Genomic DNA, 108,508 nt, shown 5'->3' on the forward strand with positions numbered 1-108,508 from the left:
TCTTAGTTTTTTTTTGCAAAGCATATGAATCGTCAGTATTTTATCTCTCCCAAAGCTGGGACGGAAATTCTAATCAAATCCACTCAATATTTGGTTAGAATTAGGCTGCAAAAAAAAAAAAGGGGAAACCGACCAACCGAAACCACATAACCGAAACCGTCTAAAAACCGTTTAACCGTTTCGGTTTCAAAAAATTGCTAAACAGTTTTCCGGTTCGGTTTCCGTTTATATTTCTATAACCGGCTAACCAAAACCGTTTAATAAACCGGTTTTCCTATAATCCTAATATAATTATTATTTTAATTTTTAAAAATCTTTTATTATTTTTATCTTTATCGTTTGAAACTTTGAATCCCTTACTTCACAGTTTACACATTACACTCATACTCATCTTCTTCTTCATTAGCCGCCGCTGCCCTCTCATCATCTCAAAGACTCAAACTCATCCCACGAGGGAAGGTACAATAATGAACACCTAAAACTGTAGAGCAAAAAATCTACCGTCATGAAAATAGGGTGTGATCCGTGAGTGTTAGTCACTGACATCCGTTAGACCTGCACACATGAAAGGCAAGCGTGAAGCTTCCAGAAAACACCAAGGTGGTGTTTGCCGTAGCACTTCGACGCTCAAGTCAACAAGGCTGAAAGAGATTTAATAAGAATTAAGGAAAGAAGAATTACCAGATTCTTGTCGGGAGGCTAGGACTACGGCGGAGGCGTCGGTTCTTGGGAGCAAGAACTTAGGACAATAGATGGTTTTGAGTGGTGTAGATTGACTGTGAGAGATTGCATCCATAATGAGAGGGCAAGCCTCTATTTTTATATGACCTAGAGGTTGGAATCCTGTAGGACATTGAGTCCTCTTTTGGGAGATATCCCTATCATAAAGAGATATGATTCTTAACCTTATCAATTAAGTTTAATAGTTTAAAATAAGAGTTGGAATCTTAGTAGGCACTAAGCCCTATTTTGGGAGATAATCCCTATCATGAAGAGATATGATTTCTTGACCTTATCAGATCAATTTAAATGTTTAAATAGATGTGAATCTAGTAGATACTAAGTCCATTTTGGGAGATAATCCCTATCATGAAGAGATATGATTTCTTGACCTTATCAGATCAAGTTTAATAGTTTGAGTAATTTGAAATCTTAGTAAGAAAAGGAATAGAATGACATCTGATTTCCTATTTTATACTCTGTTGCAGCTAATGGGCTGAACCCAGTTTAGCTTAACTTATAGGATAGCCCAACTCATAGTAGGTAGGTCGCAAGGTGATTTTAAGCGTGGGCCCAATCGGGATTGGGTTAAGGCCTTTGGGCCGTGACATGTTTATTTCGTTTGGGCCCCGTCAACCCAAGACGATTTTTGGCCCTAACAGTGCCCCCCACTCTCTAAGTTAAAGAGTATTTAGCTTAGAGAGTAGATTAAATCGAATAGTGCAGACTGAGCGTATTATGATCGTTGTGTGGATTGGGTCGATGACTTGTCGATTTGAGGTGCCAGAACCCTTCAACCAGTTCTGCTGACTGAATATGTAGCTTTATGGAACGGCAGGGCCAATCGAAGGTGCAATCCGTGGATCGAGCAGTCGATCCGAAGGTGTATCTGTGGATCGAGCAGGCTCAATCCGAAGGTGTAATCTATAAGGTGTAATCCTGGATCGAGCAGGTCGATCCGAAGGTGTAAATCCGTGGATTGAGCAGGGTCATCCGAAGTGTAATCTGTGGATTGGCAAGGCCGATCCGAAGGTGTACGTACGTTTATCAGCAGGCTGATTTGAAGGTGTCCATACCGTTTAATCGGCAGTGGCTGATTTGAAGGTGTCCGTCATTTATCGACAAGCCGTTAAGGTGTCCGTACGTTTATCGGGCAGGCGATTTGAAGGTGTCCGTCACGTTTATCGGGTCGACATATTTAGGTGTCCGTACGTTTATCGGGCCAACCGATTTGAAGGTGTCCCGTACGTTTATCGGCAGGCCGATTTGAAGGTGTCCGTACGTTTATCGGGTAGGCCCGTTTGAAGGGTATATACGTTTATCAGGCAGGGCCATTTGAAGGTGAATTCCCCCACACTTAGCTTTTGGACGTCCTCGGCAAACTATTCAACACTAAAAAAACTACACTCAAGTTCATAGCCGAACACCACATGATGCATCGCAACACTATTTATCCTCATATTCATACCTAACTTATGGAACACAAAGATAAAAGTAATAGTTAATGACATTCGATCTCTCTTCATCAGTTTCCCACAATTATTCTCAATCAGTTATGCAAAGAAAAGACTATCACAACCCAATTCTTACACTAACTCACCCCCTCACTTTTCCTCAATTGTTTCTCTTTACACTACAAACTGGTAGCAACTAGAATTTTTTCTTTTTTTTTTTTTTTTTTTTTTTTTTGATTTGACAATTGAGTCATTTTATGCTCCATCTCATTCATGGTTGTTTATGACGTGAGTGCGTTTTACGCTCCATCTCGACTCACCCACATACCTTTCTTTCTTTTTCCTATTTTGCTTAAACCCAAATTAGTACTAGCTAAGAGAAACATTTTTTTTTTCTTTTAAGGGTTGTTATACCACTCCTCTCATGCTTCGTCACAAGCAATTCCCCAACTATCTCAAATATTGTTTCAAAACTACATAAGATCAAATATGATATAACTCTATTTATGAAACTGCTAACATCCTAACGTCAAGGAATATTCTCAACAAAGTCAAGTTATTATTTCATGCACCTAGAGACATTCAAAGACATGACTTAAAGCATAAACCTTCGAAAAAACAAAAATTCTTTTTTTTTTTTTCTGACATAAACAAACACCTAAAGCCTAACGTCTCCCCCATACTTAAAACGTACATTGTCCCCAATGTAAACCAAATGTGAGACAGCAAATAAAACAATAAACAAAAAGAAAAAAATATGGGAAACTAAAAAAAACAAATAAAGTCAAGGGAAAAGAAAATCAAATCTGATTTCTTGGGTTTGCCTCCAAGCAGCGCCTTTGGTTTAAAGTCGTATAGCCCGACTCCATGGCATCATAAATATTAAACAATTACTTCACCATCAAATTCCATTGGAGGGTACCATCATGAACATCTATTTTGTCCGAGTTGTATTAGAATGTTCTTCCCAGTAAGATAGGTGCAGGTCAGGAGACGAGAATCATCCATATCTAGAATGAAAAATCCGCTGGAAACACTAACTCATTGACTGCACAAGACTCTCTTCAACTACCCCTCAGGGTATGCATTAGTGCGTCAGCCAATTGGATAATACACCAGTATCTTTCACAGGACCTAGATTAATGAACATAAATAATTCTTGGCATAACATTAATCGAAGCTCCTAAATCTACCATACTCTCTCAATTCTGGTGTTACCTATCTTACAAGGAAATTGTAAACATTACCTGGATCCTTGCACTTGGGAGGAAGCTTCTTTGGAACACTGCTGACCCATTTTCTCCCATTATTATCTTTCTCATCACCGTTTAACTTCCGCTTATTGGGTGCATAGCTCCTTAAGAAATTTCGCATTGTTTGGCACTTGCTTAATTGCATCCAACAGAAGGTATATCACTTCCACCCTGCGAAACACTCCAAATTTTCTTTATCCTTCCTTCTTTCTTTGACTTCGCAAATCTGCTAGGAAAAGGTAAGTATTAGACTGAAGTTGAATTGAAGGGTTATTACCTTTGATTGTTTTGAGCCTTTCTTTCTCAATTTCATCTTCATCTCTGCTTCCTTTGCTACACTTTGAATGTTCAGCTTTGTTCTCCCCTTTCTTGCCACTTCTCAGCGTCACTGCATTCACATTCTCCTTTGGTTCACCACTGTTTAGAAGGACAACTTCCCTCCAACTGAGCCTCAAACGCTTAGAGCAGTTGCCATTTGACCCATTTGATTCTCCCAGACTTGACTACTAGATCTGTATCTTGTTGAAACTATTTGGTATTCAAAGCAAGGGACTTAACTATATCTCCAGGACGATTTTGAATCTGTGAGGCAGGTTCTTCGGCTGAAAACCTTGTTGTTGTCTATTCTGGAGAAACTTTGTCCCACCTCTCATTTGTTATTTCCTCCATAACTGAATTCGGATGATCCCTCCATCCTGGATTGTAGTGTTAGAGTAAGGGTCATACTGCCTCGGTGGTCCAGGAAATTCCTACTTGCATATACCTGCTCAGCCCCCTCGTCTTGAAGTGTTGGGCACATGTCCGTTTGGTGTCCACATTGTCGACACATCCCAACGCTTTACCTGTTGTGCTTCCTACCAGCCAATGTGCTACCAAGAGAGGTAAGATCCGATAATTGTTGTTCAATGGGAAGATGTATATACCTCATTCCCCTTTGGTTGGCGCATCATGTCTTGTACCAAACTGTTGTGAATTGGCAGCCATGTTTGAGATTAATTGGTTGCAGCTCAGGAGTCTTATCCACTAACGCACCTCCACTTGCTGCATCTATCATGTTCCTTTCCATAGGCAGCAATCCTTCATAGAGTACTGAATTAACAGCTGATCACTTATTTGGTGTGAGGACACTTGCACATAGTTTCTTGAATCGCTCCCATATTCATACAATGTCTCTCCATTATATGCCTTTACACCACATATCTCTTCCTGATGGTGGCACTCTGGATGCTGGGAAATATCTTTCTAAAAACATCCTTTTCATCCGTTCCATGTTGTGACTGTCCTCGATGGTAATAATAGAGCCAATCCTTTGCATCATCCCCCAGCGAAAAAGGGAAGGCTCTCAACTTATTTGCTCCTCTGTCACCCCTGTTTGTCCTCATGCTTTACATGATTACATGGAACTCTTTAGATGTTATTTTGGATCTTCACCTGCACGACCACGGAATGTAGGCAACAAGTGATTAGACCGACTTAGTGTCAAAAGCAACATCTAAAGTAGGGTACTGAATACACAAAGGCTGCTGATTAAAATCGGGGCAGCCAACTCCTTCAATGTTCTGCCAGCACGGCCATCTCTTCTCTATTTCGATACGTCCTGGATGAACTGTGGACTGTGGAAATTGTTTGCTGTGCCCTTTTCGCAACTTTTGTACTGCGTTCAATTTTCTTTGGATCAATTCCAACTTTCCTGTAGATTGGATCGAGTCATAAACCAATAAAATCACCAAATTAAGCCTAATAATAAAAACTAAAAAAATAAAAAAATTAAACTTTTTTTTTTTTTTTTTTTCACAGAAAACACAATTGCCCCAAAACCCACTATTAATGATCGATTTGACTTCAAGAGGGTGGGGCTAAAAATTTTCTAGTCTTGCTCAATTTCGTTTTCTCTCGAAACAGTACTCGCAGCACCCTAGTTCCAACCAAAATCTCTCTTAGGAACAGTACTGTTTTAGCTACTGTTCTGTTGAATATTGTCTACTGTGTCAAAAAAAAAACTTTGTTTTTTTTTTTTTTTTTTTTTTTTTTTCAAACAATGCAGATTTCGTTTAAGGTGTACGTGGGCGTTGTTATATCTGAGGTTGCCAGTACGCTAGTCAGGTTTTTAGGCGGTTTCTGGTTTCCAGCCGGTATACCCTTAACTAGGCAGATTTGTTTTTTTTTTTTTTTCAAAACCAAAAAACAAACAAATTATTTAATCGAGCAGAATGAAAAACACCAACTAAACACTGATAAATAAAATAACTAAACATAGAACAAAAAAAATCAACAAAGAACATTCCCCCCGGCAACGGCGCCAAAATTGTAGGCTGCCGAATGCACCAAATTAATTAACCTTACTGACCGAACTAATGAATTGTATAAAGGGCAAGCAAGGTCGACCCCGCAGGGAATGCCTCATGTTCATATTCTAAAACACTAAGAACACAGAAACGCAAATTAAACCTAAACATTAAACTTGACAACAGTAATAGGGGGATTTGTAATCAAAGCAAACTAAGTATACAGAAAATAAAATATCAGGTTAACAAATCAGCTCTCGGTTCCAAATCCACCTACCATGCGATTGGACATAAATAACCGTAACACTGTTCTATCTCATCATTATGAACTACTGACCTAGGAAACAACAAGCTCTGTTCCCGAATTCTCCCTTAGTTTGTCACTACCGAAACAAGCATCTTCGAGTAGATACTAACCCTTGAACAACCTAGAACAAGCTCTCTAATTTAAATTCTGGCAGCATTAAAATTAGGAAATAGATCAATCTAAGCAACATCACGCAAGCGTCGTATTATTTAACTTAGGTTATGTTAGTCAAGACACTAGACCAAACTTGTCCCATACTCAGCTATCCTCATGTGTCACTCGTTGAAGAGAAAAGGGACAATTACGGATCACAATTCCTAATTCTAACAGTAAATTCTATTAAACAATTTAGCAGGCCAAACTAAATCACTCAACGAGACACAAAACATTAAATAGAAAACATAAACAATTCCAAAAAAATGAATAGAACAAGTTACTAGATTCAGGTTACACCAAGACATGAAATTAGGCTTCAAAACCCCTTGACTGACGAAGGATTTAGCCGCACATCTTGATCTAGAACGCAAAAACTCTCAAAATTAATCTACGTCCTCCCCCCGTTTAACCTAAAAACTCTATTAAATAACATGTGTTTTCCTATTCTTCTCGCAAAGAATCACGAATTTCTTTCCTGGACGTTCCTAGAATTAGCTTCCAGATTTGATAAAATCTGTATCAGATATGGATTCCAGAATTCGCCTCCAACTTGCACCAGGATTCTCGCCATGTAAAGATCTTTTCTGGCTCCATCACCTCTATAAAATTGTAGTTAGGATGTGTAGATGAATCTGGGCTTTTGAACACCCGTTTTCGATATCTGACGCTCCAGTTAGGGCCGTTCGAAGATTCACTGCTCAGCTAAGGAATCCTTCTGCGACTAATTCCGGTCCGGTTTGGCAACAACTACTGGAACCCACAACGAACTCGGATTCTTTCCCATAATCCCTTCCTGAAGCTTGATTCGTCTACTTAATTTCTCTGAAATACCACTTTTGCATTGAGGATCTAGCTCCCTGAAAAACCTAAAAACCTAGCACTGTCAGAACGAAAATTCGAAAATCTGGAATTTCCTAGTCTTTTCTCAATTATTTCTAAAGTCTATCCAATTGCCAAACTTACAAAATAAACTCTAATCACTCACTTAGGCATAAAACATAACAAAAACATATATGATAGGAATAAAAAATGTAAATTACACTCTTATCAAGGTGTCCGTAGCGTTCGTCGGCAAGGCCGATTTGAAGGTGTCCGTACGTTTTACGGCACAAGGCCGATTGAAGGTGTCCTACGTTCATCGGGCGGGCCCGATTAAGGTGTCCGTACTTCTGCGGCAAGGCCGTTTGAAGGTGTCTACGTTCAGCGGCAGGCCGATTTGAGGTGTCCGTACGTTAATCGGGCAGGGCCGATTTGAAGGTGTCCGTACGTTTATCGGCGCCTCGCTTTGAAGGTGTATGCCAAGTAGAGCTTGTATGAGAGCTTGCGGTCAATTTCGCGTACCGACTTGTAGTTGAAACCTTTTGATTGAAGCTTTCCCCTTCAAGTGCTGCACTCAAGCTTCTGATCGAGTAGGGTAGAGTAAACTGATGTTGAGATTTGTTGCTTTTAATGCTTATGCGTGTGCCTCGCGCTACTATACTTTGCTTGTTGGTCCGACCGTTCTGTGGTTGTTTTATTAGCTGTTGCTTCTATACCTCGGGCGTTGCGTGTTGTTTAAGCTGTTCGAGCTATAGCATTGTTGTTGCTCCTGTTTTGTATGCTGGTGTTGGTAGCATATCCAACAATCGCATAACATATGGTGATGATCTTGTACCGATTGCTGAGGAGACGTGCAACTACTTAAGTTGTAGCGTGTTTGTTCCCCACTATCCTTTTGAAAATGAGGCTGATTAGAGATGAGGCTTGCTGACACTTGGCTTAAATGATTCTACATTCTTCCCACTGCAGCTTGACTGCATGTCCCTAGTGGACATCTTGACTAATGCTCGAAGTATGCCTTTGTGACTCCGTGACGTCTGCACTTGGGTTGTGTGAAAGTTTGAAAAACTTTGGGTGCTCAATAGTGATCAGATTTTGAGAACATTGAGTGGGAAAACATAAGGCCATGTTTTCCATGTCCCTTGAATGCTGCCACTTGTTCATTTTTGAAAAAAAGTTTGCATTATTATGGTGGTTGCCTTTTGGGAGACTTTTCAAATCTTTTTTTCTTGCCTCCTTCGTTTTTCCTCATTTTCGTTTTCCTGCACCTTTCCTTTACTACGCTAGTTGATAAACTTTGGAAGGTTCTTGTGTTAGGAAAAGTTCTCCAGTTTTTCATTGGTTTCTTCTCAGGCTTCCACAATAAAGTCTTCTTTCCTTTTGATTTCTTGTTTGCCTCCTCCTTCTCTTCTTTTCTGCTCTAGTTTGTAGAGAAATTTATGCTATTTGAGTAGGTTTCATGGGGCTTTTGGTAAGAAGAATTGTTTTTGGTTTTTTTTTTTTTTCCAAGTTTTCGGATTTACTGAGCTCTGGAGAGGTCGATGAGGTTGGTTTTAAAGTGTGGCAAATCTCTGTGAAGTTGAATTGGGATCGGTGATTAAGACTGGTTGATTTAGTTACCTCCCAAAAAGAAATTAAACATATACAAAAGGAAGCAGTATTCCAACTAATGCATAACAACATTATGAACACAGGAGATGTGTTTGTGCTTCAAGTTATCAATTTATGCTTAATAGACTAATATGATATTGAATGATTCATTAAGATACTTCAATGGATTTAAAATGAAGAAAAGTAACGAAAAATTGTCTTATCGTGATGAGATTTTCGAGTTAACATGTCCATCAGGGGGAGTTTTGTGTCTCCTCTCATGTTGCAAGTCTCGTTGGCAGATGATTTGTCAGGGCCCCCGGTGGAACGCCAAACTGTAGATGCAAAAATCTACCGTTATGAAAATAGGTGTGATCCTGAGGTTGAGTCACTGACAATCGTTAGACCTGTCACACATGAAAGGGCAGCATGAAGCTCCGGAAACACCGATGTGTGTTTGCTGTAGGCACTCGACGCTCAGTCAGCAAGGGTACCACTCATACTCACTTCTTCTTCATTAGCCGCCGCTGCCCCTCTCATCTCAAAGACTCAACCCATCCAACGAGGAAAGGTACAAATGAACACCTAACCCACACAGTACTTTGCATTTAATGAAAATTAACTCACACGCTATTTAAAAACGTCGTTCTTATTACGGAGGCGAAACTTGCCTGATGCAAACGATTGTTTTCCTCAGCTTGAATTCTACTTCTTTTTGGAAGAATTTACAGGAGTTGCAATAGAGGAAGGAGGATGCCTAAGCTTGAAGTTTCCTCAGCTCTTTCAAGCAAGGAATTCAGAATTCCGAAAGACTAAGAACCTCCCTCGCCTGTAAACTGGGAATACGAAAGTTATTCGTCGACGAGTACTAGTGTGTATATTGGGCTTGTGTTGAATTTTCTTGGATTCGGTTTGTTTTCTAGCCGACACTTCAGTTTGATATATCACCATGTAATTTGCATCCTAATTTTATACTATTTAATTTACTGTTTCATTTTAATTTCAACTTCTTTACTCATTAAAATTTCTACTATATTTCTTGGTTGTGATTCAACTTACAAAGAAGGCAGCATTAAATTTTCATATATCTCCTGAAAAATCTGACTTTTTAAGAAATACAATTCAAGTTTTTTTGGTGTCAGAAAATAGGAGTAAGAAATATCTCGAAATTTTAGTGAACTTACAATGTAGAAGCAGCAAAAAAATTTATTAATAAAACCGGTTAACCGGATTGCAAACCGAAAATTCGGTTCGGTTTGCAAACGGTTAATGCAAAAAACTGGACCGGTTTCGGTTGCCATATGGCTTGAACCGAAAACCGGTTCGGTTACCAAATGCATTATCCGGTTCGGTTAACCGGATTTTTCAGCCCTAGTTGAATCAGTCTCAAAAAAAAAAAAAAAAAAAAAATCTGTGCTAGAATTTAAACCATATCTCTCGATCAATTATATAGGAATTTATTGAAAAGTGTGAGAAAACACAATTAAAAAAAGGTGCCCCGACTCTCATTTTCTAAGTCAAAGCGCAATGGGTCAAGAAACAAATGCATGAAGTTTAAACTTTATATGTTATTAAAACTTATGCAGAATTAAGATTACTTGTTCACGTTGTGCTTAATGAGTTCTAACTAATGATTAAATATAACTGTCCACGACATAAAATAAAGCATACAACTCAATTTTATAGGTTCGACAATCATGCTACATCCATGGGACCAAGTCAGACGAAGCAATCCATTATGAAATTATTTGTTCAATTACAAAGACAAGAAAGTATCAGTTGTAAAAACTCCTGTTTGGACACACATTCACTTTGCTCTTTGGTTGAACTCAACCTTCATATCTAGCTTCTCTCTCATGGACACCAGGTCGCACTTAGCTCCTCTCAAGTTTCACATATGATGAATTACTTCGGTAGCAACGCTCGACCATGTAGATCTCACACGGAACCGTTCCAAATCAACTCATGCAAGCAAGAGAAAAAAACACGGTAATTCAAAGCCTACCAAGCATATTGGAAACCTACAAAAACAAACAACCTCAAAGAAAATATTCAGAGAATAATGAGGTAAATAATATGCTTCTTAAAAAAAGTCACAATAATAAAAGGATAATAATATACTTCTGACAAGGATTGGGAAAACAAGAAAAATCCTTTTAGATTTGCCTTCTTAGAAAAGGAATCATAATCATAATCTCCTTTTAACAAAATGATTCTTGAACTTATTCTGATCTTTTTTAAGAATAATTTTTGAAAAAGTAAATTGGTTATGTTACAGAAATGTAATTATTAATGTTTTGTGAAATGATAAAGTAAAACATGATTTTTAAAAATATTGAAAAATGTATTTTTGGGTTTTAACTTTATTAGGAAAACCAAGTAAAAATTTGAAGAGTTTACCAAATGAAGCCATATCTCCTTTTAAAAAAGATTTTTTGAAATCATGATCTTCTTTAGGAAAAGGATTTTTGAAATGATCTTCTTTGCAAAAGGATTCTGAATCATAATTAAATAAAATCTTTTCCAACTCACATATTTAATGTCCACAAAAATCTTTCCACACTGGAAATATAATCACATTTATTAAGGCAAATGCAATGCTAATATTAAATAAACTTAGATGTTTGATCACTGTGATTCTGTTTGTGACCACCTTTATGAAACTAAATAGATTGTGACTAATTTAAAGAAATAGTTACAAAACCAAAATACTTACATGCAAGACAAAGAAATTACACCCTGTAGCTCATGAGTTCCATAGGAAATTTACATGATTGTTTCCTGTAAATGTAGGTATAAAGGGGAGCAGCACATTGATTTGGTTAAGTCAGCTGGCTTGCTTTTTCCAGAATCGTGCTTGGAATTTATTATCTTTCCTGAACATTCATACTGGATTAAACGCTTATCCTTTCATCTTACTTCTATATTAAACCCGCACATGTACATTTTTCCATTGCCTTCGTTAAGCCAGTAACTAATTTTGTCCAAATTTAATTAATGCTAATAACAAATCTTAAAGTTTGGATTGTCGACAAAAAACCAAATCTTTTGTTATACAATAGAACTTTTATAGTGATATCTATCCATAATAACTTCATGTAATCATAAAAATTCTGGTCTAATCTGGGTCAATTGTAAATAAAAATAAACTTCATTATGTAATAAATTTAATTATTCTAGGTCCGTTTTAAGAATTTACCTTCACTAGTAAAATTATCATATATACAAAATATATGTTATATTTCATTTAAAGGTTTAAGATGAATATATATTTATCTAAATTTGTTTGAAACAATGATTTATGCTTTAGTTATTACCACATTTTAAACTTGCAGATAGTAATAACTCACAATATGAAACATTCTTGTTGAACCAAATTTCCTAGGTTCTCAAACATGTTTAGAGCTTTGGACATGCACTTTTTATTCCGTACTATCATCCTCAGAATTATCTCTTCTCTCTTTTGTCTAATTGCATGTTGGTTTTTTAGTTAAATATAAATGACTTGTTTCATTTGATGTTGAGGAACATTAATATCCATTCGTTAGTGCATATTTTCCCTCTACACCACTTGTACTAAGGATAACTAAGTCAAACAATAATTTTGTAACTATGATCTCTATTAAGTTATAACGTCCTTATAATATAAATGGTTTGATCTCACTATTATGACTATAAAAAGTTCTATTGTATTTTCAAATGATATATGCTTGATGGGTATTTTCTAGAGATAATTTTAATCAATTAATTATTTCATTGTCGAGAAAAATCTTCTCTATTAAAACTAGATATTGACTATCTAACAATCAATAATACTATACTTAAAAATTTCTATACAAAGTGATGTGACAAAAAAAAAATGAAAGAGGACAACAAAATCAAACTCACTATATTCATTCATTCATTTTTTAGCACATCACTTTATAAGATCTTAATAGATTTCTTATAGAGTATTAGAGCATCTTCAATGGTACTCTTTATTTTAAAGAGCATTTTTCATATAAAATGAGCATCTTTATTGATTTTTAATATAAAACAATTTTTATCAAATCCAATAACTTTAAATTTTAAGGAGAGTAATATGTTTTTTTCAAAAAGAAACTTAATAGGAGAGATAATATAATAAAATCATAGAAACTTGTAATTTATTATTTAAATTGATAGTAGATAAAATTTGACTTCTAAATGGAGAGTTAAACTCCTCTTAATTTATATTTAAAGAATAAAAGTCTTTTAGACTTTTTTCTATAGATACTTAATAATAAGAGTTAGTCATATAAATAATCCTTGAAGATGCTCTTATCACTAACAATCTAACATGATGTTTCCTTTCCTATTCAATTTTGAGAGTATTAATCTTGACCCGATCTATAGTCAACTCCGTTATTCTATACGATCTAGAATGCACAATCCACGCTTGTAATTTTCAAAATTAATACACAAAACAAATATAAATTTTTAATACGTAATAATACAGCAACAAAGCTAAATTTCAGGTAATTGATTACCAATAATGTACGGACATCAGACTTGCCATCGAATTTTTACAACTCGAATTACGTTCCATCAACTCAGACCAGCCACATATCACTTTACAAATATTTTGCAAGTGACAGCCGTCACTCAACTATGGATGACTGTCACTGTTATTGGACAGACGTCTATCAAAGGCCCCGCCCGTCCATGCAAAATGACGATGGACTCCTGTCCATTATATGGACGAGAGTCCATTTACTACTGTCCATATTCAATGGACGGGGGCTATACAAGGACGGGCAACCACCTTAATGGACGCCAGTATTTCCCCGTCCAAACTTAATTAAAAACAAAATTAATGAATGCATGTTAAATGAAGGATGCTCGTGTTAAATGTATGGCACGGCATCCCTTAATAATGGATGAGAGTCCACCGTTATTAGACAACCCGTCCAAACTTTTAATTTAAAAAAAAATTATGCTCAACTTAATGGATGGAATCCTCTTGAGTGGATGCCTGTCCACTCAAGGTGCAGAAATTTGTATTCCAAACCTGGAAGTATTCCTAAACCTGTAAAGAGTCATTCTTGCAGGCTCCATATGCCTTCACGAACAAGGCTTTTCTCTATTCATCTAACACCTCTTCCTCATGCATGAATACATAAATGTTCGAAAGCCAACTTGAAATCGGAGGTAATGACTTAATCTTCATTTTAAAAGTTTTTCAACGACTAAAGTTGCAACGAATAGAAGTGCTATGACATTGGATTTTTGTGAATTAAACAGGCGGAGAGAAATTAACAAGTAGTTTGAAAAGCAGCATATAATTGAAGTATTGAACGAGTTTACATTACAGGTCCTTTTTATGATCTTTTCTGCAACTGAGAAGCCTAACACAAAGAGCCACACTTTCTCAGGAAACCAATCTAATACATAGATTAGCTCACTCATCATCAACTCAACCCAAAAGCCCTTTCAATGCTCCATTTGTACTGCTCTCATACACTACACAGCACAAACTTCAACAACAACATTTCACTTTTCATTGCACTCCCTTCTGTAATTAATTATTTCCGACGACTAGCAGATCTCCATGGGCCCTCTTGTCTTGCTAGCTGAATAACATCAAATTTTACAGTTAAAACACTAATTTACTTTTTCTGGGTAAAAACAACACAAACAGGGTTCAGCTCAGCCCCTGAAAATAAGCTCTAGTTTCTTCTTCAGTGTTGCATTTCCTTCTTCAGTTGTTGGAAGTCCTCCTACTTCTGCAAACCGCAAACACACGGTAAAAAAAACTGTCAATTTCTAGAGTGTCAGGTGATTAATATTAATAATAATAATTAACATTTAAACATCTATCATCTGCACCTCTGTGGTGCGAAGGGTTGAAGTAGTTGATACTTGAAGCGATTGCGATCCGATGATCGGTTGGATAGGAGGATGGAGAACCACCCAGTGAGAAGGATTTAGTCAGTCATGAGCATCTACATGAAAGGAAATGAAACATGAAAACTCTCTTGTTAAGTAGTGTTATAAGATATAGACATCTAACATTGGGAGTCAAGAGATGTTAGAAAGAAGGCACTCAAAAAGAAACTGATTACAAATTTCTGCACCTTGAGTGGACGGATGGACTCGTCCATTCCGCCATTATTAAGGACACCCGTCAAAAATTTGAACGCGTCCATTAGTTGAGCATATTTTTTTTAAATTTAAAGTTGGACGGGATCCAATAACGGTGACGTTTGTCATTATTAAGATGATGTCCGTCATAACATTTAAAGGCGTTTCATTATTTTGTTTTTAATTTACAATTGCAGCATAATGGACTCGATTCCTCTATTCCTTCTCGGAATTCGATTCTTGGCGCCCTTAGTGCTTGTTGCTTGCATATTTACTGCTTCATTTATAGAATCTGTAACCATGCTTATTCTCTGTTTCTTAATTTATTTATTCATTAAATAAGATTCTGTATCAATGATACTTAACAAATACATGCTGTATTCATCTGTATTTAATGTGATTTAGAATTTATAAAGGACTCCGCTCTTTAATTTCTAGTTTTTTTTCAGCTCAACATATGAATCAGTCAGTATTTATCTACCAGGGAAATCTAATCCAATCCATTCAATATGGCTATGAATTCCATAAGGAGTACAGATTGTTTCTGTGAATACATCGCAGAGCATATAATTTATTGAAAATTCGAGAAAACATTAAAATAAACTCTCTTACCTGCGACACCACAAGTTTGTTACAACTTTCCTCCCTTTATCTCCCGCCATTACGTCTTCTTTACTTCGCCGTTTTCCTTCAGTTTCTCAACATGAAGGTCTTACCTGCTTTACTTCGGGTTACCACCAGTTCCACCGTTACTCCTCTCTCTGGTATTTTACCTCCAACTCCTGAATTTTCCTCTCAAATTTATAATCTTTCTGTACTTAACTGATAAACTTCTTTGACTGGTCATCCTGTAATGGTAATTAAGTATTATTAAGGATCATGGATGAGGATTCTGTTAATTTTTCATATTGAGGATTTAATTTACAAGTGCCAGGCTGGTTTCAGGACCTCTGGAAGGCAGAAACGTCCTTATTTGCATTTTATTTCTCACCTTCATGCTTATTAACACGTTTTTATTATTGGATACGTGAATGCTTGTTTCTTATATACATAAATAGATTTACAAACCGACTCCCATCTTGTTTATTTCTGGTTATTTGATGCGCTTGTGTGAGAATCATAAAATGTAATGGTTTTTCTTAGGCCAGATTTTGAAGTGTTGATTGTTATTTTGCATTGATCTGAGTTCCGTGGCTTAGATGGGATCTAGTTGTCATAGGCTTGATCTATTACTTTAGTTCTGATAGTTTGTAATCTTGAATTTCAATTACATTCGAGTGCAGACGATGTGGATCCCGCCACTGGCACGAGTTTGTATCCATCTCACCGATGTAAAACTATTCACCTGGTTCGTGCCAAGATTTAATTTTTTGTTTCTTTAAGTATTGTAGAGATTTTAATTTGAGAAGACTTGTGGTATTGTAAATTTTTGCATGCAGGTGAGGCTGCTCAGGGTACACAATGTAGCCGCGGAAAAGAACCATGATGCTTACAAGTCTTGTGATTATTTTGATGCACAGCTTTCCCAAGACGGCTGGAAGCAGGTAATCACCACTTAAATTTTGTTTCATTATCAATTTAGCTCCTCGATCTTGTCAAATGTTTTTCATCTAATAAAACTAGAAAGTTTTTCAAGATGATGTTCTGTTAGGACCTTGAGAATTTGCGTTTGTTTGTTTCAGCAGAAGATATCATTATCAATTTATTAGTGTTTGTACATTGTACAAGCTTTTAGTGAAAAACATGGTATTTAATATACTTTTCGTCATATGTAAGTTAAATGCAAAATCAAAGGAATAGACTAAATCTAATAGATTACATGCTTCACCCCTTTGTTCAAGATTTAAACCATCTTCTTCAATAACCTCAAGCACATCACCCACAGGGATAACAAAAGGATTAAGTTGATCAATGTATAATAATACGAGCCCCAACGTGTATCACCAGGTAGTTTTAGACTTGTCTCTTGGTTCAAACCGTGCCCTTGCTAACTTCACCAATTTCTAGTGCTTCAAATACTAACTTGGCTCTCCCGAAGCATATCTCGATGCTTATATGAACCTCCAGCAACATTTATCAAATTAGTAACCAAGCTGAAAAACGAAGCAACAGAGATGTGATTTTTTGCAACGACTACTAGTGTCAACTAAAGTTGGTGAGCAAAACAGTGAACATAATAAGCATATTCATTCTCCCTCAAAATCAAACTTTTTAGACCATTAAAATTCTCCTTGCATATTACTTGCCCCGTCATAACCTTGTCCACGTAATCTTGATAAACTCAATCCATGCTTACAAAATAATGACTCAAGAGCCATCTTAAGTGATACTGCAGTTGTGTCACTAATATGTAAAATGCCAAGAAATCGCTTAAGCACATGACCCTTTTTATCTACATAACGTATGGCAATAACCATTTGTTCTTTAATTGACACATCATGAGATTCATCAATCAAAACCGAAAATCTGTCATCTCCAAGATCACTATTGATAGCCTTTATGGTTTCATTTGTTGCAGCATTCACAATATCTTTTTGAATCACTGGTGCTATCAATTTAAGATTCCCAGATGCATTCTTCAAAACAACACTCTTAAAATGTTCATTGTGCTGAGCTAGAAAATGAAGAAGTCCAAGAAAGTTACCTTGGTTCTTCGAGTCGTCAATTTCATCATGCCAACCAAAAGAAATCTAATGCAAACAATGGATGCAGTCAAGTGAGTTTGGTATTAATCCTAACTTGATCTGATTGCTTAGACAAAGCCACTTCAATATGTTGCTTTTGATTCATTAAATTCACACAACTCTGTCGTGCTTGGTTATAAGCACTATTTGGCTGGCCAACATGAATTTGAAAGCATTCTGGTTTTTTTCAATTATAAAATCCCTCACTAACGAAAGCGTCACTACTAGCTTGGCTTATAATGGAAAGTTTAAAAAGATAACAATACAAGTAGAATGCAGCATCTTTGGTCACACTATACTCAAGCCAATTGCCATACACATCAAACCAAGCAGGATTAAATCGAGGATATCCTTTTCCAAATTTTGTCAGTCGAAATGCATGATTTTGAGGCTGGCAACAACTCTTTTGCAAGTAAAATCTTCGAATTGCATTCCTATAATTAGGATGATAATGATTGATTTTAGGACGTAGAGTTGGATCAGATGGAAGATCTTTCAAGATGGCTTTTAGTTCTACATGACTTTCTTTTAATGGATCATTTTCTTTATCATTGGCTGTATTTTCTTGGACTCATGAGGATGATTGGTCTATTGCTGATTTTCTTTTGAGAAATTTATCCATATTGCATACCTAATAAGAAGTTTTAAACAAACAAAACAATAAGAAATTGTATAAGAATAATAACCCATAGTGATTTACATACATAGTAATGGAAAGACAATAAGAATATGATATTTTGTGGGTTTGAATTCCTTTTAGACTCATTTAACATGAATTATAGTGATTTACATACATAGTAATGGAAAGACAATAAGAATATGATATTTTGTGGGTTTGAATTCCTTTTAGACTCATTTAACATGAATCATGCATATTTATTAAAAAAAAAAAAAAAAAGTCAACTCTTTTTAAAATGTCCCAAAAATAAAGATGAATAAATTATAAACGATAAAAATCTAGGTGTAATTACTTACTCAACATAAAAACAAATAATTCTTGATTTACGCATGTCATTTTATAATTCTTAAAGAATAGGAAAAAAAAAAATTCATAGGAAATGTTTATAAAATTTGATTTAGTCAAGTAATTTAATGAGGATGAAAGAAGCAATATATAAACAATGATTGCTCAAGCTAATTTTTTCAAACAATAAATAAATAGTTGTTTATGTTAATAAAGTTTAAAAAGTTTTTGATATTGTCAACAAACTTGTTATCAAAGAACTAATTTTTTTGTTTGACATTTTTTCATTGTGCTTGATTAAAAATCTTAAATATGCATCTTTTAAGTTTCTGTAGTAAGTATGTTTTTATTTTTTTGTTTTATTTTTTATTTTTATGTTGATAATAAGTTTTTGTAACCTAAACCTGTTATCATTGTTGCATCTTTTGGTATAACTTTCAATTGCACATTTGCATTGCGTTCAAGGAGAAAAACAAGGCAAAAGAGAGCATTGAGGTTTTGAAAAATTCTTATGTATTTTATTTAATGCAAGGCAATAGCCTTTTGCCATTTTTGTGCTTTGTTTTGCCATTTTTGTGCTTTGTGGTCCCTAGATCATGTTTGTATTTATTTGTACCAATGTTCTGATATATGTATTAAGTATTCTCACAGCTATCAATTGTTTCAGTGCTCATTTTCTTTTCAAGAATAGACAAGGATCTCCCTGCAACAAGAAGAAAAGATTTGAAACTAGTTTGTACTTTGTTTAACAATAAACATGTGATAGCCTTACACACATGAGAGAAGGAATAAAGAAAACATCAAGGCACCACAAACCATGAACAAACATCAAGGGACCACAAACCACAAACAAACATAAGGGACCACAAACCACATAACTTATAATTTATTTGATACAGCAAAAGGATATGTTTTTTATTTTTTATTTTTTATGTGCAGTATTTTTACTAAACGTAAACAATAATCAACAACAGAAAACCTAATTATAAAATAAACAGTCACATAATTCATTGTCATCTCATCAAGACATCAACATGAAGACATCTTCACTAAATCATTCAATTTGATTTATGGATAACATTATCTCTTAAAATCATTCAATTAAGAATATTTTACTATATGGGAAATTCAAGCTTGGATTCTTTGACACTACTCTTAGTCTCTTACTGGGACATATCGCTTCTTAGGAATATTTTACTATAGGGGAGAAACAACAGGGGAAAGGTACTGCAGTCTATAGAGAGACTTCTAATGGCTGGTGTCAGTTAGTGTGGGTTGCCAACAGGGTTACAGGAACACCCTTGTCTCTCAAAATTCACGAGTAGGCGTGGGGACGTCTGGGCATTGGCTAAATGGTGAGCGGCAATTCAATGACTCTGGTTGGCTATTATAGGAGAAGGTTTCAAGTTTAGTTATACTTCAAATCTCAAATTCTAAATAAATAATACTCAATTTATTGGAAGAATGCAATAACAAAAGTTCTAAAACATCATTGAATAGAGAAAATTAGGGATTTGGGGTTAGGGACATTACCTTTTAATAAATTGATGAAAAACAGTGTTGGTTGAGACTTGGAAGGAGAGTTTAGTGAGAGAAACTTGAGAGTTTAGTCTTTAGAGCACCTGCACCATGAGAGAAAGAGGGAAGATAGGTTCTTGGCGTGCGTTGCAGTTCTGGTAATTAGTAAGAGTCCAAAAATCAAAAATGAAATCTCATTCTTTTCCCAAAATGTTAAAGTTCTATTAGGGGGAAAAATGCAAATAAATATAAATATATATAAAATCTGAATTTTTTTGAAGTTTGAGTAGGGGCCGTGGTCTCCACTCGTCATTAATTAAATCCACCACTGTTTGGGTCTGTAACAGCTATATTCCTTTTGCCTTTGGAGACGTGTCATGTTCTGGATGGTAGAACAGTTTGCTGGATTCTAATTGGTGCTTGACAACGTCAACATATGTCAGCCCTTATTTTAGGCATAATAGTTTTAATCACTTCTTCTTAGTTGTAATTCAATATTTCGCTAGAGTGAAGCTTGGATAGTTGCACAGTTATATATCCTTATATTATTTACATTGCTTAAGACATTTTGTTAAATAATGTATAATATATATACCAGGTGACGCATGGACAAGGGATGCACAATGTAGCAGCAAAGAAGAGTCTTAAGGCATTATTGTCTCCTAAATTATTTGATGCTCCTATCTCTACTCTTGGTTGGCAGCAGGTAATGGAATAATTAATCACCACATTATCTCTTTGATCTTGCTTTAGTTAATTTTAATTACTTGAAAGTGTTTATAACAGGTGGCTGATCTGCGTAAGCATGTCCTTGCAAGTGGGCTGTTAAAGAGGATTGAATTGGTTATCACTTCTCCTAAGTCAAGTTATGATCCCTTCTCTAATTGATGATTATGAATGTTTGCATGGATTAAATTAGCAATTGCATATGTGTTTCAAGGCCATGCAAACAGCAGTTGGAGTTTTTGGTTGCGAAAGCCACATGTATGAATATGGGTTAGATACATGTACACCTCCAGTAATGGTGGCAAATGATCATCGCAATGCAACGCTGGCTCTCAATTGTGTTACAACAAGTGATATCTTGCTGGAAACATGAAGAAACGATCTGAAGGCTTGCCTGATCTGAATCTTGTGATCACATGTGCAAAGCTAAGATGGATGCGACCTGAAGTACATGTGATCGGTAGTGATCTCAAGAGCATGCGATCTAAAGAAGTGACCAGGAGGTAATGCGACCTAGAAGCAATGCAAGAAGGAGTCCATGCGATCAAATGAGCATGCGATTAGAACCATTATGCGACCTGCCTGAAAGAGGTAGTTGATTCAGAGCCGATCTAGAAGGTGTCAAAGTTGGTCAACTACTTGGAGTGGTTCAGCTGACTTGTAGGGCTGTTTAGTTTCACATATTTTGTATTAAGTAAGAATGTATGACTTTCTGAGAATAGCCTGTAAATACCTTTACAATTTAGATTAGCATTTAATGCTTTACAGAGTAATCATGATAGTGATGTATAGGATGATGTCATATGTTTGTATATAAACTTTGTTAAAGTTAATGAAAACAATTGAAAACGAAAAATCTCTTAGAAAACATTCTCTGAAAACTTGTCTCTAAGAATACCCAAACAATTGCATGCATTCTTTTCCTTTGAATTCTCCAACTTGTAAACCCAACAACGCTCACCAATTTTAGCATTTGAGAAGTATCGAGACTGTATGGTGCTTTTGCTAACATTATTTTATAAGAAGAGTTTGTTTATATAATTTCACTTTTCTGATTTGATTTTTTGTTTAGACAGATTCATAATGATTAAGATTTAACGGTTTTTCTACTTCTGATGCATTTCCTAATTTACTTCAGGGAGTTCGTCCATTTGATAAGAGGATAAGTGTCAACAAATATTAGTCTCTTTTACCCACTATCGACTTTTCATTTGTAAGTACGTAATATCTTTTCTTTAAAGGAGACGTAGAAAAGTTTATATTGACCAATAAAATTGTAATTATAGAATTTCTGTCTCAATTTTATATCTCATGTCACAATAGATTTTTCAATATTATATTAATAATAAGTCTGATAAATTACACTGAATATATATTGTTGATACTCGATTTTGACACCAACTATTCGCACGTGTAAAATGCTAAGAAGGCTTAGAAGTCACACGTGATATGAGAGGATTGAATTAAATAAAAGGTGAAGAGCAATATTTAAAGTGGTTTGGATGCCCAAAAGCGAATCTTACGTCCACTGCTATTGTATTAATAAGAGAAAGAGATCGGGTCGCATTCAGCGAGCTGAGTTACAGTAAAGGGTGAGAATACAATAGAGAGAGAGAGAGAGAGAGAGAGAGAGAGAGCTATTTTAATTTAAAGTTAGCTAATCCCCGCAAATGAGAGGGAAGTCCTCTATTTATAGTGGGAAAGTTCAAGGTAATGATTATAAAAGCTGCAAGTGGGTATGTGCCGTACAAATCCTTTCTTTGCGTCCCATTGGCCACTTACCCGAGGGATTTCCTTGATTAAAGCAGGGCTTTGACACGTGGGCGATCTCTAGCCGTTTGCTGGCCTAGCACTCACCTGCCGCACTGATAGGAGCCATGCTACTTGTGCTAGGCGCAACGTGGCTGCACTTGGATGGCACAGAACCCTTCTGAGCTCTGACCATTCTTCACTAACGAGGCTCCACGTCAGCCTTACTTTTTCAGGCATAACAGAAGTCCCCCAGTTTTTTAAGGTTTAAGGATTGAACCTTGAGAACTGCATAATTATGCCATGATTTGACAAACCCCAAAGGACGCCTGGTCGAGCCGACCTGGCTACAAGGAGATCGCAGAATATTTTTTCTATGAGCGACTTGAAATGGTTTTCTTCTGCAAAGTTGATGACTTGGATTAGACCCTACTCAGTGCTATATCGATGCACCTCTTACCTTAACAGAGGTCCGCGACCTGATTACACAACATATTTTTGCTAGAGGTGAGAAATCACATCGCTCTGCAACAAACATGCGACGAAGAGTGTTTTACTCTAACGACCTCTTCAGATGTTATCCGTTGCTCTTGACAGCTAATCCATTAATGAAGTGTCCTTTATTCTGATAAACATGTCATGTGCGCAATAAGTGCCAGCCATGCACATTAAATGCAAGCTATGCTGAAACGACATTCTTTATCAGGGCATTAAATGCGGATGAGAGCACATTTAATGTGGAGGAGGGAATCGAGCTTTTGTTCAATTATTTCAACGGAGAGATGCGACGATTGAATTTCTTGAAGCGTGGCGGTTACTCTTTCTCACTAATTGATGACATGTGATTGCGATCAACGGTGAGAGACGCATTCCGCCCAAACGTTGACTGGCTTCGGAAATATCAATCGCCATCTCATTCACTATAAAACCCCCGGTTCTCCTTAAGCAATGTCACAACATTCACACTTTCAGAAAAAAAGCAAGAAGCTCTTATGAGACCATATTTTCAATCTCTAAGTTGGTGTGCACTTTCCGCTCACAGTAAGAAGTTCGACCCCCACAACCAAAAAGGTAAGGAAGATCCTTCCATTGCTTTCCTTTTTCTGTTTCGAATGTAGTTAACCAGGCTATAATGGTAGGTTTCTATAAGGAATAGGTTTTTAGGGTACGAACCATCGGGGGTGGTCCCCAAGGGTTTTTAGGGTTTTGCTCTTCCTCGTCGTCTTACAAAATTCTGTACGGAGACTAAGTAATCTCTACGTGTCCCCCTTTTTCAGACCGTAGAAGAGATGGACCCTACAACAAGCAGAATGGATGAGGGGACAAGCTCGCAGGCGTAGGACATCCCAGTGGGTCTTGTGCAAGAGATCCTGTCGGTAGCTAGCCGAGACGAAATACAGGAGGCAACAGACCAATACACGCTTAGCGTATACGTCTATCGATACAGGAGGCATACATCTCAGAATTCGCCAGAGGGAATGGCTGCGATCTCTGAAGCTATATTCAAATGTGGAGCGTTGATTCCCTTCCATCCCTTTGTTAGGTTGATCCTCGATCAGTTCGGGGTCGAACCTTTACAATTGACGCCTAACGCGTATATGATAGCCATGGCTATGTATATCACGTGCGCCGAGTACAGCCTCGGCCAACTGACTACGCTGGAGCTCGCTTGCTCATACTATTTAAAAAAGAGTGAGGACAAAGATTCTTACTACCTCTCGAAACGACCCACGATCGAGGGAGACATTTACAATTACCCCAGCAATGTCGGGGCATACGAGACCAAGTTTTTTCTTTTTTCATTATGATGGCATCTGCCAATTTGGGAGCCGAATAGGTCTTCCCTAAATACTTGGTGAATTTTTTCTTTTCCTTTTGGCTTTGCTTTCTAACTACCTCTCTTATCTCTTCGCAGGAAACAAGTTGACCAGGTTGACAGATCTTTCCTACCTTAATCGAATAGTTTCATTTGGTAACCTGCCAGATCATTATCGCAATGTGAAGCGGCTTGTGACAATCGTGAACTTGAGGAAGTACATCTTCTTTAACTCTGAAGCGTCCTTGGAACCCTTACCTCGTAAGTGTCCATAGTCTTTTCAGATTTTTGCTTTTGCATGCAGCGAACTTTTTACTAATAGTACCTGCACGTAGCAAACATGCCACCTAGAGTGCCGAAGTCGTTGAGAGAGAAGGGGTTCGTTTTTCCCTGGGTTGGCTCCAAGAGACCAGCCGAGGTGGGCCCTAGCGACACCCTTGTCGAAGGAGCATAGGTGGGGGCGCAGCCTCCCACCAAAAAACCAGTAGAACCTTTTCAGCCTGCGGTCACACGCCCAAAGCAGAAGACCATAGGCCAAAAGTCCAAGAAAAGAAGGGTGCTGTAGCCTGAGGAGTCGGAGTCGGAGTCGGAGTTGGAGGGCTTGGGGGTGCAGCCTGAGAGGTCGCAACCTTATTAGGCTCTTTTCTTAGAAGGGAGCTCGAGGCCCGCGACCGAGGTTACAGTGGTCCGTCTGCACAGGGTACAAAGGGGGACCGTAGCTTCCAGGTGGAGAGAAGGCAAAAGGCCGGCTAGCGATGTGCCCTCTGATTCAAGAGCTGGCACACCAGTGTTGGACTCTATGGGTCAACTTCCGGAGCACCTGCAGCCGGTAATGTTCACCCTTTTGGAATGTCAACTTGCCAAAGTCTTTTTAGAGCTCGTGACCTCCAACCCTGTGGATCTAATGATCGGGGCGGTTCAAATGCAAAGTCAGGTAAGACGGTTTGTCCTCGTCGAGGACTTTCCAATACTTTACTCTTTTTAAGGAGACTAAGTCTAACGCTTGCTTATTTTACTATGCAGTCTTTGCTCGCCTTGCACCTGGCCCAACAAAAAACCCAACTGGAAGTTATTGGGGGACTCTTCGAGCTGAAGGAAAAGAACGAGCAGCTGAAGCACGACTTAGCAACTACAAAAGAAGAACTGGGCTTGAACATCGTTCAGACGAACCAGTACATGTCGGAGAGGAACTCTGCTCTTCACAAGGTAGACTTCTAGAAGGCCGAGCTGGAGAAGAGGGGAGAAGAGCTTAAACAACTTCAAACGACAGTGGCCAGGCTCACCAAAGAGGCTAACGAGAAAGAGCTGGAGTTGTGGGCAAACTCCGAACGGTCCTTGTGGGCGGAGGGAATGAGAGCTCAGTTGTGGGAAACTTCCGAGAAGTAGAGGAAAGCTCTTGAAGCGGATCTAAAAATGTCCCAGGGGCGAGTCGCTTCTTTAACTGAAGAGATGAAGCAACAAAAACATGAGATTGAGAGAAAGGCCGCTGATTGGTCGATTCAGTCTATCTATGCCCTTAGGCCAAAGAACCTAACCATAGACCTTACCGACCTCTCGGATGATTACCAGAGGATCCTTGCCTTTATGGCGTAAGCCGATAATGAGGAAGATCAAGTACTTTATCCGAAAGATGATCATCTGGAGGAATATGTTCCAGAGGACCCAATAACTGACCAGGAGGTCGGCGACCAGCCTGGAGAAACCGAGGTTGCATTGGAAGGGCTTAAGGACAAAGACCAGTGATCACTTCTACCCCTACTTTTTCCACAACTCTGCTTAACTGTCTTTGTACATTCCCTTGCACTCAACGATTTATGAATGAAATGATCATTTTTTAAATTATTTGTGAGCACTCGTAATTTTTCGTACTTTACAAACATTACATATGCGAACAGGAGAACACTCTCTAGCTATTTGCGATATTAAATTATTTGTGAGCACTTATAAATTTTTGTACTTCACAAATATTACATATGCGAATAAAAAGATAAAAATAATGCAAGTAATAGAATCATACATTTATACAAGATGAATTTGGCTTAACAGCGATCTTAATTACAAAAGCTTAAAAGGGAATCTTTACAAGGAAAATAAAAGAGAGAGTTCAGAATTACTGATAATAGGGGCGAAGATGTTCAGCATTCCAAGCTCGCGATACTTCAGAACCATTGAGCCTTTTGAGATGATAAGTCCCCAGGCGTATCACTTTAGCAATGCGGTAGGGGCCTTCCCAGTTTGGTCCCAATACTCTCGTGCTTGGTTCCCTTGTACTGAGAATGACTTCTTTCAGAACTAGGTCACTGACCTGAAAGTCTTTTCACCTAACTTTAGAGTCGAATAATCTTTTTGCACGCTGCTGGTAGGTTACTACCCTTAATTGAGCTTTGTCGTGGTGTTCTTCAACTAAGTCTAGACTTACACGCAAAAGTGTTTCATTGTCTGTTTCATTGAAGAGGTCTCTCTGAAGTGAACCAGTCCCTACTTTCACTAGGACCATTGCCTCGCAGCCATATGCTAACGAGAAGGGTGTTTTTGAAGTGGAGGTTCTCGTAGTCGTCCCGTATGCCCATAGGACTTCCGAGAGGTGGTCGACCCAATTTTCCTTAGCAGCGCCAAGCTTAGCTTTCAAAGTATGCTTGATGGTCTTGTTGACAGCTTTAACCTGGCCATTGGCTTGCGGTCTTGCGACTGAGACGAACTTTTTATGGATCCCCAACTCATCACAAAACTGCTTGAATTCCTCGTTGTCGAAATGCTTCCCATTATCAGAGATGAGTGTATGAGGAATTCTGTAGCGACACACTATATTTCTGAAGACGAAGTCCTTGAGCTTCTTGGTAGTGATCGCGGCCAATGGTTCAACTTTGGCCTACTTGGTGAAATAATCCACCGCGACCACAACATACTTGACCCCTCCCCTTCCAACTGGCATAGGTCTAATAAGATCAATTCCCCACATGGAGAATGGCCAGGGGCTGATCATAGTTATCAGCTGGTGGGAAGGAGCTCGTGGTATGTTCGCAAACCCGCTGGCACTTGTCACACTTTTTTACAAAGTTGAAGGTATCCTCTTGAAGTAGGGGCTAATAATACCTTTGACGAACAACTTTGTTGGCGAGGGATCCCGTGGCAGTGTGATTACCAGAGATCCCTTCATGTATCTCCCTCATGATATAGTCTGCTTCTTCATCGGTTACACATCGGAGGAAATGGGTGCTAAACCCTCACTTGTATAACTGATCTCCTATAAGTGTGTAACAAGCATCTCTTGTTTGCAGGGTTCTTGCCTCAATTTTATCATTGTGCAAGGTCCTGTCTCGGAGATACTGAATAACTAAGGTCATCCAAGAAACTGATTTTGTCGTAACCAAGGCCTGTTCAGGCAAGCTGATATTAGGGTTTTCTATGTGCCGAACAAGAATACTTTCTGGGGCATCTAAGTCCAGCGACGAGGCTATTCTTGCCAAGGCATCTACGACAGAATTAATGTCTCTAGGAATCTGCGTGATCGCGAAGTGCTTGAAAGACTCGAGTGCGACCTTAGCTTTCTTCAGATAACTGATCATGTTTTCTTCCTTGGCTTGATACTCTCCCAAAACCTGATTAACAACCAGCATGGAGTTGCTATGAATACTGATCGCGGTTGACCCCATTTCTTTTGCCAATTACAGACCAGCGAGCAGTGCTTCATACTTGGCCTCGTTGTTGGTAACTTTGAACTTAAACGGAAGAATACCGTGGATGCGAGTCCCTTCGGGACTAAGGAGGAGAAGGCCTGCCTTGGCCCTTTTCCTGTTCGAGGATCCATTGACATAGAGGCTCTAGGTCTCTAGATTCTGAATAGTTTCTTGGGTGACTTCGCTGGACTGTTGCTCGGATTTCTGAATCGGTTGGTGTGAAAACTCCGAAATGAAATCGGCAACAACCTGCCCTTTAATGGTTATTTTCGGTCTGTACTGCAGATCGAACTGGCTTAGTTCCATCGCCTATTTGAGCAACTTACCTAAAGCCTCTGGCTTCTGAAGGACTTGCCTGAGTGGGTAGTTGGTCAATGCATGGATAGTGTGGGCATGGAAATAAGGTCGCAACTTCCTGGAGACAATCAGCAGGGCATAAGCTAATCGTAATATACCAGCCATTGGACTCTATTTTCTTCCTGACTCAGAGCTGTACTGACCGTATGCTGAGAGACGGATAGATACAGGAGAAGAATTTCTTGAGAGAGCAGCTTGGATAGAAAGGGTGGTTGTGCTCTTTAATGCTCTAGAAAGCATGTTCGCAGTCCGAAGTCCACTCGAACTTCTTATTGACCCTGAGTATATTGAAAAATGATAAGCAGCGATCTGTTGCTCTTGATGTGAAGCGACTAAGAGCAGCTATTCACCCATTAAGACTCTGAACCTGTTTTCGATTGGTCGGGCTGCTCATATCAAGGAGAGCTTGGATGTTTTTGGGGTTGATTTCCACTCCCTTCTAGTTAACCATATACCCCAGGAATTTTCCCGAGGATACCCCGAACGAACACTTGAGAGGATTGAGCTTCATTCTGTACCTTCAGAGTATACCAAACATCTTACCGAGATGTGCTATGTGATCTGAAGCGACATGTGACTTGACCAGCATATCACCAACATAGACTTCCATTGATTTTCTGATCTGCTTGGAAAACATTCGGTTAACCAGCCGCTGGTAAGTTGCCCCAGCGTTTTTCAAGCTGAAGGGCATAACCTTATAGCAATACAACCCCCGATCTGTAACAAAAAAGGTATGCTCTTCGTCCGTCGTGTACATTAGAATCTGATTGTATCCCGAGTAGGCGTCCATAAAACTCAATAACTTGTGGCCGGAGGTAGCATTGATGAGCTGGTCGATTCTCGACAACGGAAAGTTGTCATTCGAACAGGCTTTGTTGAGGTCGGTGAAGTCAACGTAGGTCCACCATTTACCATTGGGCTTCTTTACCAAGACCGGGTTGGCAACCCAGCTCGGGTAAAGTGCCTCTCGGATGGACCCGTTCAAGAGGAGATTATCTACCTCATCTTTTAAGGAGACATACAGCTCGGGGTCTATTGCTCTTCTCTTTTGGCGAACCGGCCTGACCGCACTATCAATATTCAAGGCATGACATGCATCATTCGGGTTAATCCTGACCATTTCAGCATGAGTCCATGCGAATACGTCGACATTTGTCCTGAGGAAGTTTGTCAGGTCATTGGCAAGCTGAGGGTTGAGATTACTCCCAATTCTCAACACTCGGGTCGACTCGCTTTGATCGACCGATATCTCGGATAGATCCTCGACTGGCCCATTATGAGGGCATTCCTGGATGCGAGGATCCATGTCATCCTCAACCGGGCTAGGTTGTGGCTCAATCCTGCTGATCGCCATTGCCTCTTCGGGGATACCGACCGACACTCTTTTTCCTTTGCACACCATTTGCACTGCCCTTACATAGCAGTCGCGAGATACACGTTGATAACCACTTTCTTCCCTTATCGCCGTCGGGGTGGGAATCTTCATCTTCATATGGTATATTGAGGTGATTGCCTTGAAGTTTCGTAGTAGAGGTCGCCCCAATATGCCATTAAAAGCGGACGGACAGTCTACCACTAAAAACTCTGTCATCTTGGTCATCTCGTTGGTTTCTCCCAATGTGACCAGAAGCGAGATCGTCCCCTTGGGGATCAAATGTTCTCCGATGAAACCGTACAGAGGGATAAAGGCAGGCTTCAAATCTGCCTCGTCTAGTTTCATCTTCTCGATGGCTTGCTGAAATAAGATATTCACGGCGCTTCCATTGTCCACCAGCTTCCAGTGGACTTCGCACCGACCTATTTCAAGCGTGATGACGAGAGCATCATCATGGGGATGACGTAATCGCACAACGTCTTTCTTGGAGAAGGTGATTTCCTCCTCTCTGCGAACCTTGGCGGGTCGCGGCGTTGTGCTCATGACACTTATGGGGTCATGACGGACTACTTGAGCATATCTTTCCTAGGCACCTCTAGAGTTCCCTACGAGGTGTGGTCCTCCAAAGATGATCCCTACACTGTAAAGACATTTACGACCACGACGCTTCTTTCCCGGCTCCTCCTGATTTTTCTCCTGAACGGGAGCTGAGTCACCGACATATTCTTTGAAGTGCCTCTGCTTAATGAGGTCCTCAATTGCCTGCTTGAGGGCCCATCACTCATTGGTGTGGTGCTCATTATCTCGATGATAACGGTAGTACTTTTTATTTTTTCTGGCTGAAGGGGGATTTTTCGTGGGCTCGAGCTCTCTGAGCAAACCAGCCTCCTCCGATTTATCCAGAATAGCCGATACCGAGGCATTTAGGGGGGTGTATTGACTCTTATCGCGATCATGATGAGGAACTGGGGCATAAGATTTCTTGGGCTCGTACCACTGCTTCTTTTCTTTTCACTGATCATCATTAACCCGTCTACGATTAGCCCTCCTATTCTCCCCCTGCTTGGGAGCACTGCTCGAAGGACTGGGGTCGTGGCAATTGAGAGCGGCCACAAAATTTTCAATGCAGAGGTACTTTTCAGTAAGGTTGTAGAAGTGAGTGAGGGAAACATCATCCCCAGATTGCAGTTCCTTCCATAAGTCTGTATGCGGGCGAACTCCCATAATGATGAGAGTTCGAACAAACTCTTCAAGAGTATGAGCCACTTTGTGGAGCTCCATATGGAACCTGTCTATATAAGATTGGAGGGGTTCACCCCTCTCTTTTCGTATATTGCTCAGGTAGCATAGCGGCATTGAGAACTTCTTGTTCGCTTGGAAGTGCCTCAGAAACTTTGAGCTCATTTAAGGCCATGAGCCAACCGATCCTGTTAGAAACGACTTGAACCAGTGCTTGGCATGGGCGGTGAGGGTTACTGCCAAGCAACAACATTTTGCCAAGTCAGAGACTTGGTGGAGTTCCATGAGGTTGTTGAACTCGTATAAATGATCATGAGGATTGGAATTCCCATCGAATGCTCGCATGTCGGGCATTCTAAATCTCGATGGGAGAGGGGCAGCTAACACTGCTAGAGAAAAGGGAGACACCTTTGCGACCTGCCCTTGCTCATTCTATTGAGCCTTAAGCTGATCCAGAACTCACTGTAGTTCCTTAATCTGAGGCAGCGGAGCTACCTGGGGATCACTTTCAGCAATGTGGGTTCGACCCTCACAGTTGCGGTTGAGGAAAGACCGCAAATCGGCCTCTTCCTTATTAGTGTATATTAGTGTATGCCCTAGAAACCATTCGGGTTGTCGGTTTCAAAGCATTTTGTCTTGTATCTATATATCATAAATAATAGAAGAAAGAGTTCGTCAATTCATATATATAAATTACTTCCTTTATTCAGTCATGCATTTAAAATAAAGTATGTATATGAATTGTCTAGATGATTTATTTAATCGGTAAATGAATTATCGAAAAGGGTTCCCTACAAAAGCAATATAATTTAGGCAACTATATTGCACAGTAGGCATATCGGTTGCTTCTGAAAGATATCATGAGTTGATATAAGTACGGATGATGATGATAGTCATGTCACTGGGGCATTGGTATGGATTAGCGGTTGGTGAACTATTTTTCAAACGTGATCGAATAACGACAAATCACTTGGAAAAGCATGTAGTCAATGATTTATTGTTTGGTTATATCAGTGCACGATGTAGTCCTTTGACCTGAGACATTGTAGTCGGATCCGATACGGATAAGTATGGTCCATACGGTGTATAAGTACGAGACTAATCATGTTTCGAATAATAAAGCCTATTTGGTCATGCGTTGTTCATAGCGGAAACGAACGATAGTCAAGAGGGGATCCATTGACTCAAAAATATAGGATCGGGAGTACCGTTGACTCCATCCGAATTCGAGTTCCTAGACGAACGTCGATAAGTGTCGAAAATCAGAATCTCTGGCCAGAGTCTATTATTAGTCATACAAAAGCAAGTTTGTGTTGACGAGTTCCAGACATATTGATCGACGATTCGGTAGAAGATCTAGTTTAGAATTTTGATGTTCCATGAATCTGTGCTTGATCAGGATATTTCAATGGAGGGAATTTACCTGCATGGTACATTGCTAGATGTATACCATAGTCGTTGGGCCTCCGGACAAGTTTCTGGATTCATCCAGAACCGGCTCACGGCTAATCCATGGTGGACCTACATGGTCACACCAATAGCCTTGAGAAGTTAGAGAAGGATGAGAGAGAGAAATGATTATCCGAGGAGGGTGAAAGACCAGCATGCATGCATGAAGAGTGGTGGAAATGGAGAAGAAAGCATGAAAAGGATGGATTAAAAAAAAACGTTTTTCATGCAAAGCTTGAAAAGAGATTATACCTACTCCTTTGCTTTGGATTGATGAAGATTAGCCTCAAAAGGATGAAACCTCCACACTTTAACACCACCTTGAGAGATTAGAGAGTGGCCGTGGGTTTGAGAGAGAGTTTTAGTTTGTTTTTGAGTGAACAAGTGAAGAATAAACTAAAATGGAACCTTTTGCATTTATATATACTTGGGCAATTTTGTAATTATTTATTTTTCACTTCCAAGCCCAATAAAATCTTATTTTAAAAAGGGACCCCACGAATTTATTATGCTACCCTGTGAATAATCAATATTATTCAAGGGCCCATGTAAACTAAACTAGTTTACATTAACAACCCATAAATTTACCCTTTTTACCCTTTAACTATTAAAAGGTTATTTTTGTTCATCTCATTAATCTTAACACTTTAAGATATAATAATTAAATATAATTAATTATTGCTTGACCATTTTAACCCTTAAAATGTCACAAAATAATTTCTATGTAACTATTACTATAGAAATCCCGTTATTACCTCCGGAAGGTGCTAGCCCTCTTCGGATAATCATTTCTCTCTCTCATCCTTCTCAACTTCTCAAGGCTATTGGTGTGGACCATGTAGGTCCACCATGGATTAGTGTGACCGGTTCTGGATGAATTTGGAAACCTGTCCGGAGGCCCAACGACTATGGTAAACATCTAGCAATGTGCCATAGTCCCTAAACCACAATGAAGAATACTTCATCGAATCATTTCAGATCATACGTACCATGCAGGTAAAGTCCCTCAATTGAGATATCCTGATCGAGTATGGATTCGGAATGTCGAAATCCTAAACTCGATCTTCTACGATCGTCGATCAATTATGTCCGGAACTCATCATCACAAACTGCTTTTGTATGATAATAATAGACTTGGCCAGAGATTCTGATTTCCGACATTTATCGACGTTCGTCTAGGAACTCAAATCCGGATGGAGTCAGCAGTACTCCCGATCCTATATTTTCGAGTCAATGGATCCCCTCTTGACCATCGTTCGTTTCCGCATATGAAAAACGCATGACCAAATAGGTTTATTATACGAAAAATGATTAGTCTCATACTTATAAACCGTATGAACCATACGCATCCATATCGGATCTGACTACAATGTCTCAGGTCAAAGGACTAAATCGTGCACTGATATAACCAAACGATAATCATTGACTACATGCTTTTCCAAGTGATTTGTCGTTATTCGGTCACGTTCGAAAAACAGTTCACCAACCGTTAATCCATACCAATGCCCCAGTGACATGATTATCATCATCATCTGTACTTATCAACTCATGATATCTTCGGAAGCATCCGATATGCCTACTGTGCAATATAGTTGCCCAATTATATTGCTTTCGTAGGGAACCCTTTTCGATGATTCATTTACCGATTAAATGAATCATCTGGACAATTCATATACAACTTTATTTAAATGTATGACTGAATAAAGGAAGCAATTTAATATATGAATTGAAGAACTCTTTCTTCTATTATTATTGATATATATAGATACAAGATAAATGTTCTGAAACCGATAACACGAATGGTTTCTAGGGCATACACTAATATACACTAACAGAGGGTTAGCACCTTCCGAGGGTAATAACGATTTCTATGGTAATAGTTACATAGAAAATTGTTTGTGACATTTTAAGGGTTAAATGGTCAAGCATAATAATTATATTTAATTATTATATCTTAAAGCGTTAAGATTAAGAGAGAACGAAAATTACCTTTTAATAGTTAAAGGGTAAAAGGGTAAATTTATGGGTTGTAATGTAAACTAGTTTAGTTTACATGGACCTTGAATAATATTGATATTCAAAGGGTGACAATAAATACTTGGGCTCCTTTTTAAAATAAGATTTTATTGGGCTTGAAAGTGAAAATCAATAATTACAAATTGCCCAAGTATATAAATGCAAAAGGTTGCATTTTAGTTAATAACACACATTGTTCACTCAAAGCAAACTAAAAACTCTCTCTCAAAGCCACGGCCACTCTCTAAATCTCTCAAGGGTGGTGTTAAGGTGTGGAGGTCTCATTACTTTTGAGTCTAATCTTCATCAATCCAAAGCAAAGGAGTAGGTATAATCCCTTTTTCCAAGCTTTGTTTGAAAACGGATTTTTGAATCCATCCTTTCATGCTTTCATTCTCCATTTCAACCACTCTTCATGCATGTTGTTCTTTCAAATGGTATCAGAGCTACAAGCTCCTTGCATGTCGAATTTATAAGCAAAAATGACATTTTCCATGTGTTCATATGTTCATCAAACTTGGTTGAGTTTGCATGTTAGTGATATGGTTCAAAAATGATTTTTTCATAGTAGATCTCTACATGCATGTCTCGGCTACATAGATCAGAGGTAGATGTTCATTTTCTTCTATTCTCATATGTTTTGAATGATGGTAATGGTTATAATGAGCATGCCTTTGTAATGAATGAGTTGTTTGATGTAATAAGCATGTTGATGCATGTGTGATTCTCGGCCATCTCTTTGTTAAGGAAAACATGTTTTTCTTCTTGCTCTAATATGTTTGGATATGTAGAATGTGATTTAAAGCATGTTTGGATGATGGTTATAGCATGTTGGATGATGGTTATTACATGAGATGTGTTGAGAACTACATGATGCATATAGTCATTCTCGGCCATGACTAGTTTTGCCATAAGGATATGCATTTCATTCATGTATTGATGAATGATGTTTTAGGAAATGTTGCATGATTATTTATTTAGAAAAATGTTCATGCATGTTCATTTCCATGACTTTGATTAAATGATTTATGCTTTAGCATGCTAAAAGTGTTATCCTTTAATTGATTAAAGTATATTTTTGCAGAAGTGTATGAAATGTTGCAAGTGTTTAGTGGTGGAATTTGATGTTAGCATAAAGTTATGGATTATAATTCATATGTGAATTGTGATATTATAATGATGGTGGGAATTTTAATTTAGGATATTTAATTTGATTAAATTATCTTATAATGCATCATTACATGGCATAAAATATTATATTTTTGAAATGTAATAATTTGGTTGTTTGAATGGTTTCAAAAAATGATGATGCAAGATGACATGATTGTCTTTGAGAAGATAAATGTGTCATAAAAAATATACTTTAGTTAAAAATAACTTGTGTCATAGAATGATTACTCTTGGAGTAATAAAACCCATTTATCTATCCAGTATGACTTTTGTGAAAAGTATTGAAATGATGTTAGTAATGAAATAATATATCTTTGAGTGGAATATGACAAAAGTGTTTGTGTAATGATTCCTATAAAATGTGTAATTGTGCATGCCCCAAAGTATGATTTAAATTACCATATGAATATATATAATATCTATTATATTGAGATATATTATATATACTTTAAATAATTGTTTATATTCATGCCTTAATAATAGTTGTTTATTAATTGGTATGAATGTTTAATATTTATATGTGATGAATGTATTAGATTAGAGGGTTGATCATGAGCGCCATTTAGTTTTCAAAAATATTCAAAAGTGTTGTAAATTCTTTTATTAAATGGCATGTAATAATTAAATTTTATTTATTTATTTTAATCGGGCTGTATGCCTAAGATCAAATTTGTAATGGAATCGGCTAGACGGGAACCGAAGAGCATCCGGATGACGATCAAATCGAAGATATAGTATTAGGGTAAATAATTTGCCTTTAGGAGTATTTTCGAAAAGCCCATGGTCAACCCACATGCTTTAATTTATGCATTTATGTGATATGTATGAATGGTTAATTAAACATCTGCGCTAAAAATGAACAACTAAGGTTAAACCTAAATCTCCCCAATTTAAAATTATTAAATCAAGTCTCTCATTGTGGGATAACTAAATTTTGATATAATTTTAATATCCCAAGATTTCTATAGTGAGGGATATAATCTTTATATCATAGAATTAAATTGATCTTGTTCTTGGACGGATATTTTCACCTTGACCAAGAATTCTTATATAAGGACATGATAAAATGCCATCCTAAGAAAGCACAATGGTTGGATTAATAGCCTAGGGTACAAGAATTCTATTATGTGAGGTATCCGAAGCTAGGACAAGGAATATGAATCAAACCTTATATAGTGATATAAAAGAAAAGTAGTTTCCTACTTATTAGACTTAATTAACCAAGAATTCTATTATGTGAGGTTAATTGAATTTGATAAGAAATTGATTCCCCACTAAGAAATTTAATCCAACGAAAATTTTTGGATCTATTTAAGGGAGTGTAGGACTTGAATAAAATAATGGGAGCTAATTTGATTATGCATTAAAAGGTTTAAAAGATTACAAGACACTAATAAAATTACTTTTCTTTGCAGTTTCATCTTTGTGAAAATAATTGAAAAATGGCCAACAATGTTCTCCTAAGGATAATGGAAATAACATGTTAACCAGACCAACCTAAAGATTGGCTAAAAATCTTAGAATTGTTCTAGATTTTGAAAGAATTGCTTATGTCTTGGAAGCACTCTTCCACTTGATTTAGATGGATGCTCCACAAGCTGAGTTTGATGCTCTTGAAAAGTGGAGAGAGGATAGTAAGAGGGCTAAAAATACATGCTAGCCTCCATGAATAGAGAACTTCAAACTAAGCATGCAGAGGTTCAAATGCTTATGATATCCTCACGGCTCTACAAGAGTTGTAAACGAAAATCCAAGAGTGGTCGAGTATGAGTAATGTGCATCCCTCTTTGCATGAAATTGAGGGAAGGGGTACGATCATCTCTTAAGATAATCAATGGATTAGGTCGAGGATGGATATGGGGTGGTCATGCCAGACCACCTCACAGTGAATTTGATTCTACAATCCCTTCCTCCAAGTTATAAAACCGTTTATAACTACTACAATCTAATAGGATCAAGAGAAACATTTTGAATTGCTAAATAAGCTTAAAGAATTTCACAGGCAAAATGTGAAAGGGAAAGGACATGAGGATGTCTTTGCCGCCTCCACGGCAGGGCCATAAAAGGCCCAAAAAGCTCCAAAGAGAAGTCCAAAAGTTGGACCCAAGATAAGAGCTTCAAGAAGCCAGCGGCAAAGGCAAAGAAGGCCAATGCAAGGGAAAATGTTTCCACTGTGGAGAAGATGGACACTGGAAGAGGAACTGTCCTCAATACCTGAACAGTCTGAGAAAGGCAAAGGAAAAAAAAGGTACGAACCAATGTCTTATGATTGAATTGAATTAAGTGTTAATTCAAATAGTCATTCCTGGATATTAGATCAGCAGCAACATCTCATGTTTGTATGTCTTTGCAGGTACTTCAGAATAGTTCTGAGGTGACAAAGGCGAGATCATTTTGAGGATGGCAATGGGGCATGAGTTGCAGCCGAGGCCATGGGGACTTGCCCACTAAGATACCTCAGGACATGTTTGAATTTGTTTAAAGTATTGTACTTTGAAAAGCCACTAGAAACAACATTTCTATTTCTGCTTTGTAAAGCAGGTTTATGTACTGTTTAATGGAAATGAGTTCAATACATTTTGGAAATGTTTTAGTTGGTAAAGCTGTGAATACAATGGTTGTATGTCTTAGAATTGAATAACTATGCTTCGATCAATACCATTTCTAATAAAGAACTCGATCTGAATCAAATCCTAAAATTCTATGGCATCATAGATTAGGTCATATAGGAGAGAGAAGATTAGTGCAGCTTGAGGAAAGTGGGATCCTAAACTCATTGGGTTTTGAACCTTATCCACTGTGAATCAGTCTCCAAGGAAAGATGACCAAGTTCCTTTAAGAGTAAAGGAGAGCAAGCTAAAGAACTATTAGAACTATACATACAGATGTGTGGACAATTTAGTACTTTAGCTAGGGGAGGATTTGAATACTTCATTACCTTTACAGATGATATGTCACGATATGGGTATTTGTATTTAATGAAATACAAATCTGAATCCTTTGAAAAATTCAGAGAATTCAAGAATGAAGTAGAAAATCAAACTGGAAAGAGTATTAAAATACCACGATCAGATCGTGGGGGTGAATCCTTGAGTACAGAGTTTCAAGAGTTCTTAAAAGAAAATGGAATCATCTCACAATTGACTCCTCCTTATACACCCTAGCTTAATGGAGTGTCTGAAAGGAGAAATCGTACCTTATTGGATATGGTACGATCGATGGTGAGTTTTACAGACTTACCAATGTCACTGTAGGGGTACGCTCTCCAGACCGCTGTGCACATCCTTAATAGGGTCCCCTCTAAAACTGCCCAGAAAACACTGTATGAGATATGGTATGGGAAACGTCCAAGTCTGAATTATATGAAGATTTGGGGCTGCCCAGCTTATGTTAAATTGGTTAAATCTAATAAGCTGGATGTTAAATCTGAGAAAGGTCGGTTCATTGGATATCCTAAAGATAGTTTAGGATATTACTTTTACTTCCCAAGTGATCAAAGAGTTTGGATCAGTAGAAATGCGCGCTTCCTCGAGAACGAGTTCTTGGAGGAAGGCGGTGTTGGAAGAAATATTGAACTCAAGGAAGAGTACGAAGAGCCAAGAACCGAGATTGCTGAAGATGGAACGTCCACTCAGCGAACCTCAGTATCAGATATTATGGTTCCAGTACGAAAGTCTTCTAGAATATCAAAACCTCCAGAGAGATATAGGTTCTTACATGAGAAAGATTTTCAATCTTACTTAGTAGGAGTAGATGATCATAGTAATGATCCTAGAAGCTATGAAGAAGCAATACTGGATAGAGATTCTAGAAAATGGTTGGAAGTGATGGATTCTAAGATAGAATCAATGCATGTCAATCAAGTATGGTCACTTGTGGATCCACCAGAGGGAATAGTTCCTATAGGTTGTAAATGGGTCTACAAGAGAAAAGTTGGCCAGGATGGGGAGGTAGAGACCTTCAAAGCTCGACTGGTGGCGAAAGGTTATACTCAGAAACAAGGGTTGGATTATGAGAAAACCTTCTCGCCTGTAGCTATGATTAAATCCATCCGTATAATGCTAGCCATCGCAGCATACCATGATTATGAGATTTGGCAGATGGATGTCAAAACAGCTTTCCTCAATGGGTTTATTGAGGAAAACATCTATATGGAACAACCGATAGGTTTTGCATCTTCTGCTGAAAAACATAAGGTATGCAAATTGCATCGTTCTATTTATGGATTGAAGCAAGCTTCAAAAAGCTGGAACATTCGATTTGATGACATAATCAAATTGTTTGGTTTTGTCAAGAATCTGGATGAGCCCTGTGTATACAAATGGGTTAAAGATCATGCCATCACATTTCTCATATTATATGTAGATGACATACTTTTGATGGGAAATGATATAGGCATGATGACAGAGGTTAAGGTTTGGTTGTCCAAAACCTTCTCGATGAAAGACTTAGGAGAAGCGACATATGTCCTTGGCATTCGTGTCTATAGAGATAGAACGAAAAGGGTAATTGGATTATCCTAGAAATTGTACATAGAGAAAATGCTAAAAAGATTTATCATGGAGAACTCTAAGAGATGTCTCTTGCCCTTCACTCATGGTCTTCATCTTTTTAAGGAGATGGGTCCAAAGATCGATGAAGAGCGACAACGGATGCGTAATGTGCCTTATGCATCTGCCGTAGGCAGCTTAATGTACGTAATGCTATGTACAAGACCTGATATAGCTTATGCTGTAAGTGTTACAAGCAGATATCAGTCAAACCCAGGGGAGAAACATTGGTCGGTTGTAAAATCGATCCTTAAGTACTTGAGAAGAACTAAGGATCTAGTTCTGAGTTATGGATGTTCCGAGTTAAACATTCAAGGATACTCAGATTCTGATTTCCAATCAGATATTGATGATAGAAAGTCTACGTCAGGGTACATTTTTATATGTAATGGAGGTGCTGTTAGTTGGAAAAGTTCCAAACAGACAACCACAGCTGACTCCACTACAGAAGCTGAATACATTGCTGCTTCGGAAGCAGCGAAGGAGGCTGTTTGGATGCGAAAGTTCGTAATTGAACTTGGTGTGGTTCCGAACATGGCTTACCCGATAAGCATGTTCTGTGACAATACTGGAGCTATTGCACAGGCAAAGGAACCAAGGGCACACCAAAAATCCAAACACATTCAGCGTAAGTATCACATTTTGAGAGAATTCGTTGGAGCTGGAGAGATTTTGATTCTGAAGACTCCTTCAGCAGAAAATGTAGCTGATCCACTGACTAAGGCGATGACACTGAAGCAATTGGACCATCATCTTGAGAAGATGGGTATGAGATACAACATCGAATGGCTTTAGTGCAAGTGGGAGTTTGTTAGTGTATATTAGTGTATGCCCTAGAAACCATTCGTGTTGTCGGTTTCAGAGCATTTTGTCTTGTATCTATATATATCATAAATAATAGAAGAAAGAGTTCTTCAATTCATATATGTAAATTGCTTCCTTTATTCAGTCATGCATTTAAAATAAAGTATGTATATGAATTGTCCAGATGATTCATTTAATCGGTAAATGAATTATCGAAAAGGGTTCCCTACGAAGTAATATAATTTGGCCAACTATATTGCACAGTAGGCATATCAGATGCTTCCGAAAGATATCATGAGTTGATATAAGTACGGATGACGATGATACTTATGTCACTGGGGCATTGGTATGGATTAACGGTTGGTGAACTGTTTTTCGAACGTAACCAAATAACGACAAATCACTTAGAAAACCATGTAGTCAATGATTTATCGTTTGGTTATATCAGTGCACGATGTAGTCCTTTGACCTGAGACATTGTAGTTGGATCTGATACGGATGCGTATGGTCCATACGGTGTATAAGTACAAGACTAATCATGTTTCGTATAAGAAAGCCTATTTGGTCATGCGTTGTTCATATGCGAAAATAAACGATGGTCAAGAGGGGATCCATTGACTCAGAAATATAGGATCGGGAGTACCGTTGACTTCATCCGGATTCTAGTTCCTAGAAGAACGTCGATAAATGTCAGAAATCAGTATCTCTGGCCAGAGTCTATTATTAGTCATACAAAAGCAAGTTTGTGATGACGAGTTCCGGACATATTGATCGACGATTCGGTAGAAGATCGAGTTTAGGATTTTGACGTTCCATGAATCCGTGCTTGATCAGGATATTTCAATGGAGGGACTTTACCTGTATGGTACGTATGATTTGAAATGGGTTCGATGAAGTATTTATTCATCGTGGTTTAGGGACTATGACACATTGCTAGATGTTTACCATAGTCGTTGGGCCCCCGGACAAGTTTTTGGATTCATCCAGAACCGGCTCACGGCTAATCCACGATAGACCTATATGGTCACACCAATAGCCTTGAGAAGTTAGAGAAGGATGAGAGAGAGAAATGATTATCCGAAGAGGGCTAGCACCTTCCGAGGGTAATAACGGGATTTCTATGGTAATAGTTACATAGAAAATTGTTTGTGACATTTTAAGGGTTAAAATGGTCAAGCAATAATTAATTATATTTAATTATTATATCTTAAAGCATTAAGATTAATGAGATGAACGAAAATTACCTTCTAATAGTTAAAGGATAAAAGGGTAAATTTATGGGTTGTTAATGTAAACTAGTTTAGTTTACATGGATCCTTGAATAATATTGATTATTCAAAGAGTGACATAATAAATACTAGGGCTCCCTTTTTAAAATAAGATTTTATTGGGCTTGGAAGTGAAAAACAAATAATTGCAAAATTGCCCAAGTATGTATAAATGCAAAAGGTTGCATTTTTGTTAATAACACACATTGTTCACCCAAAGCAAAGTAAAAACTCTCTCTCAAAGCCACAACCACTCTCTAAATCTCTCAAGGTGGTGTTAAAGTGTGGAGGTCTCATTACTTTGAGTCTAATCTTCATCAATCCAAAGCAAAGGAGTAGGTATAATCCCTTTTTCCAAGCTTTGTTTGAAAACGGTTTTCGAATCCATCCTTTCATGCTTTCATTCTCCATTTCCACCACTCTTCATACATGTTGTTCTTTCATTCCTCACCTCGGCCGACAGCTCCGACCAATCTCGGCACATGCTAGCTAGAGCCGTGTGATTACATTGTGTGATTCGGAGAGTCTTCCCGACCTCCGCGGTGGTATGAACTGACCCGTGGAGGATGGGAATCCCCTGCACGACGATGACCAAAGTCATCGTTCTGGCGATATTGAAAATCTCCCTACCTTGCACCTTTGTGGGAGTGCCCGTGCGATATGACGTGGGACAGCTCATGCTGTGACATATCGTCATGGGATGGCTCATGCTGTGACATATCGTCGAGTTGCAATGCCACGGGTAATCTACCCAGAGTGCGATCAGTGTTCGCTAGTCCTTCGAAGCCCTTGGGTCCGCTGCGCGGTACTTGCTTTTCCTTTCTCTAACGTGCTGCAATGCAAGCGGTATGGGCTTTCGCGTGACCTGCAGGCATTTTCGGCGATAGCACCGCCTCATTGGATTCAGGTGGCATGACCTGATCCAATCGATCTAGCCTTCGACTGACCGTTTGAAGAGTATTATTGAACCTCTCCAGGTAACTCATGACAGATGGGTTGAGCTGCGACCTCGAAGGAATATCCCCTGTGATATTCTGCTAGACTGGTGGCATTTCGGGAGAAGTGTCCTCTTGCACCTAGGGGATTTCTTCATTACCATGACTGGTTCACTCAGATTCAAAACTGTGAGCCATTTGCTGTTGTGGGAGCGATTAGTCAGAGATTTCTCTGATGAAAAGTAGGTACTAAATCAATGGCCCTTCTTCTAGTGCCAAACTGTTAATGCTCGATTTTGATACCAACTATTCACACATGTAAAATGCTAAGAAGGTTTAGAAGTCACACGTGATATAAGAGGATTGAATTAAATAAAAGGTGAAGAGCAATATTTAAAGTGGTTCGGATGCCCAAAAGCGAATCCTACGTCCACTGCTATTGTATTAATAAGAGAGAGAGAGAGAGAGAGAGAGAGATCAGATCGTATTCAGCAAGCTGAGTTACAGTGTAGGGTGAGAATACAATAGAGAGAGAGAGCTATTTTAACGTAAAGTTAGCTAATCCTCGTAAATGTGAGGGAAGTCTTCTTATAGTGGGAAAGTTCAAGGTAATGATTATAAAAGCTGTAAGTGGGTAGGTGTCATGCAAAACCTTTCTTTGCGTCCCATTGGCCACCTGCCCAAGGGATTTCCTCGATTAGCAGGGCTTTGACACATGGGCGATCTCCAGCCGTTTGCTGGCTAGCACTCACCTGCCGCACTGACAAGAGCCATGCCACTTGTGCTAGGCACGACGTGGCCACACCTTGACGGCACAGAACCCTTCTAAGCTTTGACCATTCTTTACTGACGAGGCTCCACGTTAGCCCTACTTTTTCGGGCATAACACACACACACACACACACACACACACACACACACACACAACATAATATATATATTATTATATATATATATATATATATATATATATTATGTGTTGTGTGTGTATATATGATTATTTTGCGCAGATGGAAAGTGAAGAATTTGTGGAACCCTGATGTTAGAGAGTCTTTGGAAGAAATTTCAGCTAGGATGGTGGAGTTTATGCAACGGTGAATACTGCATTTTCTTTCAATAATATAAAAAAAATACAGTGTAATTCTAACCACAAACACAGGCCTCTAAATATTCATACCTGTAAAGTAATTTCGAATATTGCCTTTAAATACTTAATGTTGCAATGGAATCAAATAGCTCGCTTTCCTACGATCTGTAGGTTGTGGACACGATCAGAAAAAGAGATCGTGGTTGTGAGCCATGGTGTAGTACTCCTGCAGCTAGCACTTACTTTATATTTTGGAAATTGACACTAATCCATCAGTCAAAAGACAACTAACTGAACGGTGATTATTGTCTATTTGTCGTACTCGTACTTAAGATCCGCAGCTACATAGACTAATTTTTTCTCTTTCGTCCTTTTTGACCATGTTGGTCACCAACTGGCACTTTCTCCCCGCTTGGAGTTGGCTCGGTAAAGACTAGCTAATCAAGATCTGGTTGACTAGCTGCATTTTCTTCAACCCCATCAAGTCTTGCTGCATTGCCTGCACAACATTAGTTAGCGACCTCACCATATCCATCAATTGACTGCCTTCTAGGTTGAAAGTTCCTACCCCCAGTTGATTGGCAACCTGCGACGGTGGCACAGGTGGTAGGCAACTCTAATTGGCAGCCTAGTTCACTTCTTGGTGAATAGTGTCCACGTTATCGTGGCTTCTGGTGACTGCTCCTGATTGTCTTGCATGGGCCATAGTGAATTTTTGGTGATTGAATTTGCTATTGAGATTGCTTTTGTGTTAGAATAGGTGCCTTAAAGCCATCCCAATATCGTAAATTGACTCTTTGTAATCATGTTTTATTATCAATAAAAGGCATTTATCTATATCACGTGATCTGATTATATTCGTATAAGAAAGTGATATATGTCCTTAGGATGGTAGAACCGTGACGAGGGTATCGAGTGTTTGAAATCTTGTTAGTGAGAACCCTAGAAGCACATATAGTGGCCATTCTAGAAATGTCTGTAGCCCTAGTATTATCTTGACCTAGGGCATAGATAATACGGTAAGGCTATAATAGTGTTGAATGATCCTATCAAGAGATAGTGACAGATGTCAAGGTTGTTTATTGGTGATGACCTGGTGCAACACATGGGTGCTTGCTGTAGGCAAGTTCACCGAACCGACCCACTGGAGGATTCCACATAGATGGTAATCCTAGTGTTTGTGGAACAAATCCTCTAACGAATGATGGTGCATGTGATCCTTAGACTTGAGATCACTAGAGCGTCTTGCACACCGATTGATGTAGTTTAACACTAGCTTAATGTAGTCTTATTTAGGACTACTAGAATGGTAGTGGTTGGCTGTATTGAAAAGTGTATCGAGACTATGGTGGATCAATAAAAGGATTCATCACTCCAGAGTACAGGAGAATTTATCTCATTGCACAATTCGGTGAAAGGACAACAACGTTGTTGCTTGATCCAATTTGTTAAGGCTGTTGGTCTGGAGAACCGAATACAAAGATATCAAGGATATCCACTGAGGTTGACACTATTTCTATATCTCAGTCTGGATGAGATAATAGATGATGAATGAATTTGATTGCATGGTAGCCATATCGTTGATAGGTAGTAGTTTTGCTAAATCTAAATCTATCGGGTGACCATGATGCCTAGCTACAGGTCAATCTTGGTTTGTGTCTAGTGGGACGATTGATTGATTGATTGTCAATCGCAAGGATAAGTAAGAGGGACATTTTCGTCATTTATGATGAAAGTTTATTTTGTTCTTTTAAGATGAAATGACATTTTGGTAATCTCATAATGCAATTAAATTTGCTGAGGTTGTTGCCTACATTTAATTTCATATGAAAATTAAATTAGTGAGATTGTATTTAATATTAATATTAATAATATGGAATTCAAATTTGATTTTAAATTTGAATTGAAATGCCTTGTTTGGTAACAACAGGAATCTATTCCAATTATGAATAAGTTGTTAGCTATTCCAAATTGGAATAGATGGCTATTCCAAGTGGGAATAGGGTTTTAATGTGCACTATTTAAGTGCAACTTAAATTAAAACAATTTAAAAAGTTCCAACACTTGAAAACCTAGCCACCCTCTCTCTCCCAAATACCAACTCCATTGTTAGGTTAGCAGAATTTTTACTTCAAAAATTCGGTTGTATTTTGTTCTTAAAGTTGAGGATTTTTTTAGCCAATAAAATATCTCAATGACATTCGTCCTGTCTTTGTGTGGATACTGTTAATGCACTCTTACCTTGGAGTGGTAGCTATTCTAATCTCATCAAAGAAGCCTCCAATTGCAGGTATAAGTTCTGAAACTTTTATGTTTATTGTCAATTTATACTAACGGCATAAATAAAATATAAGGTTTCTTGGGTTCACAGTTGTTGTTGGGGATTTGATTTTGTTTTTTCGCTGCGTAAACCCCACTAGCAACTTTTATTTTGCTGAGAATAGGAGAGCTTGTCAAGGGCCCTCCTTCTAGCGCCAAAATGTTGATACCAAAAAGGGCACCAACCAGAAAGATCCAGTTGACCGTGATGGAAACGGAATGAATGTGTGCTTGATTAATGAAAATCAACAAATGATAATGCAAATGACACAAAATAATTTTAAAGTGGTTCGAACCAAATAGAGGAAATGACACAAAAGAATTTTAAAGTGGTTCAGTGAGTTGATCCTCAAACCTACGTCCATTGTGTTTATTGTTGCTCTTTTACTGAATAAGAATTGTTAACCCATTTTACATCGTTTTTGGGGTATTTATACATTTATTTCAAAATGGTAAGTCAGATAAATCCGGGATACCAATCACATTGTTTATCCCATGATTTCCGCGATTGTGCGTCAAAGTCGGGTTGAAAGGATATTAGCAATATCCTCTTCGAGATATCAGGAGATTTGGACTTATCCTCTAAGCTGTTGGACAACTGTTATGTAAGTGACGACAAACTTTGCTTTGGTCGAGCTTTATCTTGAAGCGACCTTTAGATCGCAGCAAGCTCTATGTGGCAACAAGCTTCATGTTTCACGAGCTATTGACATTTCCGAGCTTACAAAAAAATTCACACACAACAATTCTCATTGTTTCATTAATTTATTTATTCTTTAAAATAAGGATTATGTATCAATGAATACTTGATAAATAACATGCTGTATTCATCATATATATTAATGCAATTCAGAATTTAATAAAGGACTCCGCTCTTTAATTTCTTAGTTTTTTTTTGCAAAGCATATGAATCAGTCAGTATTTTATCTCTACCAAAGCTGGGACGGAAATTCTAATCAAATCCACTCAATATTTGGTTAGAATTAGGGCTGCAAAAAAAAAAAAGGGGAAACCGAACCGAACCGATAAACCAGACCGAAACCGGTCTGAAAAACCGGTTAACCGGTTTCGGTTTCAAAAAATTGCTAAACAGGTTTTCCGGTTCGGTTTCCGGTTTATATTATTTCTATAACCGGCTAACCAAAACCGGTTTAATAAACCGGTTTTCCTATAATCCTAATATAATAATATTATTTTAATTTTTAAAAATCTTTTATTATTTTTATTCTTTATCAGTTTGAAACTTTGAATCCCTAACTTCACAGTTTACACATTACACTCATACTCATCTTCTTCTTCATTAGCCGCCGCTGCCCTCTCATCTCAAAGACTCAAACTCATCCAACGAGGGAAAGGTACAATAATGAACACCTAAAACTGTAGATGCAAAAAATCTACCGTCATGAAAATAGGGTGTGATCCCGTGAGGTTGAGGTCACTGACAATCCGTTAGACCTGCACACATGAAAGGGCAAGCGTGAAGCTTCCAGAAAACACCAAGGTGGTGTTTGCCGTAGGCACTTCGACGCTCAAGTCAACAAGGCTGAAAGAGATTTAATAAGAATTAAGGAAAAGAAGAATTACCAGGAGTCTTGTCGGAGGCTAGGACTACGGCGGAGGCGTCGGGTTCTTGGGAGCAAGAACTTAGGAACAAATAGATGGTTTTGAGTGGTGTAGATTGACTGTGAGAGATTGCATCCATAATGAGAGGGCAAGCCTCTATTTTTATAGTGAACCTAAGAGGTTGGAATCCTAGTAGGACATTGAGTCCTCTTTTGGGAGATAATCCCTATCATAAAAGAGATATGATTTCTTAACCTTATCAGATTAAGTTTAATAGTTTAAATAAGAGTTGGAATCTTAGTAGGACACTAAGCCCTATTTTGGGAGATAATCCCTATCATGAAAGAGATATGATTTCTTGACCTTATCAGATCAAGTTTAATAGTTTGAGTAAGATTTGAAATCTTAGTAGAAGAGGAAATAGAATGAGATTCTGATTTCCTATTTATACTCTGTTGCAGGCTAATGGGCTGAAACCCAGTTTAGCTTAACTTATAGGATAGCCCAACTCATAGAGTGGGTAGGTCGCAAGGTGATTTTAAGCGTGGGCCCAATCGATTGGTTAGGCCTTGGGCCGTGACATGTTTATTTCGTTATTGGGCCCCGTCAGCCCAAACGATTTTTGGCCCTAACAGTTAGCCCCCCACTCTCTAAGTTAAAGAGTATTTAGCTGAGAGTAGATTAAATCGAATGAGTGCAGACTGAGCGTATTAGTGATCGTTGTGTGGATTGGGTCGATGACTTGTCGATTTGAGGTGCAAGAACCCTTCAACCAGTCTGGCTGACTGAATATGTAGCTTATGGAACGGGCAGGCCAATCGAGGTGCAAATCCGTGGATCGAGCAGGGTCGATCCGAAGTGTAAATCTGTGGATCGAGCAGGCTCAATCCGAAGGTGTAAATCCATAGAAGGTGTAAATCCGTGTCGAGCAGGTCGATCCGAGTGTAAATCCGTGGATTGAGCAGGGTCGATCCGAAGGTGTAAATCTGTGGATTGGCAAGGCCGTCCGAAGGTGTACGTACGTTTATCAAGCAGGCTGATTTGAAGGTGTCCATACGTTTATCGGCGTGGCTGATTTGAGGTGTCCGTACGTTTATCGGACAAGCCGATTTGAGGTGTCCGTACGTTTATCGGGCAGGCTGATTTGAAGGTGTCCGTACGTTTATCGGTCGACAGTATTTGAAGGTGTCCGTACTTTTATCGGGCCAACCGATTTGAAGGTGTCCGTACGTTTATCGGGCAGGCCGATTTGAAGTGTCCTACTTTATCGGGTAGGCCGTTTTGAAGGTGTATATCGTTTATCAGGCAGGGCCATTTGAAGTGAATTCCCCCACACTTAGCTTTTGACGTCCTCGGGCAAACTAATTCAAACACTAAAAAAAACTACACTCAAGTCATATCCAACACATCAGATGCATAAGCAACACTATTTAATCCATGCATATTCATACCTACCTTAGGAAGCAGCAAGATAAAATAGTAGAGTTAATGACATTCGTATCCTCATCTATTTCCCCAATTATTCTCAATCAGTTAATGCAACAAGAAGACTAATCACAACCAATTCATTTACAACTCACCCCTCAACTTTTCCTCAATTGTTTCTCTTTACTACTACAAACTGGGTAGCAACTAGAAATTTTTTTCTTTTTTTTTTTTTTTTTTTTTTTGACAATTGAGTGCATTTTATGCTCCATCTCATTTCATGGTTGGTTTAGGAGTGAGTGCGTTTTACGCTCCATCTCGACTCACCACATACCTTTCTTTTCTTTTTCCTATTTGCTTAAACCCAATTTAGGACTACCTTAAGAGAACACATTTTTTTTCTTTTAAGGGTTGTTATCCACTCCTCAGTCATGCTTCGTCACCAAGTTCACCAACTTCTCAAGACATTGTTTCAACAACTCAAGATTCAAATATGATTAACTCTATTTTATGAAATACTGCTCCATCCTAAGTCAAGGAATATGCTCAACACAAGCAAGTTATTATTTCATGCATCACTAGACATTCAAACATGACTTAAAGCATAACCTTCGAAAAAACAAAATCTTTTTTTTTTCTTAACATAACACAACACCTAAAGCCTCTTCTCCCCCATACTAAAAACTTACATTGTCCCCAATGTAAAACCCAAATGTAGAGACAGGCAAATAAAACAAATAAAACAAAAGAAAAAAATATGGGAAAACTAAAAAAAAAACTAAAGTCAAGGGAAAAGAAAATCAAATCTGAATTCTTGGTTTGCCTCCAGCAGCGCCTTTGGTTAAGTCGTTAGCCCACTCCATGGCATCATAATATTAAAACAATTACTTCACCATCAAATTCCATTGTGAGGGTACCATCATGAACATCTATTTTTGTCAGTTGTATTTAGGAATGGTCTTCCCAGTAAGATAGGTGCGGTCAGGAGACGAAGAATCATCCATATCTAGAATGTAAAATCCGCTGGAAACCTAACTCATTGACCTGCACAAGAACACTTCAACTACCCCTTCAGGTATGCATTAGTGCGATCAGCCAATTGGATAATAACACCAGTATCTTTCACGGACCTAGATTTAATGAAGCATAAATAGATCTTGGCATAACATTAATCGAAGCTCCTAAATCTACCATAGCTCTCTCAATTCTGGTGTTACCTATCTTACAAGGAATGTAAACATACCTGATCCTTGCACTTGGAGGAAGCTTTCTTTGGAACACGCTGACACATTTTCTCCCATTATTATCTTCTCATCACCGTTTACCTTCCGCTTATGGTGCATAGCTCCTTAAGAAATTTCGCATATCTTGGCACTTGCAATTCATCCAACAGAGGTATATTCACTTCCACCTTGCGAAACTCATCCCAAATTTCTTTATCCTTCTCTTCTTTCTTGACTTCGCAAATCGGCTAGAAAAGGTAAGTATTAGACTGAGTTGAATTGAAGGGTTAGGAATTACCTTTGTTTAGTTGTAGCCTTTTCTTTCTCAATTTCATCTTCAATCTCTGCTTCCTTTGCTACACTTTGAATGTTCACTTTGGTTCTTCCACTTTCTTGCCACTTCTCAGCGTCACTGCATTCACATTCTCCTTTGGGTTCACCACTGTTTGAGAAGGCACTCCCTCCAACTTGAGCCTCTAAACGCCTTATAGCAGTTGCCATTTGACCCATTTGATTCTCCAGACTTTGAATACTAGATCTTGTATCTTGTTGAAACTATTTGGTATTCAAAGCAGGACTAACTATATCTTCCAGGGACGAGTTTGAACTCTGTGAGGCAGGTTGCTTCGGCTGAAAACCTTGTTGTGTCTATTCTGGAAGAAACTTTGTCCACCTCCTATTGTTTATTCCTCCATAACTGAAATTCGGATGATCCCTCCATCCTGATTGTAAGTTTTAGAGTAAGGGTCATACTGCCTCGGTGGTCCAGGAAAATTTCCTACTGCATTAACCTGCTCAGCCCCTTCGTCTTGAAGTGTTGGGCACATGTCCGTTTGGTGTCCCATGGTCGAACATATCCACGCCTTTACCTGTTGTGCATCCCTACAGCCAATTGTCTAACAAGAGAGGTAAGATCAGATAATTGTTGTTCAATGGAAGATGTATATACCTCATTCACCCTTTTGGTTGGCGCATCATGTCTTGTACCAAACTGTTGGGAATTGGCAGCCATGTTTGAGATTAATTGTTTGGCAGCTTCAGGAGTCTTATCCACTAACGCACCTCCACTTGCTGCATCTATCATGTTCCTTTCCATAGGCAGCAATCCTTCATAGAGATACTGATTACAGCTGATCACTTATTTGGTGGTGAGGCAGCTTGCACATAGTTTCTTGAATCGCTCCCAATATTCATACAATGCTCTCCATTATATTGCCTTATACCACATATCTCTTTCCTGATGGTGGCAGCTCTGGATGCTGGGAAATATCTTTCTAAAAACTCCTTTTCATCTCGTTCCATGTTGTGACTGTCCTCGATGGTAAATAATAGAGCCACCTTTGCATCATCCCCACGAAAAAGGAAAGCTCTCAACTTAATTTGCTCCTCTGTCACCCCTGTTGGTCTCATGCTTGAACAGATTACATGGAACTCTTTAGATGTTTATTTGGATCTTCACCTGCACGCCCACGAATGTAGGCAACAAGTGAATTACCGGACTTAAGTTCAAAAGCAACATCTAAAGTGGTACTGAATACACAAAGGCTGCTGATTAAAATCAGGCAGCCACCTCCTTCAATGTTCTGCCAGCAGCGGCCATCCTCTCTCCTATTTCTGAATACGGGTCACTGGATGAACTGTGGACTGTGGAATTTGTTTGCTGTGCCTCTTTTCGCAACTTTTGTAACTGCGTTCAATTTCTGGATCAAATCAACTTTCCTGTAGAATTGGGAGTCCAACCATAAATCACCAAATTAAGCCTAATAAATAAAAACTAAAAATAAAAAAAATTTAAACTTTTTTTTTTTTTTTTTTTCACAGAAACACAAATTGCCCCAAAACCACTATTAAATATCGAATTTGACTTCAAGAGGTGGGGCTAGAAAATTTTCTAGTCTTGCTCAGAATTTCGTTTTCTTCGAAACAGGTACTCGCAGCACTCCTAGTTCAACCAAAATCTCTCTTAGGAACAGTACTGAATAGTACTACTGTTCATGTTGAATAGTGCTACTGTTCAAAAAAAAAACTTTTTTTTTTTTTTTTTTTTTTTTTTTTTTTTCAAACAAATGCAGATTTCGTTTAAGGTGTACGTGGCGTTGTTATATCTGAGGTTGCCAGTACTGCTAGGCAGTTTTTTAAGGCGGTTCTGGTTTCCAGCCGTATACCCTTAACTAGGCAGAATTGTTTTTTTTTTTTTTTCAAAACCAAACAAAAAAACAAAATTAATTATCGAGCAGAATAAAACACAACTAAACACTGATTAAATAAAATACTAACATAGAACATAAAAAATCAACAAAGAACATTCCCCGCAACGGCGCCAAAATTTGGTAGCGTGCCGAATGCACCAAATTAATTACCTTACTGACCGAACTAATGAATTGTATAAAGGGCAAGCAGGTCAATCCCACAGGAATGACTCGATTAATTTCTATATTCTAAAACACTAACAACAGAAACGCAAATTAAACTCTAAACAGTAAACTTGACAACAGTAATGAAGGGGTTGTAATCAAAGCAAACTAAAGTAATACAGAGAATAAAATTGGTTAAACAATCAGCTCTCGGTTCAAAATCCACCTAACATGCTTGGACATAAAGTAACCGTAACACTGTTCTATCTCATCATTATGAACACTGACCCTAGGAAACAACAAGCTCTGTTACCCGAATTCTCCCTTAGTTTGTCACTACCGAAACAAGCTCTTCGAGTAGATACTAACCCTTGAACAACCTAGACAAGCTCTCTAAATTTATATCAATGGCAGCATTAGAATTAGGAGAATAGATCAATCTGCAACAATCCCGCAAGCTCGGATTATTTAACTTAGGTTATGTTATTCAAGACAATAGACCGAAACTGGTCCATAATCACTATCATCATTGTGTCACTCGTTGAATAGAAAAGGGACAATTACGGATCACAATTCCTATTCTAACAGGTAAATTCTGATTAAACAATTTAGCAGGCCAAAACTAAATCACTCAAACGAGAATCACAACAATTAAATAGAATAACATAAACAATTCCATAAAAAATGAGATTAAGAAATGTTACTAATTCAGGTTAACACCATGACATGAATTAGGCTTCAAAATCCCCTTGAACTGAAGAAGGAATTAGCCGCACATCTTGATCTAGAACGCAAAAACTCTCAAAAATTAAATCTACTGTCCTCCCCCCGTTTAACCTAAAAACTTCTAATTAAATAACATGTTTTTTCCTTAATTCTTCCGCAAGATCACGGAATTTCTTTCCTGGACGTTTCCTAGAAGATAGACTTCCAGATTTGATAAAATCTGATCAGATATGGATTCCAGAATTCGTCTCCAACTTGCACCGAGATTCTCGCCATGTAAAGATCTTTTCTGGGCTCCATCACCTCAAAAATTGTAGTTTAGGATGTGTAGATGAATCTGGGCTTTTGAATCACCCGTTTTCGATATCTGACGCTCCAGTTAGGGCCGTTCGAAGATTCACTGCTCAGCTAAGGAATCCTTCTGCGACAGGATTCCAGGTCCGGTTTTGCAACAACTACCACTGAACCCAAACGAACTCGGTTCTTTCCCATAATACCTTCCTGAAAAGCTTGATTCGTCTACTTTAATTTCTCTGAAGACCACTTTTGCAATGAGGAATCTAGCTCCCTGAAAAACCTGAAAACGTAGCACTGGTCAGAATAACGAAAAATCTGGAAAATCTGGAATTTCCTAGTCTTTTCTCAATTATTTCCTAAAGTCTATCCAAATATGCCAAACTTACAAAAACTCTAATCAACTCAATTAGGCATAAAACATAACAAAAACATAATATGATAGGAATAAAAATATGTAAATTACACTCTTATCAGGTGTCCGTACGTTCATCGGCAAGGCCGATTTGAAGGTGTCCGTACGTTTTATCGGCAAGGCCGATTTGAAGGTGTCCGTACGTTCATCGGGCAGGCCGATTTGAAGGTGTCCGTACGTTCATCGGGCAGGGCCGATTTGAAGGTGTCCGTACGTCGGGCAGGCCGATTTGAGGTGTCCGTACGTTTTATCGGGCAGGGCCGATTGAAGGTGTCCGTACGTTTATCGGGCAGGCCGATTTGAAGGTATGCCAGTAGAGCTTGTATGGAGCTTGCGGTCAAGTTCGCGTGACCGACTTGTAGTTGAAACCTTTTGATTGAAGCTTTCCCCTTCAAGTGCTGCCACTCAGAGCTTGTGATCGAGTAGGTAGGATAAACTGATGTTGGAGCTTTGTTGCTTTTAATGCTTATGCGTGTGCCTCGGCAGCTACTACTTTGCTTGTTGGTCCGACCGTTGCTGTTGTTTATTAGCTGTTGCTCTGCACCTCTGGCGTTGGTGCGTTTGTAAGCTGTTCGGAGCTATAGCATTTGTGTTGCTCCTGTTTGTATGCTGGTGTTGGCTCATATCCAAAAATCGCATAACATTGTATGACTTGTACCGATTGCTGAGGAGACTGCAACTACTTAAGTGTAGCGTGTTTGTTCCCCACTATCCTTGAAATGAGTCGGTTAGAGATGAGGCTTGCTGACACTTGGCGTAAATGATTCTACATTCTTCCCACTCAGCTTGACTGAGCCTGTCTAGTGGGGACATCTATTGACTAATGCTCAGAGAGTATGCCTTTGTGACTCCGTGACGTCTTGCACTTGGGTTGTGTGAAAGTTTGAAAACTTTGCTAGAGATGATCTAGATTTTGAGAACAATTGAGTGGGAAAACAAAGGGTCATGTTTTCCAATGTCCCTTGATGCTGCCACTTGTTCAGTTTTGAAAAAGTTTGCATTTATTATGGTGGTTGCCTTTTTGGGAGACTTTTCAAAGCTTTTTTTTTCTTGCCTCTTCGTTTTTCTCATTTCCTTTTTCCCACCTTTCCCTTATAACTCTAGTTGATAAAACATTTGGAAGGTGTCTTTGTTTAGGAAATTCTTCCTAGTTTTTCATTGGTTTCTTCTCACGGCTTCCACAATAAAGCTCTTCTTTCCTTTGATTTTCTTTTTGCCTCTCCATTCTCTTCTGTTCTGCTCTAGTTTGTAGAGAAATTTAGGCTAGTTTGAGTAAGGTTTCATGGGGCTTTTTGGTAAGAAAGATGGTTTTTGTTTTTTTTTTTTTTTCCAAGTTTTTCGGATTTACTGAGCTCTGGAGAAGGATCGATGAGTTTTGGTTTTAAGTGGTGGCAATCTCTGTGAAGTTGAATTGGGATCGGGATTAAGACTGGTTGAGTTTTAGTTACCTCCCAAAAAGAATTAAACATATACAAAAGTAAGCAGTATTCCAACTAATGCATAAACAAATGAACACAGGAGATGTGTTTTGTGCTTCAAGTTATCACATTTCATGCTTAATAGACAAATATGATATGTGATGTATTCATAGATACTTTCAATGGATTAAAATGAAGAAAGTAGAAAAAAAAAAATTGTCTTATCGTGATGAGATTTTCGAGTTACGTGCCAGTCAGGGGGAGTTTTGTGTCTCCTCTCATGTTGCAAGTCGTCGTTGGCAGATGATTGTCAGGGCCCCACGGTGGACGCCAAACTGTAGATGCAAAAATCTACCGTTATGAAAATAGGGTGTGATCCCGTGAGGTTGAGGTCACTGACAATCCGTTAGACCTGCACACATGAAAGGGCAAGCATGAAGCTCCGGAAAACACCGAGGTGGTGTTTGCTGTAGGCACTCCGACCTCAAGTCAGCAAGGGTACACTCATCCTCATCTCTTCTTCATTAGCCGCCGCTGCCCTCTCTCATCTCAAAGACTCAAACTCATCCAACGAGGAAAGGTACAATAATGAACACCTAAAACCACAGTACTTTGCATTTAATGATAAATTACTTCACACACTATTTTAGAACGTCGTTCTTATTACGGAGCGAAACTTGCCTGATGCAAAGATGTTTTTCCTCAGCTTGAATTCTACTTCTTTTTGGAAGAAGTTTACAGGAGTTGCAAATAGGGAAGGAGGTATGCCTAAGCTTAGAAGTTTCCTCAGCTCATTTCAAGCAGGAATTTCAGAATTCCGGAAAGACTAACCTCCCTCGCCCTGAAAACTGGGAATACGAAGTTTATCGTCGACGAGTACTAGTGGTGTATATTGGGCTTGTGTTGAATTTTCTTTTGATTCGTTTGTTTTCTAGCCGACACTTCAGTTTGATATACACCATGTAATTTGCATCCTAATTTATACATTAATTTACTGTTTCATTTTTAATTTCAACTTCTTTACTCATTAAATTTCTCTATATTTCTTGGTTGTGATTCAACTTACAAAGAAGAGCAGCAAATTAAATTTTCATATTCTCCTGAAAATCCTGACTTTTTAAGAAATACAATTCAAGTTTTTTGGTGTCAGAAAATAGGAGTAAGAAATATCTTCGAAATTTTAGTGAACTTACATGTAGAGAGCAAAAAAATTTATTAATAAAACCGGTTAACCGGATTGCAAACCGAAAATTCGGTTCGGTTTGCAAACCGTTAATGCAAAAAACTGGACCGGTTTCGGTTTGCCATATGGCTTGAACCGAAAAACCGGTTCGGTTACAAAATGCATGTATCCGGTTTCGTTAACCGGATTTTTGCAGCCCTGTTAGAATCAGTCTCAGAAAAAAAAAAAAAAAAAAATCTGTGCTAGATTTAACCATCTTCTCGATCATATTAATTAGAATTTATTGAAAATTGTGAGAAAAAAACAATTAAAAAAAAGGTGCCCCGACTCTCATTTTTCTAAGTCAAAGCGCAATGGGTCAAGAAACAAATGCAATGAAAGTTTTAAACATTTATCATGTTAATTAAAACTTAAGCAGAATTAAGATTACTTGTTCACGTTGTGCTTAATGAGTTCCTAAACTAATGATTAAACATATAAACTGTCCACGACATAAAATAAAGCATACAACTCAATTTTATATGGTTCGACAATCATGCCTACATCCATGGGACCAAGTCCAGACGAAGCAAATCCATTATGAAATAATTATTTGTTCAATTACAAAGACAAGAATAAGTATCAGTTGTAAAAACTCCCTGTTTGGACAACACTTCAATCTTTGCTCTTTGGTTGAACCTCAAACCTTCATAATCTAGCTTCTCCTCCATGGGACCACCAGGTCGCACTTAAGCTCCTCTCAAGTTTCAATAATGATGAATTACTTCGGTAGCAACAGCTCGAACATGTCTAGATCTCAACACGGAACTACGTTCCAAAATCAACTCATGCAAGCAAGAGAAAAAAACACGGTAATTCAAAGCCTACCAAAGCATATTGGAAACCTACAAAAACTAAACAACCTCAAAGAAAATATTCAGAGAATAATGAAGGTAAATAATATGACTTCCTTAAAAAAAGTCACAATAATAAAAGGATAATACATATACTTCTGACAAGGATTGGGAAAACAAGAAAGAATCCTTTTTAGATTTGCCTTCTTAGAAAAGGAATCATGAATTCATAATCTCCTTTTAACAAAATGATTCTTGAACTTATTCTGATACTTTTTAGAATAATATTTTGAAAAAAGTAAAATTGGGTTATGTTTACCAGAAATGTAATTATTAATGTTTTGTGAAATGAATAAAGTAAAACATGATTTTAAAAATATTGAAACAAATGTATTTTTGGGTTTTAACTTTATTAGGAAAACCACAGTAACATTTGAAAGAGTTTACCAAATGAAGCCTATATCTCCTTTTAAGAAAAGAATTTTTTGAAATCATGATCTTCTTTAGGAAAAGGATTTTTGAAATGATCTTCTTTGAGGAAAAGGATTCGTGAAATCATAATTAAATAAAATCTTTTCCAACTCACATAATATATAATGTCCACAAAAATCTTTCCACAACTGAAAATATAATCACATTTAATTAAGGCAAATGCAAGATGCATGAATATTAAAATAAAATCTATCAGACATGTTGTGATCACTGTGATTCTGTTTGTGACCACATTTTCTGAAACTAAATAGATTGTGTACTAATTTAAATGAATAAGTTGACAAAACCAAAATACTTACATGCAAGATCAAAGAAATTACCTACCCTGTTAACTCATGAGTTCCATAGGAAATTTACATGATTGTTTCCTGTAAATGTAGGTATAAAGGGGAGAGACGACCATTGATTTGGTTAAGTCAGCTGGCTTGCTTTTTCCATGATCGTGCTTGGAATTTATTATCTTTCCATGAACATTCATAGCTGGATTGAACGCTTATCCTTTTCATCTTTACTTCTAATATTAAGACCCGCACATGTACATTTTTCCATTGCCTTCGTGTAAGCCAAGTAACTAATTTTGTCCAAAATTTTAATTAATGCTAATAACAAATCTTAAAAGTTTGGATTGTCGACAAAAAACCAAATCATTTTGTTATACAATAGAACTTATTTATAGTGATATTCTATCCATAAATAATCTTCATGTAATCATAAAAAATTCTGGTCTCAATCTGGGTCAGTTGTAAATAAAAATAAACTTCATATTGTAATAAATTTAATTATTCTAGGTCCCGTTTTAAGAAATTTGCCTTCACATAGTAATAATTATCAATATATTACAAAAAATATATGTTATATTTCATTAAAGGTTTAAGATGAAATATAATATTTATCTAAATTTGTTTGAAACAATGATTTATGCTTTAGAGTTATTACCACATCTTTAAACTTGCAGATATGTAATAACTCACCAATATGAAACATTCTTGTTGAAGCCAAAATATTTCCAGGTTCTCAAACATGTTTAGAGCTTCTTGACATGCAACTTTTTGTATTTCCGTACTATCATCCTCAGAATTATATCCTTCATCTTCTTGTCTAATTGCAATGTTGGTTTTTTTAGTTAAAGTATAAATGACTTGTTGTTCATTTGGATGATTGAGGAAGACATTAATATCCATTCGATTAGTGCATATTTTCCCTCTACACCACTTGTACTAAGGATAACTAAGTCAAAACAATAATTTTTGTAACTATGATCTCTATTAAGTTATAACGTCCTTATAATAATAAAATTGTTTGATCTCACTATTATGACTATAGAAAAGTTCTATTGTATTTTCAAATGATTATATGCTTGATGGGTATTTTCTAAGAAATAATTTTAATCAATTAATTATTTCATTGTCGAGAAAAATCTTCTCTAATTAAAACTAGATATTGACTATGTACTAACAATCAATAATACTATACTTACAAATATTTCTATACAAAGTGATGTGACAAAAAAAAAAATGAAAGAGTGAAACAAAAAGTCAAACTCACTATATTCACAATTCCATTCATTTTTTAGCACATCACTTTATACAGAGATCTTTATAGGATTTCTTTATAGAGTAGTATTAGAGCATCTCCAATGGTACTCTTTATTTTAAAGAGCATTTTTCATATAAATAATGAGCATCTTTATTGATTTTTAAATATAAAGAACAAATTTTTTATTCAAATCCAATACACTCTTTAAATTTTAGGAGAGATAATATGTTTTTTCAAGAAAGAAACTTAATAGGAGAGATAAATCATAAATAAAATGCATAGAAACTTGCAATTTATTATTTAAAATTAGGATAGAGAATAAAATTTGACTCTCTAAATGTGGAGAGTTAAACTCACTCTTTAATTTATATTTAAAGAATAAAAGTCTGTTAGACTCTTGTTTCTATAGATAAACTCTTAATAATAAAGAGTTTAGGTCATATAAATAGTCCTTTGAAGATGCTCTTATTCACTAACAATAGCTAACATGATGTTTCCTTTCCTATTCAATTTGAGAGTATTAAATCTTGACCCGATCATACTCTAGTCAACTCACGTTATTCTATTACAGATCTAGAATGCCACAATCCACGCTTGTAATTTTCAAAATTAATACAACAAAACAAATATAAAATTTTTAATACGGTAATAATACAGCAACAAAAGCTAAATTTCAGGTAATTGATTACCAATAATGCTACGGACATCATGACTGTGCATCGAATTTTTACATCGAATTACGTGTCATCACACTCAGACCAGCCACATATCACTTTAACAAATATTTTGCAAGTGAACAGCCGTTCATCAACTATGGATGACTGTTCACTGTTATTGGACAGACGTCTATCAAAGGCCCCGCCCGTCCATGCAAAATGAACGATGGACTCCTGTCCATATTATATGGACGAGAGTCCATTTACTGTCCATATTCAATGGACGGGGGTCTATACTAATGGACGGGCGAACACCTTTAATGGACGCCCGTCCATGTTCGCCCGTCCAAACTATAAATTAAAAACAAAATTAATGAATGCTCATTTAAATGAATGGATGCTCGTTTAAATGTTATGGACGGGCATCCCTTAATAATGGATGGGAGTCCACCGTTATTAGACACCCGTCCAAACTTTTAATTTAAAAAAAAATTATGCTCAACTTAATGGATGGGAATCCATCTTGAGTGGATGCCTGTCCACTCAAGGTGCAGAAATTTGTATTCCCAAACCTGGAAGTATTCCTAAACCTGTAAAGAGTCATTCTTGAAGGCTCCATATGCCATTCACTGAAATCAAGGCTTTTCTCTAATTCATCTAACACTGCTCTTCCTCATGCATGAATACATAAATGTTCGAAAGCCAACTTGAAATCAGGAATGTATGACTTAATCTTCATTTTAAAAAGTTTTTCAACGACTAAAGTTGCAACGAATAGAAGTTGCTATGACATTGGATTTTTTGTGAATTAAACAAGGAGGAGAGAAATTACAAGTAGTTGAAAAGCAGAGCATATAATTGAAGTATTGAACTGAGTTTACATTACAGGGCTTTTTATGATCTTTTTCTGCAACTGAGAAGCCTAACACAAAGAGCAACACTTTCATTCAGGAAACCAAATCTAATACATAGATTAGGCTCACTCATCAACTCAACCCAAAAGCCCTTTCAAGTGCTCCATTTGTACTGCTGCTCATACACTACACAGCACAAACTTCAACAACAACATTTCACTTTTTTCCATTGCACTCCCTTCTGTAATTAATTATTTCCGACGACTAGCAATCTCCATGGGCCCTGCTTGTCTTGCTAGCTGAATAACATCAAATTTTATCAGTTAAAAACACATAATTTACTTTTTCTGGGTAAAAACAACACAAACAGGGTTCAGCTCAGCCACCTGAAAATAAGCTTCTAGTTTCTTCTTCAGTGTTGCATTTTCCTTCTTCAGTTGTTGGAAAGTCCTCCTACTTCTGCAAACCGCAAACACACAGGTAAAAAAACTGTCAATTTCTAGCAGTGTCAGGTGATTAATATTAATAATAATAATTAAACATTTATAACATCTATCATCTGCACCTCTGTGGGTGCGAAGGGTGTGAAGTAGTTGATACTTGAAGCGATTGCGATCCGATGATCGGTTGGATAGGAGGATGGTAGAACCACCCAGTGAGAAGGATTTAGTCAGTCATGAATGCATCTACATGAAAGGAATAAATGAAACATGACAACTGCTCATTAGTTAAGTAGTGTTATAAGATAGTAGACAATCTAACATTTGGGAGTCAAGAGATGTTAGAAAGAGAAGGCACTCAAAAAGAAACTGATTACAAATTTCTGCACCTTGAGTGGACGGATGGACTCCTGTCCATTAACCGTCCATTATTAAGGGACACCCGTTCAAAAAATTTGAACGGCGTCCATTAAGTTGAGCATAATTTTTTTTAAATTTAAAGTTTGGACGGGCATCCAATAACGGTGGACGTTTGTCCATTATTAAGGGATGTCCGTTCATAACATTTAAACAGGCGTTCATTAATTTTGTTTTTAATTTACAATTGCAGCATGATGGACTCAGATTCCTCTGCAACTTCCTTCTGCGGATAAATTCGATTCCCTTGGCGCCCTTAGTGCTTGCTTTGCATATTTACTGCTTTCATTTATCAAAGAATCTGTAACCATGCTTATTCTCATTGTTTCATTAATTTATTTATTCATTAAAATAAGGATTCTGTATCAATGAATACTTAACAAATAACATGCTGTATTCATCATGTATATTAATGTGATTTAGAATTTAATAAAGGACTCCGCTCTTTAATTTCTTAGTTTTTTTCGCTCAACATATGAATCAGTCAGTATTTTATCTCTACCAAGGGAAATTCTAATCCAATCCATTCAATATTTGGCTATGAATTCCATAAGGAATTACATGATTGTTTCCTGTGAATAATCGCAGAGCATATGAATTATTGAAAATTCTGAGAAAAACACATTAAATAAACCTGCTCTTACGGCGCACACCACAAGTTTGTTACAACTTTCCTCCTCTTTATCTCCCCCCCTTACGTCTTCTTTACTTCGCCGTTTTCCTTCAGAATTTCTCAACATGGAATGTCTTACCTCTTTACTTCGGGTTACCACCATTCCACCGTTACTCCTCTCTCTGGTATTTTACCTCCAATCCCTGAAATTTTCCTCTCAAATTTATAATCTTTCTGTTACTTGAAACTGATTAACTTCTTTGACTGGGTCATCCTGTAATGGTAATTAAGTATTATTAATGATCATGGATGAGGATTCTGTTAATTTTTTCATATTGAGGATTTAATTTACAAGTGCCAGCTGGTTTCAGGACCTCTGGAAGGCAGAAACGTCCTTAGTTGGCATTTTATTTCTCACCTTCATGCTTATAACACGTTTTATTTATTATTTATTGGATACGTGAATTTGCTTGTTTGCTTAATAACATAAATAGATTTAACAACCGACTCCCATCTTGTTTATTTCTGGTTATTTGATGCGCTTGTGTGAGAATCAAAATGTAATGGTTTTTCTTAGGCAGATTTTGAAGTGTTGATTGTTATATTTGCATTGATCTGAGTTCCGTGGCTTAGATGGGATCTAGTTGCTCATAGGCTTGATGCTATTACTTTAGTTCTGATAGTTTGTAATCTTGAATTTCAATTACATTCGAGTGCAGACGATTGGATCCCGCCACTGGCACGAGTTTGTATCCATCTCACCTATGTAAAATATTCACCGGTTCGTGCCAAGATTAATTTTTTTTCTTTAAGTTGTAAGATTTTCAATTGAGAAGACTTGTGGTATTGTAAATTTTTGCATGCAGGTGAGGCATCTCAGGGTATTCACAATGTAGCCGCGGAAAAGAACCATGATGCTTACAAGTCTTGTGATTATTTTGATGCACAGCTTTCCCAAGACGGGGAAGCAGGTAATCACCACTTAAATTGTTGTTTCATTATCAATTTAGCTCCTCTGATCTTGTCAAATGTTTTTCATTAATAAAAACTAGAAAGTTTTTCAAATGATGTTCTGTTAGGACCTTGAGAATTCGTGCGTTTGTTTTGTTTCAGCAAGAAGATAATCATTATCAATTATTAGTGTTTGTACATTGTACAATGCTTTAGTGAAAAAAATGATTTGGGCATTCGGTGTATAATACAGGTGGAGATTGCACAAGGATGTTCATGAAGTTGACTTCTAAGAAAATTGAGTTGGTCATCACTTCCCCTTTATAAGGTGAACTAGATTCCTTCATACTGTTCGTCATTGTTTATGCGTTCTTGCATTTTAGGTTATGACTCCATAATTTGAATAGCAGGGCTATGCAAACAGCATAGGAGTCTTGGTGGTGAAGGGTATGTAGATGGGACAGATGCACCTCACTTGATGGTGGAAAAAGCAGGGAACAGTGATCGTTCTGCAATCTCAAGTCTAAATTGCCCACCATTATTGCAGTTAGCTTTGCCGAGAACGTTTGGTATGTAATTACATAACAAGGCTAGTCAGACAGAATATAACTTCCTTCTCAAAGATTTCATATTCTGTTCACCTTAAATAAAGGAAAAAAAAAGAAAAAAGGAAACGGAGAGAGAGAGAGAGAGAGGAGAAATGAAAAAACGAACTCTTTATTTGGTAAAAGAGCTTTTAGTGTAAAGTAATTTACCATTGAAAGACGAATTTCTTATACGTGCCATTATGCATTTGACAATAAATTAGGTTCTGGGCTAGCAGTTATAATATAATGTATCAATGACTTGGCGCTCTGTCAACCTAAGTTGTTGTATTAGCTTTTTAAATATATTCTGAATTCATGAACGCCTCCAAAATCTAGATTGGTATGCCTAATAACATATTGTGTCATCAAGGAAGATTGGACTAAGTTTCTAATTCATTCCAATTTTTGTCAAGGTTTCGCGTATAACATAAAATGGATTAAATGTTTCAGGGCATGGCCTAGGTCCTTGGTTTAGACAGCAAACAAGGCTGACACCAGATCCACTTTCCACTTGATTGATCATTGTGAGGGTTTTAACTTTTAAGATAGTGCAAACACTTCTACTCAAGTGAAATGTGGAGCACCGTTGGTTTCCAGGGCTCTTGTGATTTCAAATCTAAATTTACCAGGCCTGTTTTTCAAATCTTATAGGAATGAGAAATATTTAAGAACAAATTTTGATATTAGGGTTCTATTTTGTTGATAGTATTTTTTTTTTTATATAAATTAAAAAAAAAAAATTTTCTCTAAATTTGTGTGTTCCACTTTTCATGTTTGTTTCTTTACTTCAGGGAGTTATCCTTGTGATAAGAGAAGAAGCATCAACGAGTATCGAGCTCTTTTTCCGCTATTGATTTTTCACTGGCAAGTAATTTATTGTGATTGGCTTTTGTTTGTGGATTAGCTGTTATTAATGCAATACTTTTGAACTGTTGATCATGGTTTGGAATCCAATTTCACTTAGTGCGAACAACGGCTTATTTCACCTTTTTCTTTTTTCCATTTTTATTCAGATAGAAAATGATGATGACATTTTGTGGACGGCTGACACTAGGAGACGCGATGAACTGTTGCAGAGAGGGGAATGAAGTTTATAACTGGTGATTCCCATTTACCTCTATTCAAAAGTTTTGTTTTCATTACACAAGTACAGATAAGATAGAAAGTTATATAATGACTGTGGAATAGTGTGATTGCAGTCGCTAGGGATCTGTTTTAGTGAGGTCTATCATAGGGTTAAACTTTTCATGCTCTTGTCTATGGTTTTACAGAGACGAGCTTTGAGATGTTTTCCGAGTAGTGGTTATGTTGTTGTCCTATGTAATATGATTTCCATTGAGTTTTAGATTCCATACATGGCACTTTGATGTTGCACTTATGCTTTATCTTCATTTTGATTCGAACTGTAACAATTGATCATGTAATAATCACTTGTGCTATAAATTTCATTAAGAAAAAAGGAATTTTGGATGCTTCATTCTACTACTGGAACAGTAAATGATCCCCTTAAAATTGATCCAGACTTGAAATGTTTCTCTGATTTTCCCCTTTGAATAGATGCATATGGCATCTAACTCTATGGCAGAAGAGGCGTCAATTTAATCCTGACTATTTCTTTTGTTTCCCATTAATCAATTGATCCAGGCTGTGGACTCGAAAAGAGAAGGGATCGCAGTTGTTACTCACAGTGCATTCTTATATCATACCCTAAGTGCATTTGGAAATGATTGTAACAGTAAGTGTTGCCTCATATTTTCAATGTCAGTTATGGTGTATAGCTTTAACGTGTTTAGTAGTCCTCGTTTAGAAATTAAATTAAAGATATTTAGAGATGGTAGAGATTTGTGTTCACTGTTCAATTTGCTACTTGTTGCCTTCTGACATCTTTCTCTTCAATTCTACTCCTTTATGCCATTTTGCAAATTCTTTAAGTGTTGGATCATTCTTAAGTCTGAAACTGAAAATGTTTTCTTGGCTTTAATCTTACCTGTTCTTGATGCAGTTCTGTCTAGTGCCTCATTTATAGTTATTTTATTGTGTGTAAACTTCAGTCCTGGATACAAAAATTGATAATTTTGAATTACCCAAAAGTTCCAATTTCTATCAATCTATTGTACTCATCTGAGATACAGTTTTTCCCTTAAATTATAACAGTGGGTAGTAATAACTAACTATACTTTGGATTCAACATGGATACATGCTAATATGCTTTGCAATTTTTTGCTGCAGATTGATAATTGTGAGCGTCGCTCAATGGTTATTGTTGACAGAAGGTGGAGCAATATTAGATTAGAATAGAACTCAAGAGAGAACAATGTTTCCTGGCGTAGCCACAATGTGACTATTTCAATTGATTCTTTCTCTTTTTGTACCGCAGTATGTTGGGTTCAGATTCTGCGACAACAAACTTCCCTGGAAATATTCCCAGTGGTCTCGATCTACCCAGTGATGTTGCCGCTGAGTAGCATCGGGATAAATTAGCGACCAACTAATTATAGCCTGGGTTCCATGATCGAACAGTTGGTATAAAATAATTGCAGAAGTGGTTCACTGAGAGACTTGTACCTTACAGCAAAAAATTTGTATCAAAATATTCATGTGCTTGCTGTTATTGTAGACAATGTTAGGATTGTTTATTGGTGTAGACAAAGATGTGAAAGCCGTAGTAGACTTGTAGGCGCCAATTCATTTTAAGATGAAGTGAAGAACGAAATCGATTCATATGTTAAACTCAAGAATGTTTTATCTTTCAATGATTGTTGGCTCTTGCAAAAATATAATTTACATGAAACTTGGAGTCTCAATTCAATGATGAGTCATCTCAATTGCTGGTATCACAGTTAGCAACTAATGATGCCTTGTGCTGGAACCGGAACTTCTCGCTAAATTAATCTTATAATGACTGACTAATTTAGAATTATGATTCACAAAAGGAAATGGATAAATCTGAATCCTTTGTCAAGGAAAAAGAGAGACAAAATGTAGTTAATCATGTGGGGGATGATTAAAGAGGCTGACAGAATCGATGAAGGATCACCGATCTGTTTTTTTAATTAATATTGATTTAAAAAGAAAAACGTTTTATAATCTTTTTGCATGCAGGATCTATACACACACACACCCCTTATTTTCCTTTCATTTTCATGTAAATATCATTGTGAGAATAGAGCAAAGGCTTAGTTTGTAAACATCACTGTAGGGGTGTAAAGTGTAAACGAGCTGAGCTGAGCTGAGCCGAGCCGAGCTTTGTGCTAATCGAGCTTGACTCATTTGCTATAGTATCAAGCTCGAGCTAGGCGAGCTCGACATTGAGAAAATTCGAGTTCGAGCTCACAAAAAAACTCTTCAATTCTCCACTTTTTCACTTTCCCAATCAAGCTTCTTGAGTTCGAGCTGAAACTTGGCGAGCTCGAACTTGACTCAACATTGTAGCTGAGCCGAGCTCAAGCGGCTCAGCTCAACCGGCACCCCTACCATTGGGTGGCCATGTAAAAGAGCAATAAATAATCTAACATGATTTTTTAAATTCGAATCCTCTTGATGGTAAAAGAGCAAGAGGAGTTAATAGAGGTAGTCATTGAAATTCTTATCTAGCCGATAGTTCTAGGGTCCCGAGAGATTAATTGAGGTGAGAGCAAGCTACTCCGAACACTTTCGATATTAAAAAAATAATAATAATAAATAAATAAATAAAAGGTTTGGTTGGTGAAAGATGTACCCGTTGAAAATTTCAGACATTCTGTTTCTAAATGCACACAAGTCAAAGGGTCAAAGGATGACTCACTTGACTTCATGATATTGAAATTACCATCGAATTTTGCTTCTCAGTCGTGGGCCCAAACCCATTTTCTGACCGAGTAAAGGCAGCCCAACTTATAAAATATGTTCCATTAATTTCCTCCACCTATAATATATTAAAAATGGTCCGTAGATGAATCCACACTAAAGGCTCATTTCTTGAATTTAGTCGGCCTTCTGTGTTGTTGGCTTGTTGTTGATACTTAGCATTATGACGAAGAATCTTCTCTCGAACTCTTCATGAAGCTTCTTGATCTGTTTGGCACACCTATCAACATCAACACTGAATTCACCAGTGTGGGTAATGGCGGAAGATCTAAAGGGCTAAGAGGACGTTTGCCATATATGACTTCAAAGGACACTTTCCTGTGTTTGGCTTAAGAACTATTGTAAGAGAATTCTGATTATGCTAATACAAGATCCCATTGGCGAATATGTTTCCCTACAAAGTTGCAATAGATTTCCCAAACTTCTGTTGACTACTTCGTTTGACCACGGTCTGAGGGTGGCTGGCTAAGCTGAATTGAAGTGCGGTTCCCATTTTTCTCCATAAAGTCTGCCATAAATGACTCATGAACTTGACATCTTGATCTGAGGTGACGGTCTTGGAATTCATGAAGATGCAAATCTCTATGAAGTATAAATCAGCAATGTGAGAAGATCATCGTTTGTGGACATGACACAAAATGGGCCATTTTAGAAAGCCTGTTGACGACTACATCATAACGTCTTTTGCCTTTGTGTCCTTGGCAAACCCACAACAAATCCATGCTCACATCTTCCCAAGGAGCTGTGGAATGGGTAAGGGTTTATATGCACCAGTATTTTGATTTCCAAGCTTGGCAATGTGGCAAATGTGACACTTTCGGATGTGGCGGATAGCATCTCGTTCCATCTTGGGCCAAAAATTTTTCTTCACAAGAGCTAAGTTTTGTCTCTACCAAAGTGCCCAGCTCATCTGCCATTATGAGCTTCCCAAAGGATAGACTGACGTAGAGAACACTGGGGAATGCATAATGGTTGCCTTGAAAAGATACCCATCTTGATGATGAAATTGCTTGTAAGGCTGCAAAGAACTAGACTTCAGATGTTACCAAAGTCAAGATCTTCTTCATATAATTCTTTCACAACTCAAAACCAAAAACCTTCAATTGTAGGGTGGAAAGTAAACATGACGACAACTTAAGGCTTCGGTACCTTATTTTGTACACCTGATTTGTGTTTCAGAAGAATGGAAATGCTTGAAGAACTCATCCAATCTGCATGATGACAGTTGAGTTTCTGTTAGGAGTTGAGATGCTTGAGGGCTTCATGATTGGATATAAGATGAATTCTTTTGACGCAAGTAGTGGCTCTATGGTTCAAGGCCTGAACAATGCGTAAAATCTTTTCATAGGTAGAGTACTTCAACTTGTATCATAAGTTTCTCACTGAAGAATGCAATTGGTGCCCTCTTAAGAAAGTACAACACAATACCAACATTGAGGCATCGCAATCAGCTTCAAACACTAGGTCGAAGTTAGGTAGGGAAAGCATAGGAGCCTTAATGAGCCTTTCTTTGAATCCTCAAAGCTCGTTGTGCTCTGGCATTCCATGTAAAACTATCTCTTGAGGCATTCAATGAGTGGGGCAACAATAGAGCTAAAATTTCTTAAAAAACACCGATAAAAAGAGGCAACCCATGAAAGCTTTGCACATCATGAAGGGTTTTCGAAGTGGGCCAACTGATAGCAGCTTCAACTTTGCTCTGGTTCACTTCAATTCCTTGGATGGAAACAACATACCCCAGAAAGACAACTTTGTTTGTTAAAAACTCTCATTCTTCAGTTGACAAATAGTTTTTGCTTCCAAGCACTTCAAGGATTTATCGTAAATGCTCCAGATGGTCTTCAAGGTTTGGCTATATACCAAAATATCACAAAATATACCACAATAAATACCAATGAAGGGCGAAAAAACCTGATTCATGAGGTGCATAAAGATGCTGAGTGCATTGGAGAGGCCAAAGGCAGACTGGCTATTTGTATAGCCCATTGCGAGTTTTGAATGCAGTCTTCCATTCATCCCCAACCCGCATTCAAATTTGATGATAACCACTTCGTATTTATGTTTTGGAAAAAAACAGTGGCTTTATGCAACTGATCCAGCAAGTCATCAAGCAGAGGAAGGGGGGAAACGTACTTGATAGTAATTTTGTTACAACACAACTATTGATGCACATACGCCAAGTCCCATCTTTTTGGAATAGTAAAGCAGGGATTGCACATGGATGGACACTTTCTTTACTAGGCCTTTCTCTAAAACTGCTTAACTTGGCGTTGTAGCTCTTCATGTTCTTTAGGATTCATGCAGTATGCTAGTTTATTGGAATGACAGAGCGAAATGAAATCAATAGCATGTTGAATATCTCGTGTTGGTGGCAACCCAGGACGTATCTCATCCGGCAAACCTCAGAAATTTTGAAGTAAGTGCTTGATTCCTTGGGCAAGGCGAGAGACACTTCATTTCTTCGCACAATAGTAACAACACACATTGGTTATTCCTGACGACAGCCTCAAGACCAGATCTCGTGATAAATGCTATAGGCTCATATGGTTTCTTCAAACGATTTTCTGTCTCTAGGGGTCAACATTACCGTTACCCCATCCTTTTTGAAAGAATACGTGTTCTTGTACATCATGAAGAGTTGATGATCATACTGCCATGGGCATCCAATAATAAGTGGCAAGCATCCATTGGAACACACACACCAAACTTCATCTTGATACTTATCCCCGATGGAAAATTGAACACAACAATGCTGGACACCTTGACTTCGTTTCCTTTCCTCAACCATTGCAGTTATAAGGATGAGGATGTGCTACGATTGGGAGCTTTAATTTCTCTACCATATAATTGGCAATAACATTTTCACAGGTACCTCCGTCAATAAGACGTTACCAACTGTAAGAATTCATGCTTAGAAGGTGTAAAATTAGTGTAAACATGGTAAAAGGTCATATGACATGTTATTGAAACTAAAGGGTAAAATTATTACCTTTTGCTTTACAACTCTTGTACTTGAAAAGGAGTTCAAGATCTTCAACAATTTGATGAAAACTCTCAAAGTAAAGTCCACCACAAGATGAAGAAAAGAGAGTCCGCATGAGAGCTCAAGAGAGAGATTTTCAGTCAATGAAAAATTATATTAAATTTGGGAATATCACTTATTTGTACAAGGACCATTTTGCTAATTTGAAATTGTTCTCAAGTCCTTGATGAATATGAATCCTATTAACATCTATACAAATTCAATATTATTTTCAAGTCCTTGAAATAATTTCAATTAATATTAACTCAATATTAAATCATTATGATCCTAAGTCCTTGAAACAATTTAATTTAATATTAACTCTTAATTAAATCCTTGATTTAACAAATTATATCAAGACTATAAAATAATCCCGTTTAAATTTAATACATTATTAAATCCATTCAATAATTATTTTAGTCCATCATTGAATCTAATCAATAATGACCAAATTACCTTATTACCGTTGGTAAGTGCTAGCTTCCATGAGTACATTTCTACTAATACTAAAATTGGATGCACACGTTTACATCGAACATCATTAACCTTAACGATATTATTACTTCTCTTCTCATACTTGGTTTTTAGGTGTAACCACTAGGTTCACTGTAACCTAGCCGTGGGCTCGATATCACAATCTGATGTTTCATCATAATTCTTATGATCGAAACTCTCACCAATCATGGTACATCTAATAATGCTCCACAACCCCTAAGCCACATGAAGTTAAACTCCAATGAACCTTTTTTTTCTCGATCGTACGTTTTATGTAGTAAAATCCCTTCGTGTCTAATCCCGATTAAGTATAGGTTCATGGTATGTCAAACCCTTAACTTTATCTTTCTCCGAATTGTCAATCAATACAATGGAACGTGTCATCATGAAACTTCTTTTTTGACTATTTTGTACTTCGGCCAAATATTTCATTGTTCTATGTTTATTGACATTCGTCTGGGAACTCGGGACCAACCACGAGTCACGGATCCCATCGACCATCATTTGTCCTTGCACATGAATAACAATGACCAAACTGGCTTCTATACAAAACATGACTAGTCTCGTGTATATACACCATATATCATATACATCCTATGTCGAGTCCAACCTGATGTCTCAAGTCTAAGGATTAGTGGTACACTAGTACGATTCACGATGTATCATTGACCACATTCTAAATGTCCATGTGATTCATCGTAATCAATCTATTCGATAAACAGTTCACTAACTGTTTGTCCATGCTAATGCCCTAGTGATATACCTCTTATAAACACCCCACACTAATACCACAATGATATCAATAGAGGTATTCAGCATGCCTACTATGCAATGTTATTACCCAATTAAGATTACTTACGTAGGGAATGCTTCGATGATTGATCTTCTAAAGATTGTATCATACGGACATTCACATGCATATAATAGTATAAATGAGCAGTAAACAACATGTGAAATTAGAACTCTTTCTTCCATTCTCAAAAGAGTATTTACAAGATATAATGCCTTGAAACCGCAACACGATTGTGTTCACGGGCATACCCTAACACCAACCTTCCTTGGATGTGACCTTGTATGGAAAATATTGGATGAGAAGCCAACTTTCGTCTTCGGTTATCATAACGGTGCTAAGATTGTGACGTACCATAAGAGTTCTCATTATCAGCAGGTACTGCTTCTATTCTATCCTATCAAGCATTCTTCTTCACCCATTGTATCCTTCTCAGCATGATCTTCAATAACTCTTCCTCCAAAAGTAAAATTCTTCGATTTGGACAACAGAAGCGATATGCCTGAAGCCTTGGCACTTGAAACATTTTCTTGAAGCGACATAGGAGTGCGACTAGAACCACCCTCTTCATTTCTATAAGGAGGCTTGAAGGAGTTTACTTTAGGATTTGGAACGGGTGCTAAGCTTTGTTTCCCACGGCTTGCTGTATTCCCCCTCTATTTCGTGGAATTTATAGGTTCTTCCATGCCCGCTGCTTCTCAACCTTAATCGCCAACTGGTAACATCAATCAAACTCCGTATGGTTGTAATTGTACGACATCTGCAATCTCTACATTAAAACCTCCCAGATAACAAGTGACAGTTTGTTGTTCCAATTCATGGATATCACACTTTAGAAGAAGTTGCTCAAACTCAATCGTATACTCTTCTACCGACATGGTTCTGTCTAAATTAGAAATTGAAGAAAAGTGCCTGCCATTATATTTGAGTTTTGATGCATCTTCTCCCATGATCTGATCTTCTGACGGCCTTCTCTTTTTCGTTGCTGTTTCAGATTCTTCCACCATATAGATGCATATTTCTTCAATTTATTACAACAGTTTCACCACACTTTCTATAGGAACAATTTGAAGCTCAAAAATTATTTCTATCGTGTGTAACCAGTCAATAAAATCATCTGGTTGAAGTCTTCTCTCAAACTCAAGAATGTCTACTCTGAAGCTTGAAATCCCAATATCACTATCTCGACCCCTCGGATGGAACCTAGGATATTCATTCGAGATAAAGAGTCTTCCCAATGGATTGGTGCCCTCACCTGCTGCTGTTGGAGCTATTGCCGATTTCATCATCTTGATCTCGTGTGATTCCCCATCTTGTGAGTTGTTCTTGTAATTCTCTGATTTGGTTTCGTAATTCCTCAATTTCAACATCTCGAATAGTTCTTGATGATTTTGAGGTTTTGGTGACATTTTGTGGTAGGGGTGATAAGGTATAAAATCAAATAATTCATAGGAACTTGATATAGTAGTAAGTGTACCATGGTTCAATATGCACCAGGAAAATTCCTAGGAAGTGGAGGGGTCACAAATGGTCCCACTTAAAACCCACTTTCCTTAGACTTTATTGTCTATTGACCGAATTTTCTTAGACATGCATATGAATTAAGTCTCAATTCAAGATGGGTATTTCATTGCTAGTATCATAATTTATTTATTTATTTTTGGTAATTGGGTTGTTCGGACCAATTTGCGTGTACTTAACTAATCTTCGAAGTCTATTGAACACCTTACAAACATAAAAAATTAGGTAGTCACAATGTAATTGGGGTAGGTGATCCCAAGGGTTGAAGCACGAACTCGAGGAAAGAACAAACCTCTGACCATCGGGTCAATCCTTGGGATAAAAAAAAAAAAAAAAACACCCGATATATATACCCACACTTATGTGGGCGATGGTTAAAGAGGTTGACAACATCCATGAGGATCAACTATTTGTTTTTTAATAATATTGAGTATAATATGTATGTCTGGTTTCTAACGAAAAGAATATAATTTTAAAAAGAAAAACATTTTATTATCTCTTTGCATGCTGGATCTATATACACAGTGGCGGACCCGGATTTTTACCCAGGGGGGGCCTCCGTGGCTCACCATTGTTGTTCAAACAACTAGTGAAATTTTAAAAAAATCAACAAACTTAAGCAAAGAAATAATATAATATCAATAATGAAAGAAAATAATGCAAAACACAATAACTTTACCTTTGAATAATTTATGAGAAGCAAAACCTTGAGCAATTATATTGAAATAACATTAATTTCACGAGGAAAAACAATAAATTTTTATGAAGAAAACCTCTTTAATTAAAGAGAGCAAAACACCATGGGAATCTAAACTTCACTTCAATCTAATATAATTAAAAGATTTACAACAATCACAATCCACCAAAATGTTCTATACAAATTTCTTATTTCTCCTCTTTATTTTTTTATTTTTTTTTTCTTTCAAAGATTTAATTAATTTCATGACTTTGATCAGGTCTAACCTAAGCTAAAGTCAACAAAACTTCAATTAAGTCAACATTGTCTTGATTTTTAATATGAATTAATAAAAAAAGAGAAAATTTTCTAGTATAAACATAAGAATAACTCAAATTTTAATAATTTTGAGCAGCTAAACGGTGTCGTTGACATGTTAGAAGTGGTAGATGAAGGGCAAAAATAACGTTAGTAAAATAATTAAGGTTTAATTTGGGAAAAGATGAACGTCTAAACACAAAATACAAAACAAACTCACAAGATCCATGCATTTTTCCATCAAATTAGAATAAAAAATCTCCAAAAAATAAACATGATTCAACCCAAAATAACTAAAATGAAATGAGCAATACACATATCTAAAATTGAGAAAACGGAAAACGAAGCAATTATAGCACCTGATGAGTGAAAGTTTCAACAATTTAATTTTCAAAAGTTTTAGAACGATAAACATTGAGAAAGTGAAAGAGAGAATGAGAAAATAAAGAATTTTAGGGATAAAATCATAAAAAAAAATGGAGTAAAAGAGTGAAGAGAATTAAATTTTTAATATGATGTAAGCGTGGATATTATTTAATAACAATTGTTAATGAGTTTGGATATATGTATAATTTCTCATTTTTTTTTTTTTTAATTTGAAGATAAACCTATATATATATATATATATTGAATTTTTTTATGGGGTCATATAAATATTTTTTTTTCAAAATGTGAGGGCAGGCTGTCGCTACTCTCCAAGGGCTGGGTCCGCGTCCTGTATATACACACACCTTATTTCCTTCATTAAATGAAATATCAAGGTTTGGTGCCAAGCATTATTGGGTGGACATGTAAAAGAGTAAGAAAGATGAACCTGGTCTCTCAAATTCGAGTCATTTGATGGTAAAGAGCAAGAAGAGTTAATAGGGATAGCATTGGATCTTATTTGATCGATAGTTTTAGAGTCTAAAAATTAGTGAGATACGCGGGAAACTGATCCAAAACCCTGGTTAATTAAAAAAAAAAAAAAAAAGTTCGTGAAAGATGTACCCATTGAAAATTTCAGACATCTTGGCTGTTGGTTCACTTTTTACACTTTTGAAAAAGTTTTTAGAAAAAAGTTAAAAAAAGTTGAATTGGGCGGGTATTACGATGTAGGATTTGAAAAAAATAAAATACCCCTATATTTGTTATTTACTAAACACCCCCCTATGTTTGTTTTTACTAAACACCCTTATAATAAAACATTAAAAGTTAACAAAAACCCCCAACCCACCCATTAAATATGGACAGCTGGCCACTACCACCGGAGGGTGGCCGGAGTCATCGTACGGCGCATGACCTGCTGGATGTTGCGGTCGTACACCGATATGGCCTTTTTCGGCCAGATCCACGGTGGATCTGGCGGCCGTATTTGCTCGTCAACGACGACCAAAGATACAGCCGTCGTTGATGGTCAACGACGACCATGTGTTGGCCGTCGTTGATGACTGACTACAGCCAAAGCTCTGACCGTCAACGACCAGATCTTTGGCCTTCGATCTGGCTTTTCTGGCCAGATCTATCGTGGATCTGGCCGGAAAAGGCTAGATCGGTGTACTACAGCCAGATTCAGCTGGTAGTGTGCCATTATACCAAATTCTGACCATTTTCGATGGTGGTGGTTGAAATCGGTAAATATAGGTTACTGGGGTGTTTTTGCAATTTCTAAAAAAATATTAGGGGTATTTAATTAAATTACAAATTTAAGGGGTTTAAAAAGTTGAATAATATTGAATAATATGTGAGTTTTACAATTTATAATTAACTTTATTGGGAATACTATAGTAGTATTTCAAATGGAGCCAAACGAACCCTTGTTTCTAATGCATACAAGTTTTTTTTTTTTGGCTATTTTTATTCAGATAGAAAACGATGATGACATTTTGTGGATGGCTGACACTAGAGAGACGAACGAACATGTTGCAAAGAGGGGAATGGAGTTCATAAACTGGTGACTTCCCATATACCTCTATTCAAAATTTTTTTTTTTTTCATCTACATAAGTACATGATAAAGATAGAAAGTTTATATAATGACTATGGAATAGTGTGATTGCAGTCGCTAGGATGCCATCTGTTTAGTGAGGTCTATCATAGGGTTTAAACTTTTCGTGCTATTGTCTATGGTTTTACAGAGACGGAAGGCTTTGAGATGTTTTCCAGAGTAGTGGTTATGTTGTTGTCCCATGTAAATGATGATTTCCATTGAGTTTTAAATTCCATACATGGCACTTTGATGTGTGCACTTATGTTTTATCTTCATTTTGATTCGAACTGTGACAACTGATCATGTAATAATCACTTGTGCTATAAATTTCATTAGAAAAAAGGAATTTTGATGACTTCATTCCACTATTGGAACAGTAAATGATCCCCTTTAAATTGATCCAGACTTGAAATGTTTCTATGATTTTCCCCGAGTATGTGTTTCACCTTTGAATAAGATGCACATGGACATGTAATTCTATGGCAGAAGAAGCGTCAATTTAATCCTGACTATTTCTTTTGTTTTCCCGTTAATCAATTGATCCAGGCTGTGGACTCGAAAAGAGAAGGAGATCGCAGTTGTTACTCACAGTGGATTCTTATATCATACCCTAAGTGCATTTGGAACTGATTGTCATCCATCTATAAAGGATGGAATACGTAAACAGTAAGTGTTGCCTCATATTTTTCAATGTCAATTATTGGTGTATAGCTTTAACGTGTTTACCAGATCCTCGTTAGAAATTAAATTAAAGATATTTAGAGATGGTAGAGATTTGTGTTCACTGTTCAATTTTAGCTACTTTTTACTTTTTGACATCCTTCTCTGCTTCAAATTCTACTCCTTTATGCCATGTTGCATATTCTTTCAAGTGTTGGATCATTTCTTAAGACTAGAAGCTGAAAATAGTTTTCTTTGTTTTAATTCTTTACCTGTTCTGGATTCAATTCTGTCTAGTTCCTCATTTATAGTTATTTAATTCTGTGTAAATCTTCAGTCCTGGATACAAAAATTTGGTAATTTTGAATTACCCAAAAGTTCCAATTTCTATCAATCTATATTGTACTCATCTGAGATACAGTTTTTCCCTTAAATTGTTAACAGTGGGTAGTAAATAACTATACGTTGGATCATGGATAACATGCTAATATGCTTTTCAATTTGTTGCTGCAGCTTTGCTAATTGTGAGCTTCGCTCAATGGTTATTGTTGACAGAAGGTGAGCATTATTAGATTAGAATAGAACTCAGAGAGAACTCTGTTTCCTAGCGTAGCCATAACTAGTGACTTTTTTCAATCGATCAGTTCTCTTTTTGTACTGCAGTATGTTGGGTTCAGATTCAGCGACAACAAACTTCCCTGGAAAGATTCCCAGTGGTCTCGATCTACCTAGTGATGTTGCTGCTGAGAAGCATCAGGATAAATTAACGCCCAACTAATTATAGCATGGGTTCCATGATCGAACAGTAACCCTTATATGGTATAAAATAATTGCAGAGGTGGTTCACTGAGAGAATTGTACCTTACTGCAAAAAATTTGTACCAAAATATTCATGTGCTCGCTGTTATTGTAGACAATGTGAAGATTCTTTATTGGTGTAGGCAAAGATTTGGAAGCCGTAGGAGACTTGTAGGCGCCAGTTCATTTTAAGATGAAGTGATGAACGAAATTGATTCATATTTTGAACTCAAGAATGTATTAACTTTCAATGATTGTTGGCTTTTGCAAAAATATAATTTACATGAAACTTGGAGTGACAGTTGGGACGTCGCAAGAAACCCCAATCTTGGTGAGGTTGAAAACCCTATGGATGCCAATTATGGTGAAGTTAGAATAAACTTCACTATGGTAAGAATAGCTAGAAAGGCTACCTTGGTTGGCTAAGCCAATGATAACTAAAAAAAACCTCCAAGAGGAAGAGAAAGCAAATGCTTTAACTTAAATATATTGGATAATGATAAGTGATGATTACAAGGGACAAAGTAAGGTTTTATTTATAGCATTCTAAGTAAAAAAGTAAAACATATCTCTCCATGGGGGACAAACAAAAAGTCAATATAATTAAAAATTTCTTATTCTCTCTCTCTCTCTCTGTCTTTGTCTCTTTTTTTTTGGTTTATGCTCCCGCATCATTCTTCTGGGATTGGAAGAGACTCGCTATCGAGTTCCAGTTCTTCATCTTGTTCTTCATAGTAAGGAGATAGATTAGCAATATTGAAAGTAGCAGAAACTCCATAATCTCCAGGGAGCTCAATCTTATAAGCATTATCATTGACACGTTACAAAATTCGGAATGGTCCGTCAGCTCAAGGAGACAACTTCGTATGCGACTTAGGGAAACACTCATTCCTTAGATGAATCCACACTAAAGTCTCATTTCTTGAATTTAGTCGGCCTTCTGTGCTTGTTGGCTTGTTGTTGATACTTAGCATTATGACGAAGAATCTTCTCTCGAACCTCTTCATGAAGCTTCTTGATCTGTTTGGCACACCTATCAACATCAACACTGAATTCACCAGTAGTGGGTAATGGCGGAAGATCTAAAGGGCTAAGAGGACGTTTGCCATATATGACTTCAAAGTGACACTTTCCTGTGGTTTGGCTTATAGAACTATTGTAAGAGAATTCTGATTATGCTAATACAAGATCCCATTGGCGAATATGTTTCCCTACAAAGCTTTGCAATAGATTTCCCAAACTTCTGTTGACTACTTCAGTTTGACCATCGGTCTGAGGGTGGCTGGCTAAGCTGAATTGTAAGTGCGTTCCCATTTTTCTCCATAAAGTCTGCCATAAATGACTCATGAACTTGACATCTTGATCTGAGGTGACGGTCTTTGGAATTCCATGAAGATGCACAATCTCTATGAAGTATAAATCAGCAATGTGAGAAGCATCATCAGTTTTGTGACATGACACAAAATGGGCCATTTTAGAAAGCCTGTTGACGACTACCATCATAACGTCTTTTGCCTTTGTGTCCTTGGCAAACCCACAACAAAATCCATGCTCACATCTTCCCAAGGAGCTTTGGGAATGGGTAAGGGTTTATATGCACCAGTATTTTGATTTCCAAGCTTGGCAATGTGGCAAATGTGACACTTTCGGATGTGGCGGATAGCATCTCGTTCCATCTTGGGCCAATAAAATTTTTCCTTCACAAGAGCTAAGGTTTTGTCTCTACCAAAGTGCCCAGCTCATCTGCCATTATGAGCTTCCCAAAGGATAGACTGACGTAGAGAACACTGGGGAATGCATAATTGGTTGCCCTTGAAAAGATACCCATCTTGATGATGAAATTGCTTGTAAGGCTGCAAAGAACTAGACTTCCAGATGTTACCAAAGTCAAGATCTTCTTCATATAATTCTTTCACAACTTCAAAACCAAAAACCTTCAATTGTAGGGTGGAAAGTAAAACATGACGACAACTTAAGGCTTCGGCTACCTTATTTTGTACACCTGATTTGTGTTTCAGAAGAAATGGAAATGCTTGAAGAAACTCACTCCAATCTGCATGATGACAGTTGAGTTTCTGTTAGGAGTTGAGATGCTTGAGGGCTTCATGATTGGAATATAAGATGAATTCTTTTGACAGCAAGTAGTGGCTCTATGGTTCAAGGCCTGAACAATGGCGTAAAACTCTTTATCATAGGTAGAGTACTTCAACTTTGTATCATTAAGTTTCTCACTGAAGAATGCAATTGGTCGCCCTTCTTAAGAAAGTACAACACTAATACCAACATTAGAGGCATCGCAATCAGCTTCAAACACTAGGTCGAAGTTAGGTAGGGAAAGCATAGGAGCCTTAATGAGCCTTTCTTTGAATTCCTCAAAGCTCTGTTGTGCCTTGGCATTCCATGTAAAACTATCTCCCTTGAGGCATTCAATGAGTGGGGCAACAATAGAGCTAAAATTTCTAATAAAACACCGATAAAAAGAGGCCAACCCATGAAAGCTTTGCACATCATGAAGGGTTTTCGAAGTGGGCCAACTGATAGCAGCTTCAACTTTGCTCTGGTTCACTTCAATTCCTTGGATGGAAACAACATACCCCAGAAAGACAACTTTGTTTGTTAAAAACTCTCATTTCTTCAAGTTGACAAATAGTTTTTGCTTCCTAAGCACTTCAAGGATTTATCGTAAATGCTCCAGATGGTCTTCAAGGTTTTGGCTATATACCAAAATATCATCAAAATATACCACAATAAACTATCCAATGAAAGGGCGAAAAACCTGATTCATGAGGTGCATAAAGATGCTGAGTGCATTGGAGAGGCCAAAAGGCATGACTGTCTATTTGTATAGCCCATTGCGAGTTTTGAATGCAGTCTTCCATTCATCCCCAACCCGCATTCAAATTTGATGATAACCACTTCGTATGTCTATTTTGGAAAAAACAGTGGCTTTATGCAACTGATCCAGCAAGTCATCAAGCCGAGGAATGGGGAAACGATACTTGATAGTAATTTTGTTTACAACACAACTATTGATGCACATACGCCAAGTCCCATCTTTCTTTGGAACTAGTAAAGCAGGGATTGCACATGGATGGACACTTTCTCTTACTAGGCCTTTCTCTAAAACTGCTTAACTTGGCGTTGTAGCTCTTCATGTTCTTTAGGATTCATGCAGTATGCTAGTTTATTTGGAATGACAGAGCCAGAAATGAAATCAATAGCATGTTGAATATCTCGTGTTGGTGGCAACCCAGGACGTATCTCATCCGGCACAACATCAGAAAATTCTTGAAGTAAGTGCTTGACTTCCTTGGGCAAGGCGAGAGACACTTCATTTTCTTCGCACAATAGTAACAAACACACTTGGTTTATTTCCTGACAAGCTTTCTCAAGACCAGATCTCGTGATAAATGCTATAGGCTCATATGGTTTCTTCAAACGATTTTCTTGTCTCATAGGGGTCAACATTACCGTTACCCCATCCTTTTTGAAAGAATACGTGTTCTTGTATCCATCATGAAGAGCTTGATGATCATACTGCCATGGGCATCCCAATAATAAGTGGCAAGCATCCATTGGAACAACATCACACCAAACTTCATCTTGATACTTATCCCCGATGGAAAATTGAACACAACAATGCTTGGACACCTTGACTTCGTTTCCTTTCCTCAACCATTGCAGTTTATAAGGATGAGGATGTGCTACGATTGGGAGCTTTAATTTCTCTACCATATAATTGGCAATAACATTTTCACAGCTACCTCCGTCAATAATGACGTTACAAACTGTAAGAATTCATGCTTAGAAAGGGTAAAATTAGTGTAAACATGGTAAAAGGTCATATGACATGTTATTGAAACTAAAGGGTAAAATTATTACCTTTTATGCTTTACAACTCTTGTAACTTGAAAAGGAGTTCAAGATCTTCAACAATTTGATGAAAACTCTCAAAGTAAAGTCCACCACAAGATGAAGAAAAGAGAGTCCGCCATGAGAGCTCAAGAGAGAGATTTTCAGTCAAATGAAAAATTATATTAAATTTGGGAATATCACTTATTTGTATACAAGGACCATTTTGCTATAATTTGAAATTGTTCTCAAGTCCTTGAATTAATATGAATCCTATATTAACACTTAATATAAATTCAATATTATTTTCAAGTCCTTGAAATAATTTCAATTTAATATTAACTCTTAATATTAAATCATTATTGATCCTAAGTCCTTGAAACAATTTCAATTTAATATTAACTCTTTAATATTAAATCCTTGATTTAAACAAATTTATAATCAAGACATATAAAATAATCCCGTTTAATATTTAATACATTATTAAATCCAATTCAATAATATATTTTAGTCCATCATTGAATCTAATCCAATAATGACCAAATTACCTTATTACCGTTGGTAAGTGCTAGCTTCCATGAGTAATCATTTCTTACTAATACATAAATTTGGATGCACACGTTTACATCTGAACATCATTAACCTTTAACGATATTTATTACTCTCTCTTCTCATACTTGGTTTTTTAGGTGTAACCACTTAGGTTCACTGTAACCTAGCCGTGGGCTCGATATCACAATCTGATATGTTTCATCATAATTCTTTATGATCGAAACTCTCACCAATCATGGTAAGCATCTAATAATGCTCCATAACCCCTAAGCCACAATGAAGTTAAACTCCAATGAACCTTTTTTTTTCTCGATCGTACGTTTTATGTAGTAAAATCCCTTCGTTGTCTAATCCCGATTAAGTATAGGTTCATGGTATGTCAAAACCCTTAACTTTATCTTTCTCCGAATTGTCAATCAATACAATGGAACGTGTCATCATGAAACTTCTTTTTTGACTATTTTGTACTTCGGCCAAATATTTCATTGTTCTAATGTTTATTGACATTCGTCTGGGAACTCGGGACCAAGCCATTTCGAGTCAACGGATCCCATCTTGACCATCATTTGTCCTTGCACATGAATAACATATGACCAAACTGGCTTCTTATACAAAACATGACTAGTCTCGTGTATATACACCATATGAATCATATACATCCTATGTCGAGTCCAACCATGATGTCTCAAGTCTAAGGATTAGTGGTACACTAGTACGATTCTACGATGTATCATTGACCACATTCTAAATGTCCATGTGATTCATCGTAATCAATCATATTCGATAAACAGTTCACTAACTGTTTGTCCATGCTAATGCCCTAGTGATATACCTCTTATAATCACCCACACTAATACCATCACATGATATTCAATAGAGGTATTCAGCATGCCTACTATGCAATGTTATTACCCAATTAAGATTACTTACGTAGGGAATGCTTCGATGATTTGATCTTCTAAAGATTCGTATCATCCGGACATTTCACATGCATTATAAATAGTATAAATGAAGCAGTAAACAACATGTGAAATTAGAACTCTTTCTTCCATTCTCAAAAGAGTATTTACAAGATATAATGCCTTGAAACCGACAACACGATTGGTTCCTAGGGCATACACTAACACAAACCTTCCCTTTGGATGTGCACCTTGTATGGAAAATATTGTGATGAAGCCAACTTTCGTCTTCGGTTATCATAACGGTGCTAAGATTGTGACGTACCATAAGAGATTCTCCATTATCAGCAGGTACTGCTTCTATTCTATCCTTATCAAGCATTTCTTCTTCACCCATTGTATCCTTCTCAGCATGATCTTCAATAACTTCTTCCTCCACAAGTGAAACAATTCTTCGATTTGGACAATCAGAAGCGATATGCCTGAAGCCTTGGCACTTGAAACATTTTCTTGAAGCGACATTAGGAGTGCGACTAGAACCACCCTCTTATCATTTCTATAAGGAGGCTTGAAGGAGTTTACTTTAGGATTTGGAACGGGTGCTAAGCTTTGTTTCCCACGGCTTGCTGTATTCCCCCTCTATTTCGTGGAATTTATAGTGTTCTTCCATGCCCGCTGCTTCTCAACCTTAATCGCCAACTGGATAACATCAATCAAACTCCAGTATGGTTGTAATTGTACGACATCTGCAATCTCTACATTAAAACCTCCCAGATAACAAGTGACAGTTTGTTGTTCCAATTCATGGATATCACACTTTAGAAGAAGTTGCTCAAACTCAATCGTATACTCTTCTACCGACATGGTTCTTTGTCTTAAATTATGAAATTGAAGAAAAGTGCCTTGCCATTTATATTTGAGTTCTTGATGCATCTTCTCCCATGATCTGATCTTCTGACGGCCTTCTCTTTTTCGTTGCTGTTTCAGATTCTCCCACCATATAGATGCATATTTCTTCAATTTTATTACAACAGTTTCACACACTTCTCATCAGGAACAATTTGAAGCTCAAAAATTATTTCTATCGTGTGTAACCAGTCAATAAAATCATCTGGTTGAAGTCTTCTCTCAAACTCAAGAATGTCTACTCTGAAGCTTGAAATCCCAAATTCACTATCTCGACCCCTCGGATGGAACCTAGGATATTCATCTCGAGATAAAGAGTCTTCCCCAAATGGATTGGTGCCCTCACCTGCGCTGTTGGAGCTATTGCCGATTTCATCATCTTGATCTCGTGTGATTCCCCATCTTGTGAGTTGTTCTTGTAATTCTCTGATTTGGTTTCGTAATTCCTCAATTTCAACATCTCGAATAGTTCTCTGATGATTTTGAGGTTTTGGTGACATTTTTGTGGTAGGGGTGATAAGGTATAAAAATCAAATAATTCATAGGAACTTGATATAGTAGTAAGTGCTACCATGGTTCAATATGCACCAGGAAAATTCCTAGGAAAGTGGAGGGGTCACAAATGGTCCCACTTAAAACCCACTTTCCTTAGACTCTTATTGTCTTATTGACCGAATTTTCTTAGACATGCATATGAATTAAGTCTCAATTCAATGATGGGTCATTTCAATTGCTAGTATCATAATTTATTTATTTATTTTTTTGGTAATTGGGTTGTTCGGACCAATTTGCGTGTACTTTAACTAATCTTCGAAGTCTATTGAACACCTTACAAACATAAAAAATTAGGTAAGTCACAATGTAATTGTGGTAGGTGATCCCAAGGTTTGAATGCACGAACTCGAGGAAAGAACAAACCTCTTTGACCATCGGGTCAATCCCTTGGGATTAAAAAAAAAAAAAAAACACCGATATATATACACACACCTTATGTGGGCGATGGTTAAAGAGGTTGACAACATCCATGAAGGATCAACTATTTGTTTTTTAATTAATATTGAGTATAATATGTATGTCTGGTTTCTAACGAAAAGAATATAAATTTTAAAAAGAAAAACATTTTATTATCTCTTTGCATGCTGGATCTATATACACAGTGGCGGACCCAGGATTTTTACCCAGGGGGGGCCTCCGTGGCTCACCATTGTTTGTCAAACAACTAGTGAAATTTTTAAAAAAATCAACAAACCTTAAGCAAAGGAAATAATATAATATCAATAATCTGAAAGAAAATAATGCAACAACACAATACTTTACCATTTGAATAAATTTATGAGAAGCAAAACCTTGAGCAAATTATATTGAAAATAACATTTAATTCACGAGGAAAAACAATAAAATTTTTATGAAGAAAAACCTCTTTAATTAAAGAGAGCAAAACACCATGGGAATCTAACGATTCACTTCAATCTAATATAATTAAAAGATTTTACAACAATCACAATCCACCAAAAATGTTCTATACAAATTTCTTATTTCTCCTCTTTTTATTTTTTTTATTTTTTTTTCTTTCAAAGATTATAATATAAATTTTCATGACTTTGATCAGGTCTAACCTAAGCTAAAGTCAACCAAAACTTCAATTAAGTCAACATTGTCTTGATTTTTAATATGAATTAATAAAAAAAGAGAAAATTTTCTTAGTATAAACATAGATAATAACTCAAACTTCTTTAATAATTTTGAGCAGCTAAACGGTGTCGTTTGACATGTTAGAAAGTGGTAGATGAAGGGCAAAAAATAACGTTAAGTAAAAATAATTAAGGTTTAATTTGGGAAAAGATGAACGTTCTTAAACACAAAATACAAAACAAACTCACAAGATCCATGCATTTTTCCATCAAATTAGAATAAAAAATCTCCAAAAAATAAACATGATTCAACCCTAAAATAAACTAAAATGAAATGAGCAATACACATATCTAAAATTGAGAAAACGGAAAACGAAGCTAATTATAGCACCTTGATGAGTGAAAGTTTCAACAATTTCAATTTTCAAAAGTTTTAGAACGAATAACATTGAGAAAGTGAAAGAGAGAATGAGAAAATAAAGAATTTTAGGGATAAAATCATAAAAAACAAATGGACGTAGAAAAGAGTGAAGAGAATTTTAAATTTTTAATATGATGTAAGCGTGGAATATATATTAATAACAAATTGTTAATGAGTTTGGATATATGTATAATATTTCTCAATTTTTTTTTTTTTTTAATTTGAAGATAAACCTATATATATATATATATATATTGAATTTTTTTATGGGGTCTATATAAATATTTTTTTTTCAAAATGTGAGGGCAGGCTGTGCCTACTCTCCAAGGGGCTGGGTCCGCTCCTGTATATACACACACCTTATTTTCCTTTCATTTAAATGTAAATATCAAGGTTTGGTTGCCAAGCATTATTGGGTGGACATGTAAAAGAGTAAAGAAAGATGTAACATGGTCTCTCAAATTCGAGTCATTTTGATGGTAAAAGAGCAAGAAGAGTTAATAGGGATAGTCATTGGAGCTCTTATTTGATCGATAGTTTTAGAGTCTAAAAAATTAGTTGAGATACGCGAAAACTGATCCAAATACCCTGGTTAATTAAAAAAAAAAAAAAAAAAGTTCGTGAAAGATGTACCCATTGAAAATTTCAGACATCTTGGCTCCGTTTGGTTCACTTTTTTACACTTTTTAGAAAAGTTTTTAGAAAAAAGTTAAAAAAAGTTGAATTGGGCGGGTATTACGATGTAGGATTTGAAAATAAATAAAAATACCCCCTATATTTGTTTATTTACTAAACACCCCCCTATGTTTGTTTATTTACTAAACACCCTTATAATAAAACATTAAAAGTTAACAAAAACACCCCCAACCCACCCATTAAATATGGACAGCTGGCCACTACCACCGGAGGGTGGCCGGAGTCATCGTATCGGCGCATGACCTGCTGGATGTTGCCGGTCGTACACCGATATGGCCTTTTTCGGCCAGATCCACGGTGGATCTGGCCGGCCGTATTTGCTCGTCAACGACGACCAAAGATACAGCCGTCGTTGATGGTCAACGACGACCATGTGTTGGCCGTCGTTGATGACTGACTACAGCCAAAGATCTGACCGTCAACGACCAGATCTTTGGCCTTCGATCTGGCCTTTTCTGGCCAGATCTATCGTGGATCTGGCCGGAAAAGGCTAGATCGGTGTACTACCAGCCAGATTCAGCTGGTAGTGTGCCATTATACCAAATTCTGACCATTTTTCGATGGTGGTGGTTGAAATCTGGTAAATATAGGTTACTGGGGTGTTTTTGCAATTTCTAAAAAAATATTTAGGGGTATTTAATTAAATTAACAAATTTAAGGGGTTTAAAAAAGTTGAATAATATTGAATAATATTGTGAGTTTTTACAATTTTACTATTTAACTTTATTGGGAATACTAATAGTAGTATTTTCAAATGTGAGCCAAACGAAGCCCTTGTTTCTAAATGCATACAAGTCAAAGGATGACTCACTTGACTTCATGATATTGAAATTACCATCGAATTTTGCTTCTCGGTCGTGAGCCCAAACCCATTTTCTGACCGAGTAAAGGCAGCCCAACTTATAAAATATGTTCCATTAATTTCCTCCACCTATAATATATTAAAAATGGAGTGGATAATAAAAGGAATATCTTTCAAAGCCAGCTACAATAGTTCGTAAATGAATATTGATGAATTTGGTTACGTAATTGTGTCGTGCATCTGCTTGGATTATGCCTTCATTTATTTATATGGAGGTCTAAGCTTGTAATTTGCTTGTACTTATGAAAGAGTTAGACAACATTTTCCTGGTTAATTCCAGTAAATTTGAATCTCCCTAATATATCAGTTAACAAAAATATCTAGAATCTTAAATTGCTTGGTGATCTACGTAGATTGCATGGAATAATTAATAATTTAATTCGTAGACCATTCTCACTGTATTTTTCAAGTTCAAAGTCAAAACTCATAAGGAGTGTCATACAAGCAGTATTAATCAAAAGGAAATTTCTTTTATTTCCATTCAAACATGTGTGTTGTGAACTTAAAATAGGCTTTGATGACAATATTATGCATGTAATTTAACTACATGGAATTGAGATTTCCTGCATGAAGGAAAATTACACGCGGTTTCAAAGCTATGTTCTCAGAATTTCGATCCTTAACATACGTTTGATGGATGAACTAATCAAATTAACAACTTTATCAAAGTAAACCCACCGTCAGATTGAAGGCTGGAACGAGTTGCCTTTATATATATCTCGATTTTGTTCTACCCAGTCATAATTGTGTCGTAAACCATTTTTTGAAATTTCAGCAGTCTTGTTTCTTGCTAATTGCCACCACGTGTTTCTTCTCCTTTTGACGGTATATGCTTCCGAGTTAGTTTTGAGTTATATCTTTTCTTCAATTATAATTTCCGATCTTACAGAAGATTTTTGTAAAGATTGTTTCTAAAATCCTGGATCGAAAAACACACACGTATATTTATTGTTACTGTTTTTTGTTAAAACATCGTGCTTTTGTACTTCCGTTTTTGTTTTACGGCAAGATAGAGGAGCCCTTTTCTTTAGTTTGTCATTATCGTCTACTTAAATGATTATGGTAGTGAAATCTGATTAATACTTGACAACAGTTCTTTGGTTGCAATTCCTTTATGCTACTTTGGCGTCAGTTTGAAATCTATAACTTTTGTTCTATGCTTATACGCAGAAATGGTTACCGCTACAGCTCAATTTCTGTACTCCCCAGACCACTGCAAAATTCTTCATCTGGTTTGTATACTACTCCCACCTTGTTTGTTTTAACCACTTGTTCTAAGTTGTTATTAAATGTTTCGCTGGAGTGAAGCTTGGATGGTTGCACAGTTATATATCTTTATATTATTTACATTGCTAAAGACATTTTGTCAAACAATGTATAAATACAGGTGAGGCATGGACAAGGGATGCACAATGTAGCAGCAGAGAAGAGTGTTGAGGCATTATTGTCTCCTAAATTATTTGATGCTCCTATCTCTACTCATGGTTGGCAGCAGGTAATGGAAAAATTAATCGCCAAATTATATCTTTGATCTTGTTTTAATTCATTTTAATTACTTGGATGTGTTTAAAACAGGTGGCTAATCTGCGCAAGCATGTCTTCGCAAGCGGAATGTTAAAGAGGATTGAATTGGTTATCACTTCTCCTCAGTCAAGGTATAATCCCTTCTCTAATTGATGATTATGAATGTTTGCATGGATTAAATCAGCAATTGCATGTGTGTTTCAGGGCCATGCAAACAGCAGTTGGAGTTTTTAGTTGTGAAAGCCACATGTATGAATATGGGTTAGATACATGTACACCTCCAGTAATGGTGGCAAATGATCATCGCAATGCAACGCCAGCTCTCAATTGCCCACCAATTTTAGCATTTGAGAAGTGTCGAGACCGTATGGTGCGTTTGCTAACATTATTTTATAAGAGGAGTTTGTTTATATATTTTCGCTTTTCTGATTTAATTTTTTATTTTAGATAGATTCATAATGATTAAGATTTAGATACAGTTTTTCTTCTGATGCATTTCCTAATTTACTTCAGGGAGTTCGTCTATCTGATAAGAGGAGAAGTGTTAGCGAATATCAGTCTCTTTTCCCCACTATCGATTTTTCATTAGTAAGTAATTAATATTTTTTCTTTAGAGGAGACCTAGAAAAGTTTATATAGATCAATAAAATTGTGACTATAGAATTAGTGTCTCAATTTTATATCTCATGCAACAACATATTTTTCAATATTATATTAATAATAAGTACGAAAAATTACACTGAATCAATATATAGATATATACTTATCCTTTGTATTGATTATTGTGCAGATGGAATGTGAAGAAGATGATTTGTGGAACCCTGATGTTAGAGAGTCTTTGGAAGAAATTTCAGCTAGGATGGTGGAGTTTATGCAATGGTGAATACTGCATTTTCTTTCAATATTATATAAAAAATACAGTGAAATTCTGACCACAAACACAGACCTCTAAATATCCATCCTTGTAAAGTAATTTCAAATGTTTGCCTTTAAGTACTTGATGTTGAAATTCCTACAATATGTAGGTTGTGGACACGACCAGAAAAAGAGATCGTAATTGTGAGCCATGGTGTAGTCTTGCAGCACTTACTTTATGTTTTGGAAATTGACACTCATCCATCAGTCAAAATACAATTAACCGAACGGTGAGTATTGTCTTACTCGTACTTAAGATCTGCAGCTACGTACACTGAGTCACTCTCTTGTTTTCCTTTCAACATTATTTCAACATCGAATAGTCATACATGTGTCTCATTTTCTATTTGACATGCCTGGCTACTTTTAAAATTCTGACGGACGGCTGTAGCCTGTAGCTTCATTTCAATGATATTTTTTGACTAATCAAAAGGTGTTTTGTGTGTGATCTGCGTTTTTAGCTTTGGCAATTGTGAACTTCGTTCGGTGGTCGTCGTCAACAAAAGGTGACAACATTCAATTCTGCAGACCAATCACAAATACTTGTTCTCCATTAATCTTAATCCAAATGCTTAATTAACTTTGATTTATTTTATTTACAATTGCAGCATGATGGACTCAGATTCCTCTACAACTTCCTTCTGCGGATAAATTCGATTCCCTTGGCGCCCTTAGTGCTTGCTTTGAATATTTACTGCTTTCATTTATCAAAGAATCTGTAACCATGCTTATTCTCATTGTTTCATTAATTTATTTATTCATTAAAATAAGGATTCTGTATCAATGAATACTTAACAAATAACATGCTGTATTCATCATATGTATTAATGTGATTTAGAATTTAATAAAGGACTCCGCTCTTTAATTTCTTAGTTTTTTTCGCACACCATATGAATAAGTCAGTATTTTATCTCTACCAAGGGAAATTCTAATCCAATCCATTCAATATTTGGCTATGAATTCCATAAGGAATTACATGATTGTTTCCTGTGAATAATCGCAGAGCATATGAATTTATTGAAAATTCTGAGAAAAACACATTAAAATAAAACCTGCCCAACTGTTATTTTTCTAAGTCAATGCTCAATAGGTCAAGAAACAAATGCAGGAACAAAGAAATTACTCTGTTAGCTCAAGACTTCCATAAGGAATGTACTTATGAAAGAGTCAATGCTCATTTGCTTGTACTTATGAAAGAGTTAGACAACATTTTCTTGGTTAATTCCACTAAATTTGAATCTCACTGATATATCAATTAACAAAAATATCTAGAATATTAAATTGGTTGGTGATCCACGTAGATTGCATGGAATTAATAATAATTTAATTCGTAGACCATTCACACTGTATTTTTCAAGTTCAAAGTCAAAACTCACAAGGAGTGTCATACAAGTGCTGTAGTATTAATAAAAAGGAAATTTTCTTTTATTTCCATTCAAACATCTGTGTTGTGAACATAAACTAGGGCTTTGATTACAATATTATGCATGTAATTTAACTACGTGGAATTCAGATTTCCTGCATGAAGGAAAATTACACGCGGTTTCAAAGCTAAGTTCTCAGAATTTCGATCCTTAACATACGTTTGATGCATAAACTAATCAAATTCACAACTTTAACTTTAATTAGTAAGAGTGAGAATCAAAGTAAACCCATCGTCACATTGGAGGCTGGAACGAGTTGCCTTTATATATATCTCGATTTGTTCCACCCTGTCATAATTGTGTCGTAAACCATTTTTTGAAATTTCAGTGAGGTACTATGATAACAATAATATGCAAAGACATAAAAATAAAGTTGACAAGATGATTTTTATAGTAGGTCAGATGTTTAAAACGAATCATACATCTATTGTGTTCATTTATATAAAGGTTACTTTCGGATCGCTAGACAAGCTTATAAGAGGTCGCGAGCTACGATCTATGATTACAAGTGTTCGTGTTTGTGCTTTAAGAGAATGTTAAGCCAGTCTCTTTTTTGTATGTGTCTTTATTATTTGCTTTGTTGAATTTGTGAATGTCTCACCTCTATTTTATGAGAGAGAGTTGCCTATTTATAACTGTTTAGGTAATGATTATATTTTGCAAGTGGCTTGATGCCGTGAAGATCCTTCCTACCTTCCCATTAGTTGAAAACTCCAAGTATATCCTTAAATTAAATGGGGCTTGGACAAGTGTGCAAACCAAATTCACTCAGGCACAAATTCTTGAGTCGGTTTGGGTCCAGTGGTGGATCCAGGAATTTCACTTGATGGGGCCAAAAAATAAAAATACTAAAACCAATCATAACCATACTTTTTTTTCATTAGGATAAGCTTCAACAAAAAGTTATAAAATACAAATAAATATCTTCAAAAAACACAATTTTCGTAAAAATAAAACAATTTTTTTACAATTGTCCTCAACGAGTTTTCATATTCAGAAAATGTTGGACAATAATCTCATCGTCAATTTTATCAAATACATCTTTCTCAATATAGGTGAACATACAATCATTCATCCATTGATCTCCTATTTGATTGCGTAACCGACTTTTCACAAGATTCATTGCAGAACAAGCCCTTTCAACGGTCGCAATTGCAACTGGTAAAACCAATGCAAGTTTCACAAGCTTATACACCAACAGATATGAAATGTCTTTTTTAAACTGAACTAAATTCTTAGCCAAATCACAAATTCCTTGTAACTTAGCAAATTCATCACAAGAACGCATATCAATAACATAAGTCTCAACCTGATTCTCAAGTACCATCAACTCAAGTACAGAAAAATCAGATGGATAAAACTAGGCAAAGCGGATCAACTTATGCTTTGTCAAAAGCAGAGAATGAATTATTTGGATCTAAACATGCCATATAAAGAAGCAGCTCAGTACTAACCTCAATGAAACTAGTATTAAGTTCTTGAAGTTGCATATCTATCACAGTATAAAACAATAATTCAACTCGACAATGATGCAAATTTGTCATGTTCTCAACTCTCCATCATGGCCGTCCTCGAATCACAAACATATCATCCATATTTAAAATGGCAATATCATGCTTTTGGCAAAATGAAGAAACTTCACTCTGTTAGAGTAGGTGCCTTAAGGCCAATCAATTATTGTAGAATTGACTCTTTGTAATGATGTTCATTAATCAATAAAATGCATTTTATTCTATATCGTGTAAATCATTTTGATATGTATTGATATACGTCATTAGGATGGTTGAACCGTGACGAGGGTATCAAGTGTTTCAAATCTTGATAGTGAGAACCCTGTGATCATATATGGTGGCCAGTCTAGAAATGTCAGTAGCCCTAGTATTATTTTGATCAAGGACACAAATAGTGCGGTAAGACTATCATAGCGTTGAACGACCCTGTCGAAAGACAGTAACTGATCTCCCTTGTCAAACACATGGGTGCTTACTGTAGGCAAGTTCACTGGACTGACCCACCAGAGGATTCCATATAGATGGTAACCCCAATGTCTATGAAATAAATCATCTAAAGAATGGTGGTGCATGTGATTCTTAGACTTGAGATCACTAGAGCGCCTTATGCACCGATTGGTGTAGTTTGACACTAGCTTAACGTAGTTCTATTTAGAGTTATCAATACGATAGTGATTGGCTGCATCGAGGAGTGTATTAAGACTATGGTGGATCAATAGATGATTCATCACTCCTGGGTACGGGAGTACTTATCTCACTACGCAATTCAGTAAATGACAATAACACTAAAGCTGTGGCCACAGTGGGACTGAGTTGTTGCCCAATCCAATTTATTATTCTGGTCATTGGTTCAATAACTGAATACAAACACATCGAGAGTAATTGAGGTTGACACTATTTATGTACCTCAGTCTCGATGAGATAACAGATGATGAAATGATTTGATTGCATGGTAACCATATCGTTGATAGGTAACTGTTTCGCTGAATCTGAATCTATCAGGTGGCCATGATGCATTGCTAGAGGTCAATCTTGGTTTGTGTGTAGTGAGACGATTGATTGGTGTTAATCACAATACTACTCATTGCCGGTATGATTGAGAGCCTACGAGTCACATACTTAGGAGACAGTTTAAGTATGGTAAATCTTGGAAGGGTATATTTGTCTTTTGGATGTATGGGCATATTGGTAATTTTGTTGTGTAATTAAATTTACTGAGGTTGTAGCCTATGTCCAATTTTATTACTGGAGTAATTTAGCAAAATTAAGAATTTAATTATTAGAGTTAATATTAATCTTTATATTAATATTTAACTAAATAATGAAATAAGGGTTAATATGCAATTCTACCTAATGTTTGGTTGATGCTAAACTTGAGGGGTGGAACGGATATTTTTGGCTGCCTCTAGGGGTGAGCACGGGTAGCGGGTAGAACCGAAACCGGGGGTAAGAACCGGAACCGGAACCTAAACCTACCCAGAACCTGCACTGTGCGGGTAGGTTCCGGTTCCAATTTTTTAGAACCGCTACTGTGCGGTTCCGGTTCCGGTTCTTGCATGTGGAGGAACCGGAACCGGAATCGGAACCTGTAAAAAGGGTACCCTGTTTGGAACCTGTAGGGGGTACCCGGTTTGGAACCTGTTTTGGAACCTGTTTGGAATCTATTTGGAACCTGTTTTGAAACCTGTTTTGGAACCTGTTTNAAAGGATCAAATTTTGCAGAATTCTATGACTGTGGTTTGGTCCTTCTTCTTTATATTATTCTGTGTTGTAGGGCCATACCAATTGATTCCGGTGAACTGAACCTTCACCTGAAGTACACTTATTTAATCGGCTGTGTTCCATTATGCCTACTTTTACACTTGCGTCCTAATCTCAACTTGTGCTGAAATAAGTGACCAATAAAAGGAACAAAAAATTTGCCTTCATCTAAAACCTTTGTGACGCAAGTTTGGTCGCACATACGCTACATAGAATATGCTAATATTATAAGTCTCTTTATTCCATCCCATGCACTGTTTCTGAGTTGTGCCATTAGCAGATATGGATGCCGCAACATCCCATTCAGCCCACGGGTGTAAAATTCTTCATCTGGTTTGTACCATTTTCATCCCCTTTAATCTATCAGATATAAACATTATTATATGAGTCTAATCCCATTCAAAAATATTGAAAAGTTAAAATTACTTACAGGTGAGGCATGCACAAGGTGTCCACAACACAGAAATAGGGAAGGGTCCTGAAGCATTGTTATCTCAAGAGCTTTTTGATGCACAACTCTCTGATCTTGGTTTCAAGCAGGTGAAAGTCAAATAATCGTCCTCTATTATAATCTCAAAATTAATAATAATAAACTATTATATAACTTCTGCTAATACATATATAAAATGTCTTAGATAAGGATTTTGCATTTTTTAAATTAAAACGTTTAAAATACAAACTTAAAAATCTAGAGAGAGAATTTACTATTAAAGAAAAAATAATAATAATAATTTAAGCTCTCCTTTTAACGAACTCCAACTCCTGTAGTTAGGATATATAGTGAGTAAAAGAAGTTTTATTATATATTGCTGGACAACTTTTCAGGAGTAGTAAATGACTGATTTTGTATCAGGTGGAAAAATTGCGGAAGGAGGTTGAAGACAAAGGGTTAACTAAGAAAATTGATTTAGTCATCGCTTCTCCCATGTTAAGGTAGCGATGATATTTTGATTCTCTCTATTTTATGGTTTAAAATCAGAGAAAGAGCAGTGTAGTTTTGTCAAGGGGATGAGTGGGTGGTTGAGGCTGTTCACCTAACTTGGCAGTCGTATTCAGAAGAGGGTGTTCTGTTGTTGAATTTGAAGGCCATGTAATGAATTGCAAGTTTCATTTTGTCGAAGTGTAGGTAGCTTAACGTTGTCAATGGTTTAATGACAGAACTTTGCAAACAGCTGTTGGAGTTTTTGGTGGTAAAAGCCAAGCAAATCGGTTTGATGTGCATACTTCAACTGCAGGGAATTGTGCCAAGTTCGATGGTCCTCCAATTATAGCTGTTGAGCAGTGTCGAGAACGTTGGGTATGTTTGAATTGTCATTAAATTGTTGTTAACCAAAAGACATGCCTTTACTAATCGTTTGCTAATAAGTAATGTCAATTAGGTCAGCCATCAATCTATTATGACAGATACCCCCCAACGATACAGTAGTTTTTAGGTAAATCAACTTGCCTGACCTCTCAACCACTGGAAAGAGAATTTATTATTGCAATTAATAATTTCAGTGAACTGTTTCAAAAAAAACAAAAACTTGCATATTCTCAGTGAACTGTTTCAATAAAAGCATGTCATATATGATTTTCATAAATTCTATTAAAATTGTTCTTATATGACAAGTGTTTATTACATAGACACTGGACACATATGATGCAATATCTCTTACGTCATTTAAGACTTTCTGTACTTGTCGGTTGTAAGACCAAAACTAAAATACATCCATTGATATATATAGACGATGTTATTCTCAAGCATATCCGTCATTGCAGGGGCTTGAACCTTGTAATAGGAGAAGAAGTATCAGCGAGTATCAGAATCTTTTCCCGGCAATTGATTTTCAATTGGCAAGTATTAACTGTCTTTATCTTAGAATTCCAACTAGTACGTGAGGTTCAAAACAAACAAAAAAAAATTTTTTTTTTCCCTCTCATTTTCAGATAGAAAGTGAAGATGACATTTTGTGGAAAGCTGAAGTTAGAGAATCCTATGAAGAAGTTGCGGCAAGGGGAATGAAGTTCTTGAAATGGTGACTAACTTGATGTTTCTCATGACCATAAAACGATGGTTATATATATAAGCGAATGGGATTCGTTATGAGCGTTAACTGATTAAGAGTGGTTTCGTTTTATTAGGTTGTGGACTAGGCAGGAGAAAGAAATTGCTATAGTTAGCCATGGCATATTCTTGCAGCAAACGCTGAAAAAACTTGTAAAAGAAAAGAATCAATCAATGGAAAATCTATGTTCACGGTGAGAATTATGTCGTTTTGAACTTTTACCATCACTGGCCAACCAGCCAACTATTAAACTCAACTAATCTCTCCTTTTAATTGTTGGTTATCCATGTGCTTAGGTTTGGCAATTGTGAAATTCGGACAGTGGCCATCAACATTGCCGACGCAAGGTGAGCATCAATAAGACTTGTTCTTATTCAAATAGTCAGAAGTTTTACCTTACTTTTTCTATGGGTACATCATATACTGCAAATATTTTCAGCGTGTTTTATCTTCCCAGTGACGTTACAAAAGAGAACACCCAAAGAAAGGAGGCGTCCAACTAATTGCCCGTGGGCGTTCGTTGTAGCAGAGGAACTTTTCAAGGATTTGAGTGCTTAAAATTTGATTCATATCCAAATTTTATGTAAACCAAAAACCCCCCGGTGATTCCGGTGTCAATTGAACTCTTTGTCAACAATAGTATACTATCATATTCCGTTTCCTCCTATTATGTGGCCACTAATAAAAATGATAGAATTTAACCGTACTTCCTCCCAAGTCCCAACTTCTTAAAAAATAAAAATAAAATCAATGTAACTAATTTTTTGGACGACAAAAACTTGAACCATCTAATTTATGAGCAAGAATTTGCTAAATGAGCTATATTCTCTTGACAGTAAGCAATAAACCTACCAAAATTGAGAGAATAAGGAACAAAATCGCAGCCATGACGTTGTAATTAGCTGTCTTCACAGGTTGTTTGCTTTTTTCCTTTGCGTCAATTCCTTTATTCTCCGAGGAAGAGTTGAATCCTGAGTGATAGTTATCTGCTACATCCCAAAAGGATTTAGAGATTATTACTGTGGGGGCTTCTACTTCAGCTTCCAAGATCGTTGAGGAATCAGAGACAGGTTCCATGGACATCAACTCAACAAAATGATCTTTAAGCACCTAATCAAACAACCAAAAAAAATAAAGAAAACAAATCATATCAACTAATTATGCAGAGGAGAAGTGAAATGCACTAAAACTCAGCTTATTTACGTTCTTTCCTTAGAACTGCATAAGTTTGTCTCCTAAAGTCACAAGCACAAACCTCAAGTGTCTCAGATGATTGCAAGTAGTCACCAATAAATGTGCCAGCCAACCAAGGAACAAAGACTCTCCGAGGAAATGAAAGATTGCATGTTTTCCTGAGTTTAATTAAACAGCAAAAACCGAATCAGTACAAATGATCATATTCTAGCAACACAAACAGAAATTTGTATCAACATCCAACTTGTATTTCAGAAGACGCAAGTTAAAGCCCACAGATTATTCTGATACAAGCAAGCACAAGATGCAGATAACAGTGTTGTCATTAAATAAGTATTATTTGCCAAAGCACCTCAGGGAGTGCAGGACAAGTCTGGAAACAGGTTTCCCATTGCTTGCTTCCTTGCCAATAATGTCAGCTGGAACCTGATCTTCATCAGCCTCATCACAGATGATATCTAATCTGCTTTGCAGACTCCTGGTAATATCACCCTGAAAATAGAACATGACCCATGCCCATAAGAATTAACAAAAACAAAGTTACCAGATTTTATTTTTCTGAATGTGTACAAAAATGTTTTCCTTTTATAAGATGTGGTGGTTCAATCCACAAAATAGATTCCTTCTCATGACTATTTATTTGAATACTAAACTCAAAATGAAGTTTGACACAGTTAATGTTCACAGTAGTCTGGCATCTGGGACCACCACATGCACCAATCAGTATAGGCCATTCCAAATGCATGATATACTAAATCAAGAATTTTTAATTTTTTTTTTTTAATTTTGAAGTAATAATACAGTAAAATTGAAAATTGCTGACCTTTATTTCAGAAATAGCCTCTGAAATTGGTTCTTTTGAATTCAAATAAGCAAAAGAACACAAGGAGCCATTGAAGACAAGAAGACCAACAACATCCTTTTGGCTGCAAGCTTTACAACATAATGATACAATTAAAATGTCAGGCTTAATAGTTTCAAAACAGCTTCAAGCAACAAAAAAAAAAAAAAGAGAAAAAAGAAACATGAATTAAAATTATGCTAACACACCTTTTGCAGATGTATCATTTGAGAATGGTAGAAGCAACTCTACTTCATGCAAACCATCTGTTGTGCATGGCTCATCATTAACAACCTAAAAATGCAGAATAAAGTGGTCATCAAATGTGATTATGAAAAGAATGCACCACAAAACAATGCTCATTGAAATTAATGTGAATTGTTAATTTTTTGGAATATAAACTACAAAGGGCACGGTAAATTTCTCCCTTTCTAGAGCCCAAATTTGAGTTCTCAGTATGAAATTGTAGCTACTGATATTGATATTTTTATAGTAATTGATGATTTATAATTCCACTATGAACTGTAGTGGAGGCCCATCATGAGCAAATAGGGTTGAATAGTCCAAAACTGGAGTGCTTACCAAATTTCCATCTAAAATAGCCTTTGCACTTGTCAGCTCATTTGCATGATTCAAAATTCCCTGGCGAAGAATGTCACTGAGTATTGGTGCATCTGGTGCACCCTCATTATATACTGGCAATCTGGGGAATGTTATTGACATCAAAAACCCAAATAGCATTTTAACTTGTCATTTCAGAAAAAATTATGAGCCAAACCTACAATATTAATAACAAATTACAATGTAATATTTTCTCATACAAAGTCAGATATTTCAGGTCCTAAAGTTATTTTTTTAAAAAAAAAAAAAAAAAAAACTAATTGACTATCTGAGCTCAGAGTACTTGGGGAAATCACCACAGTACAATTGGTGCAAACATTAATGTTTTCTCAAAACTCAAGTAGTGCAGCAAACATGAGCAATGATACATACTTCAGCGGTAATCAGGCTCTTAAGCACCAATAAAGGTGTTTGCGTTTTGAAAAGAAAAATAAACAGAATAAACTTAACAGATGAAATGTGATAATATACAAATAAACTCAGAAAGTGAACATAGCTTCTAGATAAAAAAAGATAAGAGTAGTTTACTTAGATACAAAAGAGAAATAAAACATGCGATAATATTACCCAATACTGAAGTTGTAGGTGCACTTAAAAGTTTGAAGTGAATTTAAGACCTTTCCCATTTTGAAATCACAAGGTCTTAAGCTAGTTGATGTAACAGTATTTGAAGCTACCGTGCAATTCCGACATGTCCACCTACACAAGTGAACTCTTTAGTCAAACTTCCCGTTAAAAACACAATAAATATATAAAAACAATAGAATGTATGAATTTGGACAAGTGAATACTTCCGTGGACTATAACAAATGTGGATTATCAATCTTTCACCGCTATCCGTCCCCATAAAAGGGGCTGCTCTTGCAACTCCACTCACCGTCTGCAAGTTACCAGTAACACACAAACATTCAAGATAAATCCAAAATTTATAAGCTAATCAAAATGAAATACCAACAAAAACAATACCTGGTAAAGAGCGACAGTAGAATTCTTGAACGCGCTATCACTAGCCCACACATAAATACCAATCACTTTCATACCTCCTAACAGCATTCTTGAAACCTAAAGCAGCAACTCATTCAATCTTAACCATGGTAATGTTGATTGACAAACAAAGCTTTTCCCGAGTGTGAAATTTACCTGACGCGCATGTTCGGCGACCCAATCCTGGTCGATGACTAAAGAGGGAGAATCGGAGGGTTGAGATTTGGATTTGGAGGTCTTTTTCTTTTCGTCTTTGGAGGTAGTTTCATTAAGAAGACAAGCTGCCTCTCCGGCATCGTTTTGAGGGGTAGGGATTAAATCGAAGACAAAACCTCGGTCTAGAGTGGAGCTTAGCTTGCCTATTACAAGACCAACCTGCCAACTTACAAAGTGTGAAAATCCCCAAATTCAGAAAGATATATAAAGTGAATAGAGAGAAGGAGAGAGGACCTGGGCAGGGAGAGTAGATTGAGAGAGGCGATCTTCGGCTAATTTGAGTTGAGTTTCCTCACCAACCACCCCTTTAACCATTGTTATTCACTCAGGCTGGGATCAACAGAATTGGAGCTTCCAGAAAATAGTTAAAAGAGTTTGGTGGGTTCGGTATTTCAGAGTTGTGAGAACGAACGGTTGAACTGGCCCACGACGAATATGCTTAATTTGGGCTATAGTTTGGGCCTAGTTTGGTTCTTGCGTTTTCAGTTGAAATCCAGTTAGCTTTTGTACGTGTTTATTAAGGACACCGTATAATGTACTTTTTTTTGTATAATAATGTTAAAATTTACAACCTTTTCTGGCAACTTTTACATGCTAGTTCGTTATCGATTAGTTCGTAAATAAATATATAAAACCTATTTTATAAACTAACCAATGACAAAGATTATGAGAAAACGATATGAGATGAGTTACGCGCCTTGTATTACTCTGTTTTATAATTGACATATTAAGAATAAACGAGGCGGCTTTCGATTTAAATTTAACTGTGAAACCCAACAGCTGAAAAGTGTTCCCAATTTAAATAAAGTTTTTTCTCTTATGACAGTACGACATCATATAAACAGCCTTTTGTGATATTATTCGAATCCAACCTCGAAATACTGAAAAGCATTGCAGTTACTCTGCTTGTGCTGGAGCTCACGGTTTCTCATTAGTGGTCTTTTGGTTGACAATTTTATTAAAAATATCAATAATCTATGAACCCATAAGTAATGAAATCCATTTACAATTTATAAAAAATTAGTTTTAGTTGGCCGTCGACGCAAGTAGCGCAGAGGAGTATATTGTGGCTCATGTTTTCTCACATGGAATTGGTGTTGGAGTCATAAACGGCGGGAATATGGAAAATCTTAACTGTTCAGAGTTGGCATTAGGCTCTTTAACAAATATAATCCAATTTTTAAATGGTAATAAACAAAAACAGCTTAGTTACAGTCTTACAGTCAACTGGAAAGCCAACATTCACTGTTGTTGACCGCTCTTTCTTTATACGTTTTGCGAGATATTTTCCTCTACATTTGCACTCTTTTTACTCACCACCACCACCGTCAGACTTCTTGTTTGCTAATCTAGTCGTCCTTGTGCAGTTTTGACTATTGGATTACATTAATTTTAATTGGAAAATGATGCAGCCGCCGAAAAAAATATTGAATTCATAAACCAATGACATCATTGTGATGTTGATTAATTATAAATTTTATTTTAAAAAAAAGTAGATAATATCACGCATAAATTTAATATACTTTTTCGGTTATAATAGTATTATTCATTTTAATTAATGTTGATTTACAATTATTAATTTTCTTTTTCAAAAGTATATTTTATCTTTTCGGCAAGAAGTGCGGTTGGTAGATTGGAATATAAGCATAATACCCCACCATTACAATTTACCATTGCAGAGATGAAGAGGCCCACATTAATTGTTTTAATAAAATATCATATAGTAAAATCTGTTTCGTTTGGTTGCCAATTGGGAATATTATTTTTAGTATTCTCAAAAAAATTAAACAGTAAAATACTCAAAAACTCTGATTTTTGGGAATACTACTTTTAATATTATTTTATTTTTTTTAAATCCTCTAAATTTGTTAATTTAATTAAATATCCCTAAATATTTTTTTAAAAATTATAAAAACACCCCAACAATCCACATTTATCAGATTCCGGCCATCACCTTTGAAAAATGGCCGGAATCTGGTAGGATGGCGCACTACCTGCTGAATCGGCCGGTAGTGCGCCGATGTAGCCTTTTCTAACCAGATCCACCGGAAAATGTCAGATCTTTGGCTGTAACAGTCGGTCATGATGGCCAACAAACGGTCGTCGTTGACCATCAACGACGACCGTTTGTTGGCCGTCGTTGAGAGCAAATACGGCCAGATCCACCATGGATCTGGCCGAAAAAGGCCATATCGACGCATGACCCGCAAGATCCAGTCGGTCATGCATCGATAAGGCGACTCTGGCCACCCTCCGGTGGTGGTGGCCGGCTATCCGTATTTGAGGGTGGGTTGGGAGTGTTTTTGTTAACTTTTAATGTTTTATTATAGAGGGTATTTTGTAAAAAAACAAACATAGGGGGCATTTTATAATTTATAAATCCTACGTGTAATACCCGCCCAATTCAACTTTTTTTTAACTTTTTTCAAAAAACTTTCCCCAAAACCCCCAAATTTTGAACCAAACGAAGCATTAGGCTCCGTTTGGTTCCCTTTTAGGAATACTACTATTAGTATTAAAATTGTAAAAACTCACAATATTATTCAATATTATTCAATTTTTTTTAAACCCCTTAAATTTGTTAATTTAATTAAATATCCCTAAATTTTTTTTTAGAAATTACAAAAACACCCCAACAACCCATGTTTACCAGATTCCGGCCACCACCGCCGGAAGATGGCCAGAATTTGGTATAACGGCGCACTACCGACTGAATCTGGCTGGTAGTGCACCGATCTAGCCTTTTCCGGCCAAATCCACGATGGATCTGGCTGGAAAAGGCCAGATCTAAGGCTAAAGATCTGGCCGTTGACGATCAGATCTTTGGCCGTAGCCAGTCGTCAACGACGGCCAACATATGGTCGTCGTTGATGTTGGCCGTCGTTGACAAGCAAATACGGCCAGATCTGGCCGTCAATGGCCAGATTTAGCCGTAGATCTGGCCTTTTTCGGCCAAATCCACGAGGGATTTAGTCGGAAAAGACTATATCGGCGCATGACCGGCAAGATCTAGTCGGTCATGTGCCGATACGACCACTCCGACCACCCTCCGACGGTGGTGGCCGGCTGTCCATATTTTTTGGGTAAATTAGAGATGTTTTTGTTAACTTTTAATGTTTTATTATAGGGGTGTTTAGTAAATAAATAAATATAGGAGATGTTTTTATTAATTTCTAAATTCTATATGATAATACCTACCTAATTTAACTTTTTTGAATTTTTTTCATAAAATTTTTCTAAAAAATATAAAAAAATAAACCACACGGAACCTTAATCTTTCCATTTCTACGTTATAATAAAAAAAATGGAAATGGAAATGGAAGTATATAAATTCTCGATACGGTAGCATCGTTCATTTTAATTAATGTTGATTTATCATTATTAATTTTCTTTTTCGAAAGTATATTTTATCTTTTCGGCAAGAAGTGCGGTTGGTAGATTGGAATATAAGCATAATATCCCACCATTACAATTTACCATTGTAGAAATGAAGAGGCCCACATTAATCTTCCCATTTCTACATTATAATAAAAAAAATCAAAATGGAAATAAAAATCTTCCTTCCACGTCTCATCATTATGTCACTTCTTTAACACTCCAGTATCTAGGCCCCACCATTTCAATGTCTTCCTCGGCTGCGCCGTTTTTCCCTCGAATGCCCATTTACAACAAACCCTAACCGTGCAAAAACCTCTCTCCGGTTCTCCCTCTCCAATGGAAAACTATTCTTACTCTTCTTACCCCGACTCCGGCGACTCTTCCCCGCACTCTCGCGAAATCGACTGCGAGAATCAGTCATGGGACGAACCTCCATCTAACTCCAAAGTCAAGTTCATGTGCAGTTACGGCGGCAAAATTCAGCCCCGACAACATGATAATCAACTCGCTTACGTCGGCGGTGAGACCAAAATCTTAGCCGTTGAACGAAATATCAAGTTCAATGTCATCATGAATAAACTTTCTGCTCTTTACGGCGATGAAAACATTTGCTTCAAGTACCAGCTTCCCGGCGAAGACCTCGATGCTTTGATTTCTGTCACCAATGACGAGGATCTTGACCACATGATGTTAGAGTACGATCGCCTGGTCCGAGCCTCTCCCAAACCGGCAAGGTTGAGACTCTTTTTGTTCCCATTAAATCCTAAAATATCGTCGGTTTTTGGGGCAAGTGAGACGAAATCGGAGCGGCAGTGGTTTGTGGACGCTTTAAATTCTGTCCAGATCCAGCATCTCGATGGCTCTTCGCCACCAGTAGCTGCCGTATCGGCGACAAACCCCGATTTTTTGTTTGGATTAGATAAACCGAAAATGCCGGAAACGGTTACGACGCCGGTAATTCCAGAGGTAGTTGGGAAGGATGTAACGGCTGGATCCGATTGTGGATCTGAGGATCGGCAAGTGATTGGAGATCACATGGTGGAGATCCAGAGGCAAGAATTACATAGAATGAACATTGGTGGAATTAATACTCATGAACAAGTGAACCAAAATCCCAGAGTTAGTTACGCCGGACAGACACTTGTTACGGAGAAAATTGCACCTCCACCGGGGGCAATCCCGATGCCAATGCAAATGTCCATGCCGCCTGCGTATATACCGGAACGACATATGACAGCTGCCAATTATCCGACGGAGCAGCCCGTTTATTACATTCCAGCTACTTCAGCAGCTGGGGTTTATTCGGCTCAAACTCTGCGACCGGTTACTGGACCAACCGGTCAAGCTTATTACGGAATGCAGAGGATGGTCCACGAACAATCGATGTACAATGTGGTACCGGCACCGGCTTCAATTCAGCAGCAGGCGAAAGGTGGGTTAGTGGCTGAGCCTGGGTATGTACAGATGGCATATGATGGTGCAGGGAGACAGGTGTATTACACGTCAGCTGCAGCCCCAGCAGCGGGAGTGATGGCGCAGTACCAGGCGGTGGCTGTGGATGGAAGGCAAGGTGGTGGAGCGTTGAATCAGGAGGGTAAGGTTGTGGTCAATAACAAGGGACCTCAAACTAGTTCTGTGTGATTTCAATTTTTATGATTTTTGTTCTGTTTAAGTTAACTGTTAAATAAGAAAGAAAAATTTATACAGGTTTTGTTGAATGTTTGATTTTTTATCGTTCGTTTTATTGTTTGTTGTGTAAATTAGAATTACTTAAAAGACTGTAAATTGGATTATTATTTGATTAGTTTATTGGGAATGTAAACAAATGGTTGTCCATTCCAAATCTCGTCAGAGTTGATGCTATTGCTGGTGTTTTAGTTCATGCTTTTCTTTCCTCGTTTAATTTGAAAAGTTGAACCATTGGGGTTTTCATTGCCAGTAATACCTTTGAGTTAAATGTGATATCCACATGCTTAGGCATAGCTGGAAAGTTGCATTTGTTATTTTGGCTATCTGGAATACATGTGCTATATTTCTGGGTTTATGTTGAAATTTCAACTTCAAGTAATTGTCTTCATGAATCATGAAAAATATTAATGGCTCTCGATTTGTAGCCTTTTGCTCAATGGATTTTCATTTACTTTACCTGACCTCTCCATTTTTTTAGATTTCAATTGTTTACTTGGAGAATTAATTAATTATTGGCTCTGCGAAACTTGTATAGTTCACCATGTTACCCATTTCAACATAATTTCAAGAATGAAATTGTAAGGGGAAATTAGAAACATGATGAGAAACTGAAAGTGCAGTTTGAGGAAACAGTTTTCAAGACATTTTATATTTTATTTGTTTCTGGAGACCTTGACAGCAGGTGTAGATAATTGCAGTGGAGGATTAAAGTACGATAAACTTGTCATGGAAGGGTATAAGTTGGTTTATTATAATATGTAATCAACCTTACGAAATTGGTAGCAACTGCACAATACTCTTATTTATTGGTGTTGGCTGGTGGGGCTGCCTGGCAATACCAACTCCATATCCACCCTACATCCACCCCAGGAAGTACCAGTCTCCTCCACAAGGGTCAAAACCACCACTCATTTAGTTTCACATCCTTCAGCGTTTTCACCATCTCCAACTGCTCCATCTTTTTCAGTTGGTATGCCATTAGTACTCGCACAAAATGCTGCTGGTGTGGTAGTCATTAATACTAGAACAAAAGACAGCTGGCATGTCATTAGTAGTTTAGTACTGAAAGTGTTTAGAAAACTCTAGAAAACTGATAGAAGAAAAATGCAGAAAAATCAAGAAGAAAGAGACGTGTTGAAATTCTGTTTTGGATTCTGTTTTTCAGTTACAGAGTGCATGCAGGAGCTGCTGTTTTTATAATACAAGAAGACGCATGAAACTTCACACAAACTTCTGCTTTATGACAAAATACACCCCAGTAATAACAGCTTCTAATCTTAACAAAAGACACCCTATCATGATTCTTTAACTATTCTAATTTCTAATAAGTACTAAAACAAAATGCTGCCAGTTTATTCATTGCTTTAAACTGTCAACCACCATCTATACTGTCATCAACATCTAACACAACCAGCACATTCAGTACACGAGCCCACTGTCCATATCTATCACTCTTCACCAAATTTTCTTTGGTCAAAATCACCACAGGAACAGCAACTCAATAGGGTTTCACAATCATGATCACATTCTCTTCCGGATTTGTAATGTATTTCAGGGGTCACTTTGGTGCCTTTCTTGGCTACCTACTTAATTAAGTATCGGAAGATAGTAGAAGAGCCAATAAAATTCCAGGCAGCGGTAACCATTTTTCATTGATCTGTTCATCAAAGTATCGTGAGTTAGTAATTATCTTATTTTTCTCAAGGGTTTTGGCCCAATAAAATGATTCACCTCAAGAGAGCAAGACTTCAGCAAAGCCACAGCTTTTCCATAGGGATTCTCCGCAGAGAATTCAACAGCCGTCATGGAGTCCTCTTCAACTTTCTGCTTCTCACAGTTTTTTAATTCATATTTGCAGTATCCTACCAGGAAAAAATATCACCTGGAGCATAAATAAATAGAAGTTGCCAAGTTGGTAAGCTGTGATTATATATGAAAAAAAAAAAAAAAAAAAAGATCAACACGTCATGCTAGAGGAACAATGTCTCCATATGAATTTGCAAACATTACTGTCTACCTTCACTTCTTGTACATAGGTCGGCCATCTACATTGTATTTAAGGTTTGATGTATTGCTCACCTTTTGGCTGCCTGTGAACTCAAATCTCTCCTTGTTACTGA

At 37.0% G+C, this 108,508-nt stretch overlaps 5 protein-coding genes across 5 annotated transcripts; 4 read left to right on the forward strand and 1 right to left on the reverse strand.

The window, feature by feature from the left end:
- Positions 1-13,371: 13,371 nt before the first annotated feature.
- On the forward strand, positions 13,372-78,682 carry LOC116137700 (phosphoglycerate mutase-like protein 1). The gene is made up of 12 exons (XM_031423383.1): positions 13,372-13,391; positions 15,998-16,034; positions 20,451-20,558; positions 20,639-20,717; positions 29,477-29,498; positions 64,212-64,355; positions 65,165-65,215; positions 69,899-69,917; positions 76,882-76,970; positions 77,552-77,671; positions 78,179-78,223; positions 78,329-78,682. The coding sequence occupies exons 1-12, from the start codon at positions 13,372-13,374 to the stop codon at positions 78,441-78,443; spliced, it is 849 nt and encodes a 282-aa protein (XP_031279243.1). The 3' UTR covers positions 78,444-78,682.
- Positions 78,683-89,454: 10,772 nt separating this feature from the next.
- Positions 89,455-91,433, forward strand: LOC116137686 (phosphoglycerate mutase-like protein 1). The gene is made up of 9 exons (XM_031423365.1): positions 89,455-89,514; positions 89,670-89,777; positions 89,858-89,937; positions 90,011-90,176; positions 90,320-90,394; positions 90,597-90,685; positions 90,832-90,951; positions 91,183-91,227; positions 91,330-91,433. The coding sequence occupies exons 1-9, from the start codon at positions 89,455-89,457 to the stop codon at positions 91,370-91,372; spliced, it is 786 nt and encodes a 261-aa protein (XP_031279225.1). The 3' UTR covers positions 91,373-91,433.
- Positions 91,434-95,382: 3,949 nt separating this feature from the next.
- Positions 95,383-98,068, forward strand: LOC116137685 (phosphoglycerate mutase-like protein 1). The gene is made up of 9 exons (XM_031423364.1): positions 95,383-95,750; positions 95,850-95,957; positions 96,271-96,350; positions 96,576-96,714; positions 97,179-97,253; positions 97,347-97,435; positions 97,542-97,658; positions 97,762-97,812; positions 97,905-98,068. Exons 1-9 carry the CDS (start codon positions 95,700-95,702, stop codon positions 97,966-97,968), a joined length of 774 nt encoding a protein of 257 aa, XP_031279224.1. The 5' UTR covers positions 95,383-95,699; the 3' UTR covers positions 97,969-98,068.
- A 104-nt stretch (positions 98,069-98,172) lies between these two features.
- Positions 98,173-101,702, reverse strand: LOC116137684 (protein odr-4 homolog). The gene is made up of 11 exons (XM_031423363.1): positions 101,556-101,702; positions 101,262-101,480; positions 101,088-101,183; positions 100,913-101,001; positions 100,689-100,820; positions 100,083-100,203; positions 99,710-99,794; positions 99,483-99,592; positions 99,012-99,151; positions 98,721-98,817; positions 98,173-98,575 (listed from the first exon to the last, which is right to left on the reverse strand). The coding sequence occupies exons 1-11, from the start codon at positions 101,634-101,636 to the stop codon at positions 98,285-98,287; spliced, it is 1,461 nt and encodes a 486-aa protein (XP_031279223.1). The 5' UTR covers positions 101,637-101,702; the 3' UTR covers positions 98,173-98,284.
- A 3,194-nt stretch (positions 101,703-104,896) lies between these two features.
- On the forward strand, positions 104,897-106,417 carry LOC116137705. The gene has a single exon (XM_031423392.1). It carries the CDS (start codon positions 105,036-105,038, stop codon positions 106,338-106,340), a length of 1,305 nt encoding a protein of 434 aa, XP_031279252.1. The 5' UTR covers positions 104,897-105,035; the 3' UTR covers positions 106,341-106,417.
- Positions 106,418-108,508: the final 2,091 nt, after the last annotated feature.

This window comes from Pistacia vera, unplaced genomic scaffold (genome assembly GCF_008641045.1).
Source record: "Pistacia vera cultivar Batoury unplaced genomic scaffold, PisVer_v2 Contig332, whole genome shotgun sequence".
NCBI classification, from domain to species: Eukaryota; Viridiplantae; Streptophyta; class Magnoliopsida; order Sapindales; family Anacardiaceae; genus Pistacia; species Pistacia vera.

Bases quoted from the DNA above. Each gene is read 5' to 3' on its own strand.
- LOC116137685 (XM_031423364.1), top strand. From the start codon at position 95,700: ATGGATGCCGCAACATCCCATTCAGCCCACGGGTGTAAAATTCTTCAT. The intron at 95,751-95,849 runs GTTTGTACCATT...AATTACTTACAG, and splicing joins GGTGTAAAATTCTTCATCTG to GTGAGGCATGCACAAGGTGT. The intron at 96,715-97,178 runs GTATGTTTGAAT...CCGTCATTGCAG, and splicing joins AGCAGTGTCGAGAACGTTGG to GGGCTTGAACCTTGTAATAG.
- LOC116137686 (XM_031423365.1), top strand. From the start codon at position 89,455: ATGGTTACCGCTACAGCTCAATTTCTGTACTCCCCAGACCACTGCAAA. The intron at 90,177-90,319 runs GTGCGTTTGCTA...AATTTACTTCAG, and splicing joins AGAAGTGTCGAGACCGTATG to GGAGTTCGTCTATCTGATAA. The intron at 90,952-91,182 runs GTGAGTATTGTC...CTGCGTTTTTAG, and splicing joins AAAATACAATTAACCGAACG to CTTTGGCAATTGTGAACTTC.
- LOC116137700 (XM_031423383.1), top strand. From the start codon at position 13,372: ATGGACGCCAGTATTTCCCC. The intron at 20,718-29,476 runs GTTATGATCCCT...CCTGGATGCGAG, and splicing joins TATCACTTCTCCTAAGTCAA to GATCCATGTCATCCTCAACC. The intron at 78,224-78,328 runs GTGAGCATTATT...TTTGTACTGCAG, and splicing joins ATGGTTATTGTTGACAGAAG to TATGTTGGGTTCAGATTCAG.
- LOC116137705 (XM_031423392.1), top strand. From the start codon at position 105,036: ATGGAAAACTATTCTTACTCTTCTTACCCCGACTCCGGCGACTCTTCC.
- LOC116137684 (XM_031423363.1), bottom strand. From the start codon at position 101,636: ATGGTTAAAGGGGTGGTTGGTGAGGAAACTCAACTCAAATTAGCCGAA. The intron at 100,821-100,912 runs GTATTCACTTGT...TCACTTGTGTAG, and splicing joins ATTTGTTATAGTCCACGGAA to GTGGACATGTCGGAATTGCA. The intron at 99,795-100,082 runs GTAAGCACTCCA...CTGCATTTTTAG, and splicing joins CTATTTTAGATGGAAATTTG to GTTGTTAATGATGAGCCATG.